General features: G+C 35.9%; 10 protein-coding genes, 2 long non-coding RNA genes, 1 other non-coding gene and 1 pseudogene across 20 annotated transcripts in view; 9 read left to right on the top strand and 5 right to left on the bottom strand.

The window, feature by feature from the left end:
- Nucleotides 1–5,389: 5,389 nt before the first annotated feature.
- Nucleotides 5,390–10,803, top strand: LOC132617569 (protein unc-13 homolog). Its single transcript, XM_060332610.1, has 5 exons — nucleotides 5,390–6,143; nucleotides 7,479–8,360; nucleotides 8,448–8,900; nucleotides 9,133–9,319; nucleotides 9,414–10,803. Exons 1-5 carry the CDS (start codon nucleotides 5,562–5,564, stop codon nucleotides 10,382–10,384), a joined length of 3,075 nt encoding a protein of 1,024 aa, XP_060188593.1. The 5' UTR covers nucleotides 5,390–5,561; the 3' UTR covers nucleotides 10,385–10,803.
- A 1,189-nt stretch (nucleotides 10,804–11,992) lies between these two features.
- On the top strand, nucleotides 11,993–23,501 carry LOC132618084 (kinesin-like protein KIN-10A). Its single transcript, XM_060333138.1, has 7 exons — nucleotides 11,993–12,578; nucleotides 17,931–18,264; nucleotides 20,794–20,949; nucleotides 21,062–21,169; nucleotides 21,320–21,430; nucleotides 21,526–22,905; nucleotides 23,068–23,501. Exons 1-7 carry the CDS (start codon nucleotides 12,277–12,279, stop codon nucleotides 23,257–23,259), a joined length of 2,583 nt encoding a protein of 860 aa, XP_060189121.1. The 5' UTR covers nucleotides 11,993–12,276; the 3' UTR covers nucleotides 23,260–23,501.
- A 2,479-nt stretch (nucleotides 23,502–25,980) lies between these two features.
- LOC132620324 (polyubiquitin-like) lies at nucleotides 25,981–35,010 on the top strand. Of its 2 annotated transcripts, none has more exons than XM_060334988.1 (2): nucleotides 25,981–26,135; nucleotides 33,531–35,010. In XM_060334988.1, the coding sequence occupies exons 1-2, from the start codon at nucleotides 26,088–26,090 to the stop codon at nucleotides 34,665–34,667; spliced, it is 1,185 nt and encodes a 394-aa protein (XP_060190971.1). In that variant the 5' UTR covers nucleotides 25,981–26,087; the 3' UTR covers nucleotides 34,668–35,010. The 2 variants fall into 2 exon arrangements, with proteins under 2 accessions (XP_060190971.1, XP_060190972.1); XM_060334989.1 differs by lacking the exon at nucleotides 25,981–26,135 and adding an exon at nucleotides 28,295–28,528.
- A 15,741-nt stretch (nucleotides 35,011–50,751) lies between these two features.
- On the top strand, nucleotides 50,752–61,781 carry LOC132617402 (uncharacterized). 5 transcript variants are annotated; one of them, XR_009573724.1, is made up of 5 exons: nucleotides 50,752–50,978; nucleotides 51,859–51,925; nucleotides 52,857–52,946; nucleotides 54,879–55,248; nucleotides 60,849–61,781. XR_009573724.1 is itself a non-coding variant. In XM_060332393.1 (4 exons), exons 3-4 carry the CDS (start codon nucleotides 54,879–54,881, stop codon nucleotides 61,121–61,123), a joined length of 648 nt encoding a protein of 215 aa, XP_060188376.1. In that variant the 5' UTR covers nucleotides 50,752–50,978; nucleotides 51,859–51,925; the 3' UTR covers nucleotides 61,124–61,781. The 5 variants fall into 5 exon arrangements, 2 of the variants coding, with proteins under 2 accessions (XP_060188376.1, XP_060188377.1); XR_009573723.1 differs by having other exon boundaries at nucleotides 60,863–61,781; XR_009573725.1 differs by lacking the exon at nucleotides 54,879–55,248 and having other exon boundaries at nucleotides 60,863–61,781.
- A 1,608-nt stretch (nucleotides 61,782–63,389) lies between these two features.
- On the bottom strand, nucleotides 63,390–63,461 carry TRNAQ-UUG (transfer RNA glutamine (anticodon UUG)). The gene has a single exon. It is a non-coding gene; the product is annotated as a tRNA-Gln (tRNA).
- A 3,915-nt stretch (nucleotides 63,462–67,376) lies between these two features.
- Nucleotides 67,377–70,933, top strand: LOC132617982 (uncharacterized). The gene is made up of 4 exons (XR_009573907.1): nucleotides 67,377–67,636; nucleotides 69,444–69,498; nucleotides 70,198–70,345; nucleotides 70,469–70,933. It is a non-coding gene; the product is annotated as an uncharacterized LOC132617982 (long non-coding RNA).
- A 2,004-nt stretch (nucleotides 70,934–72,937) lies between these two features.
- On the bottom strand, nucleotides 72,938–81,425 carry LOC132618971 (PH, RCC1 and FYVE domains-containing protein 1-like). Its single transcript, XM_060333959.1, has 9 exons — nucleotides 81,370–81,425; nucleotides 79,914–80,000; nucleotides 78,858–78,947; nucleotides 78,670–78,756; nucleotides 78,471–78,575; nucleotides 75,315–77,390; nucleotides 74,820–74,966; nucleotides 73,801–74,204; nucleotides 72,938–73,518 (listed from the first exon to the last, which is right to left on the bottom strand). Exons 1-9 carry the CDS (start codon nucleotides 81,415–81,417, stop codon nucleotides 73,356–73,358), a joined length of 3,207 nt encoding a protein of 1,068 aa, XP_060189942.1. The 5' UTR covers nucleotides 81,418–81,425; the 3' UTR covers nucleotides 72,938–73,355.
- Nucleotides 81,426–87,475: 6,050 nt separating this feature from the next.
- On the top strand, nucleotides 87,476–96,241 carry LOC132616535 (probable methyltransferase PMT3). 3 transcript variants are annotated; one of them, XM_060331004.1, is made up of 9 exons: nucleotides 87,510–87,634; nucleotides 90,070–90,217; nucleotides 90,430–90,862; nucleotides 91,469–91,633; nucleotides 91,726–91,908; nucleotides 92,809–93,403; nucleotides 94,381–94,493; nucleotides 94,581–94,801; nucleotides 95,694–96,241. In XM_060331004.1, the coding sequence occupies exons 3-9, from the start codon at nucleotides 90,599–90,601 to the stop codon at nucleotides 96,013–96,015; spliced, it is 1,863 nt and encodes a 620-aa protein (XP_060186987.1). In that variant the 5' UTR covers nucleotides 87,510–87,634; nucleotides 90,070–90,217; nucleotides 90,430–90,598; the 3' UTR covers nucleotides 96,016–96,241. The 3 variants fall into 3 exon arrangements, with proteins under 3 accessions (XP_060186986.1, XP_060186987.1, XP_060186988.1); XM_060331005.1 differs by having other exon boundaries at nucleotides 90,070–90,139; XM_060331003.1 differs by lacking the exon at nucleotides 90,070–90,217 and having other exon boundaries at nucleotides 87,476–87,634.
- A 3,810-nt stretch (nucleotides 96,242–100,051) lies between these two features.
- On the top strand, nucleotides 100,052–103,491 carry LOC132617757 (11S globulin seed storage protein 1-like). Its single transcript, XM_060332830.1, has 4 exons — nucleotides 100,052–100,444; nucleotides 101,202–101,463; nucleotides 102,019–102,498; nucleotides 102,960–103,491. Exons 1-4 carry the CDS (start codon nucleotides 100,092–100,094, stop codon nucleotides 103,347–103,349), a joined length of 1,485 nt encoding a protein of 494 aa, XP_060188813.1. The 5' UTR covers nucleotides 100,052–100,091; the 3' UTR covers nucleotides 103,350–103,491.
- A 652-nt stretch (nucleotides 103,492–104,143) lies between these two features.
- Nucleotides 104,144–106,784, bottom strand: LOC132619182 (transcription factor MYB4-like). The gene is made up of 3 exons (XM_060334137.1): nucleotides 106,512–106,784; nucleotides 105,708–105,837; nucleotides 104,144–105,056 (listed from the first exon to the last, which is right to left on the bottom strand). The coding sequence occupies exons 1-3, from the start codon at nucleotides 106,642–106,644 to the stop codon at nucleotides 104,573–104,575; spliced, it is 747 nt and encodes a 248-aa protein (XP_060190120.1). The 5' UTR covers nucleotides 106,645–106,784; the 3' UTR covers nucleotides 104,144–104,572.
- A 3,972-nt stretch (nucleotides 106,785–110,756) lies between these two features.
- On the bottom strand, nucleotides 110,757–113,451 carry LOC132618903 (low affinity inorganic phosphate transporter 1-like). Its single transcript, XM_060333898.1, has 2 exons — nucleotides 113,296–113,451; nucleotides 110,757–112,479 (listed from the first exon to the last, which is right to left on the bottom strand). Exon 2 carries the CDS (start codon nucleotides 112,459–112,461, stop codon nucleotides 110,881–110,883), a length of 1,581 nt encoding a protein of 526 aa, XP_060189881.1. The 5' UTR covers nucleotides 112,462–112,479; nucleotides 113,296–113,451; the 3' UTR covers nucleotides 110,757–110,880.
- Nucleotides 113,452–128,104: 14,653 nt separating this feature from the next.
- On the bottom strand, nucleotides 128,105–129,727 carry LOC132617381 (low affinity inorganic phosphate transporter 1-like; annotated as a pseudogene).
- Nucleotides 129,728–138,722: 8,995 nt separating this feature from the next.
- Nucleotides 138,723–140,614, top strand: LOC132617512 (low affinity inorganic phosphate transporter 1-like). Its single transcript, XM_060332521.1, has one exon. It carries the CDS (start codon nucleotides 138,777–138,779, stop codon nucleotides 140,355–140,357), a length of 1,581 nt encoding a protein of 526 aa, XP_060188504.1. The 5' UTR covers nucleotides 138,723–138,776; the 3' UTR covers nucleotides 140,358–140,614.
- Nucleotides 140,615–141,263: 649 nt separating this feature from the next.
- The window catches only part of LOC132618668 (uncharacterized), a 3,260-nt gene continuing 1,407 nt past the window's right edge, over nucleotides 141,264–143,116 (top strand). The window contains exon 1 of the long non-coding RNA XR_009574246.1: nucleotides 141,264–141,919. This is a non-coding gene — a long non-coding RNA (uncharacterized LOC132618668). The remainder of the gene's footprint in view (nucleotides 141,920–143,116) is intronic.

Consider the following 143,116-nt stretch of genomic DNA (forward strand, 5'->3'; position numbering starts at 1 on the left):
TTCCTGAAACTGGTCAAGGTGAAGCCGAAGATTGCAAAGCAGCTGCTGTTATGTTGTAGTTGTGCACTGAGGCTCTTTTGCGGGACGAAGAACAGCAGGAAACACATGGTATGTGTTGTGACCATGTTTAGTTGTATAAGTGATTTTGAATATGGAGAGGTAGACTTGACAATTTAACTCGCAAGAAAGTTCTTTAGGTTTTTGGTTATTCAATGGATTCTTATCTGGAGATAGTTATGGAATAACATGGTTTAGGCCACTTCACTAGTCTAGAATGATTTGACTTACCAGTTTTACGCCTATTTAACAATCGGATAGCTTCTACGTATTGCTTCTTGTCAAATAGGACTTAATTGTGCTTGAAGTCTGTTAGTTAGTTGACCTTGTTGTATTGCTTGAGATTGCCTTGCCCTTGTGAGAGCTTATTTCCTCTCAACTTTTTCTGGGGTGTCTCACCTCGATTCATCCGGAATTGTGTGGAAAACAACAATGAATCTAAATTGAGGCATTGGGTGCTCAAGCCTCGAGCACCACTACAAGAAAGTACAGAAATGGCAACAGCTCTTTTGTCAACAAAAAAATTATAGTTGGCACAACAATTTAGTTTTATTATTGGCATATATGATGATTTTTTTTGTTTTTTTGTTTTTTGGTTGCCAAACAATTTTATTTTGCCATAATATTGACTGTTGTTGCAAAAAGTACTCAATTGTGAGAGCTCGTATTTAAGATGGAGGGAGACTTGCCACAACCCGCCACAACCTCTGGTGATTAAGGAATTAGGGTCGTTTGGTGGCTTGTTAGGAGCTAAGTTATGCAGGTATTAAATCCTGCATACGTAATACCATGTTTGTAACATTCTTTTGATATTTATAAAATTCAACACTCCTAATGCTGTGTCCGGTTTGAAATTTATAAACTTGCATTTTTTTTGATCGAGGAAAGGTTCAAGATTTGTCGGCTTTTTGGTTCTTTTAGAGTCTTTTGCTTTGACTGTATCTTCTAAGGGGTCTAAAATCACATATATCAAATTCATCTTTATAGATTTTGCTTTCCCTGGAAATTAATAAAGCCAGATACTAGTGTCCTGCCGCATTTTATCAATAAACGATATGGTTATATAGCTAAGGCACATACATTTGAGTTGCAACAGATTTCTGGACAACAGCTTGATTTGTTAACTGCAGGATCTTATTTCCCTTTTTTTTTTTTAATGGAAATTTATTGTTATTGCAGCAGAAACCTTTGTCATTTCAGCAAAAGCCCAATTATTCGGTCTTTGTTATGTTGAAAATCTTTTTTTTGTGCGGATTGTCCTCCATTTGGGGTGGTCTTTAATTTTTGCCCTTCAAATTGGTGGTCTTTAAGTTTTGTCCTTCGCCTAATACTCCGAGGTTATAGGTTCGAACTTCAGTTCAGTTAAAAAAAAAAAAACGCAAGGCAGAATTATGCCCATCCAAATTCTGCTTTAGGTAGAATTCTGCCTTTGGCCCAAATTATGCCTGAAGGGAAAAAGTTAAAGACCACTATTTTGAGGGACAAAAATTAAAGACCACCTCCAGCGAAGGACAATCCTACAAATTGCCCTTTGAAAATTGATTAACTGATCAAGTTAACTGTTGAAGTGTGTGACCATCTCAGCTAGGGCTGCTTATCGGGCGGATCAGACGGATTATTATGCTTAACAGTTCGGCTTAATGGTTATCGACTTTTAAAAGTACTAATCCGTTAGCCAACCTATAAGATATCGGTTGGTTTGGTATCAGATTAGCAATTATCGGACGGTTATCGGGCGGTGTATCGGCTAAATATAAGAGAAAATGAAAGAAGTGAAAGAAGATCCGACACTAAAAATAATGACCTAACACATTCTTACTCTGTTTTATGGATTGCCTGTAGTTTCTCATTGAAAGTGCAAAAATGAAAGCCACATTTGAGAAGTTTTCACAGATGTGCTTCTAGCCCATGTACTTGGATGCTGGAAGATAGTTCTCTTCTGATATATATAGCACAAATGTATTAATTGGTGCCTATGTGGGAACTTGCTAGTTGTAGAAATTGCAGCAAGGTTGCATAAAGCTGCACTAACTCCATTGAAACTCACAGTGAGTGCAAGCGCTAAAGGTCTATTCAAAGGGAAATTCTTTATGCACAGAACAAAACAAACAGTGTAGAACCAAGTGATGCTGCATCAGCTAACGAGCAAAGTAAAAATACTTGTCAACAAAGTGAGCACAATTTAGAATATAGAGTCAGTATAATATCAGATTCTCAGTAGAGCATCACATTGTTGGAAGAACTAACAAGAACCAAAATTCAATTAAACAACATAAAATATAAAGTACTATATTATGCCACTCAAATAGATCACTAATCAGTTGTGTTAAAAATAATCAGTTCTTTTTCACATCTAATTAGTCTACTTTTGCACAATATAATCCAATAGCATATTTGCTTTTCCTTGCACAACTTCTTTCGCACAACTGCTGGTGCTTTTTCTATTGCAACAACCAGCAAGTATCCTACAGTAAAAAACAGAATTGTTAATATGTAAAATTTTAAGTGCATTCAAACAAACAACGAGAAGATAACATAACATTATGAAAGTCACCTTGTACTATATGTCAACTACAGTAAGGTCTTTCCCAGCGCTGGCTAAATCAGAAGAGAAAATTATCATAATAAGTCATGTAATAAATATAAACCATTTACAACAATAATATACAACAAATATAATAAAAAAGTATTATTACCTTGTTCAAGCTGCTCGAGATTATCAAGATCTTCCTTAACACTAATAAGTTGTTTTAATTTTTCACTTTGAAGCCAATCTTGAAGACACACTAGAGCTTGCACTAATTTAGGAGTCAATGAACTCCTAAATGAATCAAGAAGACGTCCTCCCGTACTAAACGCAGATTCAGATGCCACACTTGAAACTGGTACAACTAATACATCACGAGCCATCTCAGCAAGAATAGGAAATCTAGCAGAGTTCATTTTCCACCAGTCTAGGATGTTAAATTCTTTACTATCATCCTCAGTTTCTTCACCAAAATATTTATCTAAGTTTAAGGTAAAATAAAAAGAAATTTGCTAAATTACTACTAATAAGCTAACATTTTATCCATAACAAATTAAAGGGAAGAAAATGGCAATTGGAGTTTAAAAAGTTTGGCTAGATGACTTTGTCTTTCTGTTTGTTATTTTCCATTTTAACTTCTGTGCTTTCTTCTCAATGCTTCATAAACACGATGAGTCTAGATAACAAAAATTTCGGAGGGCTGCGTAATATATAAAGGCTATATGTAGGGAGGTAACTAGAATCATGAAAGGTAGATGTTATGTTTCTATAATTCCTATACCCATAGCCGTAGGCCTATACCTAAATAAAGTTAATGAATTAATTAAGAAGATTCTTAGATTTGAATGGATCATGGTCAAAGCCGTATTTAGTTACCATTTGAATCAAAGGTTCTTTGTATTAATACGTTCTTAAAATCCGAAAAAAACGCAAAACCGAACCAAACCGATAGAATTTATACTATAATGGTTTGGTTTGGTTTGAATATTAGAAAAAACCGATTTAATTGGTTTGTTTGGTTTTAACCAAAAACCGAATCAAACCGGATCATGAACACCCCTAATCGTAAGGATATAACTACATCCAATGTGTAATTGAGGGTAATATCAAAACGTTTTGTACAGTAAATGGATATTTTCAACACCTTTTTCCTTTCCTATGCTTAGCCGGCGATTTCCTAAGGACCTGTTTGGAAGGACACATTAGAGAAACATCAAAGAAGTACATTTCATGAACTTGAAAATATTAAAGGTTATATCTTCCTCCTTTAATGTCAATAGTGATATAATAAGGAAATTATGTTGAAACAAAATCACCTCTTCTTGTGTAGCTTAGTATTAATGGTTTAAATCATTTCAAAAGAGGACTTGATCATCAATGGCAGGAAGGACTAAATTTTAATTGGTATAAAATTACAGCCAAACCTTCTATAACAATCATTCTCTTTTAATGACATTTAACAAGAACATATACATATTTTCTCAAATCGAATCTTTATGTTGTATCTTAACTTTCTATAATAACTTTATACCTATAATAACAATATTTATTATTATAAATTTACAATATTCTTTGTTAAATTACTTCTTTATAGCAATTTTACTCAAATATTTATGTTGTATTTATTATATAATAATGACCAAAAAACAATCTTTTACTTATTGTTGTGAACCGAGTTGGATCCATAAGGGCCTATATAGGGGCTAGAAGTGATAAATAAGACTGATCCAGTTGAGATTATTGAGACGAGTAAAATGTTGGAGAGTTTTATTTGGGATCCAGACCCAATTAGCAATTGTTAAAGGGGACTAGAAGATAGAAAGAACGGTTATGCGAATAGTTGTGAATTATCTGTATTCTCTCACCCCTTTTCTCTGAGTTCTAATTTCTCATCCCCATTCTTATCTCTATCCTTAGTTACTTGCTATTTCTAATTCAGTAGTTTAAGTGTTAGAAGTTGTACTTGAGTATTTATGTTGAGAATTCTAATTTGTTCCATATATTTTGTCGGAGACATAACTTTAATTAAATCTTGTAGGTAATAAAACTCTTGTTAACTTGGAAGTTAAGTAGAAATTAAAAGATGTAATTGATGGCCTTTTTACCTATAACAACAATATAATACCTAAATATCAAATGCATTATAATAGTAAAACTTATCCATATCAGTTGTTTATGCCCAACCAATGAATAATTCTTTCATGCTTAAGTTTATTACTCCTTTGCTCAATTTACGTGGCATCGTTCAATGTCCAAGAGTTAAATTCTTTAGTTTTAATCATGTATTTAGACATGAAATTTTTATTTTTTTTTTAAAAATTAAAATTTACATATTTGAAAACTACGTAAAAATTACTAGCTATAGGTCACAACATTTGACAATTCAAAATATTACAAGCCATATGAAAAAAATTAAGATCAAAGAAAAAAATCACTTGACTCTCAAAATCCAAACGGTACCGCATAAATCAAGACGGATGGAGTACTTAATCACGGTTAAGTTATACATATTTTTTTACCTTATTTTTTTCATTAATTGAAATCAAAATGATTAATTGGATATATATATATCCGGTATGAACAAATATTTACCCAATTATGATAGTCAATCAGGACAATAAAAAAAGAACAAAAGAGAATTGCATGATGAACCGAAAAGTACGTATTTGGCGCCACTTAGCAACGTCTCTCTTCTTTGCTTCTCGTTTTCTACGCAAATACAAACAGAAATTGCCTTAACCATTCTTTTCTATTCTCTTTTCTTTTTGTCTCAACCAAATCTCTCTCTTTCTATCTTTTTTTTTTTTCCTTTTTCAACATAAAAAAAAAGCTTCAAATATATATATATAATGCTCTTCTGCTTCCCTCTTCCTCCAGACATTTGACAAATAAAATACTTTTATTTGCCGGAATCTGAACCACAACCCCACCCCCCCCCCCCCCAAAAAAAAAAACACCAAAGAAAAAATATTCAAAAATGCCGCCCGAGTTTCACCCTCCCCACCATATAAAAACTCAGCCCGCTCAAAAGCCCGGCCCGAACCGGCCCGAGTCGGACGACCCGATCATCATCGTCGACCTCGTATGGCCGTTCGGGGAGCTCGATGGGCTCGATAGGGATGATTTTCGAGAGGCCGCTTACGAGATATTCTTCACGGCGTGCCGCTCGTCTCCGGGGTTCGGTGGTAGGACGGCAGCGATTTCGTCATCCCTCAATCCGGAGGGATCGGGGGACGGAAACGGGTCCGGGCCGAGTTCGGGCCCGGGTTCCCCAAAACCGCCCGGGGTGGGGATGGCGATAACTAGCAGGGTGAAAACGGCGTTGGGGTTGAAGATGCTGAAGAAGTCCCCATCAAGGAGGACGTCTGGCGGTGCTGTTATGATGGGTCCGTCTTCGCCTGCAGGAGTTGCGAGCCCGAGGACACCGGGCTCAGCAGGCCCGCAGGCGAAGATACGGAGGCCGCTGACGTCAGCCGAGATAATGAGGCTGCAGATGAGGGTGTCGGAGCAGAGTGATAATAGGCTACGGAAAACTCTTATGAGAACTCTTGTAGGCCAAGTACGTAAATTACGTCTCTATGGAGTATTTATTTTTTTACATTTTTTGTCTTTTGCATGCATTTGAAACTATTTTATGTTCCAAAAATAGCGAATGGGAAACAAAAAGATAATGAAAAGAAAGAATCCAAAAACAAGGGCCATGTTAGGCCCAGTGGCGGAGTCACATAGAGCCGAGGGTGTTCATCCGAACCGCTTCGGCAGAAAAAAATACTGTTTTTACAAGGTTAATTTTCTTTTTTTATGTATATATAGTAGATGTTAAACCCCCTAAGGCTTCTTCGTATGTTTACTTTTTTATATTTTGAACCCCTCAGCGGAAATTCTGGCTCCGCCACTTGTTAGGCCGGCCTAGGAACTTGTTTGTGTTTCTAGAAAAGGGTTTTTTCTAGAACTCTTGTTGTTTTATCAAAAGAAATGTTTTTTCTTAAAAAAATATTTTTTCTGAATAAACCATAAAATTTCAATTTTTATCATTTCAATTTAGTCATTGTGATGTCATCTACTAAGCATATTTAGCCTTCAATTAATTGAAATATGCACTTTTGATCCTCTGCTTGTGAATTCACAAAATTTAAGAATAATTAACCGTTCAGCATTTAATTACACGTGTTATATTAAGTTTGCACTATTACTTCATATTTGAGGATAATATGCTTTTAAAAATAATCTGAATATAACATATTCCAAAGTAAATGGACTAAAAATATACATTTCAATTAATTGAAGGTTAAATGTGTTGAGTCATCATATATCACGAAGACCAAAAAAATCAAAATTTACCAATAACCGAGGGTCCAATAGTGCTAGCCCCCTTAAAAATTATTATTTAGTAGATTCCCACTTTTCTAATTGTTTGTTTTTGGTCCAACACATGGTACTTTAGAAAATTCTTTGTGTTGTTTGCACCATGCATGTGGAATCGATAATGCAGAGGCTTGCTTGGTACTCAGAGGCGGATGTACCAAGAACCCAGGGTGTTCACCCGAATACACTGGACAAAAAATTATAATGTATATCTAGGGTAAATTTTATGTATTTATGTACGTATATTAGCTTTTGAACACCCTGAACATATATTACAGTGTATATTTAGGTTCAATTATTTTTTCGAACACCTGAGTGAAAATCCTGAATCCGCCACTGTTGGTACTTATGCCAAATAAAGGATGATTGCCAATTATAATTTTGAAGCTTTTTCTGCAAAAAGATTGTGTAGTTTCATACTTTGCAAAAACATGGAATCTATACACAATTGTTTGATGGCTTTCCTTCTTTGTTTCATCTTCTTTCTCATTCAATATTTAAGGTTCAAGAGTGTGGGAATTTTGTGCAGATGGGGAGGCGAGCAGAGACAATAATCTTACCATTGGAGCTATTACGCCATCTTAAACCATCCGAATTCAACGATCCTCAAGAATACCATCTATGGCAAAAACGCCAACTTCGAATCCTCGAAATAGGCCTTCTCCTTCACCCCTCTATCCCAGTAGAAAAAGACAATGCATCTGCAAAACGGTTAATAGAGATCATTCAAGCTTGTGAGATCAAAACAATCGACACTAGCAAAAATTCCGAGACCATGAAATCGCTATGCAATGCCGTTGTCTCCTTAGCCTGGAGAAGTGCTGATGGTGCCCCTAGCGATACCTGTCGTTGGGCTGACGGATTCCCTCTCAACATCCACATTTATACAGCTCTTTTAGGCTCGATCTTCGATCTTAAAGACGATACGTTAGTCCTCAATGAGGTCGATGAGCTTCTTGAATTGATGAAAAAGACATGGTCTACATTGGGTATTACAAGATCAATTCATAACTTGTGTTTTACATGGGTGCTTTTCGAGCAATATGTTGTGACTAACCAAGTGGAGCCTGACCTTCTTGGCGCAACATTGATTATGTTAACCGAAGTTGCAAACGATGCTAAGAAAGTGGACAAGGATCGTATTTATCTTAAGATGCTAAAGAATGTTTTATCCTCGATGAAACGATGGTGTGAGAAGAGATTGTTGAATTATCATGCCAGTTTTCATGCGGAAAATATTGTCCTAATGGAAAATATTATTCCTCTGATGTTCTCTGCCTCGAAAATATTAGAGGAAGATGTTCCGGGATATGGATCTTCTGCTTCTGAAAAAGGGGACGTGAAAGATGATTCGACGGGGAATAGAGTGAATCACTTTATCCGTTCATCGTTAAGGACTGCATTCAGTAAGGTTAGTATTTTAGCACTTCTATTTTTTTTACCCTTGTAGATATACATGTTCACTTCTAATAATAACATCACTCTTTTTTTCTTCTAGACGTTGGAAGAACGGAATATAAGCGTCGCAACTTTTGAAAACGAAGACGTGATCGAGACACTCATCAAGTTAGCTAATGCGACCGAAGAATTGGCAACTAAGGAGAAGGAAATTTTCACTCCTATCCTCAAGAAATGGCATCCAATTGCAGCCGGTGTTGCAGCAGTGACGTTACATACTTGTTATGGAACTTTGTTAAGGCAATACCTAGCGGGTACAACTTTTCTCACGAGCGAGACAGCGTTGGTGTTGCAGAGGGCTGGTAAACTCGAAAAGGTTTTAGTCCAAATGGTGGTGGAGGACTCTGTCGATTGCGAAGATGGAGGCAAAACAATAGTGAGGGAGATGGTTCCTTATGAAGTTGATTCAATCAAAATTAACCTATTGAGGAAATGGATCCAAGATAGTTTGAAGAAAGGGAAAGAGGTTCTTGTGAGATCCAAAGACTCCGAAGTAAGCATTTTCGTTACTCTTACAACTAATAAATAGCAACTTCCATAGTCATACTAAAACGAGTTAAAAAAAAAATCCCCGTTCACATAGGGTCAGGGGAAGGGCCGCATCCCATTAATTGATTTCACGGCTCGAACCCGTGACCTATAGGTCACGTGGAGACAATTTTACTGGTGTTCCAAGGCTTCCCTTCCCAAAAGGAGTTAATTAACGTAAAATATTTGTTATGCAGACATGGAATCCAAAATCCAAAAGCGAGCCATATGCACAATCAGCACTTGATCTAGTGAAACATTCCAATGAAGCCGTGGACAATTTCTTCGAAATTCCTACAATCATCACTGAGAATTTGGTCAATGATATCGCTGATGGCATAGAAAACCTATTCAAAGATTATGTTACCTTTGTCGCATCATGTGGTAAGTACGAACTCAACGAATCCTATACCCGCAAGTATTTGAGGTTTTGATGCTCATATAGTTTTTTGTTCTTAAAAATGTTGCTTTTCTACAGGTGCAAAACAGAGTTACTTGCCAACACTTCCAGCTTTAACAAGATGTGGCCAAGACTCAAGATTTGTGAAACTATGGAAAAAAGCTGCTTGTAGTGTCGGATCAAATGATCCGAACCAGCATTTGACAGACGAAGATAACAATCCGCGGCCTTCAACAAGCCGAGGAACTCAGCGCCTATATATAAGGCTAAACACCTTGTATTACCTTCTACAGCAGCTCAACTCCCTTGACAAAACACTATCACTCTCGTCGAGAGTTATCGCTTCACCAGGAAGCCGTTACAACAAGAACCGACAGCTAGCTTGCTGTTCCTTCTTCGATCAAACGCGTTCAGCCATCCAAGAAGCTGTCCAACACGTATCAGAAGTCGCTGCTTATCGTCTGATCTTCTTCGATTCCAACTCTGTATTCTATGCGAGCCTATACATAGGCGACGTAGAGAACGCACGTATCCGGCCTGCTTTAAGGATACTCAAGCAAAACCTAACTCTCTTGTGTGCTATCCTCATCGACCGGGCTCAAGCGTTAGCACTCAAAGAAGTGATGAGGGCTTCGTTCGAGGCCTATCTTATGGTTTTACTAGCCGGTGGAACGCGAAGAAACTTTTCAAGGATGGATCATCAGATGATTGAGGAAGATTTTGAGAGTTTAAAGAGGGTATTTTGTACTTGTGGTGAAGGTTTAATACTTGAGGATGTTGTGGAAAAAGAAGCTACAATAGTTGAAGGGATAGTGGCATTAATGGGACAATCAACAGAACAATTGGTTGAAGATTTTAGCAGTGTGGCTTGTGAAGCTAGTGGAATTGGAGTTGTGGGAAATGGACAGAAATTGCCTATGCCACCAACAACAGGAAGATGGAATAGGTCAGATGCTAATACAATCTTGAGGGTACTTTGTCATAGGAATGATAAATTTGCCAATCATTTCTTAAAGAAAACATTCCACTTAGCAAAGAGGAGGGGCTGAGAAAAAGTTGGTCTAAAAGCTATGTTGCCGCACCCGTGTTAGATCCTTAAAAATGCATAGATTTTGAAGGATCCGACACACACCAGGAGATATGTTTGAAGAGTCCGAACAGCATAGCCTTGAAAGACAGAAAAGAAGAGAGAGGTTTGACTCAGAAAAGAAGAGAGAGGTTTGACTTGTACAGAAAAAATCAAGAAGAACTAAAATTTTCTAAGTATATATATATATGCTATTAAAGCTAAATTTTTTAATTTGAAGGATGTAAAGTAAAGCCTTCTAGACTATAAAAAGGTTTGTAAAGGAGTACTACTTGAGAAACTTGTACTAATTTATCCTCATTGTATCTTCATGGAACTAGGCATTATTTGATTGTATAATGCTTCTGATCCTTTTTTAATCACTCAAGAGAGATTATTACTTTGACAATATATTATTTTATTGTATAAGCACTTTAATTGATATAGTAAGGGTGCCAGAGTGGATTGTTTTACATTAGGACGGGTTAAACGGGTAGAACAAAAATAGTTAATTTCACCTAATAACGAATTTTGACCATGTTATTTAAGCGACATCCAGATTCCAGTGTTTTAAAATTGGCTTACTTGTAGCCGGTTTGACAACTTTAGATAAAGTTTGCTCCTCCTTATTCTTCTTCTTTCAAAAGCTTTGCTCGATATTGCTTAATAATGATAAATTAATTACGGTTTGAAAATAAATAAATTAAATTGAGGTATAAGAAATGAATTAGATGAGATAACATAAGTGAAATGAAATGAATAAATTACTCACAAAGTTCAAACATATGAGTCTGAAACATCAAACAAAAATGTCTAAAGTTTGGATTACCAACACAAACTTCAGACCAAAAGCTGTTCTATATGATGGTTGAACTACCAAGCAAAGCTTCAGAGAATGCTTGCACGGGCAATATGCAAAAATTCAAACATTTTATTTGAAGTTACGCTTTGACAAACTTTAACTTTAGACCATACGTCTAAAGTTTGTCACTTAGACACGAGTTTCTTCAACTTCAACCCCGTAAATCTGAAGTTGATTCTGAAGCGACTAAACTTACAAAAAATTATGAAGCTCGACTATGACTTAAATCACAATCCTCAAATCGGTTATCCGTGCACTTGCCCCGAATAAAAGACGAGTTGGGTCATCGACTTGTGGTCTTAAACTATAATTGTTTAACTACCAAAAGTATCATATGAATTTTACGGTCTTATACACGACGTATCATTTTTAAAAGAAATTCTCGTTAAGAATAAAATGGGTATCGAAATTAAAAGATATGTAAATATGAATAAATATATTCTTTTCAAAAAGAGATCTAAAGTGAAAATAAGATACATGAATTGAATGAAAGAAGTATATCAAAGTTTAGTTTTCTCCCTTCTCTTATGATGTGAAAACAAAAAGTAAAAATAAATGAAAATAAATTACACTCTTGACCCGAGGGTCTTTCGGAAACAGCCTTCTTACCTAAGGTAGGGGTAAGGTCTGCATACAATCTACCCTCCCCAGATCCACATTATGGGACTCACCGGGTATGTTGTTGTTGTAAATGAAAATAAATTACACATCAGGCTGACCCACTTAAATACATCGACACTTTCCAGCTATTACATCACAAGTAGTCCTCACAACATATTAAAACTAGCCGTTACCAAATCTAACGTTAAACTTCAAAAAACATCATTGAACAACTTCAAAACACATCCCAAAAAAAAAAAAAAATACAAACTTTTTTCTTGTTCTTTCACTCTTCCCTCTTCCATTTTTTCTTAGCTCAGATAAAAATTCTCAAATTCTTAGAACAGCAAAAAAATAAATAAATTGAATCTTGAATTTTTCGGTTTCTTGAATTCTAGCTGTATCATTCTCCAATGGCACCAACACCAAAAAACCAAAGAACCCCAACACCATTTTCAAAACTAAATCATCATACCCAAATACACAATTCAAGAACACCACAAGTAAAGCACAAACTAAATTTCACCAATGTAAAACAACCTTCACTAAACCCTACTACTTTAACAGAGCATCCTATTGAAGTTATAGGCCGTATTCGTGATTATCCAGATAGGAAAGAACAGCCATTATCGTCTTTACATGTTATAAACTCCGATCGAGGGTCCCTAAGAGTGAAAACCGATATGGGGTATCGAGATTTTAGCTTAGATGGTGTATCTTTTGTGGGGTCCAGTCCCCTATCCCATATTTTAAGAAAGGAAGATTTTTCTTCCTTTGACAAATTATACATTGGCAACAATTGTGGACTTGGCTAACAAGCCAATTTCTTTGTTCACATTTTCATGATGTAAGCGCTTACCTCATCATAATCGTGATGTAAGCGCTTACCTCACCATAGGAAATTCATTCCTATAAATAGGCAGCTTATGGTTCATTTATACACACCAAAATCTCAGACAATACATCTGAGTGAGAGCAAAAGTGAGGTATTCCATAGACTGTAAGAAAATAGTCTGTGAAGAAAAATAGAGTGTGAGTGATATTGTAGTGAGGTGGGAAAATCAAAAGAGTGTTATTTCTTTTGAGGGTGTAGTGGTCTTAGGAGTATTTGTACTCGTTACTACACAGTGTAAAATTTCTCTATAGTGATATCAGCTGCTCCTCTTGGCCGTGGTTTTTCCCTTATTCAGAAGGGTTTCCACATAAAATCTTGGTGTCATTATTGCTGCATTTTATTCTTGCTGATTTAACCATAAGTTAGTGTTCCGCGTTTATCACTAATACCGTGAATATTATTTTTGCGGGTCTATTTTATTCCCATCAAGTGGTATCAGAGCCAAGGTTCTGTCTGAGTATGCTCTGTGGTTGCAGCACAGTCTGAACTTCCACATCAGAAAAGAATTACTTTGGTCTTCGAATAAAATAATATTTGTATTTGTGATAAACGATGGAAGCCAACACTAGTAGAATGGTTACTTTGAGTGGCGTAAATTATGCCATTTGGAAGGGCAAAATGGAAGATTTGCTCTATGTCAAGAATTTTCATCAACCTGTCTTTGGAAATAAAAAGCCTGATAATAAATCAGATGAAGAGTGGAATTTGTTGCATCGGCAGGTTTGCGGCTTTATTAGACAGTGGGTTGACGATAATGTGTTGAACCATATTTCTGGAGAGACACATGCTCGGACCCTATGGGAGCATCTTGAAAGTTTGTATGCTCGAAAAACTGGTAATAACAAGATGTTTCTGATAAAGCAAATGCTGGGTTTAAAATACCACGATGGTTCCGCAATGACAGATCATCTGAATATTTTTCAGGGGATCATGAACCAGTTATCTGCTATGGGTATTAATTTTGATGAAGAAATTCAAGGCTTATTTCTACTTGGTTCCCTACCAGATTCTTGGGAAATTATTAGAACTTCATTATCAAATTCTGCTCCGGATGGTGTGATCTCTATGGATCTTGCCAAGAGCAGTCTTTTAAATGAAGAGATGAGAAGAAAATCTCAAGGTTCCTCCTCATCAGATGTCTTGGTGACTGACACTAGGGGGAGAGGCAAGAATCGTGGTTCTCAAAATAGAGAACATCATAGAAGCAAATCCAGAAGCAGACTTAAAGATATTGACTGCTATCATTGCGGGAAAAAAGGGCACACAAAGAAGTTCTGCCGGATTTTGAAAAAAGAGAATAGAGAAAAGGAGGAAAAGAAAGAAGATGGCAATCGTGTTGCCGCTGTCACTACAGAAGATCTTGTTACTGTCCTTGATGCGGATCTGATAAATATTGCTTGTGATGAGTCAAGCTGGGTTGTGGACAGTGGTGCCGCATCTCATGTGACATCAAGGAAGGAATTTTTCTCATCCTATACTCCGGGTGACTTTGGAATTTTGAGTATGGGTAATGAGACTGTATCCAGGGTGGCTGGTGTTGGAACGATTTGTTTGAAAACTAGTATTGGAACTAAACTAGTTTTAAACAATGTAAAGCATGCACCTGATGTTCGTTTGCACTTGATCTCTGTTGGTGTTTTGGATGATGAGGGATATGTCAGTACCAATGGTGCTGGAAAGTGGAAGCTTACTAAAGGTTCCATGATTGTGGCTCGTGGCGAAAAGCGTCGTGGTCTATACTGGACTACGGCCTCTACCTGTGTTGATATGGTGAATGCAGTTGAGAGCAATAGCTCTTCAACGTTATGGCATAAGAGGCTTAGCCACATTAGCGAGAAAGGACTAAATGTTCTGGCCAAAAAGAAATTATTGTCAAATTTCGAAAGTGCTAAATTAGAAAAGTGTGAGCACTGCTTGGCTGGAAAACAAAATAGAGTTTCTTTCAAGTCTCATCCTCCTTCAAGAAAGACAGAGTTGCTTGAGTTGGTGCATTCAGATTTATGTGGTCCAATGAAGACAAGGACTTTGGGTGGTGCACTTTATTTTGCTACCTTTATTGATGATTGCTCAAGGAAACTTTGGGTCTACGTCTTAAAGACTAAAGATCAAGTGTTGGGTGTCTTTAAGCAGTTTCAGGCCTCAGTTGAAAGAGAAACTGGAAAGAAGCTGAAGTGTATTCGTACTGATAACGGTGGTGAATATTGTGGACCGTTTGACGAATACTGCAAGCAACAGGGTATCAGACACCAGAAGACTCCTCCTAAGACTCCTCAGCTTAATGGTTTAGCAGAGAGGATGAACAGGACCTTGATGGAAAGAGTCAGATGTTTGCTTTCTGAAGCAAAGTTGCCGAATTCCTTTTGGGGTGAGGCTTTATTGACCGCTGCACATGTTATTAATCTATCCCCTGCGGTTGCTTTGCAAAGTGATGTTCCAAACAGAGTTTGGTATGGAAAGGATGTTTCCTATGACCACTTGAAAGTGTTTGGTTGTAAAGCTTTTGTACATGTGCCTAAAGATGAAAGGTCGAAATTAACTGCCAAGACAAGGCAGTGCATCTTCATTGGTTATGGCCTTGATGAGTTTGGTTACAGGCTATATGATCCAATTGAGAAGAAGGTTGTGAGAAGCCGTGATGTTATCTTCATGGAGGATCAAACCATTGAAGATATTAACAAAGCGGAGAAGATAAAATCTTCAAGTTCTGAAGGTTTAGTTAATCTTGATCAAGTTCCTCATACAAATGCTGATGAAGTTGGTGGGCTCGATGACGATGGTGATGCCCAGAATCATGTTCCAGATCAGCATGTTGATGATGATAACGATGCTGCTATTGATGAAGTAGATGCTCCTACTCATGAAGTCGTGGATGAGTCAGATATTCCACTTAGAAGGTCTACTAGACAGCATGTTCCTTCTTCCCGTTATTCACCTAATGAGTATGTATTACTCACTGATGGGGGAGAACCTGAATGTTATGAGGAGGCCATGGAAGATGAGCACAAGGATCAATGGATTGAAGCCATGCAAGATGAGATGAAATCTCTGCGTGAGAACCATACTTATGAGTTGGTGAACTTGCCTAAGGGCATGAGAGCTTTGAAGAACAAGTGGGTGTTCAAAGTTAAAGCCGAAGAACACAGCTTGAAGCCCAGATACAAAGCTAGATTGGTTGTTAAGGGATTTGGTCAAAGGAAAGGTATTGACTTTGACGAAATATTTTCTCCTGTCGTGAAAATGTCCTCCATTCGGACAGTTCTTGGTTTGACTGCTAGTCTTGATTTGGAGATTGAGCAGATGGATGTGAAGACTGCTTTTCTTCATGGTGACTTAGAAGAGGAGATTTATATGGAACAACCTGAAGGCTTCAAGGCAAAAGGTAAAGAAAATCTTGTATGCAAACTCAAGAAGAGTCTCTATGGATTGAAGCAAGCTCCCAGACAGTGGTACAAGAAGTTTGAGTCTGTTATGGGGAAGCAAGGCTACAAGAAGACTTCTTCAGATCACTGTGTGTTTGTACAAAGATTTTCTGATGGTGACTTTATCATCCTTCTGCTATATGTGGATGATATGTTGATTGTAGGCAAAAATGCTTCCAGGATTGACGAGTTGAAGAAACAGTTGAGTAAGTCTTTTGCAATGAAAGACTTGGGTCATGCTAAGCAGATTTTGGGCATGAGAATTACTCGTTCGAGAGATGAAAAGAAGCTTTATTTGTCGCAGAAAAAGTACATAGAACGTGTACTAGAGCGCTTCAATATGAAGAGTGCTAAGTGGGTTAGCACACCTCTTCCTGGTCATCTGAAATTGAGCAAAAAGATGTGTCCTACAACAACAGAGGAAAAACAGAGAATGGCCAAGATTCCTTATTCCTCTGCCGTCGGAAGTTTAATGTATGCAATGGTATGCACTCGACCAGATATTGCTCATGCAGTCGGTGTTGTTAGCAGATTTCTCGAAAATCCAGGGAAAGAGCATTGGGAAGCTGTGAAGTGGATACTCAGGTATCTAAGAGGAAGATCAGATGAATGCTTGTGTTTTGGAGGATCAAATCCAATTTTGAAGGGCTATACAGATTCTGATATGGCAGGTGACCTTGATAACAGAAAATCCACTACTGGATATTTGTTTACTTTTTCAGGGGGAGCTATATCATGGCAGTCAAAGTTGCAGAAGTGTGTTGCACTATCTACAACGGAAGCGGAGTATATTGCGGCTACTGAAGCTGGCAAAGAGATGATATGGCTCAAGAGATTCCTTCAAGAACTTGGATTGCAGCAAATGGAGTATGTTGTCTATTGTGACAGTCAGAGTGCAATAGACTTGAGCAAGAACTCCATGTACCATGCGAGAACAAAACACATCGATGTCAGATATCATTGGATTCGTGAGCAATTGGAAAGCGAATTGTTCCAAGTCAAGAAGATTCACACGAATGAAAATCCTGCAGATATGCTGACCAAGGCGGTACCGAGAGACAAGTTCGAATCGTGCAAAGAACTTGTCGGCATGCACTCAAATTAGAAGCCAGTGTACCCTCCTTCAGGTGAATGGGACTGGAGGGGGAGATTTGTGGGGTCCAGTCCCCTATCCCATATTTTAAGAAAGGAAGATTTTTCTTCCTTTGACAAATTATACATTGGCAACAATTGTGGACTTGGCTAACAAGCCAATTTCTTTGTTCACATTTTCATGATGTAAGCGCTTACCTCATCATAATCGTGATGTAAGCGCTTACCTCACCATAGGAAATTCATTCCTATAAATAGGCAGCTTATGGTTCATTTATACACACCAAAATCTCAGACAATACATCTGAGTGAGAGCAAAAGTGAGGTATTCCATAGACTGTAAGAAAATAGTCTGTGAAGAAAAATAGAGTGTGAGTGATATTGTAGTGAGGTGGGAAAATCAAAAGAGTGTTATTTCTTTTGAGGGTGTAGTGGTCTTAGGAGTATTTGTACTCGTTACTACACAGTGTAAAATTTCTCTATAGTGATATCAGCTGCTCCTCTTGGCCGTGGTTTTTCCCTTATTCAGAAGGGTTTCCACATAAAATCTTGGTGTCATTATTGCTGCATTTTATTCTTGCTGATTTAACCATAAGTTAGTGTTCCGCGTTTATCACTAATACCGTGAATATTATTTTTGCGGGTCTATTTTATTCCCATCATCTTTATCAGAAGAAGAAGATCTTGATGAGTTTTATAAGAAGTTTGTGAAGTCGAGGATTAATGGTGTGAAAATGGGAGATAAATGTACTGTTATGATGTATGGACCGACAGGGGCGGGTAAAAGTTATAATATGTTTGGGAGTTGTAAGCAACCTGGGATTGTGTATAGGTCTTTAAGGGATATTTTGGGTGATGGGATTGATGAAAATGGTGTTGGAACATTTGTGCAGGTTACTGTTTTGGAGATTTATAATGAGGAATTGTATGATTTGTTATCGACGAATAATGGTGGAGGGTTTGGTTTTGGATGGTCTAAGGGGAATGCTTCTAAGGTAAAATTTTGTATTTTATACTTTTTTTTTTTCTGATTGATGAACTGTTTTTTTCCAAATGTAGTTACTCCCTATGTTCTATGTTATTTGACGTTGTTTGACTAAGCACGTAAGAAAGAAAGAAATACACTTGAAACTTGTGGTCTAAAGGATCATATATATACATTTGTGTTGTGTGGTTATAAATTTATGTCTTTAAGGATAAAATTGGAAGTTTAAAGTTAAACTGTATAAATGTACATGTATGGGCCCACGGGGCGGGAAAAAGTTATAACATGTTTGGGAGTTCAAAGCAGTCCAGGATTGTGTATAGGTCTTTAAGGGATATATTAGGTGATGGGAATGTAGAAAATGATGAAAATTGTGAGGAAGTTAGTGTTGGGACATTTGTGCAAGTTAGTGTGTTGGAGATATATAATGAGGAATTATATGATTTGTTATCGACGAATAATGGTGGAGGGTTTGGTTTTGGATGGTCTAAGGGGAGTCCTTCTAAGGTAAAAAAAATTGTTTTTTCTTCTGATAGTACTTTTTTTATGGTAAAAATTTATGACATGTGTTTGTACATAGACTTTTATTTTAACTATGGTTAAATTACATGCATTTTTAGCTCATTAAATCACTTACTTATAGCAAGTTTACACAGTTTGGTGTAAATGCTGGCTGGGGTAAGTATTTACCCTTTTTTTATGATTGGTGAACTGATCTTTTCAAATGTAGTTCATTTTAGTATTCATATTTTTGTTGTCTCGGAAGAAAATTTTCTGATTCTGTGACTTAGATTTCTGGTATCAGGTAGAATTATCTTTAGAAGAAAAACAGAATTTTGCCCGTAGCTCACATTATATTTATCCAAAATTGAGCACATTTAGACATGACTTGAGCTTAAACGGGGAAACATGGTCAGTGAGGATTGAGGCGTAATAGTATTAGTAGTAGTAGTAATAGTAGTAGCAGCAGCAGCAGTTGTTGTTGTTGTTGTATAGCTAACTCCACTTGTTTGGGATTGAGGCGTAATAGTAATAGCAGTAGTAGTAGTTGTTGTTGTTGTTGTTTTATTGTTGTTGTGTTGTTGTTGTTTTGGTTGTTGTGTTGAGCACGTTTAAGAAATGCTATAGTTTATCTCAATGGATAGAAGCACAGAATTATCTTAAGAAGAAAAAAAAAAGAGAATTATTGCCAGTTTACTCACATTATATTTATCCATATTGAGCATGTTTAGACATGAGTTGAACTTAAACGGGGAAACATGGTTAGTGAGGATTGATATATCTACCCCAATTTGTATGGATTGAGGCGTGGTTGTTGTTGTTCTTGTATTGAGTACGTTTAAGAAAATGCTCTAGTTTCTCTTAAATGCGGAAACGTTGTCACTGAGGATGCATATAGCCGAACCCCAACTTGTTTGGGATTTGAAGAATAGTTTTTTTTGTTGTATTGAGCTTGTTTAAGAAAATGGTCTAGTTTCTCTCACTTGAGGGAATGGAATACTTGTGGTATACTTGGAAATGATCAGCCTGAATCTCAATGTTTTCTCTGTTGCTATTATTTTTCTGTTAATAGTGATTGTCATTTGCCATCTACAAATTGTCCTATACACATATTTGCTTTTAAGTATTTTAAAATCGATGATGTTGTCATTAAGTACTGAATGCTAATGATTTATAGTACTTCACCTAAGTTCTTGAACTTCCAATAATTTATAGTACTTTGCCTAATTTTGTGATACATATTTTCACCTGAGTGTCGTTGTTACAAAAATGAGATGTGGAGGACCTTAAGATGGAGTAAAACAAGCAAAATAGATCTTCTTGTCATTATTGATCTGTTGTCTAAAACAAGTCAGAATTTAAGAGATGCTAAAGTTAGTTAGGAGATGACATAAGTTTAGACATGAGTTGAGCTTAAATGGGGAAACATGGTCAGTGAGGATTCATATAGCTGATCCCAGCTTGTTTGGGGTTGAAGTGTAGTAATTGTTGTGTTGTTGAATTGAGCACGTTTAAGAAAATGCTCTAGTTTCTCTCAATTGATGGAATGGACTACTTGATATACTTGGAAATTGAGCAGCCTGAATCAATGTTTTCCTGTTATTAATTCTCTGTTAATAGTGATTCTCATTTGCCATCTACAGGTTGTGCTATACACATATTTGGTTTTCCATATTTTGTGACCTTTTCTCACTTAAGTGTATATCTGACATCTTCTCCTCAGATAAATTGACTTTGCATTTTCATCTTACCTTTTTATATTGAATTAATGCTATTGATTTATAGTGCTTCACTTAATTTTTTGAACTGCCAATGATTTATAGTAGGACTTTGCCTAATGTTACGGTACATATTTCGCCTTAACGTCATTGTTACACAAATGAGATGTGGAGGGGACCTTAAGAGGGAGGGAAAACAAAGAGCGAACCAGATCTTCTTGTCATTATTGATCTGTTTCTCTAAAGAAAAGTCAGAATTTAGGAGATGCTAAAGTTGGTATATCTCTGTATAATGTTGGCCCTGTGTTTTAACTTTGCAGGTGAGACTTGAAGTTATCGGTAAAAAGGCCAAAAATGCAACTTTTATTTCCGGTACTGAGGCTACAAAGATATCAAAGGAGATCCAGAAAGTGGAAAAGAGAAGAATAGTGAAAAGCACTTTGTGCAATGAGCGGAGCTCTCGTAGCCATTGCATGGTATCAATTCTGAAAATATGCTTAATTACATCTAAATTCAAAGTATATTTACTTTGTTTCGCGAAGGATATTTGTCTTCATCCTTTCTGAAGGAAGTTAAATGTTGTTGCAGATAATCCTAGATGTTCCAACAGTAGGAGGTCGGCTAATGCTTGTCGACATGGCTGGTTCTGAAAATATCGACCAAGCCGGTCAAACTGGTCTAGAAGCAAAAATGCAGGTGAGGTTCATTTCACTTAAGTCACTTCTTTTAAGTTTGTTATCAGATTCCTACTAGCATATCAGATACCTACTAGCAGTAATTCTAAATGTATGAATAATTCCTTGATGCATTTGTCTTCTACTGCTACCTGAGAATCAAATTTTGCAGACTGGAAAAATCAATCAGGGAAACATTGCTCTGAAAAGGGTGGTTGAGTCCATTGCAAATGGTGATTCTCATGTACCATTCCGAGACAGCAAGCTAACTATGCTCTTACAGGTATATCTTGTGTATACCACCGATAGTTTGGCAGTTAGGTTTTGAAAGTTAATACTAGTCATCGTAAGAAGTTGATTCAACTGTATTTGATGTAGGATTCTTTTGAGGATGACAAGTCCAAAATCCTCATGATATTGTGTGCGAGCCCGGATCCTAAGGAGCTCCACAAAACTATCTCTACTCTAGAGTACGGTGCAAAAGCAAAATGCATTGTCCGGGGCCCTCATACGCCATTGAAGGAGAAAGGCACGGAAGACTCTTCGTCAGCAGTTATTTTGGGGTCGAGAATCGCAGCTATGGATCAGTTTATCTGCAAGCTTCAAATGGAGAACAAGCTCAAAGAGAAAGAGTGCCGTGAAGCTAAGAGAAAGCTTACAAAGAAAGAAGAAGAAATCGCTACCCTAAGGTCAAAACTTGAGTTAGTTGTACAAGGGGGAGTGGAGACAACTGAGGAGGATATTGTTGTTAAAGTAAACGAGCGGACTCAGATGTTGAAACATGAATTTGAGAAAAAGATACAACAGTGTCAGAAAACGGCGAATGAATTTGTGGAGACGGAAAGGAGGAAGATGGAAGAAAGAATGTTCCAACAACAACAAGAGTTTGAAATGCTTAGGAGGCGTTTGGAGGAGATTGAGGCCGAGCTTTGGCGTTCAAGGGTTGGTGGTAGATCACTAGAAGTGGAGGAGAACAGTTTTGCAAAAAGGCTGCTGGATAGTTACTCTGAGGATGCAGGAATGGTGAAATCTATGGATTTGGACAGATCCATCGATATGGATGTAACGGCCTATAAAGTGGAAAGTAACACAATCCAGGCAATTTTGGGCAATCCAAGAGAAGTTGAAGATCCTTCTATCTTATTGCAACATTTCACTAACAAATCGTTCTTGGACACGGTGTTCGAGGAGGAAGAAGAAGGTGACGACAGTGATGGGGACAAAGAAAATCCCCCAGTCGAGGAGGTGCAAAAAGAGGTTATTGAGGAAAAAACGATATGTACACTAGAAGATCGTTCCGATGATCTTTCTAGTGAGGCAGCCCCTTCCAGAAAAGACCTAATTCAAAATATATTCAAACTTTGCGGAAATTCTAGAGAACTGTCTACTCAGTGCACGACCTCGGGACCTGCAGAAAAGAAAGTTAAAGACACTGAATCCAAATCACCTCCAGTTAAAGAAATTGGAGAGGACTCACCTGTAAGAAAATTTCATAATTTCTCTAGTGAGGAGATAGTAAATGATTCAAAAGAGAACTTCAACCCGACATTTGAAAGCATAGGCCCGACATTTGAAAGCATAGGCACTGATCTGGAAGTGCATGTGAAATGGGAAGTGCATGTGAAATGGGAAGCTGCATCAAAGGAAAATCCCGGGATTATTACCACTCTAAGGGTTGTTAAAGGTTCAAATTTAGCTGATATACGGAAGCTCATTGAGATATATCTTGGTGCTGACAATCAAGAACTCAATTTCCTGGTAAGTAGGACATTTATACATAGTAGCTTTAAAAGTTAGTCTCACATATTGATGCTCAGGATGATTCTAATCACAACTTTTTTGTATCATTTACATGTATGGGGAGCGGATTTCTAATCCGGTTCTTTTTCTTTTTTTCTTTTTTTGTTTGCGTGTAAATAGGACAAGTCTGGTGCTCCAGTGCCTAAAGAAGATGAACCAATCACACCGGTGAGTAAGCTTCCGTGGTTCAACAACGAGTTGCATGGCTACCTAGCTTGCTTGAGGCCAGTGAAAGGAACCGACCGGCCTAATTATCTGCCATTTACCCCACTGGAAAATAAGCTTCTATCCCATGGCATAAAGGGTCACTGAAAAAAAGATATCTCTGTGACTTAGTTGATATTGTTGTATAAGTTTGTGAGCTCGTAAGTAATCTTATGCTCGAATATATGATTTGTTTTGATTGGGCATGTAAGTATATTTGGATTTGCCCTCGAGTAAACCTGAAGGTTGAGCTCAGAACATGTATGTTGTTGTAATCATACTCTCAGATATATGATTTGTTTTGTTCTGGAGTACATCTGCGGATGTACTCACTGCAGATTTGTAACGTAGATTATCGTGTTGTGACTAAAATGTTCTGACTGAGTTATATCTAGAGTTGTCTGAAATGATCTTTTAGAAACACCAGAAGAAGTAGTGTTAACATTGATCTTTGTTTAAACCATCACTCAGAGGCAAATCTAGAATTTTTAAAAGATAAGTTCACTACTAAAGAAAGGAAAAAAAAAATAATGCTTCAAGTAGGGGCTGATCTTTGAACCTCTAGCAAAATAACTTAGCTTTCAACCAAGTACACCACCAAGCATTTTGTAGCATGCGTTCCAAAAGGTAATATTAGATATATTATAAGAATTATACACATAATATACCAAGTTTAATCGGATGACCATGTGTTCACGTGACCCATTTTTACCCCCTAAATTCGCCACTGAGCTCAACCCATTGCTTTATTCACCATTGGTGCATTTGATAAGTTTCCTGAAACATCCATTCCCATGGGCGGAGATACAGGGGCGGAAGTGGGGGAGGGGTGGTTCATCCGCCCATGGGTATACATAATTTTAACCTTATGTAGACTGTGTATATTTCCCTTGAAGTATGTAAATTTCCCTTAAAATTATGTAAATAATGAAATTTACATTGTATGCATAATAAATATTGAATCCCCTTGACTTCTTTGTGTGTATTTTTTTTATATTTTGAATCATTTTAGTGAAAATTCTGAATCCGCCACTGCTCATACTATTATATATAGTCAAATTCAAATTCTCAAGAATTGACAACATTATGCCTACAACCTCAAAAACAAAACAAAAAATGGAACTGGAATTGGCAACACAAAGAAAAACTATCTCTCCTTCTTCTATAACTCAATTTCACAAATCACAAGCAGCAACAACAACAACATACCACAAGCATGGTCCAAAAATGGATCATCAATTATAATAATTTTTTTTTTAATCATTTATACCCTCCCTTCATCTTTTGAATCGATCAATGAACCCCCTGACTTAAAATAAAATAAAAAATGAGATACATCATGCTTTCAAAAAGTCAAAAAAGCCTCTCAATGAGTATGAATATAACCTATCTCCTCAATTATTTAATTTTCATATCATTCTTACATATTCAAAGGTTTAGTTGTGTTTTAAATGATAATTACTTTAAAAATAAGAGGCAAGAATTGCAAATGTTGATATAGTTTATAGAGATATGTGATATTTCAAAATTTTGAAAATAACTTGAAAATGTTAATGCAAAATATGAATGAGGTATTATTTTCTTACCCATAAAATATTAGACAGTTAGATGAAACTTATTCATTTCTATACCATAGTACTATTGGATCCTCTTAGATAATTTATTACATTTTGAGGAAAAGCATATACTCCATAGTCGCCATAATAAAAAGCTACTTATAATAGTTAAAAAAATCATGTGTTGACTAAACTCGTTTTTGACTTTTAATTTAAAACGTAAGGTTTAATTTGCTGTTCCATTTATAAGGTGCAAAGGTTTAAATGGAATTTACTCGAGAAAATGACAAAAATAATCCCTTATGTTTGAGGGTAGGTTCAAAATAGTCCCTTAAGTATGTAATTAATAGTTTTAGTCCTTTAAGTTTGTTAATAGTTCATACTTTTAGTCTTCGACAAATATTTAATAATTTATGTTAGTTAGACTGGAACAATGGGTTTAACCATAAACACCAAGAAAGTCCCATCAAATCTTAGCATATGCAACATAGAAAACTGCACTAGACACTTATATATGAAGATATAATATAACAGAAATTACACCTTAAAAAGTTGTACCTGGCTCTAGAAATAAATAAAAAATACGGAAACTACAAAAATTGTACCTCTAAATGTGAGTTCCGCCTAATTTCCTTCTTTCCATAATTCTTGTCAAGTCTAATAAACATAGTATGGTAAATATTTAACGTAGACTAAAAGTGTTAATTTTGGAGTTAATGGTCAAAAACACATCTGAACAATCACTTTACACGATTTTCACATCTCAACTATTAATTATTCCATTTTTCTAAGAACTATCACCATCTATATATTGAAACAAACCTCGAAGATAATTAGGTCAACTATCGATTGTTCCCATTTCCTACTTGAACTATCACCATATACTCAATTATGTGTGTTTAAATTAATATATAAATGATGATAATTCAGGTAAGAAAAGGAAACGAGTGATAGTTAAGATGTGAAACTAGCAAAAAAGTAATAACGTATGTGTATTTTTGACCATTATCTCTGATTTGACAAACTTAAAGGACCAAAACCGCTTAACTGTATACTTAAAAGGACTATTATAAACCAATCCTAAAACATAAGAGACCATTTTTATCATTTTCTCTAATTTACTACTCTTTTGTCCCAAAAAAAATTGTCCTTTTTTTATTTGACATAAAATTTAAGAAATAAAGAAATACTTTCAAAATATATGATCTAAAATAAGCTTTAAATATTTATGTGATTGTAAAATTTATAAAGTTAAATTATTTTTAAATATAGAAAGTATAATTGTTTTTTACCAAAAAGCAATCTTAGAGGGAGTATATATAGAAACTTGGTAGCTTCTCTTAAACGCACTAGGGAGCATTAAAGCATTGCAAAGGATCAATGGATAATCACACGATCAAAAATGAAACTGAAGAAGAAGAAGAAGAGGTTAGTTTGTTATATTCATGTGTCACTTATACATGTGAATTTTGTGTGTCTATATATAGACATATATATGTCCTATGTATCCAAGAAAGGAAACTGTTTTTTTTTTTGGTTATTGGAAAGTCTGCTTTTTTTTTTTGGTGTGTTGTTTGTTTATCTTAGATAATGAAATAGCACAAGTATTTATGTGACACTTTGTTACGATCGTGGTACATGAATTAGGGATTTTACTCGAATTGGGAATTAGTCAACTGAATTGGGAATTATTCAATTGTGCACATGTGTAAAGACTTGACACATGAAAAATTAAAATTTACATACCAAGAACTATATGAAAAATACTATAAGTATGTGTGTGTGTGTACATATATACCCAGTGTCTATCACAAATGGGGTCTGGGAGGGTAGGATGTACGAAAACCTTGCCGCTACCTTTGTGGGGTATATTATATTGCCTCCGTTTCAATTTATATGAACCCATTTGACTGGGCACGACATTTAAGAAAGAGGGAAGACTTTTGAAACTTGTGGTTGAAAATAAGTCTTGAAAATTTGTGTGGCTGTAAATCATTTATAAAGTGAATTTGTTTCCAAATTAGGAAAGAGGTCATTCATTTTGGCACGGACTAAAAAGGAAATAGGTTCAAACAAATTGAAACAGAGGGAGTATATAGGAAGACTGATTTTTATGATACTTTTTTTTTGGTATTGTTTATCTAAGATGATGAAATCGTACAACTGTTTTGAAGGACAGGCATGTTTTTACTATCTGTGTCCCAATTTATGTGATGCTTTTTGCTTTTTGAGAGCAGTTTGACTAATCTTTGAAGCTTTTAAAACTAAAATTTACATATTCAAAACTATACGATAAATATTATATGTTTTGATTTTTCTCATGTCAACACATGTTGGTCAAAGTCCACATAGTTTGAATCTTGATAAGCGAAAAGTGTCACATAATTTGGGACATAAGGAGTATTCATTTTAATTGATTCCAACTCTCCGCTTTTTGCATCAAACACACGAATATTCCCAGTATTGGCTTTTGTTTTTGGTGCGTGATGCAAATATTCCTTGAGCCCTAAGAGGGGAGAAACCCGTACCCCTCAAATGAGTATGCGGTGCAAGCTAGAATTAGTCGGGCCAGTGTGTTCCAGATACTAGATGGTCTTTTAGCATATTTTCCATGTCCTACCCGCATGTCCATGTTTGATGAGATTGCAGTCTCCCCTGGTTCCTGCCAGTGACAGAGCCAGGAATCTAACAAGGGGATTCGAAAAAAATGTAAACTTGCATAATGAGTGAATAATGTAAGTATCAAGCTGATTCAACAATATATATGTGTATGTATATATATACACACACACTTTTACCCTATTTGTACAGTGTAATTGTTGGACGAAGCCCTTCAATATACTTAGCTACGCCACTGCCTCATGTGCTGGCCCCATGCTCAAACTATTCCATTGATACTAAAATTACTTAGTTTAATTGGAATTTTGATTATTATAGTACTAAATTCAAATATGTTTTGTACTTTTAATTTCCCATGAATCGTGTGCTTCGGTTCAAAGAAGCGTACACTTCATTTATCGCTTTTAGCTTTAAGCCCAATGGAACTTGTCGCTTCTTTGCACTTTTCGCTTTTAAAAACAGTGGTAAAATGAAAACGTAAAGAAAAAGTGGTGAACTTCTGTATGAATGGAGTTGTTTCAGTGTACATATTTCCCTTTGTTCTTTTGCTAGATAGCGGAGGGCCAGAATTATTTTCCTTAGCTCAACCTTGATTTTGATCACATTGTATATGGTTCAGTTTATTGGCAGTATGCCAAATTTAGCTTTCTAACTTCGATCAATAAATGCTCTTTCCTTCTAGTTTTTATAGCTTGAGATATCTTAGCAGCATTTTAGAGGATATTTTCAAGCTTCTTTATGCACAAGACAAGTAAGATGTGATTGACATATATTGCATGTTTTACTTGTATAGTTTGTTTCAAGTGCTATTTTAGGGACTACAAGAAGTGTTCTAGATGATCTCTTTTTAGTATGTTGGATGACTATTTTAGTGTGTTGGATGACTATCTATTGCTAATTTGCTATACTGATAGAAAGCAGAGGCAAGATAAACTTCATGTGATTTAACCGTTGTGAACTTTCTTAGGCTGATATGATATTGAGGTTGAGGTAATTGCTGCAGAGCTGCGGGAAGTAGAACCTTTGGCATAATTAGTCTATGTTACTCGGACTCTTCACTTTCGGTGCCGCACTTGTGTCAACACGACATGGATGTGGGATCCGTACCCGATCTGGTCAACCAATTTTGGATACTTTGACCAAAATCGACGTAGAACTTCTGGACAGATTCAATGATTTCTTTAATCAAAACTAAAGCTAAGGTGAAATTGAAGAAAATGGAATACCTTGTATATAAAAATCTCTATATCACTCTGTTTCCTTTTATCTCCTTTGGGGATTCTCCTCTTGATCAATAGTTTTTCCTCAAGTTTTCCATATAATATTCCATAATTTAGGTTTTATAACTCTATTTTTGGATATTTGAATTTTTTTAGCTGAATCCCTGCACCCGTATCCATAACTGGATTTGTATCTCCGAATGTTAAAATTTAGATCATGAAGGATCCGACATCTAGATCCGCACCCGTATCGGACACCCGCACCCGAGTCCGAGTAACTTAGTAATTAGTAGTGTGGACTAAAAGGGTTGTTAAGTTAGCTAATTTGTTATAAAGTTAGCAGTTAGGCCCTTTATCTTTTTACACTTTAGTCCATTGGTTGTATTCCCTTTTATTTAATCCCCACTCTATCACGTGGCTTGAGTGGATGAAGGGTATATTACTATTTCATGTGAAGTCTTCAATGGATATTCTCTTAGCTTGTTCTAAATTCTCTTCTTTTTGTTTCTTCTTATTGCTTTCACTTTGTATTCTTCTCCAATCTACATCAGGGGTATCAGAGAGCTTTCCTGCTCTATGGGAGTTCAGCTGAAATTAAGGAGGTTTTGTGTTGTCTAGATCAAATGGCCATTGACATAGCTAACTTCTATGTGCTTCAAAATCAACTGGAATCGGTGAATGAGAGATTGCTTTAAGAGTTCAAAGTAATGACTGAAGATGGAATGGAGTAGGCCATTCCTGGGAAGAGTACATATATGAATTGTCTGAATAAATGTATGGAAGGTGTACCAACATTCTGCAAAGACTAAATATTGCGCCACATCAATAGGTAGTCAGAACAATAACATCTTAGATATGTCTCCAGACACCTATTTAATAACCTCAGTCTGAAGGTCAGACTGAGGGTGATAAGCAGTAGAAGTGCTCAAGGTCACCCTGTATAGCAAATGACATAGTTTACTGGTTAAGGTTGGGTCTGTGTCACTCACAATATGTTCAAGTAGCCCATGAAGTTTGAAAATCTGCTCCATAAACAACTTGGCAATATCCATAACAGAGTAAGGATGAGATAATGCCACAACATGTGCATATTTGATCAGCCTGTTTACTACCCAATTCACTTCCTTCCCCTTGGATTTTGGCAGTCCTTCAATGAAGTCCGTACTGATGCTACTCGAGGCCAATGTTGGAATCTGAAGTGGTTAAAGTCAAGTAACCCAGGATAAGTAGACTTGTCGTACTTGCTCTTGTGACAAGCCTCACACTTTTTAACATAGTTCTCCACTTTATCCCTCAGTCTTTCCAATAGAAAAGGGCAGCAATCTTCCTATAGGTATGATCAATCCCCGAGTGACCTCTAATGACAAAATCATGCCACAGTTTCATGATCTCCTTCCTTAGGAAGGATCAGACCCACTACTAACTTCCCATGCTCCCTAAGTTGTTGATTAATAAAGGAATAACCCTTGATCTCCTCCTTAAGGTTACAATGGATCAACTCTATTAACTCAGAATCAGCACTCCAGCTATCTATTATAGTGTGCAGCAACGTTGCTCGGACTCTCCAGAAATGCTGCCGCACCCGTGTCAGATCCTTCAAAAATACACTACTTTTGGAGGATCTGACACGCACCCGTCGATATTTTTGAAGATTCTGAGTAACAGAGGTCTGCAGCACTTCTGTTCTTACTGAGGACAAAGTGAGAGCAACCAACTCAATTGCTGGAATTCTAGATATGTGTCAAGCAACTTTGTTTTCTTTTGCCCTTTTTATACTCAACCTCAAAGTCGTATTGCATCAGCTTAGTGATCCACCGTAGTTGTGCTCCTGTAACTTCTGCTCCAACAGGAATTTCAAAGCCTTCTGTCCAGTCTTAACAATGAAATGTCAGCTAGTTAGGTATTGACCTCGTCTTGTCACAGCCATCACTAGAGCTAGCAATTCTTTATCATACAGACATACACAGAAATGGTTTGGTGTTGTTGAGATCTATGTTGCTTGGGCTCTTCAAAACTGTTGTGGGTGCTTGTCGAATCCTCCAGAAGTAGTGGATTTTTTGAGGATCCGACACGGGTGCTATAAGATTTTTGGAGAGTCTAAACAACTTAGGCTGAGATAACCCCTTGCTCAGGTATTCAATAGGCTGCCTTTTTTACATAATTACAGGTCCAATATCCAAATCACAAGCATTAGTTTCCACAGCAAAAACCATGTTGAAGTCTGGCAGGAATAGCCCTGGTGCAGAGGTAAGGCTTCTTTTAAGATCTGAAAAGCCACCGTTGAATTCGCAGACCATCTGAAATTATCTTTCTTTAACAAATCAGTTAAGGGCTTGACCATATTCCTTAATGAACCTTCTGTAGTACCCTGCCAGCCCAAGGAACCCCCTTAGTTGCTTAATATTGGAAGGTCGTGCTCACTGTTATACTGCTAGAATCTTCTTGGGGTCAGTAGAGACTCCTGCAACTGAAATATGGTGACCAAGATACTCTACACTTGCTGTAGCAAACTGGCATTTGGACTTCCTAGCATAGAGGTGATGGTGCAGCAACAATCCAAAAGTGATCTTCAAATGTTCCACATGCTCCCTTAAACTATTGCCGAAAATAAGTAAAAAGGGCAGCCCGGTGCACTAAGCTCCCGCTATGCGCGGGGTCCGGGGAAGGGCCGGACCACAAGGGTCTATTGTACGCAGCCTTACCTTGCATTTCTGCAAGAGGCTGTTTCCACGGCTCGAACCCGTGACCTGCTGATCACATGGCAGCAACGTTACCAGTTACGCCAAGGCTCCCCTTCATTGCTGAAAATAAGTATGTCATAAAAAACAAAAAACAAAAAACAGAATAAACCTCCTTAGATTTTCCTTGAAAATATGGTTCATCAAATCTTGGAAGCTGTAAGAAGCATTGGTTAAGACTAAAGGCATAAACAACTACTCATAATGCCTTGATTGTGTTCTAAAAGCAGTCTTGTAGATGTCAGTTGGTGCTTTCCTTATTTGATGGTACCCCAGACCTGAGATATATCATGGAATACACCTGTGACACCCTAACTCATCAAGCAGCTCCTCAATGCAACTATGTTGTACTAACCTTTGAGATGCAGTTCCTGTACCATATTTTAAGAAGTAAAGAACAATTAGTTCATAAGGACCACCGTTGTATAACTACTCAGACCGAAACTATTGGTGATTCTAAGTTAGCTCTAAAGTAAGGAGACCACTTAAAAACTCTCATCGGATAAGAAAAGATATACCAGATAGAGCTCAACCAAGTCCATTTATGAGAATGCTAAATCATCACATCATTTGAGGAAGTAGCCATGGAAGATTGGGTCTGTATGGCTTCCTGGAGTTGAGAGATCTTCCTTCAGCCTTGAAAGTATGTTGTTGCTTTAGCGCGAATTTAAAGTGGACTCCCCATTCATTAGATAGAGAAGATCACCAAGATTTCGCGATCAGCTGCCGAATTTATTCCAATTCCAAGAGCTTGGATTGAACCGTATTCCATGAATATGATATCTATCTAGTGTGATGTATGGAATATATGATAAAGGTGGATTAGTGATTGGCATTAACCTTAGGCCCTTGCCCAGAGAAATAAATTAATACTTTCTACTCGAGCTCAATAACATCTTTCTGCAGTGGGGAATACCTGTATGGTATTGCATTAACTGGGTTGCACCCTTCCTTCAGAGGAATATGATGATCAAAGGGCTCTCTGAAAGGTGGCAACCGCTCTGGTTCATGGAACACTGCTTCATATTCTTGCAACACTTGTGGACCTCAGCTGGTTCTTTATCCTGCTCTTGCTTTTCTTTCCATCAGACCATGAAAATTGAATATTGTCGCCCTTGGTTTTTTGTAATGAAGCAGAATCAACCAACTTCAACTTGTGAATGACCCTTTGCTGTGATAATATCTTCCCTTCATGTTCAAACTTCATAGTTAACCTTTTGAAGTTAAACAAGATATCTCCTAAATTACTTAGCCATTGTACCCTCAAGACCATGTCACAAGTACCCAAAGGTTGCAGAACGAAATCATCCCTGAACACAGTGCCTTGTAAGAGCCACCCCACCCCTCGACAAATCCTGTTATTGGCACGAGTTACCATCTCTACCAAACTGGCATCCAACAGCTCACATAGAGCTACCTTCCATCCTATTTTAGCTACTAATTCACTGTCAAAGAAGTTATGAGTAGATATTGTGTCTATTAAAATATCGAGGGACCTCACACATGCCCAGGTTGATATTTCGCATCATAAATAAAACAAATCCCCTTGTCTCTCTTCTCACTTAATTCAGCTGGAGTTAGTCTCCTCCTCCTTGTTCTGTCACCCACAGTAGTTTGGACAGACTTAGGAACATAGGTAGTTGGGTAGTTAAACGCTTAGCATAAGTGCAAGTCTGTGCTGAAAGGCTTGAGCTATGATATTGAGGTTGAGGTAATTGCTGCACAACTACGGCCTGCGGGAAGTAGTATCTTGCGCTTATTTAGTAATATGGAATAAAGGGGTTGTTAAGTTAGTTAACTAATTACAAAGTTAACAGTTAGGCCATTTATCTTTTTACGCTTGAGTCCATTAGTTGTATTTCCTTTTATTTTAATTCTGACTCTATCATGTGGTTTGAGTGGATGAAAGTATATTTAACGGAGTACTGTTTCATTTGAAGTCACCAATGGAAATTATCTGAGCTTGTTCCTAAATCCTTTTCTCTTATTTTCTTCTTATCGCTTTCAATTCATATTCTTATCCAATCTACATCACATAGACACGATACAATAGCATTGTTGATGGCATGATTTTCCCCATGAATTGCATGTTCCACTCTTTTTGTTTGTGCTTTAGAATGTCTTTGTTGGATGGCGTTTATGATTGTTAACAGAGTTAAATACCTTTTTTTCACTAAAACTGATTGCATCTATTAATCTTGGATGGACCATATTCTGCTTTTGTTGGTTTTGGTATCCTCTTGCAGATAACTATATACTTGAAGGTCAGTAAAACAGTCGCTTTAAAAGTTAAGGAATCAGATAGTATTGGCAAAGTCAAATCTTTATTACATGATAAGGAGGGCATACCGGAATGTCTTCAGCAGCTATTTTCAAAAGGTATTCGGCTTATGGACGAACAGAAATTAGTCGATTACGGCATTATCAAGAACTCCACCCTTCATGCTTATGTCGACAATTCAATCCCGAGGATATTTGTAGTGAAGAGACCCTATGCTGGAGGTGCAATTATGGTTTATTCAAGGATTTGTGATACTATCCAGGATGTCAAATTTAGGATCGGGGCCAAAGAAGGAATAAAATCAAACGACTTCTCTCTTATTCATGGTGGAAAGTTTCTTGAAGATGACAAAACCTTAGCTTTTTACAAAATTGACGGTGGATCAACCCTTCACATGGTTTTCAAACCGAGAGACAAGTTGCTTATTTCTGTGGAAATGCCAAAACCTGAAATTGTACAAATAGAAGTCAACACTGCCTTAACTGTTCGCGACGTTAAAACAGTTATAGAGAGCAAAGTTAGCCACTCAATGGATGATATGGATCTGTTTCTGGGGAAACAGGAACTGGAAGATTCAAAGAAATTGTATCAGTATGATATCGACGAAGACTGCTTCTTACAGGTGAAGCCCCGAACAATGCAGATCCTTATCAAGAAATGGAGTGGTGGAAGTATAATGCTAGACGTGCACAGCCACACCTTGGTCGAGAATGTCAAGGGCATGCTTCTAAAGAAGCTAGGAATACCGGTTCATCTGCAAAAGCTTGTGTTTGAGGGAAAAATTCTAGCTGATTCCCGGGATTTAGCTAGCTACAATATTAAAAAGCACTCAAATGTCTTTTTGGATTTTCGTTGTTGCAATGCCACACGCAGCCAGAAGGACCCATTATCTAATATTAAGAGTTACCAACAGATAAAGTTATGTACCATTAAAGGAGTGATTTCCAGTGCTACCTCCGTTGCTCATTTGAAAACGTTGATCAGGGACGAACTAAAACTACGTGTGAAGGAACTATTACTAGGTGGCAAGCTTTTGGACAGCTTATGTTGTCTTGGTGAGTATGGAATTACAAAGAATACAGAGTTGCTAATTGCTTGCTGATTGTTCAGACAACTTAATTGTGTCGTATATAAAGACTGAAAGTGCCAGTTTTTGCTGCAATTTTCGCAAACATGTTCATATTTGGAAGATGGTGAACTTTTGTTGTTGTAGATCTTCTTAGAATACAGTCAGCTGGATGACTTTGAAACTGAAAAACCAATGCAATGGTGTTCCTTTGTTTTTTCTTTTTCTTTTTATCTGCTGTTTTTGCCTCACTATATGAGTCACTTTCTTTTGGTTTTGTGATAGTAATATGCCTTGAAGGGTTTGTTGAATCCATCAACCAAAGGTGGAGTCAAAAACTTTAGTTTATGGGTTTTTGAATTACAAGTTTTTTTGCTTACTAGGTTCTTAATATTTGATAAATTATTTATACATATTAAATGATTGTTTAACACAAATACACGGTTTGAGCATAAGCTATTGAGTTCTGTCGAATTTGTAACCATGCAGGCTCTGCCGTTACCATTGACTAGTACTCCCTTTGTTCTAGTTTAAGATACTTTTTTTTTAGTCTGTATCAAAAATTTACTATGTAATTTTACTTTCTTTCTAGTTTATCCTTAATCACATGATTTTATAACAACACGAAATTCATGGCATGTTGAAGGTTACAGGTTTCAATTTTTTTTCCCCCTCATACAGGTACTTTGTAAATTATTTCAAAAACTTGAAGGATTTTTGTTCGAATTCATGTTGAAAATTAGGTACTTTTAATACTCATAATTCATGTATCAACCAAAAAATACAATCTCAACATTCAACATAATATAACATCGATCCACGAGTGTCACCACCAATCACAATCCAAGGACACCAAGATTATACAACTATTCAAAATTAAAGTTAATTACATAAAGACTCGAAAAACTGGTTAAAATATCCCAAGACCGACTAGTGAAGCAAACTCTAGTATTACAATGTCCAAAATAGCCAAATTTTTTTTGCGCGGATTGGCCTTCAAAGGCATTGGTTTTTAATTTTTGTCCCTCAATTGTTGGTCTTTAGTTTTTGTCCTTCGTTCAAAAAAGTGACCTGAAAATATGAGATTTTGGATTCGAACTTCTACTCAGTCAAAAGTTAAAAAATAAATTCGGAAGGCAGAGTTTGGGGTAACTCTGCCTTGCCAATTTCTTTTTAATTTTGACTGAACCGGGGTTCGAACCCGAAGCCTAAAATTTTTTAGGCAAAAGTTAAAGATTTTTAATTTGATAGACAAAAATTAAAGACCACGCCGAAATAATGGCATTGTGCGAATAGCCCCAAAATAGCATAACGAAATGGTTTAACAAAATAATAAAGAATACTGCCCACACGTGTTGACTAAACTCATTTTAAACTTTTAATTTAAAATATAAGGTTTGAGAAAAAAACAAAATTAGAATTTCTTCTTCGATTTATTAACTTTTCTTGAAACTCACAAGGGAACATTCAAGGTTGCAAAGGATCAATGGAGAATCGCGCGAGAATAAATGAAACTGAAGAAGAGGTTAGTTTGTTATGTCCATGAGTCTCTTTTTATCTGTGAATATAATATAATTTGTATACATATGAATTTTTTATTTTTTGAGTACTGTTTATCTTAGATTATGAAATCGTAACAAATGTTTTGAAGGACAGCATAGTTTTTATAACTTCCTTAATTAATTAATTCCCACTCTCCGCTTTTTTGCATCAAACACGCTAGCTGAATATTTTATCTTGAACGTCATGTGGGTCCATCCCCTTATTTTAGGAAAGAAAACACTTCCCTTGTTTTGAAGAAGAAAACATCTTCCTTGTCTTTGACAAATTGTCAAGTGCTTGCTTGAGTCACTAATGACATCAATAGGTTCATCTCATACCTATAAATAGGGAAGCTTTCTCATTTGCTATACATACTAAAATTGAAGAAGACAACACATCCCAAAGAGAGAAAAAATCTAAGAGAAATACTCTTAGTGAAAGGCCTAAGTAAGAGAAGGTTTTTGAGAGAATTTTTAGTAAAAAATTCTTGAGTGAAATTAGGATTGGGGTTGTGAGGTTGAGTGTTGTAAACACTTGTAATATTTCTTCTTTAATAAGATCTGCAGCAGCAACGTGGACGTAGCTCTCACATTGAGGGTGAACCACTATAAATTTGTGTGTGCTATTTATTCTTCGCTTACATCACGACGTAAGTAGGTTCTGTCTAAGGAGGTTGGTATTTAAGTGGTCCAGTTGTGACCCTCCAATCTTTCCTGGGAACCTGCTTACAAAGGTCGGATTTGGGATTCAAATCCTAACAACTGGTATCAGTGCAACAGGTTGTGTTGTGATTTAGAAACGATGGGAGGCGAAGATGGTACGACGCACGGCATCGGTAAATTCGATGGTACAGATTTTGCGTTCTGGAGAATGCAAATTGAAGATTATTTATATGGTAGAAAGCTTCATGAACCTCTGAGTCCGAAACCAGAGGAGATGAAGCAAGCAGATTGGGATCTCCTCGACAGACAAGTTCTGGGAGTCACTCGGATGCTGTCGAAGAACGTTGCTCACAACGTGGCAAAGGAGAAGACCACCGCAGATATGATGAAGGTATTGTCTGACATGTATGAGAAACCTTCGGCAAATAATAAGGTATTTCTCATGAAGAAACTATTTCATCTAAAGATGATGGAAAATGCTCATGTTGCTGCACACGTAAATGAATTCAATACCATTGTAAATCAATTGTCATCGGTAAAAATTAATTTCGATGATGAAGTGCAAGCTCTAATTTTGTTGGCATCCTTACCAAATAGCTGGGAGCCAATGAGAGCAGCGGTTAGTAATTCTGTCGGCAGTGACAAACTAAAGTTCAACGATGTTAGGGATCGTATCCTTGCTGAGGAGGTGCGCAGGACAGATTCTGGAGAGGCATCGACGAGTTCTGCTTTTAATGTTGAAAACAGAAGCAGAAATTATGACAGAAACTACAATCGAAATAGGGGCAGATCGAAGTCAAGGAATGGCAGGGGTCAATCCAGACCAGGACGAACACTTGAGTGTTGGAACTGTGGAAAACCAGGTCACCTCAAGAAGAACTGCAGGGCGCCAAAGAAGAAGGACCACAAGGGGGCTGGAATCAACGCTGCTACGGAAGATATTGGCGATGCGTTGTTGCTATCGGTTGACAGCCCGATAGACTCTTGGGTGCTTGACTCAGGAGCGTCCTTTCATACCACCCCACATCATGATATAATGACAAACTACGTGGCTGGGAATCTCGGCAAAGTTTATTTAGCCGATGGAGAGCCGCTAGACGTTGTTGGCACGGGAGACATTAATTTGAAGATGTCAAATGGATCCTCGTGGAAGATTACAAAAGTTAGACATGTTCCAAAGCTGATGCGAAACCTGATCTCAGTAGGTCAGCTTGATGATGAGGGATATGATCTCAACTTTAGTAATGGGTCTTGGAAGGTGGCGAAAGGTGCTATGGTAGTTGGCCGAGGAAAGAAGATTGGCACTCTTTACATGACGACTAGCTGTCGTGATATTGTTGCTGTGGTTGACAACACAAAGAAGACAGATTTGTGGCATTGTCGGCTGGGACATATCAGCCAGAAGGGGATGAAGCTGTTGGTGACAAATGACTTAATTCCGGAGCTGAAGACGGTGGACCTTCATACGTGTGAGAGCTGCATTCTCGGAAAATAAAAGCGAGTAAGCTTCTCAAATGCAGGCAGGGAGTTGAAGGTCGAGAAGCTGGAATTGGTGCACACAAACGTGTGGGGACCTACCACTGTCCCCTCTCTTGGAGGGTCACACTACTACGTGACCTTCACTGATGATTCAACCAGGAAGGTATGGGTTTATTTTATGAAAAATAAATCCGATGTGTTTAGTGTATTCAAAAGATGGAAAGCCATGGTCGAGAATGAAACAAACCTCAAGTTGAAGTGTTTGAGGTCCGACAACGGCGGAGAATACACCGATGGTGATTTCAAACGGTACTGTGCCGATAATGGGATCAAGATGATGAAGACTATTCTTGGAACGCCGCAACAAAATGGAGTAGCCGAAAGAATGAACCGAACGTTGAACGAGCGTGCTCGAAGTATGAGAATACACTCTGGACTGCCCAAGACATTCTGGGCAGATGCAGTCAATACCGCGGCCTTCTTAATTAACTGAGGACCGTTAGTTCCCTTGGATTTCAGAATTCCAGAAGAAGTCTGGAGTGGCAAGAAGGTAAACCTTTCATTTCTGAAAGTGTTCGGCTGCTTATCATATGTTCATAATGATGATACGGCTAGAAGCAAGCTTGATCCAAAATCAAAGAAGTGTTACTTTATTGGCTATGGTGACACCGAGCTTGGTTACCGATTTTGGGATGAACAAAATCGGAAGATCATCCGAAGCAGGAATGTTGTCTTCAACGAAGAGGTACTGTACAAAGACAACTTGCAAAAAAATTCAGAATGTCAGGATAAGGAATCGGAAATAGTCTGATTTGAGGGACTTCCCGACACCTGAGCCGCAGCCAGGTACAGCCGAGGCAGAGGAACAAACAATTCGAGAAGGTGCTGATGAAAGTGCTGATTCTGAAACAAATAAACAGACGCCAATCACAGAACTGCGTAGATCATCCAGGATCAGGAAGCCGATTCACAGGTACTCTCCATCCCTTAACTACATTCTACTCACTGATAGAGGGGAGCCGGAATGTTATGAAGAAGCAATGCAAGTCGATGATTCGACTAAGTGGGAGCTGGCAATGAAAGATGAGATGGATTCACTATCGGCAAATCATACATGGGAGTTAGCCGAGTTGCCAAAGGATAAAAGGGCATTGCAAAACAAATGGGTTTATCGGATAAAGGAAGAACCCAATGGAAGCAAGCGTTATAAAGCAAGGCTGGTTGCAAAGGGATTTCAATAGAAAGAATGCATCAACTATACGGAGATCTCTCTCCCGTAGTCAAGATGGTGACTATCAGAACTGTTCTTGGACTGGTAGCAAAGGAAAATCTACATCTGCAACAGATGGACGTGAAAACTGCATTTCTTCACGGTGATCTAGACGAGGAAATCTACATGCGACAGCCGGAGGGATTCAAAGTCAAAGGAAAGGAGAATCTGGTGTGCAAACTTCAAAAGAGTGTACGGACTAAAACAGGCTCCAAGACAGTGGTATTTAAAGTTTGACAGCTTTATGAAGAAAGCTGATTTTTCAAGGTGCGAGGCAGATCACTGTTGTTACTTCAAGAAATTTGAAGACTCGTACATGATACTGCTACTCTATGTCGACGACATGCTAATTGTAGGAGCAAACCTACAGGAGATTGATCGGTTGAAAAAAGGGTTATCGGAAGAGTTTGCAATGAAGGATTTGGGAGCTGCAAAGCAAATCCTTGGGATGAGAATCGATCGAAGCAAGGAGGGCATCAAACTCTCACAAGAAGAATATGTGAGGAAAGTTATCAAAAGGTTCAACATGCATGATGCCAAGCCAGTCAGCACTCCCTTGGCTGGACACTTTCGGTTGTCAAAGGATCAGTCGCCGACAACCGAGGATGAGAAGAAGCAGATGGACAAGATACCTTATGCATCTGCAATCGGTAATCTTATGTATGCAATGATATGTACAAGGCCAGACATTGCACATGCAGTGGGAGTTGTCAGTCGATTTATGAGCAATCCGGAAAAGCAACACTGGGAGGCTGTGAAGTGGATATTCAGATATCTGAAAGGCAGCTCGAGTTCAGCTCTGTATTTCCGAAAATCAAAAACAGGATTGCAAGGGTATGTTGATGCTGACAACGGTGGTGATGTTGATAGCAGAAAGAGCACATCCGGGTATGTTTACACCTTCGGAAGTACTGCAATCTCTTGGGTTTCCAAGTTGCAAAAGATAGTAGCTCTCTCTAGTTGTGAGGCTGAGTACGTTGCTGTGACGGAGGCCACAAAGGAAATGATGTGGCTACAATCTTTTCTGCGGGAATTGGATCAGGACCACGAGGGAAGTGTGCTATATTGTGATAGCCAAAGTGCCATTCATTTGGCAAAGAACCCGGTCTACCATGCTCGAACGAAGCACATACAACTCCGGTACCATTTCATTAGATCAGCTTTGGAAAATGGAGCGCTAGTGCTTGAGAAGATCGCAGGGAGTCAGAATCCAGCAGACATGCTGACAAAGGCAGTGATGATAGACAAACTGAAGCTATGTTCAATTTCAGTTGGCCTGTACGAAGTATGAAACTAGGAAAGAGCTGCTGCATCGATCAAAGTGTGAAGACTAATTAAAATTAGCCTTCAAGTGGGAGATTTGTTGGGTCCATCCCCTTATTTTAGGGAAGAAAACACTTCCCTTGTTTTGAGGACGAAAACATCTTCCTTGTCTTTGGCAAATTGTCAAGTGCTTGCTTGAGTCACTAATGACATCAATAGGTTCAACTCATACCTATAAATAGGGAAGCTTTCTCATTTGCTATACATACCAAAATTGAAGAAGACAACACATCCCAAAGAGAGAAAAAATCTAAGAGAAATACTCTTAGTGAAAGGCCTAAGTAAGAGAAGGTTTTTGAGAGAATTTTTAGTAAAAAATTCTTGAGTGAAATTGGGATTGGGGTTGTGAGGTTGAGTGTTGTAAACACTTGTAATATTTCTTCTTTAATAAGATCTGCAGCAGCAACGTGGACGTAGCTCTCACATTGAGAGTGAACCACTATAAATCTGTGTGTGCTATTTATTCTTCGCTTACATCACGACGTAAGTAGGTTCTGTCTAAGGAGGTTGGTATTTAAGTGGTCCAGTTGTGACCCTCCAATCTTTCCTGGGAATCTGCTTACAAAGGTCGGATTTGGGATTCAAATCCTAACACGTCACACTTTAATCATTTATGATGAATGATGATCCCTCCAAAAAAGCGCAACCTCATCACTAAATGGTCTCTTCTATTACAAAATGATCACCCGGTCGCGAAGCTTATCCAGGAGATGTTTTTTATTTGCACTCACGCCTTTTGGAAAGAGCAGCTAAATTAAGTTCTAGTTTATGTGAAGGAAGTACACCATCCTTCCAATAGTTGAAACTCAATTGGGAGATGTTTCGGCTTATATTCCTACTAATGTAATTTCCATTACTGGTGGACGAATCTTCTTATCCGCCGACCTATTCAATTCTGGAATCAGACCTGCTGACGCGTATATTCCTTGAGCCCTAAGAGGGGAGAAACCCAATACCCCTAATATGAGGTCTATGCGGTGCAAATTGGAATTAGTCGGGTCAGTGAGTTCCAGATACCAAATGGTTCCCCAGGTCCTAGCATCTTTGTCATGTCCCGCCTGCATGTCCATGTTTAAGATCGTAGTCTCCCTTGGTTCATGCCAATGGCGGCAAAGCCAGGAATTCTAACAAAGGGATTCAAAAAAAATGTAAACTTGCATAATAAATGAATAATGCAATTATCAAGGTGATTCAACAATTTATATAGATACACCAAAAGGATTACTTTTACCCTATTTGTAGAGTGTAATTTTTGGAAGAAGCCCTTTAACGAACACACTTAGATCCGTTGCTGCTTCCGTGTTGGCCTGCTAAGTCTTTTCCCTGCCTTACCTTGCCCCATAGTCACACTATTCCAGTGCTATGCCTATATTTTTGTTTGATCCCAATGGGGTCCCGGTTGCAGAAGAATGAGTCTCCATGGGTAGTTAATGCGGTAGATGTATGTTATACTTTGATGCAGAGTTGGGTAGCATGGGGTAGGTGGAGGGCTAGGGGTACATGATTTCCTTAAATTAGTTCGTCTAATTGAAATTTGATTATTATCGTGCCGAATTTTTCACGCAATGCAAAGCAAGGGGTTACCTGCTTCACTTGCAAAGTCATGCCTTTGGTGAATCATGCGCTTCAAAAAATGATACGCCAAGTAATCCCAGTGAGAAACAATGGATTCTTGAATCCCATCTTTGAGATGTTGGATTAATCTTGACATTATTCTACATTTGATACTGAAATTAGTTAGTGTAATTGAATTGATTATTATAGTAGTAAATTCCAATATGTTTAGTACTTTTACTTTCCCATAAACTTCAGTCCAAAGAAGCATGCGCTTCACTTATCGCTTTTAGCTTTAAGCCTGATGGAACTTGTCGAATGACCATATCCCTTAATGAGCCTTCTGTTGTACTCTTCCAGCCCAAAGAACCTCTTTAGTTGCTTAATATTGGAAGCCCTGGCCATTGTTGTACTGCTAGAATCTTCTTGGGGTAAGTAGAGACTCCTGAAACCGAAATATAGTGACCAAGATACTACACACTTGCTGTAGCAAACTGGCATTTGGACTTCCTAGCATAGAGGTGATGTGCAGCAACAATCTAAAAGTGATCTTCAAATGTTCCACATGCTCCCTTAAAATCTTGCTGAAAATAAGTATGTCATAAAAAATAAAAATAAAAACAGAATAAACCTTCTTAGGTTTTTCTTGAAATAATGGTTCATCAAACCTTGGAAGCTGTAAGAAGCTTTAGTTAAAACAAAAGGCATAACCAAATACTCGTAATGCCCTGAGTGTGTTCTAAAAGCAGTCTTGTAGATGTCACTTGTCGGTTGGTGCTTTCCTTATTTGATGGTACCCAGACCTGAGATCCATCGTGGAGTACACATATGACCCCCTAGCTCATCAAGCAGCTTCTCGATGCAACTATGTTGTACTAACCCTTGAGATTGCAGTTCTTGTACCATCTTTTGAGAATTGTAGAACAATTAGTTGATAAGGGCTACTGTTGTATAACCATTCAGATAGAAATTATTGATGATTCTGTGTTATCTCTCAAGTAAGGAGACGATTAAAAACCCTCATCAGATAAGAAAAGATATACCAGATAGAGAGCAACCAAGTCCATTTTTGAATGAGAAGGCTAAATCAGCACCTTATTTGAGGTAGTCGCCATGGAAGATTGAGTCTGCAGGGCTTCTTAGGGTAGAAAGATCTTCCTTCAGCCTTGAAAGTATGCTACTTCTGTAGCGCGGATTTAAAGTGGACTCCCCATTCACTAGATAGAGAAGATCACCAAGATTTCACAATCCACTGCCGAATTTATTCCAATTCAAAGAGCTCGGATCGAATCGTATTCCATGAATATGATATCAATCTAGTGTGATGTACGGAATATATGACAAAGGTCGATTAATGATTGTCATTAACCCGAGACCCTTGCCCTGAGAAATAAACTTGAGCTCAATAACATCCTTCTGCACTAGGGAATACCTATATGGTCTTGTATTAACTAGGTTGCACCCTTCCTTCAGAGGAATATGGTGATCAAAGGTGTTCTCTGAAAGGCGGCAACCCCTCAGGTTCTTGGAACATTGCTTCATATTCTTGCAACACTTGCTGGACCTCAGCGGGTTCTTTATCCTGCTCTTGCTTCCCCTCCTCATTTCTATTCTTCCCCTCAGTTGGTATGACTCTACAACAACATACCCACTGTGATCCCACAAGTGGGGTCTGGGGATAGTGGGGTGTACGCAGCCCCTATATTTGTGCTCAAGAAAAACGTTTTATAAAACAGGTTTGAAGAAAATACAAGAACAAAGAAGCTGAGATGAAAAATATGAAAGAAAAGGCTAACCAATGTAAAAGAACAACAATAGTACTACTGTTGGAGTCAGTTGGTATGACATTAACCATGAAAATTGAGCAGTGTCACCTTTTTTTTTTTTTTTTTTTTTTTTTTTTTTTTTGTAATGAAGCAGAATCAACAACTTCAACTTGTGAATAACTCTTTGAGTGATAATATCTTTCCTTCATATTCAAACTTTATACTTAACCTTTTGAAGTTAAACAAGAGCTGTTTAGAATTACTTAGCCATTGTACCCTCAAGACCATGTCACAAGTGCCCAAAGGTAGCAGAACAAAATCAGCGCTGAACACAGTGCCTTGGCACGAGTTACCATCTACCATACTGGCATCCAACAGCTCACATAGGTCTACCTTGCATCCATTTTAGCTACTTTCAAAGAAGTTATGAGTAGATATTGTGTTTATTAGAATATTGAGGGACCTCTCGTGGCATTATTCAGCCTCAAAGTAGTATAGCATCTATATTATTGACAACATTAATGGAAATTTCACAGGGATCAGCCATCTCCTGCAAATTGAGCAATTCTTCGCCCTCTTTCACCCTATTCCCTACTCCTTTCATTCCAGCAAAAACCAGTTGTGCCCTGGCTCTACACACATGCCCAGGTTGATATTTCGCATCACAAATATAACAAATCCTTTATTGTTAATTAGCTTATATTGCATGGTAATACTTCTAAAAATGATTGATGTTGTTACATAGGATTTCCTTGAGCCGATGGTCTATTGAAAACAGCTTCTCTACCTCCACAAAGTAGGTGTAAGGTCTGCGTAATACTACCCTCCCCGAACCCCACTTGTAGGATTACACTGGGTATGTTGTTGCTGCTGCTGTAAATATAACAAATCCCCTTGTCTCTCTTCTCACTTAATTCAGTTGGAGTTCGTCTCCTCCTTGTTTTGTCACCCACAGTAGTTTGGACAGACTTAGGAAGATAGGTAGTTGGGTAGTTAAAGGCTTACCATATGTACAAGTCTATGCCGAAAGGGTTGAGGTATGATATTGAGGTTGAGGTAATTGCTGCACAACTATTTCATGCAGGAAGTAATACCTTAAGCTTATTTAGTAGTATGAAGGAAAGGGGTTGTGAAATTAGTTAACTAATTACAAAGTTAAACAGTTAGGCCCTTGATCTTTTTACGCTTTAGTCCATTAGTTGTATTTCCTTTTATTTTAATTCCCAATCTATCATGTGGCTTGAGTGGATGAAGGATATATTTAATGGAGTATTGTTTCATTTGAAGACATCGATAGAAATTCTCGTATTTGTTCCTAATTCTCTTCTCTTGGTTTCTTCTTATTGCTGCTTTCGATTCATATTCTTCTCCAATCTACATCATAGAGATGATACAATATCATTGTTGATGGCATGAATTTTCCCCACAAATTGCATTCTCTACTCTTTTTGTTTGTGCTTTAGAGTGTCTTTGTTTGATGGTGTTTATGATTGTTAACATAGTCACTCCCTTCGTTTCAACTTATATGTCTTAGTTTGACTGGGCACAAAGTTTAAGAATGTAAAGAAGACTTTTGAATCTTGTGGTCTTAAACTAAAGATATGTATGACGTACCAAAATGCTCCTTAATCTTGTGGCCTTAAACATGCCATGTGGAATATTGGAATTAAAGAGATGCTAAATTAGGAAAGAGATATTCTTTTTGAAACAGGCTAAAAAAGAAAGTAAGAAAAACAAATTGAAACAGGGGGATTAAATATCTTTCTTTCACTAGAACTGAATGTGTCCTTTAATCATTTTGCAGCAAGACATCTTAATGCTTAAAATATTGTTATATTTCTGTGAAAGTTGCACCATTATGGACCATATTTTGCTTTTGTTTGTTTTGATATCCTCTTGCAGATAACCATATACTTGAAGGTCACTAAAACAGTCGCTTTAAAAGTTAAGGAATCAGACAGCATTGGCAAAGTCAAATCTTTATTACATGATAAGGAGGGCATAGCGGAATGTCTGCAGCAGCTATTTTTAAAAGGTAATCAACTAATGGATGAACAGAAGCTAGTCGATTATGGTATTACCAAAAACTCCACCCTTAATGTTTATGTTGACGATTCAGTCCCGAAGATATTTTTGGTCAAGCGACCCTATACTAGAACTGCAATTACGGTTTATTCAAAGCTTTCCGATACTATCCAGGACGTCAAATATAGGGTTGGGGCCAAAGAAGGAATAAAATCCAACGAATTCTCTCTTATTCATGATGGGAAGTTTCTTGAAGAAGAGAAAGCCTTAGGTTTTTACAAAATCGATGGTGGATCAACCCTTCATATGGTTTTCAATCCTAGATACAAATTGCTTATTTCTGTGGTAATGCCAAAACCTGAAATCGTACAAATAGAAGTCAACCTTGCCTTAAATGTTCGCGATGTTAAAACAATTATAGAGAGCAAAGTTGGCCACTCAATAGATGATATGGATCTGTTTCTGGGAAAACAGAAACTGGAAGATTCGAAGAAATTATATCAGTATGATATCGACGAAGACTCCTTGTTACAGGTGAAGCGTGCAACAATACAGATCTTTATCAAGAAATGGAGTGGTGGACTTATAGCGCTAAATAATCTGCGGAGGGATGACTTGGTCAAGAATGTGAAGGGCATGCTTGTAAAGAAGCTAGGAATACCAGTTTATAGGCTAAAGCTTGTGTATCAGGGAAAATATTTAGATGATTCTCGGGATTTAGCAAGCTACGATATCGGAAAGGACTCAATTTTGCATTCTGTATTTTCGTTTTAGAAAGGACTCACATGTCTTTTGATATTTATGTTATATGCTGTCTTGACGACTATGGAATTACAAAGGACAGAGTTGGTAATTGGAAGACGATGAACTTTTTTTGTTTTAGATTTTAGTATACCTAGTAAGTTAAATGATTTGAAACTGAAAACCAATGCACTGGTGTTCTTTTTTTCCTGTTATCTGCTGTTTTTGCCTCTCTACATAAGTCACTTTCTTCTGCTTTTATGTAGTGATATGCTTTGACAGGTTTGTTGAATCAACCAAAGGGGGAGCTTGGATTTTTAATTTATGGGTTTTGAATTACATTCTTTTTTTTTTTTTTGTTCGCTTACTAGGTTCTGAATAGTTTATGTGTTCTGAGTCGAGGGTCCATCTCTCTACCCAACAAAGGTAGGGGTAAGGTCTGGGTACACTTACCCTCCCAGACTCAACTTGTAGGATTTTATTGTGTATGTTGTTGTAGGTTCAGAATAAATCATTTATACATATTAAATAAATTTTTAACACAAATATAGGGTTTGAGTATAAGCTACTGGGTTCTGCCGAACCCAAAACTGCAATGCTGGCTCTGCCCCTGCCATCAACCAGTACTCCTTTTATTCCAGTTTAAGATACTTTCATTTTTAGTCTATTCCAAAAATTTACTGTTCAGCTTTATCTTTCTAGTTTACCCTTAATGACTTGATTTTATAACGACACGAAATTCATGGCATGTTTAAGATCACAAGTTATAAATGTGTTTTTTTGCCCTTGTACTAATACTCTCTACCTACTTTCAAATGAGTACATTTTATTCCAAAAAAATTGAAGGCGGTTTATGCAAATTCACATCAAAATTAGGTACTTTAATACTCCTAATCCGAAATCTTTCACATTATTCATGTATCAACCAAAACATACAATCTCAACAGTCAACATGTATAACATTCACAAGTGTCACCTTGTACGAGGGAGGGGCCATAAATATTTTTCCTCAGCTCAACCTTGATTTTGAATTTTTTATCACATTGTATATGGTGCAGTTCATTGGCAATATTCTAAATTCAGCAAATTATTAATTCTTCGACCAGTAAATGCTCTCTAATTTCTTTCTAGTTGGCTGGTGTTTATGATTGTTAACACAGTTTAAATAAATACCTTTCTTTGTTAACATCATAATAATAAGTTAATCTTAGTATCTCAAGATATCAAAGTCAAGCTTTATTGTTTATGATTAATTGTTGCCCATCAATGAGGTATTAATTAAGTTAGTTTTAAAAGGCAAAAGTATAGCATTATGAGATTACTTAATCTGTTCACATTTTACTTTGAGATTTAATATTTTTCTATAGTAAATGTAGGTTGATCTGATGCGAGTACATTCATATTCACATATAAATTTTACATTGTATATCTAATTTTCAATACAATAAACCAAACAACCTTATAAAAAATAATCCATGATTACAAACCCAACAATATTAATCTCTGCATTACAAACCCAACGTTTTTTCTTTTTAAGCGTCCACCCAAAAAGAAACTAAAAAGAATTTTGACAAGTATTTGCTGTAAAATGTATTAAGACCTCCGTAATCTAATTCCTGTAATTGGTTATAATGAGGGAAAATTCAAATTTAGGCAGTTCAAACTCTTCTTTCAATCTCAAATGCTTCAATATTTGTATTACGAGGATTCATCCTAGCTGTCAACCTACCACAACTCTCCTCCTTTATTCGGATTTGAGACCGTAATTTTAAATGCTTCTATATCTATATTTTGAGGACTCATCATAAATTGACAAGTTTTACGCTGGCTGTCAACCTACTGCAACCGCCCTCCGGAATTTCAAATGCTTCAATCCAAAAAAAGGAAGAAAAAACTATAAAGAATTTTGATAAGTATTAGCTGTAACACGTGTTGCTTACCCCAGTTTAACCATAATCTGATTCATGTAATTTTGTTACTGAGAAAGGTGCATATATAAATTCAATTGTTGCACCACTTCTTCTCTTTTCTTATTAATTTTCACCCTTTCACTATTGCTTTTTGTGTAATTTTAATTTGTAGGAGAATTCAAGCTTTGCAAAAGATGGAGCCAAGCATGAGAACTGCTGCTGAACAAGAAGATGAAGAGGTTAGCTCCTTATACAAATGTCACCTTTTTTTTTTTTTTTTTTTTTAAATTGTGATTTTTTTTTTTTATTTTTTTTTTTTGTGTTTGAATCTTAACCGATGAATTAGTACTCCATGGGTCGTTTGGTTGGAGGGATAAGGGATACCAATCCGGAATAAAATGTTATTCCGCGTTTGATATTAGGTATTAATTAATCCTGGGATAAATTTTGTACTAAAATGGTGAGATTAGCTATTATGTATAGAAGGCGGGATAGCTAATCCCATGGATATCCCAACCGATCGATGAGACTTGTCTATCCCATCCCGGTAACCAAACGATCGAGTTTTAAGAAGGTGAACTTGTTTATATGTACTTTTTTATACTTAGTTCTTTTTTTGCATCAACATGTAAATGTGGTTGTGTTTTGTTCTTTTTAATTCTTTTTTTCTTCGTCGAAAGATCTTATGGTGGCTGGTGGTAGGGCAGTCGTTGGATGTGTAATTTGTCTGAATTCTTTTCTGGGGATCATACGGCGGATCCAAGAGTTGAACTTTATGGTTCAAAGTTCAGAATTCAACCGTAATTCAGTTGTTTTATTGGGCTCGAAATCAATTATTTGTACTAGTTTAGTGAACTTTTTAACACATACAGAGTCGAAGCTAAAGGTATTAGGTTCAGATGAATCTATAACTCATTTAGGAGATCGAGTTTGGAATTCTACCATAGTCTGGAATTCTACCATAGTCCATTTGATTTACTCATATGTAGGGTTTGAGTGAAAGCTACCGGGGTTTGATCAGAACGCATGAACATACACATCGATATGTCCCTCTCTCAGTAGAGGTGGGATTTAAAGTATATAACCAAGAAAAAGATAGGGAGTTGGTCGTTAGTCAACAAAAAGTATATGACAGATCCAAAAATGAAGTTCCATAACTTTTAATTAGCTACCAAATATCCTTCGCCTGTCAAATAGAAAACTGTTTTGTATCGAACAGATTATTTCAGGTCCCATAATATAAAAAATCCAATATACATTTTCCGGAATATATTCCAGCATCCGGAACTTAGCTGATAGTCCTTAAAATCAATGTTGCTCAGACTCTTCAAAAATGTCGACAAGTGCGTGTCGGAACCTCCAAAAGTAGTGCATTTTTGGAGGATCGACACAAGGGCGGCAGCATATTTGGAAAGTTTGAGCAACATAGCTTAAAATAGCTCTAACATGGGACCTATATAAGTACATTAAAAGATGTGATTCTGAAAGGAAAATGTTACGTCCCGTATTTTTATATATTGGGACAACCCGGATTAACTATGATAATTTAAGGCCAAAAATTTTCCGGGATTTGAAGTCGGGACTTTTGACCATTTGATTTTTTTTTGGAGACATACGTTATATATGAAATTATTGGTATGGAACACTTAGGAAGAATTGGGACCACAATTCACAACATTGGAATTTAAAATGTTGTTCAAAACCACCTTTTAGCCGTGTGAATTAAAAAAAAAGGGGTCCCACACATTGTGTGGCCAATTTTAATTGGTTCAACACATTGTGTGGACCCAAGGTAATGGGGACACTTAAAAGATGAATAAGTAGTCTTCTTTACTCATTCTACACACTTCAACACTTAGCAAAATATCAACATTTAGAGCCCTTTTTTTTCCCCACTGTTTCGGCCAGCCAAGGGGAGATCCAATCCCATTTTTTTAACTTCCCTAAAATTATTTCCTTGGTGTTAACCCACTATATTGAGGTCCCTAAGTAGCGTGGAAGAGTTGTTTGGGTCATCCAACCATTTGTTGTACCCATTTGCAAACCCTAGCTATTTGGTGGATTGAAGAGAAAAGGTAAGATTTGATTATGTTTTATGTGTTATGAAGGTTGTATGCATCTTGTAGTATGTTAAAATGGAGGAAAATCATGAAATATGGAATGTTGGAAGTGAGTTGTGTGTGTGGTGCTTGAGCCGTGTAAGTATGTGTGTGTTGTGTTGTGTTGTGTTGTGTTGAAACTATGAATTAATGCCTAGTTAGTATATTATGATCATTGTAGGGTGAAGGAATGATTGAGAATTATCCATATGTATATGTTGGTGTGCTAGCCGAAAATGGGTCACCTTATATGGCAATGAATAAATTAATGTCGCTTAATGTTTTAGTCGTCGTCGTTATGAATTCGATGTTGGAAATGAATGCTTAATGACTCAAATTGATGTTGTAATTGATGCGGCCTGATTTGGAGGTTATAGTATATTAAATGTAATTTGTATGTTGATGAGAATAGCATTGTTAGAATGTGAATTGTGGATGCAAATCATGATTTGAAAATGGGGAGTGGGTTAAAGTGAGGTTCTCGGGATTAGGGGCTGTTCTCGGCTAATGTGGAAAATTTTTGGATTGTCGAAAATGTTGTATGAATCGCTTAGAATGTCATTAAATATTGTTGGTATGGATTCGGGTTAGTATTTGAATAAATAAGCATCGATGTTGGCTTAAAGGCAAGTCGTCGAATTGAAATCATGAAAGTTATAGAATGATGGAAAAGAGAGATATTAATGTTGATAGATTGGTTGTTGTTGTTGATTGATTTGGCCGAGTTAAATTCTCGGGATGGCCTATTTACAGGGGAAGTGTTGCCGAATTTTCTGTAAAATTTAGAGTTAGTTGGAATGAATAATTGCTTAAGTGCCTATGGTTAATATTGGATATTCATTGGCACATTTTGTAGACCTTGGGGAGCCCGAGGCGTAGATTTGGAGTGGCTTTAGATTGGCTAGCTTGGAAGTGCGTTCGAGGTATGTAAAACACCCTTCTTTCATTTGACATGCCTTAGTTATAAATAGGCTAGACTACTAGTCTTAAGGAAATCCTAAATTCGAAATCCGAGTTCGCTATGATCTTTACATATATTCTTTGGCACTCCTATGTATGATATGATGAAATATGAACTATTATGCCTTTGAAGAAATTTGATTTCCAAACTTTGCACAATGAGTTGATTTAAAGAATTCTGAACTATAAACGCCATATATTCCTCCGGAAGGTTCGGATTGCTTTAATATTTTTGTAAGGGTTTATATGGCATATGATGAATATATTTTCTATAGGCGGGCCCGACTCGAGTCAATACCCGTCCGTGGGTCCCGCGACTTTCCTTTATGTAATTCGGAAAATTTTGAAAGAATTTGTTATGATTATTATTTCGAAATTCAAGTATGATCATTTTGCTTATGTTTGAATTTATGATAATGATTTTATGCATATGACTACTCACGACTCTACTCGTGCATTCTGTTATTCCTTCGCCGAGTCCCGGGCCGGTTCTGTTATCGTGCGCATTTTGATATACTCCAGAGTTATGCTGTGTTATGGTTCTCCGAGCTACTCGCTAATGAGGGTTGGGTTCCACTTATGTTTGGCGATGTGTTGTATATGGCGTTATGTTGTGATGTGATATGTGACGGAGGTACGGAGATTTAAGACTTTCTGGTGTTATGCTGTGTTATGGCGCCATCGACGGGCGGGCAACCATATTCTTCTGTACCCTATGCATGACTTGCATATTTTTTATAGTAAACAAATTTTGATATGTTGGATTTGCACTTATGTTTGATACTTCCATTTCGTTTATGTCTCAAATTTGCTTTCTGTACATTCTGCTTTGCATACTCAGTACGTATTTCGTACTGACCCCCTTTCTTCGGGGGCTGCGTTTCATGCCCGCAGGTACAGACGCACAGTTCAGTGATCCCTCAGTTTAGGATATCCCCTTCAGCTATTCGGAGTGCTCTTCTCATTTCAGAGCATACACTTTTGGTATATACTTTTGTTCGCTATGTATGTATATATTTGTTCCGGGGTACGGCGGGGCCGTGTCCCGCCATATGATTCGTTTGGTCTGTTTAGAGGTCTGTAGACTTATTTGTGGGTGTGGGTGCCTACTTCTGTACAGTTGTGTCCATATGATCTCTTTCGTTATGGCAGCCTTGTCGGCGTGCATTTTGTATATGTTTTTGGGCCGTTGTGCCATTTGACAGCCTTGTCGGCTTTTGACGTATTTGATAGCCTTGCCGGCTCTTCGATATATGTATATGTATATATTTGTGTCTGATACAGTTTGAGATAGTTTGAGACGGCATATAGCATTTTTGCCGCATATACTATTTGGATGTGATTCGATATGTACAGGTATGTCAGGGTGCCCAAGTAGGGCACTAGTCACGACCTACGGGGTTGGGTCGTGACAGAAAAGAAATGGACTACCTACAAACTTGTAAAGGTCAACCATGTCCATTGCCGAAAATTGATAACCCGTGTAGATCTTGCAACTGCAACATACCCACTTTAATCCCCACAAGTGGAGTCTGGGGACCCTTGTAGATCTTGGAATCATTAATTATTTGATACCAAGCGAGAAGGTAGGTGTCTATATATCCGAAAGAAGCTATGTAATGGTCAAGAAAAGTATATGATAAGGATTTCCATTTTAAGTATCTATGAGTCTCCTTCTGGAACTTTAATGTTGAATCTGAGCAAATGGAGTCTGAATCGTAATCTAACCTGAGATAATTAGGCTTAAGTACTCCTCCTCATAAAATGATCTCCATTTTTGCCTCTGAATGTAAATAATTCCCATTTCTTGTTATTGTAATCAAGATGGATCACCCTTGCACGATCAAACATATATATAAGGCCTTTCTTCTACACCTTTATTCTAGTAATGCTATTTTCAGTTTTATCCTAGTGCATATATATGAGAGAAAAATCGTCATTTGCCTCGTTACTTCTTTCTTGTCAGATTCTAGAAATCATTATGGATCCTACGTCATATTAACTCGTTTTAGGTCATAATCTTCTCTCAATCGCTCTTAGGTATTCAAAAGTGGAAAATAAATTGCTGCTCGAGGATCCATATATCTTTCTTCCTTCAAGTAAAAAAAACAATGGTATGCTCACAGACCTGTACGGAAGAAGATAATTAATCATTAGAACTCGCGTCTGCCCTCTTGAACATTCTTGCTTATCAATTAGGAGCTTACTACTTTTGTACTAAAATCAATTTGGCAGACTTAAAGTATCTACGTCTAAAGGTAAAAGTTAAAGACAGTCTTAATGGAATTTACCTACCAAAAGAATAGTTAGCTGCTCTTCATTTGTTCTATGATGGCTAGAAGTAGTTGGAAAAGAATATGTGAAACTAGACTTGAAATATCAGGTTTGTAGAAGCTGTTAAACCAGCTATGGGCAGCATGCTTAAATCTTGGAGGACAGCTGCAAATTAAATGGGAACGACGAGGTGCTTTTCTTAGAATAACAACATATGAGGGATCAGGCTCTGATCCTTGCCAGAACATATAAAAATATTGGAAATTGTGATTTATGAGGCTGGAAGAGGATATGTATAAATATATGACATCATACACTGACCTTTTGCCAAATTATCTTCTTCTTCATGGGCAAACTATATATGGCATAAAGGGATCATCCAATTTCCCTTCCTGCTGACATTAACTGAGCAATCAAAGTCAGCAACTTGCTAATTTAGCCTTATAACACTCCATAATCAACACAGTTACAGAATTATATTCTAGAGACAGTATATTCTTGGTAAAAATACCTTTACTATTCACATACTATTTAGTTTTACTTTGGCATCATTAAATATTTTGCAGCAATTCAGGCTAATGCTTAAAATTTTAATTTTTGTCGCCATTATGATCATATCTTGCTTTTGGCATCCGCTTGCAGATGACTATGTACTTGAGAGTCACTAAAACAGTCAAGTTAAACGTTAAGGAATCAGATAGGATTGAAAATGTCAAAGCGTTGCTACATGATAAGGAGGGCATACGGGTATGTCATCAGCAACTTGTTTCAGAAGATAATAGGCTAATGGATGAACGGAAGCTTGTTGATTATGGCATTTGCGAAAACTCCACCCTTCATACTTATGTGGAAGATTCAGTGATCCCAGTGATATTATTATATGTAAAAAGATCATATGCTGAAGGTGCATTTACGGTTTATTCAAGGATTTATGATACCGTCAAGGATGTCAAATCTAGGATTGCGGCCAAAGAAGGAACAAACTCGGAAGAATTCTCTCTTATTCATGACGGTAAGTTTCTTGAAGATCACAAAACCTTAGCTTTTCTACATATTGATGATGAGTCAACCCTTCATATGGTGCTAAATCCTAGAGACAAGTTTCATATCCCTGTCGTAATGCCAACTAATGAAATCATACACGTAGAAGTCAAGGCTACCTTATTTGCTCGCGATGTTAAAACGGTTATAGAGAACAAGGTTGGCCAGTACTCGATGGATGATATGAATCTGTTTTTGGGAAAACAGAAGCTGGAAGATCACAAGGAATTATATTAGTATGATATGTGGGGTCCAGTCCCCTATCCCATATTTTAAGAAAGGAAGATTTTTCTTCCTTTGACAAATTATACATTAGCAACAATTGTGGACTTGGCTAACAAGCCAATTTCTTTGTTCACATTTTCATGATGTAAGCGCTTACCTCATCATAATCGTGATGTAAGCGCTTACCTCACCATAGGAAATTCATTCCTATATATAGGCAGCTTATGGTTCATTTGTAACACACCAAAATATCAGACAATACATCTGAGTGAGAGCAAAGTGAGGTATTCCATAGACTGTAAGAAAATAGTCTGTGAAGAAAAATAGAGTGTGAGTGATATTGTAGTGAGGTGGGAAAAATCAAAAGAGTGTTTTTCTTTTTGAGTGTGTAGTGGTCTTTGGAGTATTTATACTCGTGACTATACAGTGTAAAATTCCTTACTATAGTGATATCAGCTGCTCCTCTTGGCCGTGGTTTTTCCCTTATTCAGAAGGGTTTCCACGTAAAATCTTGGTGTCATTATTGCTGCATTTTATTCTTGCTGATTTAACCATAACTTAGTGTTTCGCGTTTATTACTAATACCGTGAATATTATTTTTGCGGGTCTATTTTATTCCCAACAAGTGGTATCAGAGCCAAGGTTCTGTCTGAGTATAAAAGAATTACTTTGGTCTTCGAATAAAATAGTATTTGTATTTGTGATAAACAATGGAAGCCAACACTAGTAGAATGGTTACTTTGAGTGGCGTAAATTATGCCATTTGGAAGGGCAAAATGGAAGATTTGCTCTATGTCAAGAATTTTCATCAACCTGTCTTTGGAAATAAAAAGCCTGATAATATCAGATGAAGAGTGGAATTTGTTGCATCGGCAGGTTTGCGGCTTTATTAGACAGTGGGTTGACGATAATGTGTTGAACCATATTTCTGGAGAGACACATGCTCGGACCCTATGGGAGCATCTTGAAAGTTTGTATGCTCGAAAAATTGGTAACAACAAGATGTTTCTGATAAAGCAAATGCTGAGTTTAAAATACCACGATGGTTCCGCAATGACAGATCATCTGAATATTTTTCAGGGGATCATGAACCAGTTATCTGCTATGGGCATTAATTTTGATGAAGAAATTCAAGGCTTGTTTCTACTTGGTTCCCTACCAGATTCTTGGGAAATTATTAGAACTTCATTATCAAATTCTGCTCCGGATGGTGTGATCTCTATGGATCTTGCCAAGAGCAGTCTTTTAAATGAAGAGATGAGAAGAAAATCTCAAGGTTCCTCCTCATCAGATGTCTTGGTGACTAACACTAGGGGGAGAGGCAAGAATCGTGGTTCTCAAAATAGAGAACATCATAGAAGCAAATCCAGAAGCAGACTTAAAGATATTGATTGCTATCATTGCGGGAAAAAAGGGCACACAAAGAAGTTCTGCCGGATTTTGAAAAAGGAAAATAGAGATAAGGAGGAAAAGAAAGAAGATGGCAATCGTGTTGCCGCTGTCACTACAGAAGATCTTGTTACTGTCCTTGATGCGGATCTGATAAACATTGCTTGTGATGAGTCAAGCTGGGTTGTGGACAGTGGTGCCGCATCTCATGTGACATCAAGGAAGGAATTTTTCTCATCCTATACTCCGGGTGACTTTGGAACTTTGAGTATGGGTAATGAGACTATATCTAGGGTGGCTGATGTTGGAACGATTTGTTTGAAAACTAGTACTGGAACTAAACTAATTTTAAACAATGTAAAGCATGCACCTGATGTTCGTTTGCACTTGATCTCTGTTGGTGTTTTGGATGATGAGGGATATGTCAGTACCAATGGTGCTGGAAAGTGGAAGCTCACTAAAGGTTCCATGATTGTGGCTCGTGGCGAAAAGCGTCGTGGTCTATACTGGACTACGGCCTCTACCTGTGTTGATATGGTGAATGCAGTTGAGAGCAATAGCTCTTCAACGTTATGGCATAAGAGGCTTAGCCACATTAGCGAGAAAGGACTAAATGTTCTGGCCAAAAATAAATTATTGTCAAATTTCGAAAGTGCTAAATTAGAAAAGTGTGAGCACTGCTTGGCTGGAAAACAAAATAGAGTTTCTTTCAAGTCTCATCCTCCTTCAAGAAAGACAGAGTTGCTTGAGTTGGTGCATTCAGATATATGTGGTCCACTGAAGACAAGGACTTTGGGTGGTGCACTTTATTTTGCTACCTTTATTGATGATTGCTCAAGGAAACTTTGGGTCTACGTCTTAAAGACTAAAGACCAAGTGTTGGGTGTCTTTAAGCAGTTTCAGGCCTCAGTTGAAAGAGAAACTGGAAAGAAGCTGAAATGTATTCGTACTGATAACGGTGGTGAATATTGTGGACCGTTTGACGAATACTGCAAGCAACAGGGTATCAGACACCAGAAGACTCCTCCTAAGACTCCTCAGCTTAATGGTTTAGCAGAGAGGATGAACAGGACCTTGATGGAAAGAGTCAGATGTTTGCTTTCTGAAGCAAAGTTGCCGAATTCCTTTTGGGGTGAGGCATTGTTGACCGCCGCACATGTTATTAATCTATCCCCTGCGGTTGCTTTGCAAAGTGATGTTCCAAACAGAGTCTGGTATGGCAAGGATGTTTCCTATGACCACTTAAAAGTGTTTGGTTGCAAAGCTTTTGTACATGTGCCTAAAGATGAGAGGTCAAAATTAACTGCCAAGACAAGGCAGTGCATCTTCATTGGTTATGGCCTTGATGAGTTTGGTTACAGGCTATATGATCCAACTGAGAAGAAGGTCGTGAGAAGCCGTGATGTTATCTTCATGGAGGATCAAACCATTGAAGATATTAACAAAGCGGAGAAGATAAAACCTTCAAGTTCTGAAGGTTTAGTTAATCTTGATCAAGTTCCTCATACAAATGTTGATGACGTTGGTGGGCTCGATGACGATGGTGATGCCCAGAATCATGTTCCAGATCAGCATGTTGATGATGATAACGATGCTGCTATTGATGAGGTAGATGCTCATACTCATGAAGTCGTGGATGAGTCAGATATTCCACTTAGAAGGTCTACTAGACAGTATGTTCCTTCTTCCCGTTATTCACCTAATGAGTATGTATTACTCACTGATGGGGGAGAACCTGAATGTTATGAGGAGGCCATGAAAGATGAGCACAAGGATCAATGGATTGAAGCCATGCAAGATGAGATGAAATCTCTGCGTGAGAACCATACTTATGAGTTGGTAAAATTGCCTAAGGGAATGAGAGCTTTGAAGAACAAGTGGGTGCTCAAAGTTAAAGCCGAAGAACACAGTTTGAAGCCCAGATACAAAGCTAGATTGGTTGTTAAGGGATTTGGTCAAAGGAAAGGTATTGACTTTGACGAAATCTTTTCTCCTGTCGTGAAAATGTCCTCCATTCGAACAGTTCTTGGTTTGACTGCTAGTCTTGATTTGGAGATTGAGCAGATGGATGTGAAGACTGTTTTTCTTCACGGTGACTTAGAAGAGGAGATTTATATGGAACAACCTGAGGGCTTCAAGGCAAAAGGTAAAGAAAATCTTGTATGCAAACTCAAGAAGAGTCTATATGGATTGAAGCAAGCTCCCAGACAGTGGTACAAGAAGTTTGAGTCTGTTATGGGGGAGCAAGGCTACAAGAAGACTTCTTCAGATCACTGTGTGTTTGTACAAAGATTTTCTGATGATGACTTTATCATCCTTCTGCTATATGTGGATGATATGTTGATTGTAGGCAAAAATGCTTCCAGGATTGACGAGTTGAAGAAACAATTGAGTAAGTCTTTTGCAATGAAAGACTTGGGTCATGCTAGGCAGATTTTGGGCATGAGAATTACTCGTTCGAGAGATGAAAAGAAGCTTTATTTGTCGCAGAAAAAGTACATAGAACGTGTACTAGAGCGCTTCAATATGAAGAGTGCTAAGTGGGTTAGCACACCTCTTCCTGGTCATCTGAAATTGAGCAAAAAGATGTGTCCTACAACAACAGAGGAAAAAGAGAGAATGGCCAAGATTCTTTATTCCTCTACCGTCGGAAGTTTAATGTATGCAATGGTATGCACTCGACCAGATATTGCTCATGCAGTCGGTGTTGTTAGCAGATTTCTCGAAAATCCAGGGAAAGAGCATTGGGAAGCTGTGAAGTGGATACTCAGGTATCTAAGAGGAAGCTCAGATAAATGCTTGTGTTTTGGAGGATCAAATCCAATTTTGAAGGGCTATACAGATTCTGATATGGCAGGTGACCTTGATAACAGAAAATCCACTACTGGATATTTGTTTACTTTTTCAAGGGGAGCTATATCATGGCAGTCGAAGTTGCAGAAGTGTGTCGCACTGTCTACAACGGAAGCGGAGTATATTGCGGCTACTGAAGCTGGCAAAAAGATGATATGGCTTAAGAGATTCCTTCAAGAACTCGGATTGCAGCAAATGGAGTATGTTGTCTATTGTGACAGTCAAAGTGCAATAGACTTGAGCAAGAACTCCATGTACCATGCGAGAACAAAACACATCGATGTCAGATATCATTGGATTCGTGAGCAATTGGAAAGCAAATTGTTCCAAGTCAAGAAGATTCACACGAATGAAAATCCTGCAGATATGCTGACCAAGGCGGTACCGAGAGACAAGTTCGAATCGTGCAAAGAACTTGTCGGCATGCACTCAAATTAGAAGCCAGTGTACCCTCCTTCAGGTGAATGGGACTGGAGGGGGAGATTTGTGGGGTCCAGTCCCCTATCCCATATTTTAAGAAAGGAAGATTTTTCTTCCTTTGACAAATTATACATTGGCAACAATTGTGGACTTGGCTAACAAGCCAATTTCTTTGTTCACATTTTCATGATGTAAGCGCTTACCTCATCATAATCGTGATGTAAGCGCTTACCTCACCATAGGAAATTCATTCCTATAAATAGGCAGCTTATGGTTCATTTGTAACACACCAAAATCTCAGACAATACATCTGAGTGAGAGCAAAGTGAGGTATTCCATAGACTGTAAGAAAATAGTCTGTGAAAAAAAATAGAGTGTGAGTGATATTGTAGTGAGGTGGGAAAAATCAAAAGAGTGTTTTTCTTTTTGAGTGTGTAGTGGTCTTTGGAGTATTTATACTCGTGACTACACAGTGTAAAATTCCTTACTATAGTGATATCAGCTGCTCCTCTTGGCCGTGGTTTTTCCCTTATTCAGAAGGGTTTCCACGTAAAATCTTGGTGTCATTATTGCTGCATTTTATTCTTGCTGATTTAATCATAACTTAGTGTTTCGCGTTTATTACTAATACCGTGAATATTATTTTTGCGGGTCTATTTTATTCCCAACATGATATCGTAGAAGACTCCCTCTTACAGGTGGTACCGGGAACAATGCAGATCTTTATCAGGAAATGTAACAGTGAAAGTATAATGCTAGATGTGCACAGGCACGATTTAATAAAGGATGTGAAGGGCATGCTTCTAAATAAGCTAGCAATACCACTTCATTTGCAAAATCTTGTGTTTGCGAGAAAATGTTTAGCTGATTCCCGGGATTTAGCTAGCTACAATATTCACAAGGAGTCGATTCTGTATTTGGTCCTACACATGACACCCAACGTCGACAATGCCAGATGAAATTATGTTCAGTCATAGGTGTGGCAAATTCTCTTACCAGCTCAACCCCCATTGCTCATTTGAATAAGTTAACCGCGAACGAAGTAAAACAACCCGTGAAGGAACTAATCGTAGGTGGCACACTTGTGAACTTCTCTCTCTGTCTTGATGACTATGGAATCACTGGAGTTGTTCCTCGTGTATTGAGTGCTTTGGCCTACTTGTGCCATATATACAAAGACAGCAAGTTGTCCGCTGCATCGCTTGTGAACATGTTGTTTTTGATATTTGGTATGTTATGAACTTTTGTTGTTTTAAAATCCTCTTGGATTACCTAGTTGCATGCATGGACCAAAGTAACATCGAAAACCAATATTGGACCATTGTTTTAATGTGCTTTATCAGGGTTGTTGAATCAATCTATTTCATAATACTGAAAATCATGATTAGAAGTTCCTTAACTTGTTTAATTTGCTTTTCAAATTCTGTTGAATCCCTCTATTTGATTTCAAATGTCCTTAAATATGTCTAGGTTTTTTCTTTATCTTATATATGCTATTCGATAGTCGGATTACTGAAGCTTCATTATCAGTTTTATTTGGAATGAACTATATGTTTCTCTACCAGAGCTGTAAATAGAGTTGTTGAGTCTATGAAAAAGAACATAAGGTTTGAAGTGCGTCCTTAGTACTCCACACTATTACTATTCCGATTACTGGAGCTCCATTATCAGGTTGGTTGACAAGTATTATTTGGAATGAATTGTATGTTTTTCTACCAATAGAGTTGTAACTTGTTGAGTCCATAAAAATGGACAGAAGGTTTAGAGTCCGATCGTCCTTAGTACTCCATCCGTCCTATTTTATATGATACTGTTATTATTTGGGGGTCAAAATTTTTTCTTTGACTACCATTTCCTCGAACTCTTTTGGCTAAATATCCAGATGGACCCTTAAACTTGACATGTTTTGTAAGATAGACATATAAACTTACAAGGTGACCAGATAGACACTTAAACTTACTCAAAGTGTATTTTTCTAGTTTTCCAGTTATTTTGAAAACAAAAACTATATTTTTCAAACACTCACAATTTTCATGGCCAAACAAGCCCTAAATATATCACAAAATATTTTTTTTTTTAAAATGCAAAAATAAGGCAAACGCATATACATGAGACTATAAATGTGCACTTAAACCAATAAATACTTGCTAATCGCAATTTTGCAGGTTTCAATTAACTCAGTTTTTTTTTACACTTGAATAATTAAAAAACAATAACTTTAACCAATAAAAATCCTTAAAAAAAGAAATTTCAAATTAAGAAAACTGTAAAGCCGAGAAGAAAATCCTTAAAAAAAGAAATTTCTTAATTTGAAATTTCTTTTTTTAAGAATTTTTATTGGTTAAAGTTATTGTTTTTTAATTATTCAAGTGTAAAAAAAAAAACTGAGTTAATTGAAAGCTGCAAAATTGCGATTAGCGAGTATTTATTGGTTTAAGTGCACATTTATAGTCTCATGTATATGCGTTTGCCTTATTTTTGCATTTAAAAAAAATATTTTGTGATATATTTAGGGCTTGTTTGGCCATGAAAATTGTGAGTGTTTGAAAAATATAGTTTTTGTTTTCAAAATAACTGGAAAACTTGAAAAATACACTTTGAGTAAGTTTAAGTGTCTATCTGGTCACCTTGTAAGTTTATATGCCTATCTTACAAAACATGTCAAGTTTAAGGGTCCATCTAGGTATTAAGCCAACTCTTTTTAAGATAAACTACGAAGAAAACAAGCAAAAGACCACATATTACATACTTGATCAATTAAATAAGACAACTAATCAGAGGAGTCGATAATCTAGAATTCAGAGGCTTTGCGATGTGAATCCTGAGAAATATAGATACCTCAGAGTACTTTCCGTTTTTGTTGTATAATGCTGGCATGAGATAAATTTTAATAAAAGATCATGATCACTAAAGATTCATACAACAGACTCTTAACTTATTTGGAAGTAAAGCCTGTTTCTTATATTGTTGTTTGCAATATGACTCTCATCAATATTCCTAGAGGCTGCTAAGTCTAGGCAGACTAAAGTTCCTTTTGGACTAATGATAGTCTTTGCAATTTTGCCATGTTGATTTAGAAATAATCTACTATCAATGTTGAAACAAAAAGAAAAAATTAAAAATAAACAAATTTAAAATACAAAAGTAACATACCTCCTTTTCTTTTTGTATTATTATTGGTTGCTTTAATAGGCAGTTAAGAGAAATGTAAAATGACAATACAAAAGGTCCTACCGGGAGTCGAACCCAGGTCGCTGGATTCAAAGTCCAGAGTGCTAACCACTACACCATAGAACCCTTGACAGAGCAAAACGAGATTCTTATTTTATTCATAGATAGTGGTTAAAACCACACATGAAATACTATCACTTTTTTTTTAGTTTTCTACCTGAACTATCACTAACTATTTATCAAAAAACATCTAAACTATTAAGTGTTTGCGTTTCCTACCTGAACTATAACCAAGTATTTATCGAAACACACCTCGACTAATATCAGATGGTGCTGGAAACTCGCAAAAAATGATACTTCATATGTGATTTTTTACCGTTATCTCTTAATTGTTTAAAATTTTCTAATTAATTCCTTTAATAACCACGTGGAGTGCCATTTGGCACCAATTTTTAAACAAAGAGAATGTAGACCACACACCATCAGTTACTACTCGATGTGTGTTTTGATGCATAGTTGGTGATAGTTTAGATATGAAACACAAACTAGTTTAGATATGAAACGCAAACACCTGATAGTTTAGGTTGGAAACGCGTAAAAAAGTGATACTTCATATGTGTTTTTAACCATAATCTCATTATATTAATTCAAATTTGTCACGATCCAATTTTCAGATGGCACCAAATGAGCTAATATTAATTAGGTGTTTAGCACTATAACGCAATCTCTTAATCCAAGAATAGAACCATAGCGCAATAATAATCAAAATCTCTCAAATAACATCGGAAAGAGTATAAGTACGAAATAATATAAAATCGACCCATAACCCACATACATAATTAAAGAGCATCTAAACTTTAGAATAATTTAAGTAGGAAAGGAATCCTTATAGTGATGACAATGTGTATAGATATCTTTCTTCTGTTAGTCTTCTTGTAACTTAACTGTATAAAGCAAATTGCATTCCATGTGTCTAAAAAAACAAATATGAACCAACCATGTTTGCAAAAATTGACATCCTTGCTAATTCCATGTTTGCAAAACAACTTATGTAACATTAGAAAAGCTTTGTTCATAATGATACAACAACATACCCAATATAATGTCATAATTGGGATTTAGGAAGAATGTAGTGTATACAGACTTTACCTCTATCTTTATGAGATAGAGAGGTTGTTTCCGATAGACTCTCGACTAAAGAAGGTCAGCTTTTAAAATAGCTTGAAAGAAAAGCATAAAGATAAAATTGAAGCATCAATTTCATAAAGATAAAATCATTAATTTGTTCCAACGAATTCCAACCATAAAATCAATAATCCATTTCATACACATCAATTAATTAACCCCAACTATAGTAGAAATCAAGTTGTCCACCAGAAAAGAGATACAACCCATCTGACCTAGCATGCCAACTACACAAATGCTTTTTTTGATCACAAATAGCATTATAATTGTCATAATCAAACACATAGAAAAAGCCTTTCTTCTTGTACTCATTAGTGTGCATTTCACACGTTGCTAATGTTGGCTTAATATTAACATCAACATTATTCCATCTAATATGTGAACCTGGCTGGAGTGTTGTTAGTGGAACATCTTTTTCTTGTGATTTACACACTAAAATCAATGGATCTTTCAAATCATTAATCACTTGCCATGACCAAATTTCTGCTTTTACTACTACTGTTGTTGATGATTTTAGTAGTAGCACTAGTAGAATAAGGAAGTTGATGTGTGATTTGAGAGGAGGTTTCATGGTTTTTGATTTTTTTTTTTTTTTTTGGCTGTTTATTTTGCCTTTGTAATGTTGTGTGTTCATTTTTATGGTACATGTTTAGAGATTTTATGATGATTCACAATGAATGAAAAATAATTAAGATGGGATATTAGTAATTTGGACGGTGTGAAAGTCGTTAAAGGTTTTGACACACGTATTAAGGAAAACGTATCAATTACAAGGAATATTTGGGTAAATTATTATGATTATGAGTAATTAATAACTATATGCCTTTGTAATGTTGTGTGTTGATTTTTATAGCACATGTTTAGTGATTTTGTGATGATTCACAATTAATGGAAAATAATTAAGATGGGATCTTAGTAATATGGACGGTGTGAAAATCGCAAAAGGTTTTGACACACCTATTAAGGAAAACATATTAATTATAAGGAATATTTGGGTAAATTATTATGATTATGAGTAATTAATGACTATATGCCTTTGTAATGTTGTGTGTTGATTTTTATAGTACACGTTTAGAGATTTTGTGATGGTTCACAATAAGATAAGATCATAGTAATTTGGAAGGTGTGAAATTATGAAGGTCATTTAAGGTTTTGACACACCTATTAAGGAAACGTATTAATTATAAGGAATTTTTGGGTAAATTATTATGATTATTATGAGTAATTAATAACTATATATCTTCTTGGAGTAGTCAGATAGAATTGGGGGAAAATATTACACGTATGCATATAGTAATAATGATACATAATGGATATTTATGATGAGATCTTAGTAATTTTGGTGGTAAAATTCATTAAATAAGAAAATAATTTAATAGCACTAGTCATAAAAGGTATCGGACTGAATTACTCTAGTTTCTTCCTTAAATGGTTAATCAACGTTAGATACCTTATCGGTGTAGCCAGGATGAAATTGTAACAAAAAAAAAATTATGTCTTCTTGATTTCACAAATATTTTGATCAATTTTCTTTTGCCTAAAGTAATTAATAAATAAGGACTAGAGGGAATACTACTCATTATACTCTGTAGAAGCAACGTATATTTTTTTGATTTTAAAAAAGAATTCAAGTTATACCTACTGGCTTGTTATAGAATATCTTTCCCTTGTTAAAATATGATTGATTATTCAATAATTTTTCTCTCTTTTATTACTTTTGTAATTTTACATTATAGTTGCCAAATTTGGCCACCAAAATCAGACGTTAATTATGGATTAAACCTTATTTATTAATTTTCTATTCTAAGATAGATTCAATTCCAAGAGGCAGCTCAATAATATCAAACTTAATGGAAATCAAAAGTGTTCATTTGGCAAACTTAAAGGACCAAAACTGTTCAAGTAATACTTAAAGGACTATTTCAAAGTTACTCCAAAGATGAATGACCACTTTTATCATTTTCTCCAATATATGAGAAAGAGAGAAAAAATCCTTACATTTGCAATTGAGGCAATATACTTATCCTCTCCATATTGATAACTGATAATGGGTGCCTCCACGAATCCGCGACTTTTGTAGCACAAAAAAAGAAAAGTTGAACCAAACTAGTATCAAAAAAAAAAAAAACACTTTCGTGCGTGAAAGGACCAAACTGCAACAAAACAACTTTGGACCTTTCACGCACGAAATTCGTGCATGAAGGAGGCTTTGACCATTGAGCTTAGGGTAGATGAGCATTGAGTTCTGTGGGCAAACTTTATACTACAAAAAAAAATTACTAACTACAATATATCTCAGCCCTTCATTTTCCTTTTAGCTTTAATCATGTGTGTTTGTAATGTAATGAAATGTAATGTAATGAGAGAAATGTTTATTATCGGTGTATATAACTTAAATTGCGAAGGATATTTTGTATGTTTTCTTGGTCCTTTCACTACAACAAAATATGCTTTTAGCGGCAATTAATTTGCGGCAATAACTTAATTGTCGTGTTATATCCCGAAATTTTATATGTCGAGTTATTCGCAAAAGAATCGACTCAAGTTAAAGACGGGATCATTTTCGGGCACGAAGTAGAAATCTTTAATTTCCGGTTTCTATTAGAACATGAATTGTTTATAAATTCTACTTAGTGTAAAAATATTAATGGAAAGTTGGGATTAATTAACCATGATTAGATTATTAAGTGGGGTTTTTAATTAATTAAGTAGTACACAAAAGGGACCCCACTACAACATGGCCAAATCTGATTGGTCCAAGCCATAGTGGGGCACAAGACAACATTGGGGCAGCATATTATGTCTTAGTGGATGACTCACACCTCCACTACTTCATAAAAATCTGAATTAAGAGAGAGAGAGAGAGGCATTTCCTCTTCAACCACAAATCTGAACCAAAGAGAGAGAGAGAGCCACGGCCATAGCCATGGCAGCAGCCCCTTCATTAAGCTCACGGCCAGCTCCTCTTCTCCCCCCCTTCTACACAATTAAGTTGATGATTTCCAAGTCCAATTAGAGGAAGAAAACAAGGATTACAACAGCCATGGCAACTCACGGCCATGGCAGATTTTTTTTGGAACAACTTAAGCTTCTAAAGTGTCCTAATTTAATTTGAGGTAAGATTTCGTTTTTTTGTTATAAGATTGGAATTAATGATGTTGTAATGGATCTATTAAGTTGTATTATGTGAAGTTGGAAGTAAGAATTTTTTTTGATTAAAGTTGGCATTAAAAATGGGCAGATTTGGAGTTGTTTTAATTGGGTTGAGTTTGATTAGTGTTGTCACTATTATGGTATGATATTTGTAGATAATTGTTTATATTGAAGGGCTGGAAATATAGTTATTGACATGTATAGGGGCTGTTGTCAATGGTAAAAATTGTACTTGATTCCATGTGTTTGTGATTTGTGGAATAAAGGTCGAAAATTGTATTTCGATGTTGTAGTGTTGATGGACTGTTTTGGGTTTCCTATTGAAACAAAATTGAAGTAATTCTTGTACATGGATGGTTTGAACGTGTTATGGTGAGTAGAAATGAAAGAAAATCATGAAATTATGTATCTTGATGTTGAAGCATGGTTGAAGCCACGAAATTATGTATCTTGATGTTGAAACATAGTTGTAACTTGGTAACACGAATTGTACGAAATGTTGGAATGTTGTTGAAATGTTGTTGAATGCCATAGGGGCTGTTTTTAATTGAAATTTGCTGGACTGATTTGAATTAATATTTTGGTTGTTGTGATCATGGATTATGTGATGAGAATGAAGGAATTTAATGGTTAGAGTTGGAGTTAAAATTGTTGTGGGTTGTTGTAAGAATTATAGAGATAATAATGTGGTTTACTTGCATATGAATAGATGATGTGGTGTCGTGTGACTGCTGTTGTATTTCCCTGAAATTTGCTAAAAAGATTGCATGAAATAAGGCATAAGAAATGTATATGGGCTGCTTGGTGTATTGTAGGTGTTCGTTAGAATTTCGGGCATCGTTATGTTGTTGTTGTGGACTGTTTTGATAAGGTTTTTGGTGGAAAATCTCATGTGATTATATGGCTATTTGAGGTTGTCATTGTTATGGTTAAATTGTAGTTAGGGGCTGTTCTTGAGGAATTGGAGAACTAAGGATAGTTAAGAATTGTATTGTGACGTTATAATGGATGGGACTGTTTTAGAACTTGTTGTAATGTTACGATAGTTTTCTTGCATATAGAGGTTGATGTTGTTGTTGTGTTGTTGCTGATGTGAATCATCAAACTTGGAGAAAAGAAGCGTATAAAATATCGTATGCGAAGTGTGTCGATCTGCTTGGTATATTCTTAGATGTTCGTGAGATTATCGGTCATTGTTATGTGGTAACTAAGGGCTGTTTTGGGGCTGTTTTGTAATGAATTTCGTGGTTGTTTTGTGATGAATTTCATGGCTGTTTTGTGATGAATTTTGTGGCTGTTTTGGGGCTGCTTGTTATAAATTTCGTGGCTGTTTTGTAGTGACATTTTGGGGGCTGTTTGTTGTAATTTTCGTGGCTGCTCTTGTTGAGTCGAAATGCAGGGATTATAGTTATGATTATGTACAATATATGTAGTATATTTGCTGGAGTATGGGCTGTTCTTGATGGCTGGTCTAACATTGTTAAAGGGGCTGGATAAACATAAGGAATTAGTGTATTAATCACTTTATTGTTGTGGTTGTTGTACTCCATGGATGTAAAGAGAAAGAATGATAGCAATGGTGTATGTAGTGCATATGGGGCTGATTTTGTTATGTCCTTGAGTTGTGTCTTGTTATTGATGTTGTTGACCTCGTATGTGAGTTGTGGATGTATGCAAGTAGTGGAAGTGCTGCCCACTTGTTTTTATACAAGAACGAGTTATCGTTTACTAGCAACCACCAATTTGACGGACATGCTACCATTGTTATAGGTTGAAGTGCCAATCGAGACGAGTTAAATTATTGAATTGGTACAGACGACAAATGGTATGTAAAGCCTACCTTTCTTTCTTTTGGCATGACCTTTATGAAATGAACAAATAACGTATATGTATGCTTCTAAAGAAAATCCTATTCTTAGGGCCACTAGGATGGCTAATATCTTTGACTTCCATAAGCTATTCCATATGGTTTGATACGTATTTATGATGTTCGAAGATTCTAGTTGTTATGTTTCCGAATGTTGTTCGAAAGAGAATCGATATGACTAAAGTCTTTTATGAATATTTTGATACGTAGATATGGTCCTAAAGTCTCTATTTGATTTGACCCATAATGTTATTTGAAAGTTCCCCTAATATGAATGTCACTTGAATTTCCGAAAAGAGCTTCTGAAATGCCTTTAAAAAGTTTTGTACTTCAAAAGTTTGTAACTTCCGTATACTAACTCCGATTGACCCGAAACTGATTTCTGAGCCTTCAAATGCCGTAAATATATTTGTTTATCGAGTTTTAAAATTTATTTATTTATATGCATATGGTTTCCGCACTACTCTGCTCGTGCCTACTACTATGATATCGCTCGCCGGTTCCCGGGCCGGTTTTGTGATCGTGCGCGCTATGATATATTCGGCAATATGCTGTGTTACGGTTCCCGAGACCTCGCCATAGGGCCGGGTTCCGTTTATGGAGTTATGCTGTGATATGGCTTATGATATGATGTGTGTGATGATATGTTATGTTCAGGGTTGTACGGAGATTTGAAACTTTCCAGAGTATGCTGTGTTGTGGCGCCAGTGTCGGAGTGGCAACCACGTTCCTGAGCCTTATGCATGATTTCTTCACTTGCATTATGTACATATGATTTCCGTACCGGTTTTGATATACTGATTTGGTATTCCCTTTCTGTACCTTTACTATGGTTATGGTTTGAATTTCTGTACTCTATGCTTTACATACTCAGTACATCTTTCGTACTGACCCCCCTTTCCTCGGGGGCTGCGTTTCATGCCCGCAGGTACAGACGTTTGTTTTCTGGTGACTCGCCCATGTAGGATACATTCTGCTACTTTGGGGTGCTCCTTTGACTCGGAGCCCACACTTTTGGTAAAGACCTTTCATTGTATATGTCTCTGTATATGTATGTATGACTATCTGGGGTACGGTGGGGCCCTGTCCCGTCATATGTTCTGTTATGGTTTGTAGAGGCCTGTAGTCATATATGTGGGTCATGGGTCGTGTTTGTTCGATTATGTTTGTGACTTGTGCCTTAAGCGGTCCCGGTTGTTGTTATGGCCAAAATGGCCCATATGTTTATATATGTTTGTATATCTGGGCGATGTGTATTCCGCCAACCTTCCGGATTTGATATGATGTTTCTGTACGGGCGACCGCTTAAGATGATATGTGTTTTCAGTATCTGTTTAAAATGACGGATGATAAGTTTGAATAAACCTTTGATATGTCGATCTGGTACGTAAGTTCGTTAGGGTGTCCAAATAGGACACCAGTCGCGGCCCACGGGGCTGGGTCGTGACATGCCGCTAATTATATTCTAGAATCAATTATTACTGGCAATACCAAACTTTATCCCTAACAATAAATGCCTCTAAAAGCTTTAGCGACCTTGGATCTAATGGCATTAACCAATTGTTGGTAAATGTTTTTGTGGCAATAACTATTGCCGCTAAAAGGAAAATATATTGCCACTAAAAGCCTCTATTGGTGTAGTATTCATTTTGAGTTTGTTCATTTGGTTATGCATAACTATAACTCCTTTATGCTTAACAGAATCAGGTGAAGTCCTTGGGTGTGTTAAATTTTGTGTTGCTCGAATTCTTAAAAAATGTTGATTCTTTAGAAGTAGTGCAGTTTTTGAGAATCAAGTAACATAGACTTAAACTAACTAGGAGGTTGCAGCAGGGGATTGTTTACTCCCTAATCTTGATTTGCGTTGAATGTATGTCTAATTTGTTGCACATGACTTAGAAGTAGCTGCTAATATAAAATGTTGCTTCTTGCCTGCAATTTCTTTTTGACATAGAAAGAAGGGACAAGATATATTGTAGTTAGTAATTTTTTTTGTAGTATAAAGTTTTCCCACAGAGCTCAATGCTCATCTACCCTAAGCTCAATGGTCAAAGCCTCCTTCACGCACGAAATTCGTGCGTGAAAGGTCCAAAGTTGCTTTGTTGCAGTTTGGTCCTTTCACGTACGAATTTCGTGCGTGAAACCTACTAACGTGTTTTTTTTTTTTTTTTGTACTAGTTTGGTTCAACTTTTCTTTTTTTGTGCTACTTAAGTCGCGGATTCGTGCCTCCACCGGGAAATATTATCCCATCGCTAATTGTCCACCCAACCCAAACTATTAATCGCTCATGCTCCCTCCCAAACTATTTTCGCTTTTGCCCACCTCAGCCCAAACTAATTACAGGACGCTCCCCCCTCGCCCAAGCCCTTTCCTCCATGATATCATCTCAGTATATTTATAAATTATGGTAGTATCATGGAGGACTGAGAAGGACTGAAGCAGTCCTCCATGATACTACCATCACAATATATATATATATATATATATATAAGACGATGGTATCATAGAGGTTTTTTCGAGAAAAGTATGTCATTTTTAATAAATAAACATGATCATTCTTAATACCGTGTCAGTATATTTATATACCATGATGGTATCACGGAGGATTAAGAGAAGGATTGAAGTATTTTTCATGATATCATCTCAGTGTATTTATATATCATGATGGTATCATGAAGGACTAAGAGAAGTACCGAAACATCTTTCATGATATCATCTCATTATATTTATATACCATGTTGGTAGTATCTCGGGTAATTACTTTTAATTTTTTCTGGGGGTATGGACGGGTAATTATTTTGGTTTGAGGGGGCATGATCTTTCCCCAAAACCAATAGGCAATTTCAATTGGATAAATATTTAACCATGGTTAAATATTAAAAGTCTATGTCTAACCACATGTTATTTGTTATGTTTTGTTTTCCTATTCCCTATTTAACTTCATTTATGTCCATTGTCACATTAGGCATGTATAGAGAAAATAACAAGTTACTTGTGGGTTATTAGTGATATCTCTTGATTAATACTAGGATATCTTGATTGATCTTCCATATCTTAGTATCTCCATCAGTGGTTTAGTTTCTATTATGATTAGGAGAAGATCACGATTCTTTATTAGTTAATTCTTTCCTTATCTGATTTGCTCTCTTGTATAAATACACATTCATATTAATAAAATGATATACTTCTCCCCAACAGCAAAGTTCTATATGGGTCAGTACGTAAATGATCATCAAATCTCTGATGTAATTAGTCTCCCTCCAAATCTGAAATTGTTAGAACTTTCTCCCTTGACATTTTATATCTCAAATATTTTATTTATAGTAATAGATTAATTTTCATAAAAGTCATTTTTAGGTGGGGAGTAAATTGAACATCAAAGCATGTTGCAGCATTAAAGTTAAGGAATGGGATCCCTTAACCAGAGATCTTGGGTTTCCTCTATCCTTGAAGGTCAAATATCGGGTTCGAGCCCTGAAAATAGAGAAATTTCCGGTAGGAAGGAAGTGTTTCCCATATGTGGTGCAAATCCGGATTAATCGGACCTATAGGCTTCGGATACTAGATGATTAAAGCAAGAAAAAAAACCATCTATATATATATATTTTGTATACATGTTAGTTCTCAGAGGATAAATATTCTTTTGAGGCTTTAGGCGGGTTAATTTATCCTCAGAGTCCAAAATACATGTCAGCTCTTAAAAAAAAAACTCTAAAAGGCATAAAAATGTACCAACTTCAAACTCGCTGAATCTAAATCTTGAACCCGCCTCTACTGCTAACAACTAAGCTGACAAAATTAGCAATCGTTGTGTCTATGAAGACGGTGATGCTTCGCTATTTTCTTGTACTGGTGGTGGTGCACATGATGAATCAGCAGGCACGACGTTTGTCTTCGCAGGGCTGTACTTTTTTAGTAGCCTATCTTTGTTTTCCTTCCACCATTCTTCTGCTTGTTGCTCCGCAAACCTCCGTTTACTGCAAACAATTGTCCGGTCAATAAACATAACAATTTATGTGGCGGTGTTTGACTGAACACAAATTTTAAGAAAGAAAGACAGACTTTTGAAATTTCTGGTCTAGAACAAGTCATAGACATTTGTATGGCTTCAAATCATGTCATTAAGAGTAAAATGAGAAGTTTAAAGTTAAATTATTTCTGGCTATAGAAAGGTATCATTCTTTTTGCGACAGACTAAAAAGGAAAGTATGCTAGATAAAAAGAGACAATGGGAGTAACTTAGGAAATTAGTGAAATACCTGAACCTAACACGCTTGAAGATCTTGGTGCCATTTGTAAGTTGAAGGAGAGTGACATAAACGCCCGGTTCAAACTGTTCGATAACTTCCTTTTGTCCCTCTCTGGGAGCTTTAGGTGACCCCGAGACACTTTCGGGAGCTGATTGTCCGTGGTTCTCACGTACAGTTCCATCGACATTGTCAGCAGCATCCCAATGATCATTTCTAATGACAGACTCAGAGAATAGATTTTTTCTATGTGTCGGCTTCTGTTGACTATAAGACGGGTCTGGTGGCAAAGAAGCGTTGTCTTCAGATGCTTGATTCCCAAATGTATTGAGAAATGATTCCACTTGAGCTTGTATGGATTTAATGGCTGGACCCTCGGAGATATCAGGAGGCAGTTCTTGTGTCATCTCTTTCAGCTGGAGTAACAAAAGACACGATTACACGCTCTGTTATTATGACACCAATGCATGATGAAAAAACAGAAATCAGACATTTATACGCAGACAAGATGAAGCAAATCATAGGAATCAGGAAGATCTTGTTCAACTAAAGTGATCTGATGTTGAACAATGTTGGAGTTTATGTTGCTTGGACTCTTCAAAAATGTCGTCGAGTACGTGTCAGATTCTCCAAAAGTAGTGCATTTTTTGAGGATCCGACACGGGTGCGGCAGCATTGTTGTAGAGTCCGAGCAAAATTTGGAGACTATACCCAACCGACGATGTTCTTTATAGTAACATATAAAAGCGGCAAACATTTTGATACATGTATCTTAGAAATGATGCTGAGACATTAAAAAACGTCTACCCTGTTTCTCATAGTTATATCCATGTTCGATGAGCATGTTTTCCTATATTTTCTTTAATGTGGACAGTTTAGTTAAACTGCTAATCCATATAATAGAGCATACGTGAATTTTGTTTACCGATTCAATAAAGGTAGAATCTTCAAAATGTAATTCCGAAGATGAGGAAAATATAACACAAATCATAAGTCAAGCATAAACAGAAGAAAAGAAATTTGAACATTACTTGAACGGTAATAGACTTCATGGTTTCCACCGCGATATTACACTTCGATGCCCTCTCTGCAACCAACCTAGCTGATTCTTGAGAACTTTCCTTCAATTTTCGAAGTTCAGCATCTTGTCCGTCGCTTTTCTGCTTTAAACTTTTGATCTACAAATGTAAATGAGAAGACTAATAATGATAACTCTAGACATAAAGTTAATCAATAGAATGATCAATCTAGTTGTTTTGTACTCCCCTGTCCCAAATTAGTTGTCATGTTCCACTTATGGAGAGTCAATTTGACTACTCTTTGAAGCTAAACTGGATTAGATCAACTCAGTATTTTATAATTATAAATGTTGATATTCAAAAAGTACGACAAGTTGCAATGTTTTCTCATGTCTGAAAAAAAAATACATTTTAAAATGTTGGTTAAAATTGACATACTTTGACTTTCAAAAAAGAGAAACATGACAACTAGTTTGGGACGGAGGGAGTATGTGATAAGTTTCATACCTGGTTTTGCAATTTGGCAACTTCTTGGTGCAATACGTCATTTGTCTTTCGAAGACTATCAATGACGCCTCTTGAAAAAACGGGAGCGGGGGAACGTGGAGGACTTGGTCTTCTCGAGTACGGTGAAGCAGGTCTAGAGTTGGACGAATTTGGAGGCTGAGGCTGATACTGAGGCTGAAGCTGAGGTGGTTGTGTCACGACAGGCTTCAAGGCATATTGAAGCGCACTAAGTGAACTCGGGAAAGCGATATCTTTTAATTGCAAAAGTGAAGGAACCTGTGAAGCTCTTACTATACTGAGATTATCTGATTTGATGCCGGGCCTTGTAGACTTAACTTCGAGGTACTTAATCGGTTCTATCGTGGGTGAGAGCAAAACTCTTGATATTTTCCCCTCGCCCCTGTCCAACTTACTATTCTCCACAGGTCGATGAGAGGAGTTGAACTTCTTAACGTAAAATGAGGAAGTTCCTTCGGAAGCCTTTTTCAATTTCATGTAGCAAGAGTCACAAACGCGGTGTGGCTTTCCCGGAGTCGGAGCCAATGCTGCTTTCAATGCTTTTTTCGAACTACAAGCATGACAATGCACTAGTCCACAATTATAACAGTTATGCCTCTTTCGGGTAAATCCGAATGCTTGTCGACAACCCGAGCAAACAGATTGATCCGCTCCGGACACCCACTTATGAATGCAAATACTGGCAGTATAATTAGAACCACATGCTATATTCTTCACGTGTCTGTCTTTTAGGGCCTCGACTAATGTCGGACTGTTTCGATCTTCGTTATCACCGTGACCTAACCTTCCGTTCTCACCTTTTCCCCACGTAAAAACTTCGCTTCTCGATGTAAGGACAGCGACATGGAAAGCGCCACACGCTATTTCTTCGACAAATTCCCCTACCAATTTATCTTGTACAAGAGACGGGACTTTCCCGTCGGCCTGTGGATTCCCGAGCTGACCATACGCATTGCTTCCCATGATAAACACGTGACCCGATGTGGTAAGACCAATGGTTATATTATGTCCACATGCTAACTGATGGAAGTTGTAATCTATAAGTGAGGATACGCAGGTCGGAAGCAGATAAGGTTCTTTATTTCCGTGACCTAATCTGTTTTTATCGCCGTCTCCCCATGTGAATAACTTTCTCGTGGGCGCATTTCCGCATGAGTTCTGGTTTGTGACTTCAACGATGGCAGCGGTGTGCCACACCCCACACGCGACTTTTATGGTTTTAAGTCCGTTAAGTGATTGAACTTCCCGCGGATACGGTACACTTACGCGGTCCCCATGACCTAAGGCGCCAAATGTTCCGTCCCCAAATGTGAATAGTTTTCCATTCACAGTTGCCAAAGCTGAATGCCAGGTTCCACATGCAACTGATAAAACTTGAAGCCCTTCAAGAGGACCGGAAACTCTCTTTGGTATCCAGTGGCTAACATCATTGCCATGCCCAAGAAGTCCAGCATTGTGGGTTCCATCACCCCAAGTATATAAATCGCCCAATGTAGACACAGCACACGTATGAAACTCACCACACGAAACGAAATCGACGTTTGTAACTGCCAGAAATTCAACAAGCCGAGGGCGGCTAAAGTCCTTTTCAACTCCATGACCTAACCTGCCCCCGGATTCTTCTCCCCAAGTGAAAACCTCTCCTTGCCTTGTAACAAGAGCAACGTGTCGTACCCCACAAGCAATTTGATGAACATCAAGAACCACATTTGACTCCAAAGGTTTAGGAGTAAGTACATCGTGTTTAACAGGAATTGGATTCCCGGCTCCATCTTTCAACGCTCCATCACACCAAATCTCCCCCCACACATAAACATCACCTAATGATTCTATGTCATCAGGCCCCGAACCCCCACTTGAGCAACTTGGAGTGCTAGAGACACTAATACGGAAACCATCCGAACTTGTTCTTACTTGCATATTTGCACGTTCTGACCCTGCATCTGAGCTTCGAATATTCAAAGAAGTTTCACCGCCATAGGGATCAGCAGATGTCCAATCCCGAGAAATAGTTTGGGTGAAATCTAGTGATGCACCACATGGGTGGGAATTTTGTAACTGCAAATAAAATCATAGAAAGAAGATCTCAAATCTGTTACAAAAAACGCAAAATGGTACTCCTTCCGTCCCAAATTTATGTGGCACCTTTTCTGATTTCGAAAGTCAAACGAGTTTTTCTTTGACCGCAATTTTCTCATACGCCTTTTGGAATTTTGAGTTATCAATTATTGTGACTTATAATACCTTTTACGTAGTTTCTAAATATGTAAATTTCATTTTTTAAAAAAAATTAAAGATTTCATGTCCAAATTTACGGTCAAAATTTAAAAGCTTGACTCTCGAAGTTCAAACGATGCTACATAAATTGGGATGGATGGAGTAGTTACAAACTATAGAACCTTAGGACTTGGAATAAGGAAATAACACACACAGAGAGCGAAGCTTTTTCAAACGGCATGTCTAGCAACTACCATATGTGAATATAATACTTATAAACCACTACTTCGCTTTTCAAACGGCATGTCTAGTAACTACCATATGTAAATATAATACATACTTATAAACAAATACCAAGTAGAATACGTACTGAAAAACAGAAATTTTACCCAAAAAACTACCAATGCCAATACAATTAATTTGATGTCATGGTTACTCTTTTGACCACTCCAAACGGATTGTCTATTTCCTGAAAAACAAGTTAACCATCCCCGTGTACTAAGCTAAGAACATTGTTGAAACAAAAAAAATTACGAGTCAAATTTGTATACAGTCTCACTCATCTTTTTCCACGGTTGAATTTTAAAAAACAAACAATGATTTTGCCTTCGAAATGAGAAAAAGTGGTATGTTTGCACATGGTAAAATATGAAAGAAAGAAAGTGAAGTAGTTTGTGCACAGGGGCAGACCAGCATTGTGGTTACGAGTTCGGTGAAACCCATTAGCTTAGGCCTAAACCATGTATTTGTGTTAAAAAAAATTATTTAATATGTATAAATAATTTATTCAGAACCCAGTAAGCAAAAAGAATCGCGATTCAGAACCCATAAACTAAAAATCCTGGCTCCGCCTCCGTGGCACAAAAGATAGATGTAAGAGATGAATAGTTTTGACCTTGAAGTTCAAGGCTGAAAACTTACATCAGTAATATCACTCCGAGTACGTCTACTACGAGCTTGGCCAGCTGAAATTAAATTCTTTAGTCCAGCAATCCAAATCTCCGCTTCAACTTTATCCTTGCAGATCTTCAAAATGAAAATAATAATTAAATGTCACCTTGATAGAACTTTTTCCGAACAATATTCATGACAGCGAAAACCAAATTATCTGTTCACTAACCAGATCTAGAGATCTGTCACCATTGTTGTATATAAGGGAAAATGACAAGTACTCCTTCTCTGGGCGCAAAAATCTTTTAAAAACAGGCTGCATAGACATATTCACAGGCAAAAGTTTATATATTGTTTCAGTAGTTTCATTAATAGGAATAACTGATTCAAATAGTAGACGCGTAACCATTAACTCACAGTTCTCTGGCCAGGAATAATTTTTGAAACCGAAGATAGCTTTAGATTTCTTTCTGCTCCACGAGAGTACCAAATTAATGTTGTTTCATCCTGGAAATACCAACAACAAAGCTATAATATTCTATCAGATATCATTTAATTCTGAAGTCAATTTCAACATTCTGGCTTTTCGAGTGTCAGCCAAAAAGCCAGATGCATGTTTGAACTAGTAAGGAGCTTTCATCAGTTCAGGCACTGGAAAAACTCAGGAGCAACCGAATAGTAAGTTACACAAAGAAAATGGGAAGAATAGAACCCAAAGGTGTGGCCCAGTGGTCAATAAAGTGGGTTGAAAACCATGAGGTCTCAGGTTCAAATCCTAGTTGAGACAAAAACACTAAGTGATTTCTTCCCATTTGTCCAAGCATTGGCGGACAGAGTTACTTGGTACTTGTGCAGTGGGAGGTGGCAGGTATCAGTAGAATTAGTCGAGGTGCACACAAGCTAGCTCAGACACCACGATTATAATAAAAGAAGGAAGAATTACTTCTTCATATGAGCACGAATATAACAAACAGTTGCTAATAAATACAAAGAAAAACGTTATGTATAGCAACCACCTAAAATAGCATTTTTTGGTATTGCTATCTATTGGAATCAAACCGATTAAACCGTCTTTGAAGAAACAACCTAGAGTAAGAAACCACTAAATTCTGACTTAGAAAAGACATTGCGATAACATAGACTTCTATGCTAGTCAAATACTCAAATGGGATGTATGGAGTATTATCTTTTCCATTTGGAACTGAAACCCCATATTCCGCGGTGAGAATTAATTGCAGATCCAGGAATTTAAAAAAGGGGATTCAAAAGAAAAATTTATATATCAAGGGGATTCAACAACTTATATATAAGCAAGAAGAAGTGACTGTTAAATTCAATAGCTTCAAAAGTAAATAAATCATTGGTCAAATGTCATATAGAAGCTCTCATAATGCAAGCACTGTCCTACATAAAGAATAAAAGAAGAGCACATTATTAGTGGATATGAAGCTTGGGAGTAATGCAATCAATTACCGGAGAAACTCTGAAAGGGCAGAACTTTGGCTTCCCCTTCCGGCTATACTTAATTAGCTGTGTACCTTTCTTCAACGCAATTAGCCCCTTCAAAATAAGGTTTGAGTGAGAAATAAACACATCAGGCATATCGATCACTAGTCAATCAAGAACTTTATGATAACTTTACGAAAAACAACATGAGAATTCTATATATTCAAAGCCATAAGAATACTGTTGTAGCCCTTGAGATTACCACATTGGCATAACTTTTTCTTTCTTTCTCAAACATGCTAGCTCAGATTCACTTAAATCATCTACTCAGTAAATAGTACATAACTAGATAAATATGACACTTTTATCTGCTTAACAACAAATTTATGCGTCTTAATAGGCTGCAAAATTTTTGTATTAGATGTGCATAAATTTGAGCAAGGGGAACTCAATTTTCCTCAAGAGTAATACAATCACAAGCATACTTAAAAGCAGTGGCATAGCCACATACTACAAAGGGTGGTCCGTTAAGCACCCTTGGTTTGAAAATTGTACTGTGTATATAAAGAAAATATACTAAATATATAGGTCAAATATTACTTTTTATACTAACATATTAAATCATAAACACCGTTAGCAAAATTTCTAACTTCACACCACTGTAGAAGCCTACATATGCTAAAGGGTGGTGTTAGTTGAACACCCCTTACTGGAAAATTACACTGCTTATACAAGTCAAATATTACTTTTTATACATATAGATATTAAAACTTAAACACCCTTAGCAAAATTTCTGACTTCACCACTATATAAGCCTTTACATACGCCAAAGGGCGGTGTTAGTTGAACACCCTTCATAGTAAAATTACACTGTGTCTACAGGTCAAATATTACTTTTTATACATACAGATATTTAAACTTAAACAGCCGTAGCAAAATTTCTGGCTTAGCTACTATAGGAGCATCTACATATGTCAAAGGGTGGTGTTAGTTTAACACCCCTCATCGGAAAAGTACAAAATATATATATATATATATATTCAATCTTGAACACGCTAAGCGAAATCAGTGGCTTAGCCACTGTAGAAGCCTACATATGCCAAAGGTTGGTGGTAGTTCAATACCCTTCATCTGAAAATTATATTATATATACATGTCAAAAATTACTTTTTTATACATATATATGTAAAAAGTTTAACATATACGTATAATGCAGGTACACATATCTTAAAACTTAAACACCCTTAGCAAAATTTCTGTCTTCACCACTGTAAGGGTGGTGTTAGTTGAACACCCCTTATCAGAAAATTATACTGCATATACATGTCAAATATTACTTTTTACAACAATGACAACATATCCAGTGTAATCGCACAAGTGGTTTGGAGAGGATAGGATGTCCGCAGACCTTACCCCTATCTTTTTATACATATATATTTAATTTTGAACACCCTTAACCAAATTTCTGACTGAAAAAATATACCTGGTCAATGTCGCGGTCAGGATTGCCATAGCTAGCAGGATCTGCCATTCCATTTGAACACCATCAGCATATTCATCATAGATGCCAATGCAATCTTCCTTGGCCTATCATTAATTTCTTCCAACTTTCCCAAAATAGAAACTTTCCTATAGTGATCACTGTTTTTCTTTCTCTATGATCCACCTACATTCACCAAATTTAAACGAAAATCGATCGAAAAAATTCAAGATTTTGGTGAATTCATATTAGATTAATGTGGAGTAGAAATGGGTAATGTTAGAATTTTAGGAAATTTTTGAGAATAGATCAGAGGAAGCAAAAAAAGGAAAGAAGCAAAGATGAAAGAAAGAGAAATAAAAGTAACAGTAAGTTTAGGGGAACCAAACATTTTCGATTTTGGCGCGCTTATTTGGCTTCCTTAACTACCTTATATGGTCTATCTATTACTCACGTGGTAAACTTAACACACACTCTCGGGGTAAAAATTTACTCGCACTCGATATTTTTATCACGTTATATTAATTTATTATAATTAAGTGATAAATTAAGATGTGATTGAATGATATGTATTCTTACTGTAGCTTTTAACTACCTTATATCATCTACTTACTCACGTGGTAAACGTAACACACACACTCTCGGGTAAAAATTTACTCACACCCGGTATTTTTATCACAATATATTATTTATTGTAATTAAGTGATTAATTAAGATGAGATTAATTGCAAATTAGTTTTAATAGTATAAGTGAAGACATGTGTTGCTTATTTATTGAGTTGATGTAAATATCAAGTGCGGGTAAGTTACCCCTTTTTCTCTCAATAAAAGCTTATTTATACCGGCGAATAAATTGAAGACATGTATCTTTGTTGAGTGATATGTATTCTCACTTTAGCTTTTAACTACTAAAATTAAATTGTTTGATTTGGTGAAACCCGATACAAATAAATATTTACCCTATGTCCTCTCTTCTTCCGTTCCATTTCAAATGTCTTTTTAGACGGTGTTTGATTGATTAAGCTTATAAATTGGTTAAATTATTGTATAAACATTTTTTGCTTATAAACTTACTTGGTAAACATTTGATACAAGTGTTATCAGCTAAAATCAGTCAAAAGGTATAAGTTGATCAGACACAACTTATAATTTTACAACTTATAAAACACTTTTAGTTTGATCAAACCTTTTATAATTATATACTATATAGTATCTTTTTTAATTCCCTAGATACTTTTTCTAAACCGTAAATTTTAATTTTCTATTATACATAAGTGCCAAAGGAGCACCAACATAGCATTAACATAGAGCATTCCATATTGTACCGATCTATTTCTATTATATTCTATTCTATATTATATATATTATATATTTCTATTATATATAAGTGGCTAAGAGAGACCAACACTGCAATACCTTATTATACCAAAAGCTTATAAATTGTACACGTAATGAATGCTTGTATCAAAAGTTATATAACTTGTACACATTAACCAACTACTTTTTTATCCCACGTGGACATATTTATTCCAGTGGCGGAGCCAGGAATTTGGTGAAGGATGTGCAAATTTTCTTCTCACTTGTGTTAAGGATGTGCAAAATTAAATATATACGCATAGTAGCTAACATTTAACCTATGTGCACCGTGTAATTTTTCAATGAAGGGTGTGCACCTGACCACCCTTGGCCGAAGGTGGCTCTGCCCATGATTTATTCCCTTCTCATGTATAGACGCATGCACTTCAATTTTAATTTTCCGACACATTTATTTCCTCCGTGCACTTTTACTTGTTCACTTTTGACTTTTCACGTTCTTGTTGAATATTTATTCTCTTCTCATGTATACATGTATATACTTCAATTTTAATTCTCCGACACATATTTATTTCCTCCATGCACTTTTACTTGTTCACTTTTGACTTTTCACGTTCTTTAAGAATTAATAAATGAAATCCTCCATCCGTCTCATATTACTTGGCCACATTACTTGACTTTTCACGTTCTTTAAGAATTAATAAATGAAGTACTCCCTTCGTCCCATATTACTTGATCACATAACTAAAAATATATGTCTATTTTTCTATTTTATATTTTTTTTATTTCTATTATATATAAACGCCCAAGATGGACGACACAACAACAATAAGTTGTCAAAAAGCAACTGAAATTGTACTCTAAGCAGAGACTAACATGTGTACATTTAAGAAGTTGAACATTAATTCTACCTCTTGTGTGTTTAAGTCCCCACGGGTCCGCAGTGTCTCAATTGTCCTTTCATTTCCTTCATTTGGCATATACTCTCTCTGTCTCAATTTAAGCGTCTGCGTTTGACTAGACACGGAGTTTAAGAAATAAAGATAGACTTTCTAATCTTGTGGTTCTAAATTAAAAATGTGTATAATATAATAAAATGTCCTTTGAATCTTGTGATTATAAGCATGACATGTAGGATATTTAAATTGTCAACTTACTAACTATAAAAAGAGGCGGACATAACAAAAATAAGACAAATTTTAACAACAATTGAGAAATTAAGGGGAAAAATAAGAGGAAAGAAAAGAAATATGGAGACTCACTAAGGAGAATCGCAGTATCCTTTGCAAAATATACAAACCATAAAAACTAACTAAATTGAGTAACCAAATTAATCATATTAGGCGCACGAGCATAGTTTGCTAGTATTTCTCTATTCGACGAAATAGCTTAAAATGCTTTTAGAATTGGACTCTCTAACAGGTCCAATATATTTTGAGCCCAAAACTTTATTGGACCAAATTACTGGCTCGAAAATGGTGACCCGGCCCAATTTAGAGCCACCGACGGCATTGACAAGTAAGTCCGCGTGATTTCCCTTTCTTTGACGTTTATGTTTTAGTTTTATCTATAATTTTATAATGCCTTATTCTAAGGTAGATTTGATTTGTGATTCATTATAAAATGGTATTTTAGGTATATGTTCCTCTTTATATGAGATCAATAACTAAAATATCGAAGGATTATTAATTTTTCATTCTAATGTAACTAATTATATGAGATCAACATTTTGAGTAACGTAACTCGTCAATCCGGAGTTCACCCAAAGAAGCAAATGTCGTGATAGCTGCCGAATCTTCTATTGATGCACGCATAGGTATATCAGGTTAACAACTTACCAAGCCTTGATTGTTGCAAAAGGTGATGCTACTACATCGATCGTGTTGTCAGAGAAAAAAGATCAGTATATTCTTTATTTACTCTTTGTCATTCTAATCCTGATTCCTGTGCAATCCATACGCCTAAAAATGTGCACATTTTTTATTTGCATCAAACTGATAAAAATATATAATAACTACTTTTAAAAAGTAAATTTTAATCACCTAACTATGATTAAGTGAAATCTATTTTCACTTCAATTTGTAATTTTTGAGATTATGATACTTAGTTTGGTATTAATACTAAGTTCGCGTAAGTACTTTCTCCTTATTACTTTTTTGCTTTTCCCTTCAAAAAGAAAAAAAAATCATGCTTGTTCTGAAATAAGAATTCGGATCTACGTATTTATACATCTGAAATCTATTAATATTAACGAGGATTATAAAAATGCATAATTCTTATAAAGGTATATGATCTGAGCATGTGTCAACATCCATTCTTTCTGTGATTTTAAACTTTTTAGCTGTCCTATTTCAGCTCAAACAACGAAGTCCAAAGAAAAAGGGAAAAAAGGTTATTCGGTCGGTTAAAATTTATATATTTCATGTATGCTGTAGTTATTTTATTTTGCAAATTTTTAATTATAATTTTTATAAGAATGACATGAGAGTTAAACCCTATAAGATTCAAAGAATATATTTGATATATGCATCTTCATCTTTAAAAAATTACAAAATTAAATTTATTTCTTTATATACTCCTGCATCGTGCCTAGTCTAACATAGACAAGTAAAATAAAACCGAGAAGTAATAAATAAAGTGAATAAGTAGAGAATGATTAAAAAAAGTAATAAAAAGTTAGGATAGAGATTAAAGGTTGTGGCAGAGTAATAAATATATCTCTATTCTTAATTAGAGGTCTCAAACTTAATGTTTGAGGATAAAATAGTTTTTAGTAAAAACCTTTTTATTTTTAAAGTTGGAATTTCCATCACGAATCTAAATTATACGAGTTCCATAGTAGATATTATCCCAAAATAAATGTCGCTTTAATTTAGCTCATTTCACTTCAATTAATAAATACTATGCATGATTTACTAAATTACCCCTGTTTATTAGATGTTTTCTTGAGAATTAAACACTATTATAGTTGGAAAAAAAAGTACTCCTCCGTTTCAATGTAAGTGTCTTACTTTCTTTTTTGGTTTATCTCAAAAATAGTCCATCTGTTTATATTTAGTCAAATTTTCAATTTCAACTTCTAAATGACAAGTTGAAGACCACGAGATTTAAAGGACTACACACATATTTAATTTAAGAGCACAAGATTTAAAAAACTAGACACATTTTTAATTTAAGACCACGTGATTAAATCTCCCTTTGAATCTTAAACTCCGTGCCCAGTCAAACTAAGGACCTGTTTGGCCATAAGAATTATTCACTTTTTTCAAAAATTAGTGTTTGGCCATGAAAATTCCATATACAACTTGAAGTTGTATTTGGAATTTGAAAAACAAGAAAAACTTGTTTTTCACAACCAAAACCTTATTGAAAAAGTACATTTCAACCAAAAAAAAAAAAAACTATTTGCAAAAAACTATAGCCAAACACACAACTCCAACTCCAAAAAACAAAAAAGTGTTTTTTTTTTGTTTCTATGGTCAAACGCCTACTAAAACACTTAAATTGAAACGGAGGAAGTACTAATTTTTATTTTGAATTCTTAAAACATTATTTTGGTACAATTTTTTTTTTTTTTGGCTAAAGCGATAGTCCTTCCGTTCATTTTTACTTGCCATGCATATTAAAATATAGTCGATCATTTTTATTTATCTAGTTTGAAAAATCAAAAGATAATTTACCATTTTATACCTATTTTATCCTTATTATTGATTATGCGGTTATAAAGTTCAAGATCTTAGTGGCTTCAAAACTTTTAAAGTATGTTTTATTGTTTTCAATATTTAGGTTATTAGCAATAATTAGGGGTGATATAAAAATTATTCTATTTTTAGCTCCTTAATAGGCGTGTCAAGTTAATACTCCCACGTCGTCTCAAAATATTTGTCGTATTTTTCATTTACACGCTTATTCACAAAACATTTATAAGAGTAGCATTTTGATTATTTTATACTCTTAACATATTTCATCATGTTCTATCTCCTCAATAGATATTTACTCCTTTAATGATGAAACCTCTTAAATGTTAGTATGTGAACTCACAAAATCAGTCCATTGATGTAATTAATACAATAGTGAAATGAGAAAAAGCTACTTAATTTTATCTTGGGTAAATAAAACGATAAATATTTTGAGACAAATATTTTTAGTAAAGACGACAAATAATTCGAGACAGAGGGAGTACTGATAAGTAAAAATGGACGAGGAAGTCCGTTTGGCCATAAGAATTATTTACTTTTTTCTGGATTTTTTTTCACTTTTTTCAAAAATCAGTGTTTGGCCATGAAAATTCCAAATACAACTTGAAGTTATGTTTGAAATTTGAAAAACAACTAAAACCTTGTTTTTCACGACCAAAACCTTGTTGAAAATTACATTTCAATAACAAACTATTATTTTAAGGGCCTGTTTGTCCATGAGAATTATTCACTTTTTTCCGGAATATTTTTTCACTTTATGGTGTTGGCCATAAAAATTTCAAATACAACTTGAAGTTATATTTGGAATTTGAAAAACAACCAAGACTTATTTTTACTTTTTTCACTTTTTTTTTTTCACTTTCAATACATTCAAATAACCAAATATTCTTTGCAAAAACTATAACCAAACACAACTCCAGCTCCAAAATTCCAAATAAAGTAAAAAATATTTGATTTTCATGGCTAAACGCCTGCTTACAAAATACTATAGCCAAACACAACTCCAACTACAAAAATTCCCAAAAAATGATTTTTTTTTTTTTTGGCCCAAGGCCTACTTATTTTTGTTTCATAGTTTTCAGTTTTCACACTTGAAAACACACACACACACATATATTCTTTCCCTTTTTATACCAAGCTTTCTTTCTCACTCACTTTCCCAAAGGAAACCATATTACATTTTCTTTCCTTCTTTTTTTTTTTTGCCACTTTCCTATTATTGGGTTCCCTCTCTAATTCTCATTATATTCAGATCTGTAAGTTTCTTTTTTTCCTTTCTTGGATCTTCATTCAATTTTAATGCTCTTGTTTTGTATGTAATGTCCTATTAAGATAAAATAACAGCTCCTCTTTTGCTCTAGTTTTTTTTTTTTTTTTTAATTATAATTATTGATGCAATGGTTAGTTTCTGTTGATCTCTGTTTTGTAAATAATGGGTTCTTTAATATATTCAAGTTTCTGTTTAGTAGAGCTTAAAAAACAGTCTTTTTTTTTTTTTTTGGTTTGATCCTCTAAATTAGTTTCTTTTTTTGGATATATAAATGAGGGATGCAACTCAAGTACTTTTAAAGGGTGTCTTTTTTTTTTTTTGTTTTGTTTTTGTTTGTTTGTTTGCTCTAAGTACTTAAAAAGAGGGTCTTTTTTTTGTTTTTTGCTGTAATTAATTATATTTATGATGCTATGGTTAGTTTATGTTAATCTCTGTTTTGTAAATAATGGTTTTTTTTTTAATATATTCAAGTTTGTGTTTATTAGAGCTTAAAAAACATAATGCCAAGGCCTAAAACAGAGTCTTTTTAAAAAAAAAAAATTAGTTTCCTTTTTTTGTTTGAATATGTAAATGAGTGATGCAACTTAAGTACTTCCAAAGGGTGTCTTTTTTTTTTGGCTCAAATTAATTGTACCCATTGATGCAATAACATGTATGTTGATCTCTGTTTTTAAATCATGGGTTCTTTAATATAATCAAGTTTGTGTTTATTAGAGTTTTTTTTTGCTCTAATTAGTTTCCTTTCTTGAATAAAAAAAAGAAAAAGAAGAATTTCATGACTTTATTGACCTAACTAGGAAAAAAGAACCTTTTTTTTTTTTTTAATGATACTTCTTAATTGTTAATTGAATGAAATTGTAATGTATATGAACATGTAAAATGAGTGATGCAACTCAAGTTTCTTTTTCTTGGATCTTGATTGATTTTTTTGCTTGCTCATTAATGCTTTCATTTTGTTTTTTATTGTATGTAATGCCCAGTTAAGATAAAATAGCAACTCATTGCTCTAATTAGTTTCCTTTTTTTTTTTTTTGGTGTTTGGATATGTAAAATGAGTGATGCAACTCAAGTACTTCCAAGAATTTTTTTTTTTTTTTTTTGCTCCTCATTGATGCAATGGTTAATTTATGGTGATCTCTATTTTTAAATAATGGGTTCTTTAATATATGATTCCAGATCTGTGTTTTGTTTCATGTTTTGTGATTCATATATATATGGACAGAGTTACCTGGTATCTGTGCTGGTGGGAGTTAGCAGTTATCTAGTGGAATTAGTTAGGGTGCGCGGAAGCTGGCCCGGACACCATCTTTATTATATAAAAAATATATGTGGCCTTTTATGTTTTTAGATAAAAAATATATGTGGCCTTGGCATTATGTTTTTAAGCTCAAAAGACAAACTCGAATATCATTGGTGTTATTGGCTTGACATCTTTTGTTTTTTGTTAATGTTGCGATTATGTTTTATGTAGGGAAAGTGGTTTTTATGTATATTGAACTTGAGTAGGCAATTAGAGGTAGAGCCAGAATTTGAAGTTAATGCGTTTTGAACTTAGCTTGTTTAGTTATTTGGTTCACAATTAAATATTTAAACATGTTTAATGAATTTTCTAATGTAAACAAAGAATCTGAGCAAAAGCTACTAGTTCGTTCGAATCCGTATATAATAATGTATATCTGCTCGCGTAGGCAATGATGAACTCTTGCTTTTCATTCAACATTTAATATGGAGAATATGATTAATTCTTAATATTAAGTTGAGTAAGAGTGTTCCTTAACATTTCTTTTCACTAATAATGATCTTGGTTCATGAAAATAGCTTATGGTCACAGACATACGTATGCAAAAAATTAGTGATTCACTGTATACAAATCTGGAAATAGCTGTGCGGTGAATGAAACTCTGTTGATCTTTTTAACAATGCTATGACAACTCTACATCTTGAACATCGAAACTCCAAAATTAAAGTTTTAAGTTTTTTTTTTTTTGGTAATCAATGTGAATTTATTACCATAGACAAACAAAGATAATACACTTAAAGAGCACCTAGTATCACAGCCATCTCCATGAAAGCTGCTGTGATTTCCTAGGCCACAAAGACATCAAAACAACTAATTACATAATCTTTGAAGTAAACTAGCACACCTAACAGCTCTTTTTGTACCCAAAATCCCCTCAACCCTGTGTCGAATCTCCTTTTGTATCTGCTCAACAATGAAACTTGTATTTATACTTTCATTTCTGAACTGCTTGCCAGATATGATATATCATGGCTCCCCATATACCTGTGATCAGCTCTTTCTTCAGTTGGCTCAATGATCTCCTCTTGATCCATTTTATTGTTTGTTTTACTCCATTTTGCTGCATTTGTACACCCGACCATGCTACTAACTTGTTCCTAACTTCCATTGTCCATGTACAGTCAGCAAACAAGTGTTGTTGAGTTTCCAGTATTCCTTCTTCACACAACCAGCATGTTTCATCATCAACTGGTATATGCAATCTGAGTAATCTCTCCTTCGTTAGTAACCTTTCTTGGTTTGCAAGCCATACAATAAACCTCTGCTTAGGTAACATTACTTTAGTCCATACCAAATCCATTTAAGTTTTAAGTTACCAACCCTATTACTTTAGCTTGTGAAAAATTTCCAGGAAGTTAATTATTTCAATTTTCAACTCTACAAGCTTAATGCATTCTGCAATATTTGCTCCTTAAGTTGGTCTTTTTTTTCCGGCCTACACTACAGGATTAGTTCTGATGTTCATGCATATGATTCCACAGGTTGCTTCCTCAATATTGTAGATCAGTTTCTCTCAAGAGTCGAAATTATTCGATCTCCGTACTGTGGAAACTTACTTCTAATTGGTGCCATGTCTAGACAATTATGATTTCAAAGAGCTGAAGTAAAAAAGAGAAAGTAAAAGTTTTTCCAGACACAAAAGTTACCCAAATGATGCGAGGGAGATCGGATGGAGCGCAAAAGAAGCGCTTGTGGACTTTTGTCGGTATTGGGGCTGTGTTGGTTGTTTTCCTCTACATGTATTTTGGATCCAAGAGCAGTGGTGAGTCTGCTCTTGAGTACAGCAGCCGTTCTTTGAGGAAATTGGGATCATCTTATTTGGGTGGGGACGATAACTCCGATCTCAGCAGCAGGCAAGACGAGAAGTTTGGGCTAGAAGACGGTGATGATGGCATCATCGCGAAGAGCTTCCCAGTAAGTAGTCTTTTTTCATTTCGCAGCTCAATGTTAAGTCACAACTAGGGGCTTCAAATGGGCGGTTCAAAATGGGCTGAGTTAATAAATAACCCGCCCAAAAGTTACTTGGCCTAAAATAGGTTGGGCTAAAAAGCGGCTCGTAACCCAACCCGCTCAATTCTTACTAAGTTTTAAATTATTTGTTTGTTCTTTTATACTCCCACCATCCCAATATATGTGGCACACTTTCCTTTTTAGTCTGTCCCAAAAAGAATGTCACCTTTCTATAATTAGAAACAACTTTACATTAAAAATTTCCTGTTATCCTTAATGAAGTGATTTATAGCATCCAAATGTCTAAGGTTTGTCTTAGACCACAAATTTTAGAAGTCTTCCTTTCTTTCTTAAATCTTGTGCCTAGTCAAATGGTGCCACATAAATTGGGACAGAGAGAGTAATTTTTATAAAACTATTTTTTTTCTTTATTATGAATTTAGAAAATAAATGGGCAGGTTAATGACCCGAACTTTTTTTGGGGGGGGGGGGTTCGGGTCATGTTTCATGGGATAATTTTGCCACCCTTACTTGCCCTTCTTAATTTTGTGCCGGTCTTTCAATATGAAGGTTTGTGATGATCGCCATTCAGAATTAATTCCGTGTCTGGACAGACATCTCATATATCAAATGAGATTAAAGTTGGATTTGTCACTGATGGAGCACTATGAAAGGCATTGCCCCTTGCCCGAAAGGCGTTTCAATTGTCTGATTCCTCCTCCTCCTGGATACAAGGTGAATATGCTGAAGATTTCCAATTTTACATGTAGTTATTTTTCGTTTATCAGACACTTGATTCGTATTTTCTCCTTTGCATGTTGTTATAGGTGCCAATTAAGTGGCCAAGAAGTAGAGATGAGGTTTGGAAAGTGAACATTCCTCATACACACCTTGCACATGAGAAATCTGACCAGAACTGGATGGTTGTTAAGGGTGAAAAGATAATATTTCCCGGTGGTGGCACTCACTTTCACTATGGAGCGGATAAGTATATTGCCTCAATTGCAAATGTGTGGACTTTTTCTCTCTTTCTCAGATATTGGAGAAAATGATAATAATGGTCCTTCATTATCATTTTCTCCAATATTGCTATTGTTTCTACTTATTGCTAATGCCTATTTTTCGTCTTTTTATGAGCCAAGGGTCTCCCGGAAACAGCCTCTCTTCTACCTTCCCAAGGTAGAGAGGTAAGGTCTGCGTACATACTACCCTCCCCAGACCCCACTTGTGGGATTACACTGGGTACGTTGTTGGTGCTTTATCTTTGGCAGTAGGTTTAAAATAGTCTTTTAAGTATTACTTGAACAGTTTTAGTCCTTTAAGTTTGCCAAAAGTGAGCACTTTTGGTCTCCGTCTGATATTTAGCAAACTCTGATTGTTATGTCTAATTGGAACTGTGAAAACTGAAAATATTTAATGGGAACTCACCTTTGGAAGTATAGATTTTGTAGCTTATGTTATTTTTGCTTTATTTCAAGAGTTTGATGCAACCTTTTGAGGTGCAATTTATGATTTTTTTTGTGGTGGGTGTAGTTTTTTATGTTGTGATTTCTGGAATATTGAGAAAAATTTCTAGTTTTTCTGGTTAATTTTTTTTCTTCATAGTGTCGATTAAATTCAACAATCAGAGTTTGCTAAATATCTGACGGAGGTCAAAATTGCTCGCTTTTGGCAATGTTAAAGGACCAAAAACTGCTCGCTTTTAGCAATCTTAAAGGATCAAACTGCCCAGTTGCTACTTAGGGGACTATTTTGAACCGACCAGCTATATAAGGGATCAGTTTTGTCATTTTCTCCAGATATTGCAGAAATGTCAAAAAGGGAACCAAGTAGTTAGCCATCTATGAAATGTTAAACTATTCAGAAGTTATCAATTCTTAACGGTATCATACCTGTAATCATGATTGCAGATGCTGAACTTTTCAAACGATAACTTGAACAATGACGGAAGGATACGCACGGTTTTCGATGTCGGTTGCGGTGTGGCCAGCTTTGGTGGTTATCTTCTATCCTCTGATATCATATCAATGTCGTTGGCACCAAATGACGTTCATCAGAATCAAATACAGTTTGCCTTAGAGAGAGGAATTCCCGCATACCTTGGTGTGCTCGGAACGAAAAGGCTTCCCTATCCAAGTAGGTCGTTTGAATTTTCTCACTGTTCTCGTTGTAGGATCGATTGGCTTCAAAGGGATGGGATCCTCCTCCTTGAGCTCGATAGAATACTTAGACCCGGAGGCTACTTTGCCTATTCATCCCCCGAAGCATATGCACAGGATGAAGAGGATTTGAGAATATGGAGAGAAATGAGTGCACTTGTCGAACGCATGTGCTGGAGAATCGCTGCGAAAAGGAACCAAACTGTCGTTTGGCAAAAGCCTCTAAACAATGATTGTTACATTCAAAGACCTGCCGGTACTCAACCGCCACTCTGTCGTTCTGATGATGATCCGGACGCCGTTTGGGGTGTGAATATGGAAGCATGCATAACACCTTATTCTGAACGTAAGTCCTTGCCTCTTGTCTGTCTTTCTTTAAATATCCCCCCAAGTGAAACTGTCAGGGCAATAAAGTTTTGACAGGGACAAGTGGCTTCTTGTTCTCCAAGGGAAGTTAAAAATAAAGTTAAACTCAGCAAACACAAATATGATAATTATAGCCATATTTTGGTTAAAATATACTTGATTCCCAAAAGTAGTAACAGTCTCTCGAATGTGGCCTAGTACAACAACTTTAACTAATAGCAAGCTAGTTCAGCCGGCTTTTCTGAAGTTCATCTCTCGAAGCATTTAAACAGTCAAACCTGGAATGTATGACCAAAGAGTTTGAAATAATAGCATAGTTTTGCAAAGGAGTTTCCACGCAACTAGTTCTGTCCTGAATTCTGTGTTCTAAGTTGTTTTTCTACCCTGGTTTAGATTATCCAATTTTGACTAATTTTGAGGGCTATTTTGAGAATGCAAACATTTCAGTCTAGATTAAAGCAACTTGAAGTTGTGTCATTTTATTTTAATTTTGTTAAAGTATCCCACATGGCCACATTATATAGTTTTGGATAATTCTCACCTACTGAGCTAGTTTTTGGTGGAGTTAGACCCAAGGTGGTCTATTTTCTTAACATGGTGCCAAAAGCAGACTTATCCATACTCTTGGTTTGCCCAATGTTGGCCCCTCCATGCTCCAAATGTCTAGGCACGTACAAGGGGTTAAAGTGTCCTGCATAATGAGTTGTTGTCTCCTTTTATATGTGTCACTAATCTGCTTTCGATCTCATAACTGTAATTTTTCTTGCTTGTGTATTTTAAATATGTTTGGAGTATTTTCTTGTGTTACGGAGTAGGATTTTTAAGATATACATGAGGCAGTAAGTGTTATTTGCAGTATTTATTAAATAAATACATTTTTGTTGATTGAAGGTTGTAAGAAACTTGAAAGTTATTTTTTCTGCAAAACCTTATTTCATTATTGTCATGTTCTCTCAGATGACCACAAAGTCGGTGGAAGTGGACTGGCTCCTTGGCCAGCTCGATTAAGTAGTCCTCCTCCCCGCCTTGCTGATTTTGGGTATTCAAATGAAATGTTTGAAAAGGACATGGTAAATTTTTAGTAATATTGGTTTACTTGTTTTATTTGATTCTGCGAGAAGTGAAAACTTAATGACTCCTCGCGTTCTTATTAACAGGATACTTGGAGGCAGAGGGTTGATCAATATTGGAGTCTCTTAAGTCCAAAGATTTCTTCGGACACCTTGAGAAATATCATGGACATGAAGGCGAACTTAGGGTCGTTTGCTGCTTCCCTGAAGGACAAAAATGTATGGGTCATGAACGTCGTACCAAAAGATGGACCCAACACTCTCAAGGTTGTATACGACCGAGGCTTGATTGGCACAACTCATGACTGGTAGGTTGATAATCTTATTTTTTGCTAGTCCTCCTTGTGGCATAATTCTTTCATCTTTAGTCTTCGGTTTAGTAAGCACTCAATCAGTGCCCTTCAGGACATTGAACAAGCATATCTTTAAACATCTACTTATAAAAAAAATAAAAAAAAATAAAAAAGGGGCCAAAATTACCCCAGTACTTTACGCCAATGGGCACTTTTGCCCTCCATTAATAGTTTGGCTGTTTTTTTGCCCCTGCCATCACGGATAGGTGACATTTTTGCCCTTTCAGCTAACAAAATCTTTATAAAAGAATCCAAATGTCCATCGGTATAGTGGATCAACAAAAAAAATAAATTGCAACAAGGTAATTATGTTAGATCCTCACTCTTCACATGTCAATGATTACCAATGAACAGATAGAAGATGGAAGCTACACGTTCCTTAGTATCAGCTTGTGTTATGTGTTGTAGCATTGTCGAAAATGCATCAAATATTTTCTTGCCATATCCAACTTTAATTCTAATAAAACTAATGTAATTGTGCATTGTTATTTTAGTCTTTTCATGGTTGAGGAGCTCTAACATTAGTGTGGGTCTCGTCTTTTCCCCGGCGGAACACCTAAATATTCATCTGTAGTACAGTCAAACCTTTCTATAACAACATAGTTTGTCCCAATATTTTTTTAGCTGCTATAGAGAAATGTTATTATAGAGAACGTATAATATAACGTAACATGAAAGATCACTTCCACATAAAATTGGTTGTTAATAGTGAAATCTTGTTATAGAAGATGACTGTTACAGAGTGGTCTGACTGTATTAGTGTTGTTATAGTGAAATGTCGTTATCGAGGATGACTGATTACAGAGAGGTGTGATTGTATTAGTTACTTACACGCTCTTTTGTGCAGGTGTGAAGCATTCTCAACATATCCGAGGACCTACGATTTGCTTCATGCTTGGACAGTCTTCTCCGACATTGAGAAGAAAGGTTGTAGTGGTGAGGATTTGTTACTCGAGATTGATCGTATATTAAGGCCTACAGGTTTCATCATCATCCGTGATAAACAACACGTTATGGACTTTGTAAAGAAGCATTTATCTGCATTGCACTGGGAAGCAGTTGGATCAACTGATTCCACCTCAGATCCCGAGCAGGACAACGATGAGATTGTTTTAGTCGTGCAAAAGAAGTTGTGGCTCACAAGTGGAGGCATCAGAGATACAGAATAGATGGTAGAGTTTGAATACATTTTCCTAATTTTGTTTTCTCCCGTCTTTAGAGATGAAGAAAAAAAATGCCCTAAAAGATTGGGAGATATCAGTTTGATTTTGTATTGTGCATGATATTTATTTATTTATAACTTTTCTTCATGCAATTTCATGTAGTTGACAAACTGACAATATGCATTTCAGTGGATACAGAGAAATTGAAACATTAAAATTAAAGTTTAAATTATTTTGAATTCTTAAAAGCTGGGAAAGTTGTATACAGTGTTATAATTGCGTTAAATGGTTAGAACCTTTCAAAAAGACCGAATCATAATTGAATTTGCAGGAATTGTTACTCATCATTTAAATATAATTGTAAATAATACTACTAGTATCAACTTTTTGATTTTTAATGTCACCTAGTAGAAAGAAAATAAAGTGAACCTAGGCATGCATTCAGTAAGGAAAATTTCATCGAAAAAGAGAACAGTTACCGAATGGGAGTAGGAGAGGAGATACATATTGCACAAAGATGTTTTGCCAAACAGTTTATAAAGTGATCATCAGTTAGGATTTATTATAGCCAATTTTATATAGGAATAGTTTCCTATTTTGAGTTAAAATATAAAAAATAATTCAAAATGGTAGGAAACTAAAATTGGTAGGATTTAATTTCATATCTAGTTTAATATTTATTATAGTCAAATTTTATATAGGAATATGTTTTCCTATTTTGAGTTAAAATAGATTTTTACTATTATAAATATGGATACTGCTAGCTATTCTCAATGAGCGGAGATTTTAGAGAACTTTCAGTTTGTGAATATAAATATATTCTTTCAAAAATTAATCATACAATTCCTCAGGGAAAACAATGGAAAAATTGGCATGGCTTGCTTTCAAGTCCTTAATGTTAGTCATTCTCTTCAATGTCAATCACCGTTTTGCCTTTGAGAAAGAAGCTTATTTATTTTTTTAGGTTTTATGGACTTTTATCTTTCTGTTCTTTTTATTCTTGCTATTGCGGAGAAGATGAAACCTACACCAAACTTGTCGGAGGAGGAGATGAAACCTACAACAAAAAATCGTATAATTCTCCCCTCTGACATAATAATAGAAATATTCTCAAGACTTCCTGTCAAGTCCTTAATGCGTTATAGATGCGTTTCTAAATTCTGCAATTCCCTTATATCAGAATCAGGTTTTGTGCATCTCCATCAAAGTCGCTCCAAGGCTCGCAAATTCTTCCTTGTGCCCAAAACAAAAGGTTCTTACATTATAGAGCAAAAGCAAGATGGCAAAGCCTCTATATGGAACTTTGATTTTCTCTACGACCACTTAATGTGCGTTAATGGTCTGTTTTGCTTATGGAGGGAATATACGCAGCCTGTTGCAATTTGTAATCCCAGTACAAGAGAAGTAATACTTCTTCCCCGCCTGAAAGAACCTTTTCCTTCTAAATGCCCATCAGTATTCTATGCATTAGGTTATGAACCCGAAGAACACAAGTATAAAGTTTTAATGACAGTGAAACATACAACACGGTGCATAAGAAGCTGGGTTTTTACTTTAGGTATAAATGAATCATGGAGAGAGATCAAAAGTATCACTGATGATTTTCGTTCATATCGGGAGGGAATCTGCATTAGTGGAGTTATCTATATGGTGGATCTCTACGGTAATTTCATAGTTGCATTTGATGCAAAAACTAAAATTTCAGAAGTATCAGATGTCCTAATGCTTTAAATAATGGTTTAATGTACTTTTATCCATTGTTAGAAGTGAAGGGAAATTTAGCAGTCCTAAAGTTCATGAATGGCGTGGATTTGTGGATTTTAGAAAATACTGGAAAAGAAGAATGGAAGAGTCATATCATTCGCTTTCCATCACAATGGAAAGATTTAGAACTATTTAATTCAGGAACAAGAATATGCTGTTCTTGTGATGATGGAGAGATTATATTCGTCGTGATCAAGTCAGACATGTTTGCATATTATTGGTTTGACTTTGGGAAAACTAGTTGGAGATATTTGGAAACCAAGGGACTTCCAGATGAGGACTGGATAGATTTTAAGAAAAATAATTTTAGAAATATTTTAAAGCCTCTATATAGTTACGTAGAAACCCTTTTCTCATTGAAAAATATTCCTCACCAAGATTAAGTTAAAGCCACTGATTTGCAATTGCGGTCATCTTATTTTTCTTTGATTTGTTTGTTCTATTAATAAATGCAAAATTTCTTGCACTCCTAGAAATAGAGATTTTCCCCACCGACATTCGGTTGGAAATTTGTGCCGTAAAACATGATTTTGTCACCTCATGCCCACTGAATCAGCTCACTGAAAAAACGTATGATGGGAAACATGTTCCCATTGAAACACTGGAAAATAGGTTCCCATTGAAACGCTGGGAAATTTCTTAATTTTTCGTGTGAAAACACAACTATTTAGATTTTTCTAACCGACATTCAGTGGGAAATAGTCACTGAACATTTTTTAGCGAGAAATCGGTGGGAAAATAGAGATTTTTTAGTAGTGTTGCAAGTTGCAACTAGTTAATAACAGGCCATGTATATCTCATTTGAATTTTTCTAAGATTTTATCTTCCAATTTATTTCTCTTAACGTTTTGATTCACTTCATAGGAGTATTATATATATGAAGAATGTAAAGAAATTTTTACACTGTTAGGCTAGCAAAATGATATGTACATGTAATTTTCCATAAAACCTCATTAGAATTTGTAATCTCAAAACCGATAATGTAAAATGTTACTACTATTAAGTCATTTACCTGTAACAACTAACATGTTTTTTTCTTTCAAAATTACAAATGTCGCTTTTATGACGGGTTATCTATAAATATTTCTTAGATGATGTGGTAATTGAAATTTTATGTAAAATATTCATAAATTAAAAATAAAATAAAATATGTATTTACTTAAAACAGGTAAAAAAGAGAGACATGACAGCGTAAAAGTTTTCAATCGATGTCAATTGAACTCTTCTATCTAGGGCGAAAACAAGTGTTAATGAAGACAATATTGGGAGCACCAAGCCATGCATCCCTCTATCAGTCCCACTGAATAATATATAGGCGCGGAGTCAGGATTTAAAGTTTGTGGGTTATGAATTTGCCGCAATTCATAACTCGTTCTAATTACTACGTTTGCAATTAAATATTTTACACTGCCTTCGTATCAAAATACTTGTCGTCCTTACTAAAATTATCTGTCTCAAAATACATATCATTTTAGAAGTTCAAGATAGACTTATAGATTTTTTTTATAGATTTTTTTTTTTCATTTTATCCTTAGTAATAATTGTTCTTGAAGATACAAACACCTTAATTATTATATATAAAGTGAGTAAATATTCAATGAAAAAAAATTATTCCTTAAATAAAATATAAATGAGGGTAAAATAGGCAAACACCTTCCTAATAAATGTTTTCTTAAGAAGTGTGTAACTGAAAAACATGACAAGTATTTTGATAAAGAGGGAATACTCAACTTACATGGGCAGATCTACATGAACTCGAGGGGATTCATCCAAACCTCTTTAGTCGGAAAATTATACTGTGTAAATCGGATCAAATTTTTTATTTTGTGTGTATATATTAAAGGTTGAACCTAATCCTCAACGCAAACCGAAAGCTAGCTCAATAATAAAGGGGTTTCAATATTTTTTAGAGCACCTAGCTAGAGGTTCGACTCTCGCTGGCAATAGTCTCCTTCATTATTTGAACTCCTTTAACAAAAAATCTTGTCTCCATCACTAAATAGTTTAGCAAAAGTCACTGAGTTAAACCGAACCCGTTTCTAACAGGCCAGCTCCACCCCCCTGGCTAAAAGTACAACTGTGTGCTAGTGAAAAAATACAAAGTCCATGCAAATACAAACATAAAAGAAGTGGCTCCTTATGCATGCAGAAACCACTCGCCACATTACCAAAAGAGCTCTTCCTATGTGTAAATCAATCAAACACCTTGATCCATGCAAACAAGTACGTGTCAACCATTTTTCTTCAATCCTTTCCCTATAAATTTCTACTCCTTTTCTTCAATTTTCTCATCAGAAATTAAATTTAAGAAAAACAAAATGGCTTCAAAATCCTCTCTCCTTTGTTTTTCCTTTTGTTTCCTCTTTCTTTGTCAGGCCAGCTTCGCTCAGCTCTTAGGAGCTGAGCGTCAGCAGATATGGCAAAGGCTGCAGCAACAGCAGCAGCACCGGGCGCTCAGGTCTAAGACTGAGTGTCAGATCGAGCGCCTGAATGCTCAGGAACCGAACCGTAGGTTCGATTCAGAGGCCGGTGTCACCGAGTTCTGGGACGCGACCCAAGAACAGTTCGAGTGCGCCGGAGTTCAAGCCGTCAGGCATGAGATCCGGCGCAACGGGCTTTTGTTGCCTTACTATAGCAACACTCCCCAGCTCATCTATATCGTTCAAGGCTAGTCTTCTACTCTCTCTCTCTGCATGTTTAGTCAAAATTCACATTTTGTTTTTTGTTTAATTATTTGATATTGGCTCGACTAATCCATATTCCTACAACATCAGGTAGGTCTATTTGAGTGGTTATATCTTTTCTATTTGGTATGACAAAAGTACTATCCAAGAAATTTTTCTTTTACCAAGATTCTCTTAAATATTTTTTAAAAATATTTTTGACTTATGAATTATTGTAACTTGCTCTGTTTTTAATTTAGTTTTCAAATATATAAAATTTTTTCAGAAAGTTTGAAGAATCTCTTTTTGAGTGTCTCTTTATTTTTTATTTAGTTTTTAAATATAAAAAAATTATTTCAAAAAGATTGATTATATTATTTGTGGGTTTCTCTACTTTTTAGAATTTAATATTCAAATCTATAAAATTTATTTCAGAAAAATAGAAGAATTTATTTCTGAATTCACATAAAAAGTTAAGTATTTTGACTCATCCAAATATATAAATTTTATCTTAAATTTTTTGAAAAATCTATTTACGAATTCACATTAAAAAGTACAGGTATTATGACCCTCGGACTTTGAACAATAGTCACATTTAAATTCAAGTACAACCAACATGGTTAAATTTAAATTCTGAATCGACAGAGTCATTAAAATTAAATTTAAATTCTGAATCTGTCGCTGGTGCTGCTCTAACACTCTTATCTAGTAGTATGTGTGGAGGTTTTAGTTAGCATCTTTTATTTTTTTTATGAATGTAGGAAGTGGAGTTCATTCAACTGTGTTCCCCGGTTGTGCCGAGACGTTTGAAACCGAGTCGCCACAATCGAGGCAGGGAGAGAGAGGAGAGAGAGGGCAGAGACACCTCGATCGTCACCAGAAAGTTAGGCGTTTTCGGGCTGGTGATATTCTTGCATTGCCTGCCGGAGTTACTCATTGGACATATAATGATGGTGAAGAACCTATTATTAGTGTCTCACTTATTGACACTTCTAATCAGGCCAATCAACTTGATCTCACCTTCAGGGTAATTAAACTACTGATTCAATTAATGTTTTTGAGACTAATTTGTGTTCTAAGTAAAATAATGTAAGGATTGATGCTAAAACCAAAGGGTAACTAAAATGGCTCCATTTAGGTGTACTACTTACAGGAATTTTTTGAGAACAATAATTTTTTGTTTTTAGTACTCTAAATTTAATTGAGTCATTCCACTTTTTCGTTGTGTCCTTTTATATTTAGGAACAACGTTACTTTAAATTTCTCAATTTACCCGTAACATGATGATTTTAAACCCACAGAAATGTCTATGACATGTTTTAGATTACAAGTTTCAAAAAATTTTCTTTCTTAAACTCTATGTTCAGTCAAAATCGTCACGTAAATTGGGTCAGAGGAAGTAATAAAGAGATGTTTCAAAAAATGAATAAGTGACCATTTTTTATGATGAATAGAGTAATAAAATCTATAAATAGAAAACCATCTATGTATGATATGTTTTAACTTTTTTGACACAAAATACTGTAACAAAATCATGGTACTTAATTTTTTTTTTTTTTGTGATTGATTTTCAATTTTTCAGAAATTCTTCCTTGCTGGAAATCCTCAACGTGGAGTACAACAACAAATATTAGGAAGACAACAAGAGGAAGCCAGCCCATTTGGAACAAGAGGCTCTCAACAAGAGAGTGGAGGCAACATTTTAAGTGGATTCGAGGCTGAACTTCTCTCCGAGGCATTCAACGTTGATGCCGAGGTGATACGAAAGCTTCAGGAACAGGCGCCCGAGAGGGGAATCATCGTCCGGGCCGAAAACCTTCGTTTCCTCCTTCCGGAAGAATCTAGAGAAGAAGAAGAACGTGAATTCCATGGAAGAGGAGGAAGGCCTATTAATGGCTTGGAGGAAACATTTTGCACAATGAAGTTGAGGGAGAACATTGGTCATCCTACTAGGTCTGACGTGTACAATCCACGTGGCGGACGCATCAACACCGTCAATGGTAATACTCTCCCGGTCCTTAACTTTCTCCAGCTCAGCGCGGAGAGAGGAACCCTCTACAGAGTAAGTGATTATTGTCCCTATTAAAGAGTTTAACTTTTATATACTGACTTTTATGTTAACATTTTACCCTTTATTTATGAGTTTAGCTTATATACTGCCAGGAAATAAAATCAATATGAATAAGCATGCGATTATGAATAGCTTGAGTTAACTACACGTAATTATCATCATTAGCTACAAATTAGCAGCTTGAGATAACTAAACATTACTTGCACTATGAATTATTAGCTCGAGATGACTACACGTAATTGCTCACTAGCTACACTTTAATTAGTATCTTGAGATAATTAAACGTTACTTCCACTATGAATTATTAGCTTGAGATAACTACACGTAACTGTCAATATTATTTTTTCAACATGATTAGATATGAGTGTTACCTTTAAAGTTTGAAGTATATGCATATCCTTGACAAGTGGAACTAGTACAAAAGTGTGACATTTTGTTGCTTGATTTTTCAGAATGCTATAGTGGCACCACACTGGAACACGAATGCCCACTCAATCATCTACATCATCAGGGGAAGCGGCCGGATCCAGGTGGTTGGGAACGCTGGAAGGTCCGTGTTCAACGACGAGGTAAGGCGGGGCCAGCTAATCGTCGTGCCTCAAAACTTCGCCATTGTGAAGAGGGCAGGGGAGGAAGGGCTCGAGTACATCGCCTTCAAGACCAACGACAACGCCATGACTAACCCGTTAGCTGGGCGGTTGTCAGCTATCCGAGCCATGCCCGAGGAAGTCCTCATGAACTCGTACGATATTTCGAGGCAGGAGGCTAGGAGCTTGAAGTATAATAGGGATGAGCTTACTGTTTTTGGACCAGGAGCTAGATCTAGCAGGCAATATGCCTAAAATGTGAAGTGTAAAGTTATGTAAAATCAAATGTAATAATGTCTCAAAAATCCTATCTTTTGTACTATGTGCAGTGTTGGGATTTATATGCTGAGGGAATAAAAAATGCCTTTTGTAAAAGGCATCTTTGAGTGAACAAAAACGTATTGACTTTTTAATACATATCCTTTTTGTTCCCTTCATTTTTTTCTACTTTTGTCGACTGTGTGTACTTCTTGTGTTTGCAAATTACTACTATAAGAAATTATCCTGTATTCGTTACTTAAAGATTAGACTAATTTGAATTTTAATCATCCTGTACTCGGTATTCAATACTCAATGATCGATTAATCCGGATTGTACTTAATGATCCGATTAATCTGGATTCGGAATGCGTACGTAGACTCATTAAAGGGAAAATGTTGTTCCGAGGATTTTTCATTTTGGGGACTTGATTAGAGATTTTTGAAAGGTGACGGAATTTCATCTATATACACCACCACAAGTTTCAAAAGAATGTTTTTGTTTTAAATTCTGTGATCAATCAAACGAGCCACGTAATTCAAGGGCAAGATGCATTTTTGCCCTTTTCCCTTTGTGTAACTTTCAAGAATGTAAGTTTTATTTTAAGAACTTTGAAGACTCCATATATACCCAAATTCACATTGAAAACACTAACTAATTTGATCCTCGTACACTGAACAATTTACATAAGAGATAGAGGAAGTATTATGTAAAAACTACTATGTTTGTGGGTGATGGCATGTTACAAAAGAAGATAATACTTCAAAAACAATAAAAGCTAATTTATGAGATTGGTGACTACACTTCTTCTAACATTTTCATTTAATCTAAAATATCATATTTTTTAATTTAAGTTTTATGCATTAACGGTACCATAAAAATATTTACACAATTTGTGTATATAACTTAATCAATTTTTTCTTCCCCACATATGGTCCCTCAATATGCAAGTCTGTATAATGAGCATTTTCCTATGCCAATACAGTATTTCCCACTATCTTTATCCAACACTATCAACTTTAATTAAACTCCATACTAAAACTAAAGACAAAGAAGTTCAAAAGTCAAAGAGTAATAAACAATAATAAAATAGCAAAAGAATATCCTAGCTGAAAAGCACTAACTCCAAATTTTTGGTGGTCCTTATTTGGTCAAGAAAAAACAAATGAAATTTCAAACTTGTCGACTCCCAATTTATGATGAAATCCAAAATTGACCCCTCAAAGTTCTGGTAATTCTGTCAAATCCTCAGCCTTTATGAAAAAGTTGAACAAAAAGTCCATATCATCCTCTAATCTTGTTGTGCCATCAAACATATCACAACTTTGAAATCCTTCACCAGCCATAGTAGGAACAAAGTTCGAGTTGTTGTCCATTGCTAGTTCATCCCAGAAACTCTCGTCGATCTTGCTAAAATACTCCCATGAGTCGATTTCTTCTTGTTTATTCTGATCACCGATTGTCATGCTCGGGGCAACGATCGATGACAATGAATCGGATGTCACGGCTGACATTTCGCTAGACGATATTTGTGGCGAGTTAGGAGCATGCACGAAACTATTTATTTCATTAATCTTCTTGGAGTGTATTTTGGAGTTTTGAGGAGGTTGATAACTTGTTAGCCTTTTCTTCAAATGAGTATGCCAAATATTTTTTATTTCATTATCCGTTCTTCCCGGTAATCTTGCTGCTATTGCTGACCATCTAGAAAAAAAATAAAGAAATTTTTATCAGGATAAGGGTATCAAAATCTTTGTAAATTAAACAATGCATTAACCTATATGGAAAGAGGGATCGTATCACACGTGCATTTATATTTTCAATAACAATTAATGCATAGATTTGCCAATGGAATTAATTAATATTCTATTTACCAACTTGTCTAATCGAATCTTTTCTCATCTACTTGAATAAATACTTTGCAGAAACCAAATAAAAAAAAATATGGCCATAAAGAACAGACATGTGAAAGTCTGTGCATGATCCTCACATTCCGAACCCCTTAATAACAAACTCACTACAAAGAATCAGAGATGGACAATTTCCTTTGTTAAATAATAAAAATTCGTCGCTAATCCTGTGTAACGGTGATAAATTATCCAAAAAAAAAAAAATGATTATGATACTACCTATTATTTAGCAAACATTAATAATGAATTTCTTAGCTATTTCATGTTTTTTTCTTCTGTAGTGAGCATAAATTTTACGACATATTTAAGACTAGAAATTTTGAAATTGCTTTTTCTTTTTTAAACTTTGTGCTCAGTCAAACACCGTCGTATAATGAAATAAAAAGGAAAAAAAAGATTTTGAGAATACAATTGATATGAGAATATATTTTGATCTAAAACTGACCTATTGCCAAGAACTTCATGTAAATGGATGATATTATCTTCTTCTTCTTTGGTGAAATTTCCCCTCTTTATATCTGGACTCAAATAATTCATCCACCTGAGTCTGCAACTTTTTCCACATCTCAATAGTCCTGAATAACCAAAAGAGCAAAATAAATATCAGAATGAGTTGTACTTTCCAAAATCTCAAGAAAAGTATAAGTCAAAATTGGATTTTTGATCCTTTTTAAAAAAAAATCCTTTTAGTACATCATGTTTTTTTCTTCAATTTCCACCATATTTTTCTATTAATTTCTTCATAAAAATTTGGTAAATATAATAAGCCTATTAGATAGTCAATCCTGCCGTTTCTTGTTACCCTGTTTGACTTGACACAGAGTTTCGAAAAAAAAAAAAAACACCAAAACGAGTTTTATTTTCCGAAATCTCAAGAAAAGTATAAATCAAAATTGGGGTTTGATCCTTTAACACAAAATCCTTTAAAAACATCTAGTTTTCTTCTACTTCCACCATATTTTTATACTAATTTCATCACAAGAGTTTGCTAAATATAATGACCAAGAAAATAGTTACTCCCTCCATTTCATTCTATGTCGTCTTGTATGATAAGACACGGAATTTAAAAAAGAAAAGAAAAGAATAAAGATCTCTTAAATGATCTATCGACCTAAATCTAACATAACGTTTGTGTGATTATTATAATCGTAAAACAAAAAGTTCAAGTCGAAATATTTCCAAATTTAGAAAGCATTTAACGTTTAAGAACACACTAAAAAGGAAATACGTTCACATAAACTGTAATTACCAGCTTGTTTAGGAAGCGCGCGCCAATTACCATGGCCATTTTTTTGAATGTAAGAAATGAGAATTTGGTCTTCTTCATGATCCCATGGCCCTTTCTTCAATCCCGTCTTTTCACAACAAGGTGCTCTCACCATTTTTTCTTTTTATGTTGCTCTTTTATGAACTAAATCAATATATAGATTGGGTTTTCTCTATTTTTGTGTGTGAAAAACTATTAGAACTGTCACTCTTTAGTTCCGATTGAAAGAAAGAAATGGAGAAAGGGTTAAGTGTTTATTAAGGTAACGAGTGGGTATTTATATTACTAACATATTTTAAAAGAAATAAAGGGTTAGTCAAAGGTCAGCATTGTATTAAAAAGAGCCCTTTCTTGCAATTTCGACGAAGTTGGTATTTGTTTTTTCTTACTGTCCAAAAAGGTAATATATTTGCGTATTGTATATCCAAGTGTGTGAACTGTGGACCATCAAAATGAGTAAAAAATTAATTAATCAAATGGTCCGTCCAATGAAGGGAAACTTTCTCATTTGGATATTACGTTGTGCGAATCAAAATTAGTTAAGATCATAATTAAAATGAGTACCGTATATCGAATCAAAAACCCAAAAAGAAAAGGTAATATATGCTTTACTCATATAAAACCAAGACTATGAGGGGTCGTTTGGTAGAAGGTATAAGCTGGGATATCCCAGCACTAATTTTTATACCATATTTGATAGAAGGTATAAATTTATCCTGGGATAAATTTATACCTTGTATCAAACATGATACAAAAATTAGTGTTGGGATATACCAGCTTATACCTTCTTATCCCACTTATACTGAAATTATTTTATACCATCTTTTAAATGGTATAAAATAATCCAATAAATGAAATAAATTAGTCTCAAAATTATAATCCCGGGATAAATTCGACTATATACCGAACGACCCCTGAATGTTGTAAGAGACAATCAAACTAGACATGTCCTTTATATTGACGTTTTGCATATGTCATACTGTACTATTTATGCACTTTAACTGAAAATTTAGAACTCGAGCTTTATAATATACTACTTACATTTTGTATGACTATAATTTTTTTTCATTAAAGATAAATGAAAAGTTGAATTTATCGATCCAAAGTTGGGCAAGTTGCCAAGTTGCGTAAATGAAATAATTAAAGATGGACCTTGGTTGAAACCAGATTGATCCATCAGATTTTTGGTCTAAAATAATTATCAGTGGTTCTTTTTCAAAAAATGGGAGAGAGGATTATATGGTTGGAAATTAAACTCTCCACGATCAGGTGAAATTTTAATTAGTCAACCGATTAAGTTACTAGAATTTTTATATCTGATTTACATATAAAATTTTTTAAAACTTTTTAAATTTCTTACTCAATTAAATACTTTCACATAAAATGAGACTATGAATAATATTTGCTTTCTTTGCCCGGCTGCTTTCCTTTTCCTACAATATTTTTCCTTTAGATTCCTAATTGTTGGCCTTAGTGGCTTAGTGTTTATCAACTGTCTATATTGTCAACACGTTTCCCATTGCCAGTTGGTTCCCTTTTAAGGAAGTTTAGTTCAACTCTCATAAAATTCATCAAACTTTAATGAGCTTGAGGGTGTGTTCTGTGCGAGGGAAAATATATTTTTGGATAATGTTTTCTAGGAAAAAAAGTGGGTTACTTACGTATTTTCTTGTATTCGGTACGTAAGGAAAAAAATATTATTCTAAAAGCATTTATATATAATCTAGACAAATACTATGGAGATGGGGTGATGCCGTGGTGGGGATTGCGTGGGTGGTGGGGGTAAAGATGAGGTGGGTTCGAGGTGGGGAGGAGAGAATCAACGTGGAATGCTACTTGTAAAACTTGTTTTCTCTACTTCAATTAAGAAAGTTATTCTTCCTCATTTTTAAAGAACTTATTCTAAAAAACGATACAACAACATACCCAGTGTTTTCCTAAAAAACAATATTTTTCAAAAAATTTAACCAATAGAAGAATACTGAAAAATGTTTTCCTCTGTATTGAACGCACCCTGAATTTAAATCAAAGCTCAATGAAATTTTTCAGGTGTTCTATTTTTAGCGACTATTCACCGATATGGACACAGATATTTACCACATGAGTATTAGGGGTGTTAATGGTTCGGTTTGAGTCAGTTATCTTCTAAAAGATAACCAAATCAACTTAGTCGGTTTTTCAAATGTTAGAATCAAATCAAATCAATTATATCGGTTTTTCATTGCTTCTGTTTTTGTCGGTTTTTATTTAAATATATGACAATATACGTCCAAGCACATTTGACCATTTTCTAGCATAACACTACCAATCAATTACTCCTATTTGAGAAAAGAGGGAAATATAAACTTAATCAAGTTATATATGTACTTTCTCCAAAAATTTGTATGCATCATCTAAGAATTTAGCCATTTTTAAGGAACATAAAAAAAAAGTTTTTACAATGAATTTGTTTTTGTGTAGTAAATTAAAAATCTAGTTGTGACATATCAAGATATCTTGATGAATAATTAAATGTTTCAAAAACAAATTATTTTGAACAAGAAATAGATTCTTAGAATAATCAAAATAAAAAATAACAAATCAAACTAGAAAGTAAATACAAAAATTGGATTATTGTAAAGGCAAACACATAGATTATGAATAAGAGTGCAAAAGATTATATCGTAAAATTTCAAATTTTTTCTATAAAAGTATACATCTATAATTTTTAGATAGTATTTATATTGTCAGTTTGGTTCGGTTATTTCGGTTATTTTTTGCTTAAAATAAAAATCAAATCAAATTTTGTTGGTTTATAAAATTAAAAATCAAAATCAAATCAAATCAAACCAAACAATGTCATGTTTTTTTTCTTCGATTTGATTCAATTTTCGGTTTAGTTTGATTTTTCGTTTTTTCGTGAACACCACTATACTGTTATAGAAATAATATAGCTTCACAAAAACTAAAATATTCAGAAATCCCCTCAGTGCTATGGTTCTTTCACGTTATTTTTGTCGACTAGAAAGCTATTAGCTTCACTATCTAAATCAAACGCAAAATATCACCTTTATTCCATATATTAAACCCTCTAACTCATTCGCGACACAAAAAAATTGTGTCTTGTGGCCAAAAAAAGAAAGCATTTCGCTCTTCCATCGTCAGCTTCATCATTTATGTGTAAATTAAAAGTTGTGATTTTGAAATTCTGAAGTGATTCTGAAGATGAAGGTCGGTGATAATTATCTTAAAAAACTATATCATGGAGAAGTGATGGTGAAAATTATGATTTGTGTAAGGGTGACGATGCATGAAGAAATTTCAGATATGACTAATGGTGAGTGGTGAATTTTAGCAATAGCTAGGGCCAGTGTTGATATAGTGTTGTGAAGGCAAATTGATTGAGCTAGGGACAGTGGAATAATTTGGTACAATTATTGGTTTATGGCTATATGTTGATGGTGAAGGAGAGATGAAATAATTAAATGGCATGGTGGCATGGTTAAAGTGGAAGAAGGAATGTTGAATAGCAAGATCTTGTCTTTCGCAAACCATAAGGTCAAAGTTATACTTCTGGCAAACTATAAGGAAAAATTTATACCTTTTTCCAATATGATTTGGAACATTAGTTGACTATCTGATTGATTTTTTTTTTCTTTTATGTGAAATGAATCTAAAATAAACTTTTTTTTTTTTAAAAAAAATAGCCATTGACCAGGATGACGAGCACAAGTCAAAACGTTGACTATTTTTGCTAAATAAATGGATTTAGATTTTTAGGGTGCCAGCAATAAGTGCACTTTCACCCAATTAGTCAAAGTCCACATTTTGGGGCGACAGCTTTATAATTGCACACGAATGTGCGTTTGCTTGTGTACATCCTTTTTTAAAAATTAATTTCTAGTGTTCCTTTTTGTTTTTCTGTGTTTCTATTTCATCATCAACCAATTTTTTTTTTTAAGAAAAGAGAAAGTTTTACGTGTTTGTGTTGGAAAAAAAGAAGAAGAAGAAACAAGTCCACACATGAGGAGATGTGTTTATCCTGAAGATAAACTTTTATAATCATACAGATATTATGGAATGTTTAATACTACAAATTTAAAAGTTTACCGTCACACAACATTGTTACATACATAATACCATAAGTTGTACAAATTATTCTTTCATTCTTATACAGTATGCCGTGTCAAACAATGTCATATAAATTAAAATGAGAGGGAGTATGTGGTTTAAAAGAAAATATTAATATGGACAAGCAAAACTATGTTAACTTTTATTACGATTATAAACCGTTACAAAGCTTAAAAGCTTTCTTTAATTTTTTGTTGGTCGCTCATTTCTATCTTTTTGGCTGATCAAACTTGAACTCGAACTATTCGACTTCTTTATCATTTCCATCTACTCCCTCATTTTCCTTTGACATTTCCTCCAATGATTTCCCTTTAGATTCTGGTACCAACAATGTAAACAACATCCCAAAAAAATTAATACAACCTAAGACAATCAAAGAATTCCTCACACCAAAGCCAGGAGGGTAGCCAGAATCAGTCTTGTTTGGATCATTAGATTGTGCAGCATAAAGAAATCCAAATGCACCAACTATTGCTCCTGCTTTGCCAGCGGCAGCCGATATCCCGTGGCACGTCGACCGTAGCCTCGCGGGGAAAATCTCCGCAGGGACCACAAACGTGGTCGCGTTCGGACCAAAATTGGCAAAGAAAAAAGTTAAGGAATACATGATAACAAATCCAATCCTGTTTTCCTTGTGTGTCCAGTGATTGTAAGGAATGGCCAACGCGAACATGAACGCGGTCATGAAGAAAAACCCCATTAATTGGATAGTGAATCGCCCTAATTTATCGATGAATGCCACCGTAAACCAATACCCTGGGACGGTACTACAGAGAGCGATAAGAGTTTGTGCTCTTGCAATTCTGTAAACTTCTTCGAGCGCGTTCATTGTCTCGGGTGGAGGGATCCATCCAATCGCGCTAAAAATGTCTTTTTGGAAAAGATTTTGGCTATAGAAAGCAATGTCCAATAAAAACCACGTGCTAGTCGTTCCGAGCAAGTGAAGTCCGTGCCGACGGAGGAATTGTATCGTGAACAACCCGAAATCGTTCCCTTTTTCTGTCGCAACTTTTTCTTGCTCGGCTTCTATTTCGACTTGTAGCACTCTTGACATGTCACTAGCTGCTTGTTTCGCGTTCTTGGCCACTAAGGCCGTGTAACGCGCTGTTTCAGGCATCTTCATTCGCCAGTAATAAGTAAGTCCAGCTGGCAGAGCGCCAAACATTAAGATCACACGCCACGCGAGATCAACCTCGGGGGGAGTGGAAGCACTAGGGTTGTCCTGATATGCTGGAGCAGGGTACACTGTTTTAAACGAGGCAGAAACGACAATTGCCGCCATCCCGCCAACCAAGATCCCGAAACCTTGCATAGCAAACACAGCCGCTATAAACGCGCCACGTGTCCTTTTGTTGGCGTACTCAGACATTATAACGGCAGACAAAGGGTAGTCGCCACCAATCCCAAACCCGAGCCAAAACCGGAAGAAACAAAGCGTGGCCATAACGCTTTTCCGCATATGGCCAAAAGAAAGGCCAGAGGCAATTGAACAAATGACCATAATCATAAGTGTCATTCCATAGACTTTTTTCCTTCCTAATTTATCACCAAGCCACCCGAAGAACAATTGTCCGGCGAGGGTCCCACAAAACGCGACACCATTAACCGCGGCAGAGACGTTAGGAGGGAGAGTCCCGGGCTTTGTTGACCCCTCGACGTGATAGTAAATGCGCCCGAGCAATTTCGTGACCAAAGAAATGCAGAAGAGGTCATATGCATCAGTGAAAAAACCCATGCCAGCAACAACAATTGCAGTGAAGTGATACAATTGTGTTTTTGCTACATCAAGTGCACTTAGCACTTCCAATTGCTCTTTAGCCATGAGTCAAAACTCAAAATTCTGCAAAAAATAAAACAAAAAAGTAGTGGAAACATTATTGGAAGATATTTTGAATGTAGTTAATAGAAGCTAATCTGAATGATTATGAGTGTCATCTGTGTAGAATGGGATGGATTATGGATATTGACAATTTAGTAAAAGACAAAGGTAAGCCAACTCATATTTTGCAACTAATTTGACATCAAGAGTGTGAAAGCAAAATAGAGTCTATGACTTTAACTTATACTATAAACGTTTTAACTTTATACTTTTCACTTAACCTAAGGGACATGTTCATATAGCCACATAAATACCAAGACATGTTTACGAGCATAAGTTTTGAAAATATTTTTATATAAAAGTCTTTGTATCAAATATTTTTGTACAATAATAGGCTTCTTTTCTATAGCCAAACAACACAAACTGGAAGCACAAATAAGTTCTTATAGCAGCAATCAGAAGAACAACAAAAATAGCACTACCATTTTTTTTATCCTAGAACAGAAAAATCAAAGGGATATAATTGATAATGAACCCAGTAAATTAAATAAATTATATCGTAAAATCCGGAACTTAAAACCCATAAGCTTCAGATCTTGATTTTGCGCCTATATAAAAAAATCCGCATCTATGCTTGTGATCTCCTAATCACACGAGACTACCCGTTGCACTAAAGCTTCCCTTTGCTATGAAATAGAAATATCAAAGACTCGATACCTTTATTTTTTCCATTGAAACAATCATGCATGACCATATCGAAACATGTACACACACAAGAAAGAAGAGAAATGTAAACAAGAAAAAGAAAGTATAGGAAAGATAAAGCTATACACTCACCTTAAACGGTTTTTTCCACCAAGTTTCACTGAGTAGTCAATTGACACCGACTAGAAAATGTAGAAATCAAACAAAAGAGTGAACTAGAACTTGGTGTTACATGTACTAGATAGTCTGAACAATTATATAAAGCTTTTAGAGATAGAGTAAAAATCTGAATTGTGGAAAAAGAGGAAAATATGAGTAAATGAGATGAGGAGAGAGTTGTTGGTCCTTGGCATTTTGTGTAAGAATTTAAGTTCTTTGCGTTGACTATATAAACAATATTCATATAATCAGATTATTTATTATGTAATTTAAAGTAAATTTGTACTATAATAGTTTGATGAAAATGATAAATAACTTGCTATAACATGTTAAAATTCGGTGACTACTGCTATATATATATACCTATTTTTATTGAGTTTAAATTATATACATCGCCAATGTGATTTTTTTCTTCACTATCAAATTACCCAAAAGATATCTATCTACAGACTTTCTCAAAATATGAGCTTTATAATCTTGAAAACAAGATAATTATTTGCTATAATAGCTAAAAATAATTGAACAATGTAAAAGTTTCTTACTCTAATAACATATACAACTTAAACTTTAATTCACTTGGCCTACATCACTTGGCTTTTTAGAGCCTGTTTGGATTGACTTATAAGTTGCTTATAAGCTGTTTTCAGCTTTTTTGAGTGTTTGGCTGGCCAACTTAAAGTCATTTTGTGCTTAAAATAAGTCTAAAAAATTAATTGGGCCCGTTTAGCTTAGTTTATCTAAAGCAGCTTATAAGCTGAAAATAACTTATAAGCCAAAAAAAAAAGTTGGCTAGGCCAACTTTTTTTTTTGGCTTATAAGCTGTTTCCAGCTTATAAGCTGCTTTTTTTAAGTCCATCCAAACGAGCTCTTAATCTTTGGATCTTGTGACCTACAATTTAATATGTTGCTCCTAGTTTTTTTCTCTCCTTTTTCTTTTGTACTTTTGAGATTGATCCAATTTAATATTTCGTTTTTACTTTTTCTCTCCTTTTTCTTTGTACTTTTAGTGTCATTCTTCGTCATATAATTTTAGTACTCCACCCTCATGACTCCACAATTCTTTTTGTTCTTTTTCATTTTCCATTTTTTTTTTGTTTCTTTTTTATGTGATTTATCTGTTTTTAGTAGTGCAATAAACTAGTGAATAGTGATAAATGGGAAAGAAGAAGAAGAAGGAGCATTCAATTGTGTGAAGCAAAAAGTAAAAAAATTCCCAAAAGGTTATATAGTTGGAAGAAACTGCATGAATTTCCATTCAAATTGGTTGGTCTTCAAATAGGTTGGTCTTTAATTTTTGTCCTTTAACAATAGAACTTATGCCGGGTTCTTTAGTAATGTGGGACGAACTTGTGGAATATTACGATATGAAAATATAAACTTATGCCCCACGAAAAAGTTGTTTGTTAGGAGGGCCAAAAATTAAAGACGCACAAAATAGGGACATAAGTGCCAATGACCCCATTAGGTACAAGAAAAAACGGTCCATTTGCACTTTTGGCCCTATTTGTGCTGGTCATTAATTTTTCCCCCTCATAACAAATAACTATTTCGCGAAGCATAAGTTCATAATATCCCGCACTCTTAAATAACTTATTCCTTGTTATGCATAAGTTTGATTTTGAAGGGAAAAAATCAAAGACCAGACAGGAAAACCTTGCAATTTTTCCAGAAAACATGTCTCAGATGACTCCAACATCGAGTCCAGCCCAAACAAAATTACGTGGCCCGGGCCCTTAATGGGCTGGAAACAGACCTGGTCCATTTGAAATGCCTAAATTATTTGCTTATACATCAAGAATATTTGCTTCTTAAATTTTTTCATAAAAGTTTCATTGTAATTTATACAGTAGTACATGTTGGTTTCTAAATTTAGAATCTGAACATTTATAATATTTTGAAACTTATTTTGCCTAGCATTTATTCTGTGCACTTTCTGCATTTGAATTGCAATTTTGCCTAGCATTTATTCTGTGCACTTTCTGCATTTGAATTGCATATAATTGTGAATGCATCTTACAAAAATATTTTGTAGTTTTATTTATTTCTTAGTTTATTTTATTTATTTCTAGAGCACCTTTCGCATCTTACAATATATTTGGTGTTTACAATCCCAAAGGAGGGTTGGATTGATGTCTCAAATTTCAGGCTATCAAGTTAAGACTTGTGTCAGTAAAGAAGGCTAAATTGCTTCAATTTACTTTCTTTTTTTACTATAATCATTCGCTATTCAAAATTTACCAGTCCAAGTAATTTGAATTCGTGTATGTAAGACCCGTTAAAGGTGGAAACGGTCCCTACCAGAATGTTTTATATACCCGAAACCAAACGTGAGACCTCTTGTTAGGGTCTAAGGATAGAAGAATCATATACATTCCACCAAAATTTTCGGGGATAAATATTTTTACTTCGCTTATACATAGAACACACTGGTATATACTAATCTAACTCTTTGTTTATGTCATCTTTAATTTCGATTTTCTTGAAGTGCTTAATTTATAGTATTGTCCCGAAATGTCAACGCTTTGGATTAGATAGTGCAATTAAAAATTAAAGTCAGATTATCTATTAGAACCAGTTTTTTCTTGAAATAAATTAAATAGGGCATATCCAGCGAATGAAATAGTCGTGCAAACTGCTAATCATTCACATCATGTACCAATTGTACTTCCAAGTGATAGAGATGTACGGTACATAAATAGCTGACTTTCGTTTGTTTTTATTTTGTTTATTTTTGGGTTCTCACTCTAAATATCTACATTGGGACTCGACTAACTTGTCCCAACAAATCTCACTTTGAGGATAAAACGTTCTCTATAAAGATATTTCATTCTCAAAACTCGAACTCGAGATCTCTAATTAAGAATTAAAAAATACGTATACCGCCTTACCATAATCTTTCATGGTCTTTACTTTATTTTGGGATAAGACACTTGTTGACACCCAATTTTGTCCCGCCTCTCTTCCAAAATACCTATTTATGTTTATAACATTTTATGGAAAATTAAAAAATATATATATTATATTTTACTATAATTATTAGCCTTTTATCAATACCGGCACTTCATTATTCTGTTACGGTTACTATTATTATTATTATCATTATTATTATTATTATTATTATTATTATTATTATTATTATTATTATTATTATTATTATTATTATTATTATTATTATTATCATTTTCGGCATTTTACCAGCTCACGCACGCGCATCGCATTTATCTTTGCATAATTAGAATAATAGTATTTATTTACCGTGGATTTTCAAAAAAAAGAAATATATTATTGCACGACTATTATAACACCATATAATCTTATTACCCGAGTCCTAATAATCACACATTTTTGTATTAAGCAATATTTTGTCACCCTTGGTATATCATTAATTAAAATGGGTCTTTTATTCAAGTGCAGAAGCCAAACTATTTCTTGCACTCAGTCCGTATTTTTGATTTATCGGATTCCAAATCAAAGTTCAATCAACTCATAAATATTTTCTGACCAGCCTATATTTTTACCCTAATTTTTAGATCAGTCCGTGTTCTAATTCGCTGGCCCATTCTTTTAATACCCGGTCTAAAAATTGACCCAGTCCACAAATGGACCGGGTCTGACCCGTTTTACACAAAATAAGGGTTTCCCCTCATCTTCCCTTTCATTTTTTCGTTCCCCCCCACCGCCGCACTTCCACCTTTCCCTTCCACCGCCGCTTCACCTCCCTCGCCTTCCTCTCATCGCCACCCCCCATTTCCGCCGCTCTTCCCTCTCTTCTTTCCTCTCTCCTTCCCTTTTACCCTAAAACCCCCACTGCCATCCCACGCCTCTGTTCCCCACTAATTTTCTCCTCACGTTCTTCCCTCTATCTCCCACGCTGCTCACTGCCGCTCCACTACCACGTTATCCCTGACACCCCACTCGTCTGTCACACCACTTCACTTTGTTCCCCACGCTCCCTTCCTCTGTCCCCCCCACGCTCACTGTCATCCCCCACTTAATCTTGTCTCCCCCGCTCCTCTCAAACAAACCCTAATTCGCCCTATATATAATCGTTGTCCAAGTCAAGAAGAGGGGGGATTTTTCGGATTCATAGGAGGATTTTCTGATTCATAGGAGTACCCCAAGAAGGATTTGTTTTTATCTTTGATGAAACCCCTATTTTGATTTTTTTTTTTTATTTCTAAAATTCCCCAAGAACAATGTTTGTTTAGCCGCAGAATCCCCTTACAAAGACGAGTTTCTTGAACCCCATAAATCCCCTACAAAATAGGGCTTTCGAATTGCAAAAAAGGGTTCTGAAAATCAAAGTTCTGAATCAAGTCTTTTTTTTGAAACCCCGAAAAGCTCTAAAATATGAGTCTTTTAGTCGCCTATAATTCTCCAAAATACGAGTTTCTATTAGCAGTTCAATCTTGTTTTATTGTCAAATCGAAATATCAAATCAATTTTATTCTCGTTTACTTTGGTGCTGCTGCGAGTCCGAGCATCGCAAGCTCGGGTTTGGCCGTGTTCGAGTGTAGATCGAAGATTCGCACCCACTTCGCTGCACCAGCAAAAGGTCAGCAATTTCCCCTCTTTCTTTGAAAATTCATTTTTTTTTGGTTTGATGTTTATATGAGTTATTCTCTGCAAATTAGTTAATCTCAGTTAATTCTACTCAGTTAGCTTCATGTCCGTTTAATGTATTAATCGTGTTGTCTGATTGGTAATTGATTTAAGATTGAAGCATCAAACCTAATCGTATGTTGGATTAGATGCCCATGTTAGTGTTAATCTTTGCCATATGCTTGTTTCGATGATTAGTCTTAATGAGTGTGCTTTAGGTCCAATTTGATATGATGTTGTTAAGTGTCGGTTGCTGGTTATTGTGCGATTCAGTTAGGTTATTTAATGCTAGTATTAGTTGGTATTGGTATGCATGACCAGTTGGTAGATATGCGTAAGTTTGGAATTTCATGTATCCGCTCCATACGAACTATATTGTTCTTTCACCATCTCTGATTTAGTCATTGCTATAGTTTAAGTGGTGGTTCAGCTTGTTATTTTAAAGAAAGTTGTGTTAAGTATGTTGATTTTTTGCTCTTGAATGGCATTCATGCTAGCAAAATTACCTTTAGATTAGATAATTACCCAATTGGTATTCATGCGTATCATGTTTCTTTGTTGTTCAAAGTTCTCATCCTTTATTTGGGAATTGACTTCTTCTAGATTTCTGGGTTGATAGAGCAGTGAGATTCAGCATTTTTAGAACCAGAATACTTTGCGCTCCTTTAGCTTGAAATTTGGAGTTTCCTTATCCATACTATAAAGCCATAAGCATGCTTCCTCTATTTGGCTCTGCTTAGTTCTTGTGTTGACCTCAACTGACCCTAGGAATTTGTAATTTCGTCAACATGATTAAAATTCGTGTCTATCAAAATCGGTAAGGTTCAACTTTGAGTTAATCTCCATGTTGTTTTTTTTTTTTTAGTTTAACCAATGCATTATTCCCTTTCTATATATCTGATTCTTTTTTGGAAATCAGATGGTAATAGCCATAACGATTTAATTCACTTCTCAATACTCTTCTTTACTTGGGATATTTGCAACCCAAAGTGCTAGCCTTACTTGAGAAGATATGGACTGGTTAAGTTGAGACATAATCATCCCTTTCCTTATTCATATTGTGATCTAAGCATGCCCGTAGAGATGTGGAGGTGATTTGATGTGAAACATGTTATGTTTAATTTGATATGGATTTTGTACAAAAGTTTTAAAGTTGTATCGATTCGCTGGTGGGTTGGAGGATATAATTTGGCTTCACATTTGGGTCTGATTTTTGCCGAAGTTATATCCTTTCATGGGTTCTGTAAACTCCTGCATTCAGGATATATTTCCTATATGCCTTGTCTGCCCTGTAACTTGTTGGAAATCCTAGTCTTTGTAGTCATTTTTTGCGTATTCTTTACTGTCAGTGAAGCTGATGCCTAGTTCAATTTATAAGTGTTTTGGCTGGCATTTGCATTTGATGTGATGGTACTTGAAGTTCTTTCTTTGAGTTATGAATTTACATTATTAGTTATTTAGACTCATACTAATCCTTTTCCTTTTATTTTTATGCATGACCATCGCATACGAGTCCGAGTGACTCGTCTTCTTCCGCATTCGGTGTTGGGCTAAAAACCCAACGCAATCTCCTCTCGGGTCAATCTACGTCTGCAGCAGATAAAAAAAATAAAAAATCTGGGCTAAGCCCACACAGCAGCGGGCCACAACAATACAATGATTCTGGGCCAAGCCCAGTTCCAACAGCAGCAGCCCAGCCCTCAGCAATATAAAAGGGTGCTGGGCTGAAATTTAATGGCAAACAGATCCAGCAATCCCAAAACGGACTGGGTCCATTTGATATGATTCGCTCCCTTTTTTATTTCATTTCATGCGTTTGATTTGTATTATGCAACTAACCTCTTTGATTTAGATGAACCTTAGCGCATTTAGTGGGTTAACTTTAGTATATTGGGTAGTAAACTTAGGAGAGAAACTCACAATTAACCTCCCATAAGTTTCATCTCCTCCTTTTTATGTTAAAGTTATTTACAGTATCTATTTCTAGAATGATTGATAGCCTGAATTCGTATTTTTTGAGTTAAAGGAGTCATATTTTAACCTTATTGTCTTAATTTCAAAATATCACTAATACGCGGATATAAATTCAAACATATTATAAATAACCCTTCAAGTTCGGAGTTAATCACGTATATTTTCAGTCATGCATAGTTAAATGAGAAATGATAAAAGGATAAAGAAATTCTTATTAGCTACTTTCGTATACACTCTTAAATCATAGAAGAATCATCAATATGTATTTATAAACCTTTTTCTTATACAACATTATTATATTTTCTTTCAGAACCTTAGCAACATTTTGTGAACTTTATTTTAAAGAATACTTAAAATCCTTTCTTTATGCAAAAAATATCTTTTACAAGTTTTATTTTTTAAATAGCATCTCATTTAAAGCCCTCTATCAATATCCATAAGTATCATTTTAAATAGCATTATTACATTTTTTTTTCTCTTCTTTTAAAAACCTTAGCAATAATTTACAAATTATTTTCTTAATATTATATTTGCGTTTAGTCTATATTAATTAACCTAAGTTTGGTCGGATAACCGTAAGTTAACGGATTCTAAAGGATGCCTAACCCCTTCCCTTTAGGATAATATAGAGCCCTTACCTAGAACATACTGGTTAAGCAGACTATTAATTGAGGTTTAGTTTTAACTTTGCCTTAGTTAACCATCTAGGTGTCCTAATTCACCGTTAAATTAATTAGGTGGCGACTCCTTAAAAACAAATAAACAGGAATCACCAATACGTCATACTCTTAAATCTACCCGGTTAAAATGGGGTGTGACAGCACTAATATCCCCAGAACTTTGGCCAAAGTTCTAGCGACATACCTTACCTTTGCGGGAGTCCTATTATCCCCTGAATTATTTTAAAATGTAATAAACGCAACCCTAAGTGCTGACGCTACATAGAGAACCAATGTCTTGGGAGGCAGGTATTTACACGTGCTGCCGCATGTAATTTCGCTGTTTTTTATTTTTTTAAAAAAATATTTCATTTTCTTCCTTTATGTTTACTTGTTAATTTCAAAATATAATGGAAATATCACTTTATATTTAGAAAAATGAAAGGACAATTGTTATTGTTATTATTCTAGACTTGAACAAGAATTGGAGGTGTTGAAAATATTTGAATGTTGTTGAAATTTTAAAGTTGAGATTCAAGTGCTAAACTCATTCTAGATCCTTAGTTGTTGCTGAGATTCGAAAATGGAGAAAATTTCGAATCCACCATTGTTGAACCTTGAAAAAGCTTGAAGAACAAAAAATGGGTTTTGTTAAAATTCTTGGTTTTTGGCCAAATTGATTACTGAAGTTTGGTGATGATGTTGTTGTGAAGTTGCAGTTGAAATTTGAGCTTGATTGGTGGGGATTTGTGTCACACCCTAATCTCGCTAGAGTGTGATGGGCACCCGACCCCATATTCGGAGCCGAGCGAACCCGCTGACTCTTATAACACACATGATCTCTTTGGACTCTTAAATCAAATAAAATGAAATACATAGTAAGGCTTTCAGAACCATTCTTTTCATCGTGCTCAAGTCAAGTAAAATCTGTCATCACATGAAACTTGTAACATGAAACATAATGACACATCGGCTGGTAGAGCCGCTTACAATACTGACATTCTATACCCACGAATTTGTCTGCAAAGTCTCTAACATTAATCAGAAATCATAACATATGTGCTCTGACTCGGCAACACTCCGGAAGGAAGTGGAGCTCGCCAACCCCGCTGAAACACCTTCTAGCAAAGTCTTCTACTCATCTGGGTGTACCTGCGCGGCATGAAACGCAGCCCCCGAAGAAAGGGGGTCAGTACGGAATATATACTGAGTATGTAAAGCATGAAATACAGTAAAGCGGATCACAACTGAAACGGAGATTTACCAAAAACAAGTATGACTTTCGAAAACATCAATGCACTTGCCTTTTGAACTTAAAATCATGTATGTCATCATCGTATATCATATATACATATAACGTGCTTCGACCCTCTAGTGAGGGACGCGGTGAATACAATCATCATATATGCATGTAACGTGCCCCGGCCCTCTAGTGAGGGACGCGGTGAATAAATGCATGCATGTCATCACCATATATCATATATGCATAACGTGTCCCGACCCTCAAGTGCGGGTCTCGGTGAATGGAGTCATCATATGCCGTCCTGGCCGCCATCCCCGTATCATCATATCATCATATACGTATACATATAACGTGTCCTGGCCCGCAAGTGAGGGACTCGGTGAACAATGCAGTGGAGTACGCACGAGAACGTGTCCTGGCCCGGGACTCAGTGAAGGATACATTGAGGCATGCACGAGCAGAGTAGTGAGAAACTATATGCACATAAATCAATTTTCAAGACTCGATGAATAAGTTCACAAACAACACTTGAAGAATCGTAAGCGCGTTTCGAGGCAATCCGAGTTAGTACAAGAAAGTTATGGACATTTTACTACAAAAACTTCTACGAACGTTTAAAAGCAATCCGAGACCGTCTACGAAAGTTAGGAACATTAATTCTTATAGAACTCCTTTAAAAACATATCAAAAGTGAATAAAAACCATAAACAAGCTCGGAATCAAAGAGTAGAGTAACCCCAAGATGCATATCATACCTTATTTGTCTCTAGGACATGCCAAAAGAAAGAAAGGGTAAGCCTTACATACCTGTTCCACGTCCGATTAGCTACGCTTATTTGTCCAAGCTCGCTAGTCTACATTCAAGAGAATTGACACAATCATTAGACTCGTCGTCATACGCTTGTCTTAGTCCTTCAATTAAATTCACTTATAATCTGCCGAAATTTCGGAAGCATTTCCCCTGTAAATACAACCATCCCCGAGAATCCAACTCGGCCAAATTATCAATCAACAATCCGAGAATTCAACTCGGCCAATTTATCAACAACAATCCGAGAATTCAACTCGGCCAATTTATCAACAATAATCCGAGAATTCAACTCGGCCAATTTATCAACAACAATCCGAGAATTCATCTCGGCCAAATTACCACCAACAATCCGAAATCTTCCAAACTTAATAAGGACAACAACAACACATTCCTTCCTTCCAAATTCATGAACTACGCCAATAATCTACACATTAACAACTTCATTCTCATAATTATAAGAAACCATACTAATGGCACATTAACTTCTTCAAAAATCCCGCAACGATTACAACTTCATTTTCAAGCCATCAAATCTTCATTTTTATTATGGAATCCACAACAACAACATTCAAACTACTAAACAGAATCAATTCATCTTATCTTAGCAACATACCCTTATTCGGCCATACCCTATACATACATGTTTCATGAATTTCATCCATTTCTACATACCACAACATGCACAAATCATCCATAACACATGAAAGAAGGGGTTAAACCTTGCCTTTATCCTTTGACTACTCTATTCGGCTAGGGCTTCCAACTTGCACCATAAATACTTTGCTTGTTCCAACAACCACTCCACGTTAATAAGGACCTTCCAATTGGTTGGAATAGTAGAAGAAAATAATTTTTCTTGATCAATTTCTCTAAGGCTCTTGTTCGGTTGAGCCTTGGCCGAATGGCCTCTTATTTTCTCCAAGTTTTTCTTGAGTTGGAAGATGAATATTTGTCTTGCTTTGTAAGCTCTCATATATATATATATCTATATATATATATATATATATATATATATATATATATATATATATATATATATATATACATAGCCTATGAAGGGGTGGACACATGCCCCACCTCATGGCTCAAGGCAATTGGCCAAGCCATGGGTGGGACCCACACACTTAAGCCACACGGCCAAAGTGGTCCCTTCAAGAACCTTCTTGAATTGTTTGTGAAATTCCCGTTTTTCCCCTAGCCTTCCACAATATTACCATGAATCACCTTGTGAATTTCCCTTTTTACCCTTAGCCTTTCTCAATATTTCCATACTAATAAACAACTTGTATATTAAAATAACTTTGGAAAATAGTCTTGCCCTTAACTTACCACGACTATCTTGAAATATCCGAATGTACAAAATACGGGCTATAACAATTTGATTGAGTTTTTATTGAATTTTGAGATCCAAAAAATAAAGAAGATGAAGAACATTGCCTTTTTTTAAGTTCTTGAAATCATCTTTTTGTAATGTTAATTAGTTATGTTTACTCATTAGTTGTGAAATTGTCCAATTAAAAAAGAACATGTGTCCATATTATTCAGAAATTAGCTCATTTTTCATTTCTCACATGCCTCCAAGAGAGTGTGCACACTCTTTATGCCACCTCAGCATCGAAGTGTTATATCCCGTATTTTGTACGTTCGGATATTTCAAGGTAGTCGTGGTAAGTTAAGGGAATGACCATCTTCCAAAATTATTTTAATGTACAAGTTGGTTATGAATATTATTTATGAACATTATTAGTATGGAAATATTGAGAGAGGCTAAGGGTAAAAAGGAAAATTCACAAGAGGGTTCATGGTAATATTGTGGAAGGCTAGGGGCAAAATGGGAATTTCGCAAGTGGTCTTGAAATTCCTATGTGGCCGTGTGGCATGTGCTATATATATATATATATATATATATATATATATATATATACAAAAAAAAAAAAAAGGAAGAGAAAAGAGTGATGACTAACCAAGATTATTCATCCTTTTAATTTAAGAAAAATTGAGAAGCTTGGAGAAGGGACATGTGTCCACTTTGTATTGGTAGAAGTTATATATATATATATAGAGACAATGGATGACAAAATAAGACTTAGTCATCTTTTAAATCAAGAAAGCTTGAAGAAAAAAAGAAAAAAAAGAGGAAGGAAGAGAGAGTATTCGGCCACCATGGCCAACTTGGGTGCCATGGAAATTTAATTATTTTCTCCTAGTAATTCAACCAAGTGGAACGCCCCTAACAACATGAAGGAGTTGTTGGAGCAAGCCAAACATTTATTGGAGTGATTTACAAACCCTAGCTAAGCTAAGAGGTTAGATGAAGAAGGTATGTGCTCAATCTTCTTTTCATGAGTTATAGATGATTTGTGAGTGTTGAAGTATGTGGAAATTGATGAAATTCATGAAATATGTATATGTATGGTGTTGGCCGAATAAGAGGGGTGTTGGTAAGATGTGATGAATTAATTTTATTTAGTAGTTTGATTGTTGTGTTGTGGATTCCATAATGTAAAGTGAAGGTTTGGTAGCTTGAAATGAACTTGAAATCGCTTGTGCATTATTGACGAAGTTAATGTGACGTTAGTGTGGTTTCTTATAGTTGTAAGAATAAATTTGATAATGTATGGGTTGTAAATATAATTCATGAATTTGGAAATGAGACATGTGTTGGGAGATTGTAAGTTGGGTCGTTGTGATTGAATTTGAAAGAAGGAAATAGGTTGTTATTGTTTTTGTTAAATTTGGAAGGTGTCGGATGAAGTAGTATGTTGATTGGGTGCTTTGAATGTTATATGAATTGAATTGAATATAAATGAAATGTCGTTGAATTGTATGACAAAGGTTGTCAATGTTAGAATGCGTCTTGAATGGGTTGTTGATGTTGTTGGCATGATTGTTGGTATTGTTGTTGATAGTTTAGCCGAGTTGAATTCTCGGATTGTTGATTGATGATTTGGGCCGAGTTAGATTCTCGGGGATGGTGTATTTACAAGGGAGATGCTGCCGAAATTTCGGCAGGTCATAAGTGAATTTATTTGAAAGACTAAGACAAGTGTGTGTGACGATGAATCTAACGATTGTGTCAATCTTCTTGAATGTAGACTAGCGAGAGCAAGCTTGGACAATTAAGCGTAGCTAATAGGACGTGGAGCAGGTATGTTAAGGCTTGTCCCTTTCTTTCAAAGGCATGATTCCTACGTTACGAAATTTATAAATGTTTCCATATCTTCCTTGTCTTCAAAAGTTAGAAGTCTATGGTCCCAAGGCAATGATTGTGTTCCCGATAACCCGTCAATGTTTTCCAAAATGTCCGTATCTTTTCAAAACTAAGGTTTATGGTATTGTAAGCTTTTATGACAAAAACGATGGATATGTTTTACAATGACATTGATGATGTCGAGCATGAGAATATTTCTATGATGACTATGATAAGAATGATTTCATGTTCGAAAGGTACTTGATGTGATTATTGCTTTGATTTTCCAAAAATAGCTTCTGAAACGTTCGTGGAAGGTTCTGTACTTCAAACGCTCATAACTTTCTTATACTAAATCGGATCGACCCGAAACTTGTTTTTGAGTCTTCAGGTGTCGGTTTATGTACGCTGTTATTCGTTGCCAGTCTCATCTTATAATAATTGTTCCTTCAAAGTGAGACAAAGCGACCACGGTTATTCCATAATGTAATCGGAGGTTACCGACCTTACGTCACTCCGATGGACACATGACTTTCTTTGGGCTCTCATGCATGCTGCTTATATGATATATGTATATGACATATGTATATGACATATGTATATGTATATGGGGAATATGGGGGAAAAGGGACATATGTGGCGCTATAGACGCATTGCCACCTGGTCAGTTGGCGTAATTTATCATCCCGGACGCGGGATATATGTGGGGGAGCCGACGTTGTTCGACACTATGTGGGGGAGCCGACGTTGTTCGGCGCTATGACATGTTCTATTTTCTATATATATGAAGAAGAAATGTTTTCAAAGAAAGCCAAGCATGCATGGCATCCGCCTAAGAGGCACTCAGATGTACAGGTTACTCTTTTATCTCATGATATGCTCTATATCTCTATTCTGTTGTTGTTCATACTTACATCTCTTGCTATGTTACTATTCATGCCTTACATACTCAGTACATTGCTCGTACTGACCCCTTTTCTTCGGGGGCTGCGTTTCATGCCGCGCAGGTACACCCAGATGAGTAGAAGCTATTATAGAAGATGTTCCAGCGGAGTTGGCAAGCTCCATTTGCTCTGGAGTGTTGCCGGGTCAGAGCGCTATGCTATGATGTCTTGTTCGAAGTTAGAGACTTTGCAGACAGAGTCGTGGGTGTAGTTTGTCAGTCTTGAAAGCGGCTTCACCAGCCGATGTGTCTTTATATTTTATGTTACAGATCCCACATGGCCACAGATTTTGTTTGAATTGAGTACAAAGAAAAGAAAAAAAAATCTGAAAGCTTTACTATGTTTTCCACTTCTTATTGATGTAAGAGTTTAAAGAGGTTAAGTATGTAATAAGAGTCAGCGGGTTTGCTCGGCTCCGAATATGGGGTCTGGTGCCCATCACACCCTAGTAAGGTTGGGGTGTGACACGAAGGGTGTAATTATTACACTTTAAAATAGTTTAGGGGGTAATAGGACCCCCGCAAAGGTGTTACACCCCTCGTCTTCGTAGTGGTAGAACTTATGATTTCCTAGTTGGGTATGCCTTGGAAATTGAGACCCGAGCCCGAGTTTTGGAGATAGGAAGTGTCCTATCCAGTGTGCAATGGTACCAGCAGGTATTCCTGGTGATTTACAGGATTCGAAGTTGAACGAATCGAATCAACGCAATCCGAACTGAAGCGGAAAAGTCTGCAGACACCAGTCAAGATTGACGGGTCGTCGAACCTGTCGACGGGCTGTCATTGAGGGTTCCGCAGCCATGCATTCTGCAGGCGCAGGTCGACGAGCACGTCGACGGACCGTCGACACGTCGACAGGTCGTCAACCCGCTCGTCGAACCGGACCATTGAAGCATTTAATTCCCCGAGTATAAATACGTGGTCCACGACTTTATTTCATATTTCTCTCATTCCCAGATCATAAAACCCTAATATTTTGCTCTCCCAACATTTATGGCATATTGGTGAAGGTTGGGTAAGACCCGGACCCCGTAAACCCGAGCTAGTAAAGGGAAGGTTGTTCCTAGGGTTTATTGAAGTTGTTGAGCTTGAAGAGTGGGATTTGAAGCTAGGGTTGAAATATTTATCTCTCTAAGGTATGTAAATGATTTCTACCTTTATATTTGAGTTGACTATCGAGAGTTTTAGTGATCTTAGGTAGAGAGAAGGTACTTGTGGAAGTGATAGATTGATGAAGGGCAAGGTAGTGACATGAGACTATTTTAGAGAAATGATTAGAGGTGGATTTGCGGGTATTTTGATATATATAGGTGTTACAATTGTAAGCTCATAAAGGAGATTGTCGTCTATAATTCGTTAAGCTTTATACGTGCTTGGGTATGGTTAGTAAGCAAGGAAAGTAGCCTAATTAAGGCTTATGTTATCTTAATTGTAGATTACAAGTTCAAGAGATAGAAGTTGGGCGATTCGATATACGTCAAGGTATGTTAAGGCTATCCCTTCTTTTCTTTGGCATGATCTTATGATATGACAATCAAAGAATTCCTCACACCAAAGCCAGGAGGGTAGCCAGAATCAGTCTTGTTTGGATCATTAGATTGTGCAGCATAAAGAAATCCAAATGCACCAACTATTGCTCCTGCTTTGCCAGCGGCAGCCGATATCCCGTGGCATGTCGACCGTAGCCTCGTGGGGAAAATCTCCGCAGGGACCACAAACGTGGTCGCGTTCGGACTAAAATTCGCGAAGAAAAAAGTTAACGAATACACGATCACAAATCCAATCCTGTTTTCCTTGTGTGTCCAATGATTGTAAGGAATGGCCAACGCGAACATGAACACGGTCATAAAGGAAACCCTGTCAATTGGATAGCGAATCGCCCTAATTTATCGATGAATGCCACCGTAAACCAATACCCTGGGACGGTACTACAGAGAGCGATAAGAGTTTGTGCTCTTTCAATTCTATAAACTTCTTCGAGCGCGTTCATTGTCTCGGGTGGAGGGATCCATCCAATCGCGCTAAAAATGTCTTTTTGGAAAAGATTTTGGCTATAGAAAGCAATGTCCAATAAAAACCACGTGCTAGTCGTTCCGAGCTAGTGAAGTCCAAGGCGATGGAGGAATTGTATCGTGAACAACCCGAAATCGTTCCCTTTTTCTGTCGCAACTTTTTCTTGCTCGGCTTCTATTTCGACTTGTAGCACTCTTGACATGTCCCTAGCTGCTTGTTTCGCGTTCTTGGCCACTAAGGTCGTGTAACGCGCTGTTTCAGGCAACTTCATTCGCCGGTAATAAGTAAGTCCAGCTGGCAGAGCGCCAAAAATTAATATCACACGCCACGCGAGATCAGCCTCGGGGGGAGTGGAAGCACTAGGGTTCTCCTGATATGCTGGAGCAGGGTACACTGTTTTAAACGAGGCAGAAACGACAATCGCCACCATCCCGCCAACCAAGATCCCGAAACCTTGCATAGCAAACACAGCCGCTATAAAATCGCCACGTGTCCTTTTGTTGGCGTACTCAGACATTATATTGGCAGACAAAGGGTAGTCGCCACCAATCCCAAACCCGAGCCAAAACCGGAAGAAACAAAGCGTGGCCATAACGCTTTTCTGCGTATGGCCAAAAGAAAGGCCCGAGGCAATTGAACAAATGACCGTAATCAGAAGTGTCATTCCATAGACTTTTTTCCTTCCTAATTTATCACCAAGCCACCCGAAGAACAATTGTCCGGCGAGGGTCCCACAAAACGCGACACCATTAACCGCGGCAGAGACGTTAGGAGGGAGAGTCCCGGGCTTTGTTGACCCCTCGACGTGATAGTAAATGCACCCGAGCAATTTCGTGACCAAAGAAATGCAGAAAAGGTCATATGCATCAGTGAAAAAAGCCATGCCAGCAACAACAATTGCAGTGAAGTGATACAATTATGTTTTTGCTACGTCAAGTGCACTTAGCACTTCCAATTGCTCTTTAGCCATGAGTCAAAACTCAAAATTCTGCAAAAAATAAAACAAAAAAGTAGTGGAAACATTATTAGAAGATATTTTGAATGTAGTTAATAGAAGCTAATCTGAATGATTATGAGTGTCATCTGTGTAGATTGGGATGGATTATGGATATTGTCAATTTAGTAAAAGATAAAGGTAAGCCAATTCATATTTTGCAACTAATTTGACATAAAGAGTGTGAAAGCAAAATAGAGTCTATGACTTTAACTTATACTAAAAACGTTTTAACTTTATACTTTTCGCTTAACTTAAGGGACATGTTCATATAGTCACATAAATACCACGACATGTTTACGAGCATAAGTTTTGAAAATATTTTTATATAAAAGTATTTGTATCAAATATTTTTGTAAAATAATAGGCTTCTTTTAATTAGCTAAACAACATAAACTGGAAGCACAAATAAGTTCTTATAGCGGCAATCATCAGAACAACAAAAATAGCACTACCAATTTTTTATCCTAGAACAGAAAAATCAAAGGGATATAACTGATGACGAACCCAGTATTTTAACTAGTAAAACTCCGAACTTAAAAGCCATAAGCTTCAGATCTTGATTTTGCGCCTATATAAGAAAATTCCGCACCTATGCTTGTGATCTCCTAATCACATGAGACAACTTCTTTTACCGTTGCACTAAAGCTTCCGTTTGCTATGAAATAGAAATATCAAAGACTCGATACCTTTATTTTTTCCATTGAAACAATCATGCATGACCATATCAAAACACACACACAAGAAAGAAGAGAAATGTAAACAAGAAAAAAAAAGTATAGGAAAGATAAAGTTATACACTCACCTTAAAGGGTTTTTTCCACCAAGTTTCACTGAGTAGTCAATTGACAGCGACTAGAAAATGTAGAAATTAAACAAAAGAGTGAAATAGACTTGGTGTTACATGTACTAGATAGTCTGAACAAATATATAAAGCTTTTATAGATAGAGTAAAAATCTGAATTGTGGAAAAAGAGGAAAATATGAGTAAATGAGATGTGGAGAGATCAGTTGTTGGTCCTTGGCATTTTGTGTAAGAATTTAAGTTCTTTGCGTTGACTATATAAACAATATTCATATAATCAGATTATTTATTATGTAATTTAAAGTAAATTTGCTGATAAGTATTAATTAATAGTTTTATAAAAATGATGAGTAACATGTTATCCCATGTTAAATTTAGTGACTATCGTGATATTATACTCCAGTTTAAGTTATATACAATGTGAATTATTATTTTACACTATTTTTACATGGAATGGGTTTTGTAAATACATAAACTAATCTACGTTTCATAAGTACGCTCTAAAAATAGCTATTTATTAATATTAAATAGCAGGCACTCGTGGGGACACGCTGCGCAAACTCTTTCATAAAAGTTGTATATACTTAAGTTAACCAGGCTGGGCTAAAAACCTGAGTTGAGTCCAGCCCAAACAAAATTATGTGGGCTGGTCCCTTAGTGGGCTGGAAACCGACCTGGTCCACTTGACATGCCTAAATTATTTTTAGGGAAAACATTACTAATTGCCCCCAAAATACAAAAATTTACCCGCCCATGTTCCCTCTCAAACTATTTTCGCTTCTATCCCCACCGGCTGGAGATATTTACCCGACATACCCCTAGGCCAAATTCCTTCTCTCCGTGATACTATCGCAGTGTATTTATATATCACGATGGTATCATAGAGGACTAAGAGAAGCAATGAAACAGTCCTCCATAATACCATCTCAGTATATTTATATATTATGCTGGTACCATGGTCCTGAGGAGTGACTCATTGAAGGACTGAAGCAGTCCTTCATGATACCATCACGGTATATGTATATAAGACGATGGTATCATATAGGTTTTTTTCGAGCAAAGTGTGTCATTTTTAATAAATGAACATAGATCATTCATATACCGTCTCGGTATATTTATATACTATGATGATATCATGGAGCAGTGGCGGAGCCACACTATGCCGAGGGTGTTCATCCGAACCCTCTCGGTGGAAAAAATACTGTTTTTAAGAGGTTAAAATTATTTTTTATGTATATATAGTAGACGTTGAACCCCCTTAGGCTTGCTCGTATGTTTACTTTTTTATATTTTGAACCCTCTCGATGGAAATCCTGGCTCCGCCACTGTCATGGAGGACTAAGAGAAGGACCGAAGCATCTTCCATAATACCATCTTAGTATATTTACATACCATGATGGTGTCATGGAGGACTAAGATAATGACTGAAGCATCTTCCATGATACCATCTCAGTATATTTAAATACCATGTTGGTATCATAACTGAGGGGCATCTCGAGTAAAAAAAAATTAATTTTTTCTGAGGGTACGAAAGTAATGGGGATATGGGCGGGTAATATTTTTTATTTGAGGGGTATGTGTGATCTTTTCCAAATTATTAAGGAGAACTTAAGAAATAAAATTGTCCATCAAGAATATTTGCTTCTAAAATTTTCACTTTAATTTGTTATAGTACATTTTTGTTTCATAATTTAGAATTTGGCGACTTAGAATATTTTAAATATATTTATTTATTTTGCCTAGATATTTTTTCTGTGCACTTTCTGCATTTGAATTGCATATAATTGTGAATGAATCTTCCATATATTTTGTAGTTTTATTTATTTCTTAATCTATTTTACTTATTTTTTTGAGCAACTTTTGCACCTTACAATATTTTGGTGTGTAAAATCCCAAAGGAGCTATGGATTCATGTCTCAAACTTCAAGCCAACAAGTTAAGACTTTTGGTTTAAGGTCTTAAGAGTAGAAATTCTCGGTCATAAATAGTTTTACTTCATTGATACATAGATACCACTTGTATAAACTAATCTAACTCTTTGTTTATGTTATCTTTAATTTTGATTTTTTTGAAGTGATTAGTTTATAGTATTATCGGAAATGTCAATGATTTTGGATTAGATAGTACAATTAAAAATTAATGTCAGATTATCTATTAGAACAAGTTTATTCTTGAAATAATTAAAAAGGGCACATCCAGCGAATGAAATAGTCGTGCAAACTGCTAATCATTCACGTCATGTAATAGTTGTACTTCAAGTGATAGAGATTTTCGTTTGGTTTTATTTTATTTATTTTTTGGGTTCCCACTCCAATATCTTCACCGGGATAAAATGTTCTCTAGGGATGGGCATGGTATAGTAAATACCGATTATTATATCGAAATTGAAATTTTTTATACCGCAATTTCGGTATTATGGTATTTGGTACGGTATTTGATATGCATTTTTAAAAAGTTTGGTATTCGGTATTCAAAAAGAAAATACCGAATAACGAATATCATACCGAGTATATAATTACATACAATTCATATATCTTAGTACTATAATACTAACAAATATATAAGCTAGTGTTAGTAAAAAATTAGTTGTTTAAACGTTGGAACTTTGACTACTCTATCTTGATTTAAATGTCTTTTTTGTGTAATTGATTTACGAAGGGGATTGCTTGTACTTTCTTTTGAATATTTTTACATATGTAAGATGTTTAATACATAATAATTAAGACATTTCTTAAGTAGCGGAAGTCATAATTCTCTACGATATGAGTATATATAAGTTGAAGTCGGACAAACTATAGGTACCGATTTATCGTACCGTAAAATATCGAAACTGAACTTTAAAATACCGAACCATACTGAATTAATTTGGTAGGGTAATGGTATGGTATTTTTAGAAATCGAAAACCGAAATTACCGTACCGAAGTTTCAAATACCGTACCATGCCCACCCCTGCCTCTAATTAAGAATTAAAAAATACTTATACCGCCTTACCATAATCTTTCATGGTCTTTATTTTATTTTGGGATAAGGCACTAATATCTCCTGAACTTTGGCCAAAGTTCCAGAGACACACCTTACCCTTGCGAGAGTCCTATTACCCCCTAAACTATTTTAAAATGTAATAAACGCAACCCTAAGTGCTGACGCGACATAGAGAACCAAAGTCTTGGGAGGCAGGTATTTACATGCGCTGCCACGTGTAATTTTGTTATTTTAAAAAAAAAAATTATTTCATTTTCTTCCCTATGTTTACTTATTAATTCCAAAATATAATGGAAATATCACTTTATATTTAGAAAAATGAAAAGGACAATTGTTATTTTTATTATTCTTAACTTGAATAAGAATTGGAGGTGATGAACATATTTGAATGTTGTTGAAGTTTTAAAGTGGAGATTCAAGTTCTAAACTCATTCTAGATCGTTAATTGTTGTTGAGATTCGAAAATGGAGAAAGAATTTTGAATCAACCCTTGTTGAACCTTGAAAAAGTTGAAGAACAAAAAACGGGTTTTGTCGAAATTCTTGGTTTTTGGCCAAATTGATTACGGGAGTTTGGTGATGATGTAATTGTGAAGTTGCCGTTGAAATTTGAGCTAGATTGGTGCGGATTTGATTGAGTTTTTGTTAAATTTTGAGACCAAAAAATGAAGAAGATGAAGAACATTGCCTTTTTAAAAGTTTTTGAAATCATCTTTTTGTAATGTTAATTAGTTATTACTAATTAGTTGTAAAATTGTCCAATTAAAACAGAACTCGTGTCTATATTATTTAGAAATTTAGTTTAGGACCCCGCAAAAGTAAAGTGTGTCGTAGCAACTTTGGCTAAAGTTCAGGGGGGTACTAGTACCTTATTCCTATTAAATTGGTTCACCTTTCATACTAAATGATAGGCAAAAGACATTGATTGCACCTGAAGTTGTCCCGAAATGTCGAGTTCACACTTATAATTTACGGGCGACCTTCCCCCCTATCCTTATTTAAAATGGAACTAATACCACCCTATGAGGTAAATTACCGGTCTCAGTTATGGAAGAGTTCCATGCGCGTGCCACATCAGCACCACGTCAGCGCCATGGTAAGAAATGCAATAATTTTTTTTTTCCACTATTTTTCTTTGTTTCTTCATTTACCCGGTTTTCACTTTCTTTTTTCTTCTCTAACCACCCGTCAACCACCATGTAACACCAAAGAAATACGACAGCTGAGATTCAGCCGGACAATGAAGCGGTGCGTGAACCTCGACTGAAAAACGAGCAAAGCCTTGACGAAGACCCAAACAAAGACTCTTGAACCCCCACGGACAACAGGGGTTATTTGGTGTATTGGCGGTGGGCAGCGAAAGAGGTGGAGAAAGTGAACTCGAGCTAGATGTCGTCCCCAATTCTCCTGTTTTGTGCCTATCTACGAATGGAAAAATCAAGAACAAAAATGCTCCCTGTCCATTTCTCTTCATTTGTGCCTATACCATTTGTCACTCGCTTCATTGTCGTTCTCCATCCCATTTCTTCTTTTAGCATACTTTGAAAAGTTGCAGTGAACAAATTGATAAATGTGATGAGAAAAATAGAGAAAAAGAAATAAGTGGAGGTGGGTGAAGATGACGAAGAATGGGGGTGACATGAATAAGAAATGTGGGGGGATTGCAACTGACCGTGAAAAGAAAAATGGAGGAGAAGAGAAGGGGGCCGGGGGGGGGGGGGGGGGGGTTAAAATCAATTTCTTTGATTTTTTTTTTTGGCCTCATCAGTATTTTGGATAGCATTAGTTTTGCTTTAAATAAGGAGGGGTAATAGATCGCCCGTAAAGTATAAGTGTGAATTCGAGATTTCAGGGCAACTAATCTATGTCTTTTGCCCAAGATATAAAGATTTTGCACATTAGAAGACTATGGATATCTTCCTTTATTTAGATATGGAAGAAAAAGAAGATGTCATGTTGTTCTTCAGATAGCCCCACAGAGCATAAGTGGAAAGCATTAACTATTTTGTTTACCAAAATATAATATTTTCCTTTAGTATAAAAATATAAGGATCAGCTAATTTAGTATTATTTCCTTTTCTGGATTTCTTAAAATAAATAGGTATTCACTCCATTCTATTTTATGTAATTTTGAGCGCAATGTTTGGGAAAGAAAATGATTTTTGGAACTTGTGTTTTAAGTATACCTTGATATTTATGCGGCTGTAAAATCATATTATTAAAGATAAAATGAAGAATTTGAAGCTAAATTATTTCTAAATTTTAAAATATGTCGTTCTTTTTAGAACACACGACAAAAGGGAATTGTGTCACACTCAGAGGTGAATGTAAAGTGCATTGCTAGGTGTTCAATCGAACCAACATGGAGTATATATGTATATCTATGTTAAAAATACTAAAATTTTAATAAATATTGATACTACACATATTCGTGTTTCACATTTTATCTCGCATAAATTATGTAATAATATAGATTTTCTAATAATATAGATTTTCACATACTCAATACGAGTATATATGATTTAATACCGTCAACCAAACATCACGTTAGTTATTTGACTATTATCTCCTTTTCTTATGCAGCCAACAAAATAATATATCTTATGCGGGATTTTCGGTTGGGATTAATTTTTTCAATACCACAACCAAACATCTCAATGATTCATGGTCAACTTGCAAGCATCTGGTTGCAATTTATGATTGATTAATAATATCTAACATAAAATGCCTTCACATATACACGATATAGGTTTCTATTGAGACCGGTGTGACCTGACCACTTTGTCTGGTCACGTCGGTGAATCCCACGTCAGTGGGAATCCTATTCTAGTCTAATTGTAATAAGTTTGATCTATTTATGGTGAATTTGTAATTATGATAATATATGATTTGTAGTTCTATTGGAATAGAGTTTCCTTATTAGACCTGGGTAAGGAGGACCTTACTTGTATATAAGGAGGTCATTATGATGAATGCAAAGCAGAAAGAATTCTCCTATTATTCTTGTCTCTCTAAATTCTCATCCCCGTCTCGATTTTAACAGATTCCATTTGGTTTACCTGAGATTTTAAAAATGATTTGTAAAATTTTTGCATACGTAGCAACTTGTTATAAGTTTGTATTTATTTGAAAATATACTTACTCTTAAATTATTGTACATATTATTGTTGTATAGCGTGTTTGCGATACTGCAACAACATTTTATAAAATATTAAAGCAGTGGGCAACGTCAGGATTTATGGCTTTCTAAAATAGTACTCCACCAATTTTTTTTTTTGGAACCCCTAGGGAAATCCGCAGCCTCTGCCCTTCGGGTGAGCACTCTGTGGTGAGTGTTCTGAGGTGAGCACTGGGTAAACCCGCCCCTGTGCAATCGCTCGTAAACCACACAGGAGATGTAAATCGCACTAGGTAAATCCCGTGCGACGAGCTAGATTGAGAAGGCATTAGGGGGGGGGGGGGGGGGGGGGTTCGAACCCGCGACCTTCCTTATGGAGCCCTCCCCTCAAACCAACTCAACCACACCCGAAGGTGCAATTTTTTTTTTTTTTTGGGTATAGGAAGAAGACTTAAAAATTCCACTCTCTAGTTTCCAAGAACCAAATGTAAATATTAGTCACTTATATTATATTAATCTATATTTATGTGTCCAGTTCTGGACGTGCGAGACTAGTAACTAACATTCTGAATTGCATTAAGTTCACGTGCGAACTTGTATCTTTTTCACTGTCAAACAAAAAAAATTCTTGTTTGATAACGGATGGTAGTTAGATTTAAACTCACAAGCTCTGTCTGCTTTAGTAAAAGATTGAAGTTGTGGGAACATTTTTTCTAAACTTAATAATCCGTTAGGGAAAATACACTTTTTATTTAATTATAATTATATTTTTAACGGCATTTATCACTCTCTCCACATGCAAATGCTAACTGCTCACGGCAATGCAAATATTTACAAATTGTCAATTACCAAATTGCTTCAAGCCTTTGACTTTGATTATTAAATTAATAAAATACTTTCCAAGAAAAAGATTGATAGTTAGAGATAAGATAATATAGTTAAGGGTGTCTTTTGGGACGAAGGAAAATGTTTTTTCACAAAAAATGTTTTGTTTTCTGACGTTTGATAAGTAAGCAAAATATATTATACCAGAGGTATTTTACATAATTTAGACAAGCACTATGAAAGTGGGGGTGGAGGATAGGAGTGTGGGGGTGGTGGGGTGGGTGCTATATATGAGGGTGAGGGTTGAGGTGGGGTGTGTTGGATGTTGAGAAGAAGACAATTAATGTGAATTGCCACTAATAGAACTTTTTCTTTTTTCTTGTTTTGACGAATTAGAGCGACAAAGGTTGAATTTCAGTAGATCGTGGATACAAGGTCACTCTGCCCCCTATAACTCTTTTTTTCTCAACTTGGAAGTCATTTTCAAAAAATTAAACTTGTTTTTCTAGAGAAAATATTTTTTAAATTCTTTTACCAACAAACATTAAAAAAAAAAAAAAAAAAAAAAAAAACCTAGGTCGTTTTTCCCTAGCATCAAAGAAGTAAAGAATGCCTTGTTGCTGATCATGAACTCAAGGCCATGGTGCAAACTTCAGCCAGAGAGGATGATATATAAGCACAAACAGATTAGAGGAGAAAAAGAAACGGGGAAATCGGTTATTTGGTTGACTTAATATATATTTTCTGGTTTAATCGTCCGTTATTTGAAACTTACTGATTCGACCAATCCAGATAGTACTATAGGAGTAAAGCGCTCTCTGCCAAGAAGTTTCCCATTCTCAGGACTTGAACCCGAGTTTTTTTGAAGTTTCGTGTCCGCACAAACACCATCACATGTATAAAATGGGACGATGAGGGAACTGTGTTATATAATATCTATACGAAGACATTAATATTTAAAATAAAGATGATGGTGCGCATTCACAAGATTAACAACTTGCCAGCTTATTACAGACAGCTTCAAAGACCAAGTATGCTAATGCTAATACTTAAATGGGAGTACTTAGTAAACAATTACAAAGATTATTATGATTATCATGCTTAACTTAAACTAGTAAGTTTGACATGCTATAAAGGTATATGCCCACAATATTCCGGAGATTATTCTGTTTGTCTCTGAAATAGTATTAGTCTAACAAACCTTATAAATAGTTGCAATTTTCTCAAAGTTTAACACATCAATTCTCTCCAAAATCCAGAAAGTGTACAATCTTTCTGAAGAAGAAATTTTAGGCATGGCTGGTGAGGATAATAATAATCTACAAGTGCTTAATGCACTTGATGTGGCAAAGACTCAACTCTACCATTTCACAGCAATTGTTATTGCTGGAATGGGATTTTTCACTGATGCCTATGATCTCTTCAGCATTTCCCTTGTCACAAAATTACTAGGGCGTTTATACTACACCAAACCCGATCTCTTGAAGCCTGGAACACTCCCTCCGACCGTCTCATCATCGGTCACGGGTGTCGCCCTGGTCGGCACCCTCGCCGGTCAACTTTTCTTCGGCTGGCTCGGTGACAAAATGGGCCGAAAAAAGGTCTATGGGATGACCTTAGTTCTCATGGTTGTGTGTTCCGTTGCTTCAGGGCTCTCCTTCGGGAACACTCCTAAGGGTGTTATGGCCACACTATGTTTCTTCAGGTTTTGGCTTGGATTTGGCATTGGTGGGGATTACCCTTTATCCGCCACCATTATGTCTGAATATGCAAACAAGAAGACACGTGGTGCCTTTATAGCTGCCGTTTTCGCCATGCAAGGATTTGGAATTTTATTCAGTGGGATAATTGCGCTTATCGTATCAGCAGGATTCGATCATGCTTATAAGGCCCCGACTTTCGCAGAAAATGCAGCTTTGTCCACCGTGCCACAATCTGACTTCATTTGGCGTATAATTCTCATGTTCGGGGCATTACCAGCCGGCCTCACTTACTACTGGCGTATGAAGATGCCCGAAACAGCCCGTTACACGGCTCTCGTGGCGAAAGATGCAAAAAAGGCCGCACAGGACATGGGCAGGGTACTACAAGTTGAAATTGATCCTGAGGATGCAAAAATCGAACAAATGTCTAGGGACGAAACAAATAAATTTGGTCTATTTTCTATGGAATTCGTTCGTCGCCACGGGATGCACCTATTTGGAACCTGTTCTACATGGTTTTTGTTGGACATTGCTTTCTACAGCCAAAATCTATTCCAAAAAGATGTGTTCTCAGCAATTGGATGGATCCCTCCGGCCGCAACAATGAATGCTGTTCAGGAAGTTTACAAAATATCAAGAGCACAAACCTTGATTGCGCTATGTAGTACAGTGCCAGGGTACTGGTTCACCGTGGCGTTCATTGATATAATTGGAAGGTTCGCAATCCAATTGATCGGATTCTTCTTTATGACTGTCTTCATGTTTGCCATCGCCCTTCCCTACCATCATTGGACATTGAAGGAGAACCATATCGGGTTCGTGGTCATGTACTCCCTCACGTTCTTTTTCGCGAACTTTGGGCCTAACGCAACCACATTTGTGGTCCCAGCTGAGATTTTCCCTGCCAGGCTTCGATCAACTTGTCATGGGATTTCTGCAGCTGCAGGTAAAGCTGGAGCTATAGTGGGGGTATACGGATTCCTGTACGCTGCACAAAATAAAGATCCAACGAAAACCGATGCAGGATACCCCGCTGGTATTGGCATAAAGAACTCTCTCATTGTTCTTGGGTGCATCAATGCTCTTGGAATGATTTGTACATTCTGTGTGCCAGAGGCAAATGGAAAATCCCTTGAGGAAGCGTCCCAAGAAACTATGTCTGGAGAGACATAAGGTGCTGAATTGCCTCAAATGGGTTTTGGAGGTTGAGTTTGATTATGTCATTAAATGTTGTTGTGTTTTTTTTTCTTTTTCTTTTTTCACGTTGATTTTTTCATATATCTGTTTGCTTTATTTAAAATTAAATTGTTTCTAAATATATGAAATTGATTTTTTATTTTTTTTTGCAAAGGCCTACTAGATGGTGGACATAGGATTTTACTTATAAAATGCTTGATGTGTACGTGGCATATGTGACCTTATGATCAGTGGCGCACGCATAACTTTTAGTAAGCGGTGTTTATAATTAAAGAAGTGAAGAAATTTATAAATAAGTTGAATGATATCATATTTAGCAAACGAAATTCACGTACACTACTATAACTATCCTCGACAAGTTTTCAATTTTTGGAATATATCTATAATAGACTTATCTTTGGAGAGTGAAAGAGCCACAAATCTGCTAGCTTTTTGGTGGGTTTTTTTTTATGGGGAACTTTTATAAATACAAGATATATAAGAGTTAATTATATAATCTACAACTAATTTAGTTATTACAAATTGTGCGACTTAAAGCTAAAAACAAGGAGATTATTGCTATAAATAAAAATCTAAAAATAAGGAGATTTCCTATATTAGTGATAACATAATTAAATGCATATAAAAACACAATAAATGCTTACTTAAAAAATCTCCAGCACAATCTACTCGCAAGCTAATTCATGAATTTTAACCCAAAAAAATAAATAAAGCTAATTCATGAACAAGTATATTATTGTAGTATCTGTTATATATATTATTCTATCTGTATATCCTATATTGTTATCATATATGTTATTATAGAGTACAATTGGTTGGCACGTAGAGTAATATATTAGGTATATAATATACATACTTAGATATACTAATTTAACTCTGCCTGTGTGAGCTCGCTCACATTGCCGGTCCCAAGCCCGGATAAAGGAGGAGGGTTGCCGAGGGTCAATCGGAAACAGCCTCCCTACCCAGGTAGGGGTAAGGCTGCGTACATCTTACCCTCCCCAGACCCCACTATTGTGGGATTACACTGGGTAGTGACCAAGACTTAGATATACTAATTTGTACTATTATATCCACAGATATTTTGTTATCATATTTTCAGTTAAATTTGTCAATTTGAATAAACCATATACTTTTTAGGTATATTTTCATGTACGTTTGTTATACAATATAATATACCATATGTTTTTGTGTAATAGACTATTTATTACAACGATTGTTTTTCAAACTGTTGCCTAAAATTCTCTATTGCAACGGTTGGTTTTTTCAATTTTTGTTTTCTTTTTCTTTTCCCATGCCTTTTCTTTTTTCATTTATTATCTGCTCAAGTTCAAGCCCCATCCCTATATCTCTTATACACCTTCTCATCTCGTTCGTCCTCTCCCTTCTCTCCCCCTCTCTATCATCAACGATGTCACTCCGCTCAGTTTTATCAGTTGCCTCAGAAACCCTAAACCTCACGCCGCTCGCATCAAGAAATTCCCTACAAAATTCGTAGATCTGGGCTGAGTTTGTAAGGATTTTCTGTCCTCCCAACGGTTTGTTCATCTCTACTTCTTTCTCTGTTTATTTGTGTGATATGATTTTGATGTATTATTGTGTTATAAATGTGATCTAAATATATGTAAAAGACACATTTTTGTGCATTTATTCAGGCATAAACACCAAATACAGTAACTTTTTTCCTTACCCAAAAAGACCCTATTAGCTTATATGACAAGAATCAAAAGTTGGGTTTATTGGGTTGGGTATGAGTTGCCTACGTGGATCTGATGTGGATCCAACGTGGTTTTTTTTTTTTTTTTTTTTTGTGATGTGGGCTTCCATCCATAAAAGGGCAAATATATCAAGTATCCTAATGGAGAGGGCAAATTTGATCCCATACTTTGACGGAGGACAAATTTAAACTATAAATCATACTTGGAGGGTAAATTTGACCCTTTGCCCTTCCAAAAAAGTTTCTTTATCTTTGCTTTGTTAGTATATAAGTAGTGGTGAAAGAAATGATAAAGGTTATTGTTAAAGTGTAGTTTAATTTTGTTATTATATATATAAGTACATTTTTACAAATGCCTGAAAGATAAAAAAAATGTGACGTCAAAATCCACCAATTTTCACCAAGAAAATTATGGTCTTTGCTTCCATGTCTTCTTTTCACATCTTTCTTTGTCCTCGTACTCCACCTAAACATTGTTTTAATGAGATTACTTTGTTGATACTTGCTCTAATATACATTTATGCTCCATGAGGAGCTATTACATTTAAACATAGAACCTGATGTTTCCATGATTCAAATGACCTAGGATACACACATGAACATTTTAAGAAGACCATACTACATCCTTGCAGACTTTATTAAGTAGCCTCCAATTGCAACAAAAAAAACCAAGGTCGATCATTGCATCTAGCTCGTGGTCCTTCATTTTGTGAAGATTTTATCAACTTCTACACAACTTTCTTCTCTTCTTCTTAATATCTATTTATCTTCGGCTGCTACAAAGGTATGTTGGTATATTTTGTACGCTTCTCCTGTAGAGCTTATGGTTATGCTCTAGTGATAAAAAATGACACGGTAGTAATTACTAACAATCACTTAGAGCCTTAGGAAAACAAAAATTTCTCAGTTGTAAATTTCATATCCAATGACATATTATTCCATCTCTTTTGGTAAAATTTATGATTCTGCTTTGTTATTTCACATTATATGTTTTAATCACCTGTATTATATGGGAATA

The sequence above is a fragment of the Lycium barbarum genome, chromosome 11 (genome assembly GCF_019175385.1).
Source record: "Lycium barbarum isolate Lr01 chromosome 11, ASM1917538v2, whole genome shotgun sequence".
NCBI classification, from domain to species: domain Eukaryota; kingdom Viridiplantae; phylum Streptophyta; class Magnoliopsida; order Solanales; family Solanaceae; genus Lycium; species Lycium barbarum.

What these genes read in the sequence shown, in the direction of transcription:
- LOC132620324 (XM_060334988.1), top strand. Translation starts at nt 26,088, where the DNA reads ATGGATAATCACACGATCAAAAATGAAACTGAAGAAGAAGAAGAAGAG. An exon ending in CTGAAGAAGAAGAAGAAGAG is followed by an intron (nt 26,136 to 33,530) that starts GTTAGTTTGTTA and finishes ATCCTCTTGCAG; the next exon opens with ATAACTATATACTTGAAGGT.
- LOC132619182 (XM_060334137.1), bottom strand. Translation starts at nt 106,644, where the DNA reads ATGGTGAGAGCACCTTGTTGTGAAAAGACGGGATTGAAGAAAGGGCCA. An exon ending in CGCGCTTCCTAAACAAGCTG is followed by an intron (nt 105,838 to 106,511) that starts GTAATTACAGTT and finishes TTGGTTATTCAG; the next exon opens with GACTATTGAGATGTGGAAAA. An exon ending in CATGAAGTTCTTGGCAATAG is followed by an intron (nt 105,057 to 105,707) that starts GTCAGTTTTAGA and finishes TTTTTTTTCTAG; the next exon opens with ATGGTCAGCAATAGCAGCAA.
- LOC132617402 (XM_060332393.1), top strand. Translation starts at nt 54,879, where the DNA reads ATGACTATGTACTTGAGAGTCACTAAAACAGTCAAGTTAAACGTTAAG. An exon ending in ATTCTCTCTTATTCATGACG is followed by an intron (nt 55,249 to 60,845) that starts GTAAGTTTCTTG and finishes ATGATATCGTAG; the next exon opens with AAGACTCCCTCTTACAGGTG.
- LOC132617512 (XM_060332521.1), top strand. Translation starts at nt 138,777, where the DNA reads ATGGCTGGTGAGGATAATAATAATCTACAAGTGCTTAATGCACTTGAT.
- LOC132618971 (XM_060333959.1), bottom strand. Translation starts at nt 81,417, where the DNA reads ATGGCAGATCCTGCTAGCTATGGCAATCCTGACCGCGACATTGACCAG. An exon ending in CTCGGAGTGATATTACTGAT is followed by an intron (nt 77,391 to 78,470) that starts GTAAGTTTTCAG and finishes TTTTATTTGCAG; the next exon opens with TTACAAAATTCCCACCCATG. An exon ending in TTGCCAAATTGCAAAACCAG is followed by an intron (nt 74,967 to 75,314) that starts GTATGAAACTTA and finishes TTACATTTGTAG; the next exon opens with ATCAAAAGTTTAAAGCAGAA.
- LOC132617569 (XM_060332610.1), top strand. Translation starts at nt 5,562, where the DNA reads ATGCCGCCCGAGTTTCACCCTCCCCACCATATAAAAACTCAGCCCGCT. An exon ending in TGAGATCCAAAGACTCCGAA is followed by an intron (nt 8,901 to 9,132) that starts GTAAGCATTTTC and finishes TTTGTTATGCAG; the next exon opens with ACATGGAATCCAAAATCCAA. An exon ending in TACCTTTGTCGCATCATGTG is followed by an intron (nt 9,320 to 9,413) that starts GTAAGTACGAAC and finishes GCTTTTCTACAG; the next exon opens with GTGCAAAACAGAGTTACTTG.
- LOC132618903 (XM_060333898.1), bottom strand. Translation starts at nt 112,461, where the DNA reads ATGGCTAAAGAGCAATTGGAAGTGCTAAGTGCACTTGATGTAGCAAAA.
- LOC132616535 (XM_060331003.1), top strand. Translation starts at nt 90,599, where the DNA reads ATGATGCGAGGGAGATCGGATGGAGCGCAAAAGAAGCGCTTGTGGACT. An exon ending in ATATTGCCTCAATTGCAAAT is followed by an intron (nt 91,909 to 92,808) that starts GTGTGGACTTTT and finishes TCATGATTGCAG; the next exon opens with ATGCTGAACTTTTCAAACGA. An exon ending in CATAACACCTTATTCTGAAC is followed by an intron (nt 93,404 to 94,380) that starts GTAAGTCCTTGC and finishes ATGTTCTCTCAG; the next exon opens with ATGACCACAAAGTCGGTGGA.
- LOC132618084 (XM_060333138.1), top strand. Translation starts at nt 12,277, where the DNA reads ATGGCACCAACACCAAAAAACCAAAGAACCCCAACACCATTTTCAAAA. An exon ending in GATTTTAGCTTAGATGGTGT is followed by an intron (nt 12,579 to 17,930) that starts ATCTTTTGTGGG and finishes TTTATTCCCATC; the next exon opens with ATCTTTATCAGAAGAAGAAG. An exon ending in GCTCTCGTAGCCATTGCATG is followed by an intron (nt 20,950 to 21,061) that starts GTATCAATTCTG and finishes ATGTTGTTGCAG; the next exon opens with ATAATCCTAGATGTTCCAAC.
- LOC132617757 (XM_060332830.1), top strand. Translation starts at nt 100,092, where the DNA reads ATGGCTTCAAAATCCTCTCTCCTTTGTTTTTCCTTTTGTTTCCTCTTT. An exon ending in AACTTGATCTCACCTTCAGG is followed by an intron (nt 101,464 to 102,018) that starts GTAATTAAACTA and finishes TCAATTTTTCAG; the next exon opens with AAATTCTTCCTTGCTGGAAA. An exon ending in AGAGAGGAACCCTCTACAGA is followed by an intron (nt 102,499 to 102,959) that starts GTAAGTGATTAT and finishes TTGATTTTTCAG; the next exon opens with AATGCTATAGTGGCACCACA.